Source organism: Gossypium raimondii, chromosome 11 (assembly GCF_025698545.1).
Source record: "Gossypium raimondii isolate GPD5lz chromosome 11, ASM2569854v1, whole genome shotgun sequence".
Taxonomy (NCBI): domain Eukaryota; kingdom Viridiplantae; phylum Streptophyta; class Magnoliopsida; order Malvales; family Malvaceae; genus Gossypium; species Gossypium raimondii.
In genome coordinates, this window is record NC_068575.1 from 6677887 (window position 1) to 6822065 (window position 144179).

A 144179-nucleotide genomic window follows, 5' to 3' on the forward strand; every position below is an offset into this window, starting at 1 on the left:
ATCTAATATTTTTTTAAAAAATCAATAAAATTTAAGAGAATTCCTTTTATAAATATATAGATTCAAGGTTTTATAATTTGACCTATGGGGTTTTAATATACTACTGCTAGATTTGAGCTACCTTTAATGTTTAGGTTAATGACTGACTTAATGGAATAATTTAATAGATATGATATTGATATTTTCTGACTTAATTAATACAATTTAAACTTTGGAGATGTCATACTTTGAGGATTAAATTGAACACTTTTCAACGATTATTGTTTATGTTGTTGACTCGTATTCATATTATATGTCACTTGGTGGAGGGTGATCAAAGAACAAAAAAAAGGTCAAATTCTGTGTGTTGATCTGATTGTTAGAATATTTATTTTTCGTGTAATTTAAATTTAAATCGCGTTAGTCGTGTTATTATTAGAGTTTTATCTTATTTTTGTAATTTAAAAAAAAAAGAAGAGAAAAGGCCAAAAACATGGTCGTCAGCAACTCAGCACACCATGCAATGCAAAACTTGGGATTCTGCAGTCAGACACTTGTCTTCCAAGGGGTAAACACATGAATAAAAAAATGGGCTTACACTGGAAAATTGTCTTTAACAAAAAAATTTAATTACGAAAATGTGCATGTTGCATATTAATTACGAGAATAATAGATTTTATAGTAAAATTAAATATTGTTATGTGTCAAGTGGTATTAGCTATAAAATATTTTATTTAAATATAAAATAATATTTTAATCTAAAAAAGTGACCCAATGTGCTAACTTTTTATTTTTTAAATTTGGGGTGATTGTAGTATAATTTTGAATTTCATACCTCTATTTTATAGAAATTAGAAGTTAGTCCATGTATTTTAATTTATTATAATTTGATCTTACTATGTTTTCAATTTAAAAGTTAGGCAAAATTATTTACTACCATTATACTTGATCATCAAATTACTTACTACAAGACCAACTGTTTATTAAATCCATATACAATGAATTAATAAAATCAACTCAATAATTTATTATTAAATAATTTAACTAAATTTTAAATTTGAAAACATAGATCAAATTACGATGAATTAAAATGGACTAACATTTAGGTCACCATTTTTAGATTAAAAATTGTTTTTAATTTATTATTTTATTTATTTTATTAAATTTTTATTTTTTATAGGTGGTGCTAGGAGGCACCTAATTTTATTGTACATCATTCTCATAAATAATCTACAATATGCCCCATTTTGTAATTATTATTTTTGTATTACCCGGTGAAAAACCCTTAATACTAACTAGTATGTATTTTATAGTGCTTCATGTTAGGTTAATTATTAATTATTTTTTAGTCAAATTATAAAGTAAATATTAAAATACAATTCAAGTTTTTGTACTCTTTGTGTAACATTTCATACCCGACCCGATTGTCGAGTCTGAGCTACAATGTGTCACATTCGTTGTCAGGAAAACTACAATTAATTTAGATACGAATACACATCACATTTCAAATAACTTACTTATGAGCATATAATAACACTATTTATTAAATTCAATAAATACTAATTTGATACTCAAGTTCATATAAATATAAAGATATACTAGCAATGACTTAACTAGATAGGTACATGCCAAACTATTCAAAAACGTAAATACATCAACATTGTTGAGTTTAGGATGTTCTCTGGATACTGAAACCGAAATTTAGGATCTTTAATATATTTTAACTTGCGCACGGAAAACAAATCGTACGCTGAGTAATCAACTTAACAGTATTTCTACAAATTTAGTATCAACACAAATAAGTTAATGAAAACACTCAATAATTACACCTATGCAAAGCATACTACCAAGAACATCATTTATTCCGCTTAAGCTCATTAAAATAAGTTCCATAAACTAGTTCAAGAATATAACATTGTAGCATACTATATTCCAAATCGAGTTGATTAATTCGTCCCAATTTCATACCAACCTTTTGGATCATAATTTACTATGCATAACCTCTCGCAATTGCAACTCATGTTAGATCTCATTATCAAATTTTATATTCTAATATTTTCCAATACAACATATGATCGAATCTTCAATATATGCACGTAATAACTTCACCTTTTCCCCAGCAACAAGGACCTTGGTCTTTGAAAGGGATGCCATAGCCATTGATCACACAGTTCTCAATGTTTTGTCTCATGTTCAAAGGAACAGGTGGGTGTAGCCTCAAGGTTTCTTTCACTATTTCAGTACATGGATCCTTGCTTTAGTTACTTTGCCATTTTCATTACATGAGAGTTTTTCAGTATTTCAGACATGGCCCAGTCTAATGTTGTTGCATGATGTCTCACTTCCTGTTCCAGAGATGTCCTGCAGGAGGATTGACACATATTAAACTTCAAGTTGGAGATCAATTAATCATATAATAATAGGTCAAGGTTGTGAATAATTCCGGATTTGATAATCTTTTATAATGTTGTTAATTAGTTCAACGTGATAATGTTATTAAGCTGATTTTTAAATATATATATCTTTAAGCATTTGATTAACGTATAAAAACTTTCATTTGATTCAAGTTTTAGAGCTCAAATAGAGGGAAAAAAAAAGGTGAATGCACTTAAATGGTCCCCGGGACCGCCTAAATCCCATGAGTGAATAGAAAGTTGGATCTACATTGGATCTCACTTGAATCGCCCCATCTATCCTCCTGAGGAGAAGTTTGGTTTCAAACCCCAGTTCAAATAGGAGAAGTACGCCATGCTAATGTGCCTTGGATGATCCACGTCTCAGGGTCAGGCGCTGATGAGCACATTGAACTATCCATGTGGCTGAGAGCCCTTACAGCCCAGGCACAATGATGCATTAATTATCAGGGGCGCGCTCTACCACTGAGCTAATAGCCGGTTGTGTGGGCCTCCCGTTGGGGGCCCGCTATGCCAAAAGCACCCTCCATTATAGGGACTTAATCAAATTTTACCTTCTATTAATAGATTAATTTAGTCCATGTATTATTAAATAGGATGATTATTAAATTACATAAATTTAACCTATAAATATTAAATTTAAAATTTCACACCAACAAAATCAAAATTTACATATAATAATATATAAAAGAATTATAATGCATTGGAAATTGAAGTTTTAATCAAGTCTTAATATTTGAAACAATGATGTGATAATATATTATCTAAAATTAATAAAACTAAATCCATTTAACTTCATTTTAAATAATGTGTCGTCATCTACTTTATTGATCGTATTATTGTGCTCATCTTCTTAATCACTCCACTAGAAGGATACATATCATGTAAACAAAACCCATCTTCCAGCTTCACATATTAGGGTTCATATCAAACTCGTACTACGGTCAAAAATAAAAGATAAATATTTAATTGAGTCAAGTCAAATTGCCTAAAAATTTTAAATAATTCGTGTGATTGAATTAAATAAATATTCAATTAGATATAAGTGATATACAATTTTATGTGATTTGATACTCCAATTAGAAATCACAAATAAGTGATAACATGATAGACGCAATTTTAAGTGTCATTCAATTGTACTATTTTTTAGTTAAATATTTATTTATTTTTCTCAAAATATTATTTAAATTATCAATTTTTATCTCATTTATTTTTAAAAAAATGTATGACGTTTAGATAAGAATGTACTACATGTCATGTTCTTATTGATTAGTATTGTGTTTTGAGAGTAAAATGAGACGAAATTAATAGTTTAGGTATCACTTTTGACAAAAAACTTCAAATATTTAAGTGAAAAAAGTATTATAATTTAAAGGTCAGTTTACATTTAAATCTTAATAAAAGATAAAACCACTAAACTCAAGAATTTATGTACAAAGTTTTACTATATCACAATCTTTTATCTATCATACTAACTAACTTTATGTTTAGATTAGAGTAAAGAAGGGAAAGGAAAGAAAAGTAAAGAAAATGATTATCATTTGAATTTATTGAACATTAAAGCTAGACATTTTAAATTTATTCGGATTTGGATGTGAATATCAAGTATACATATGCATTTAACACGAATAATGTTACTTTTTTTTATAAGTTTCTCTTTAAATTTAGAATATTTTTGAAAGTTATATCTTCATACACGTGTTTGATATAAGTATGGAACACAGATACGAATATTTCTAGCAACATAAAACATTACTAATTATTAACACTCCGGAATTTTCATCATCTAACTCAATCCAGTTTCTATCAAAAACTAGAATTTGATCTCACAGTGTACTCTTCGACAAGCTGTGCAAATGATGAAGACTTGTTTTCCAGCAAACTTGATGGACTATCATATTCTTCTATAAGTCCTGCAAAAACAAATGTGTTTTTTTTCTATTCAAATGAAATGAACTTCAAAGAATCCATCTTAATGAGCATAGCTTACTGTACTACTAACCATGACTTAGAAGCAGAACCATGTCGCTATCCAGAACCGAAGTTATTCGGTGAGCGATTGTTATGACCGTACAATCGGAGAAGTGCTCCCTTAACGTCGTCTGTATTAGGTTGTCGGTGGCTGTATCCACCGATGCGGTCGCTTCATCGAGCACTAAGATCTTACTTTTCTTCAATAGTACACGCCCAAGGCACACCAACTGCCTTTGCCCCATGCTCCAATTCTCTCCATTCTCACTAACTGCACAACAATAATCATACAAAGTATAACTTATGCAAAAGAAGACAAACTCATTTGTGTTTTAAGACAGAAGGATCGAACCTGAAGAATCGAGCCGGCCGGCCTTGTTTCGAACTCTATCCCCGAGTTGGCATTTATCCAATGCCTTTAAAACACAATAATGATGGATGTTAGACTTGGATTACAGATCATAAAAGACAGTGTTTTACTAAAATGAACCTACCTCCCAAATCTGTTCATCTGTGTATTCTTCAAGAGGGTCCAAGTTGCTTCGTATAGTCCCTTCGAACATGGTAGGCTCTTGAGGGATGATGCTGAGTCGTGAACGCAAATCATGCAACCCGATCGATGAGATGTTTACACCATCGATTAAGATCTGCCCTGCTGCAGGTTCAACGATCCGGAAAAGTGTTTGTATGAGAGTTGATTTACCACTGCCTGTTCTCCCTACGATACCAGTTTTCAACCCTCCAGGAAATGTGCAGGTCAGGCCTCGCAACACAAGTGGCATGTGCGGAGCATATCGTACCTACATCGAGACCATCATCGTTTATTTAATACGGCCAATGCATTGGAAACAGAATCATAGAACGCCACAACACTGCCTTACCTGCAGATCACGAATATGAACTTCTCCGTGGTACGGCCAACAATGGTCTGGGCGATTCGTTTCCACCACAAGGGCGGGCTCACTAGGAATACTACAGTATTGAAGTATTCTCTCAACAGATATAATTTTATTCTCCATATTGCACATAGTCCATACCACCCAAGCTTGCAATATATTTAGATTGAGTCCATATGTCACAGCTAACCCGGCAATAGCTAAACGAACGAAAAACGCATCAAATCATTCTCCTAGAACATTTGTTATCTAGTAGTCAACAAAGGTATCAATATGAATCTGCATTTACTTACCAGGATCAATAACTCCCTCCGGTAAAGAGATTAAAATGAATAAAGAGAAGGCAAAAGTAACAGAAGACAATAAGTCCAGGCGGAAGCACAGCCATTCCATTGCACCAGCAGCATAAAATTTTGGACGAGAATACGAGTCCGTCAGTGCCATGTTTGTGTCTTGGAACCTTTTTTCTTGATCAAAGCTCCTTATAGTTGTTGCTCCTAAAATTGTTTCAGCAAAATTCTGTATTACTGGAGCTTGGCATACCCCAACCAGCCGCGAAAGTTCTCGTGCAGAAGATATGTAATATTGCTGCGAGATTACAAGTTTATGAGCATTCCTTTGTTCAGCAATAAGGCAATGATTAAATGAGTTTTACAAAGTAGAAAATTAGAGATTTTCGATATGTTGCTGCATTGTAATAAGTTCATAATTTCATGCATTGCATAGCCACAATTCGGCAAGAGTTACCTGATACCAAATGCAGGTAGCAATCACTGGAATAAAAATGATAAAGATCTGCCAAGCAACTTGAGACATGACTGCAATGATTCCAAGTAGCTGGATAACTGAGAAAGCAAATGTGGCGACTTGGTGCGCAATGTCCATATCTACTGCACTTTGATCTGTAGAAGCCTATAAGAGGCAGCAAAAAAGTTTACAATACTATACAAACTAGGGGAAAAAGGCCAACAAACAAGAAGATAAATTGAATCTTTTGTATCCATACAGGAAAAACATTAGATGCTTACTCTGTTGAGGATTCTTCCACTCGGTGTAGAATCGAAGAAAGACATAGGAGCGCGGAAAATGCAAAGATGCATCTTTTTAAAGAGAAGAGTGGCTGTTTTGTATCCAGCTGTACCAAGAAGCATGGATCTGGCAAAGACACAAATGGCACTTGCAATGGCCAAAGCCAAATAGACCATGATTAGTGTAAAGCTCCCAACAGGAGGCTTTATGTCTGCTGACATCGGTGATCCCCAAGCCATCCAATAGTTGCTGCCTATTTGAAAAATCTCAAAGAGAATCTGAGCAAGCAATATTAAAGGCACAAGAGCTCCTCCATATGCTGTTGTGATGTACTTCCAGTAGACCGAAAACCCGACTTGTCCTTTCTCTCGTTCTTCTTCTTGAACAAGCTGTACTTTTGGTCCGACATCATCTACTTTACCGCTTTCGTTACCTTGGTTTTCTTCTTTCTGCACTTTCCCATTAGTAGTACCTATATCACATTCTCCTTCACTGGTAGTTCGTTCCGAAACCGAACTTGCTTCAACAGTATCAAGGGCCGACAAAGCTTTCTTATGTGCACCCACAAGTTCCATAAAATCAGTACCTGAATTGAGAATACCATTATACTTTCCAGCTTGAACAATCCTCCCATCTTTCATCACCTAGCAGATATGTAAATACAAGTTGAATCCAGTTAATAAATTATTTCTTGAATCTAAGACATATGATGAAAATCACTGAAAATAATGTAAATAATAGCTCACCAAAATTAAGTCAGCAGCTGGTAAAAACTCAACTTGATGAGTGACATAAATCACTGTTTTTGATCTCAAATTCTTTAGTAAAACCTCCTGCCATTCAAAAGATTAAACAAGATACTCAGAGCTCATAAATAACTATTTCAACTAAATTAACTATAGGAACTCTTAAAATGCATGCCATATGATCATAGGAAGACATTACCTTAAATAAATGAGATCCGGTGTGAGCATCCACTGCGCTGAAAGGATCATCAAACAGATAGATATCGGCATCTTGGTATAGAGCACGAGCAATCTGTATTCTTTGCTTTTGTCCACCACTCAGATTGATTCCCCTCTCGCCTATAACAGTCTGATCACCGAAAGAGAGAATTTCAAGATCCTTCTTGAGGGTACAAGCTTCAAGCACTTCGTCATACTTGTCTCTGTCCATTTCCTTACCGAACAATATGTTGTCTACAATCTTGCCACTTTGTATCCAAGGTGACTGAGCAACATAGGCTGTTGTACCACACAACTTAAGAGTTCCTGATATCTTTGGGAACTCTCCCAAAAGACAGGAAAGTAAACTTGACTTGCCAGAGCCGACCGTACCACAAACAGCAACACTCATGCCATGGGAAACTTTCAAGTTTATATCTTTTAGTGTTGCAGTAGGGGATGACATATCCCAAGAGAAGTTCCCATCAGCAATCTCAATCGCTGTATCGGAACTACCACTGGGTAGCTTCTCTATGGCACCTGGCTGCAAGTCATCAAGCCGGAGGAAGGCAGCAATTCGATCAAGTGACACCTTTGTTTGAGCTATCATTGAGATTGTGTCAGGAAGGTTGTAGATTGGCTCCTGAAGAATCCTGAATGTTGCGACTGCAGATAGGATCTTCCCTGACTCAAGTGGGACTCCTAGGAACCTACAAGCACCAAAAGTGGCTGCAGACACAAAGGATGGTGCAACGCAGAAAACGAAAGCAGTCATGGCATTTGTATAAACAAATCGTTTTAACCATCCTTCCTCGACACTCCTGAGCCCGACAATCTTGGAGAGGAACTTCATTTCCCACCCCTGCAGTTTAAGAATCCTCATATTCCTCAAAATTTCTGATGTTGCCTTCATCCTTGTATCTTTTGATTCCATTAACTTATCCTGAAACTTCTGCAGCATTTTCCCCAAAGGTATATTTGCCAACATAACAAGTACAGTAGCAATGAAAGTGACAATGGATGCTAGCCCCAGGGTCTTATACAAGATCAACAAGGCCAAAGCAACTTGCAAAACTACCATCCATGGATCATGCATGTACCAACTAAAGTCACCCACCCTTTCTGCATCAACAGTCATGAAATTGATGATCTCCCCACTGGTATGGCTCTGCTTCGACTGGCATGAAAGGGTTAACCCCTTGTTATATATCATTGCTACCAATACAGCCCTCTGCCTAAGTCCAACTTGTTGCAACTTAAAGAACCAGCGCCTCTCAGACAAGCACTCCACTAGCTTGGCAACAAAGAAAGCAGCAACTAGAAGATACCCCTCAGCCTTAAATTCCCTTTGCCCATTCAGATACTGAACGAAAGTGTCGATGAGGAATGGGCCAACATATGAAGCCACCGTGTACGTAAATGCAAACAAAGCTGTCCAAAGAATATCTTTCCAAGCTGAAAAGAACAGTGCCTTCACCAGCTTAAGTGAGGTAACAACATTCCCCTCACTATCAGCTGATTCAAGCCTGTTTTTAAATTTTGGAAAAGCCCCAATAACACTATCATGGCTATCTAGCTGAGGGACATCCTCAAGGTCTAATGGTTTCTTATTGCCAGCAGCAATGAGAGGCCCCATCCAAGAAAATGTAAGAATGCTGAAAATACCAGCATCTGAATATGGGGTTACAGTATCACCCCCGTTTTCCTTACTCAACTCTACACCATTACTAACTCTAGAATCTCCATTTAAAAGGGGTTCCTCAAGGAGGGTATCTTCACCCTCATTTCTTAAAAAGAACCCAACAATACATAGAAACAAGCCAGTAACAACAGACAAGACATCAGATACTAAATACTGGCTTGGGAAAGAAACATGTTTTTTGAAGAGAACAATGTCTATAACAAGACAATAACATGAAATTGAAAAGTAAAAACCCCACCAAATTCTCAACACAACAGGGAACCTCTTTTGTTCACCAGGATTGGAGAATTGACAATGCTTGTAAACACATGTTGCACATGCACCCCAAGCAAGTGCTTTCAATGCATAATCAATAAGACTCATTAACTTATCCTCTGACCAACCATTCGTATACCAATAAAAATAACTTAACAAACACAAGACAACATTAGAAACTGAAACAACAAAACAACAAGCTAATGTTTGCTTATACCATAAAACCTGTCTTTCCTTTGAACCTTCCCTACTAACTTTTTTAACCCTGCTCACCACCCACAAGATTAACAATAAAAGCAACAAAACTAAATGTAATGAAGCAGAAAACCCATGAAGAAAAATGGGTTTTAGTAGAAAATCAAAACTAGTAGCTGAACTCATTAGTAAAGATGATTGTGAAGCAAAAAGTTTGAAGTGGTTTGAAGGCTTCTGGCTTTGTGTTTATATATAAATGAGACTAAAAAAGAAAGACCAAGAAAAATACTTGGAGAAGAGAAATGCGTGGAGGGCAAGACTGGAAGCGGAGAGAGCAGAAGGGAAACGCACTGAAACTCAGAAAAGACATACAAAAAGGAAGTTGGAGGGGCATTCGGGGGAGGACGTGATTTTTGACTCTGAAAACATAAAATATAGCATTAATCATCAAAGTCTTTTTTTACTTTAGTCAGTTTTTCACAAATAACAAAATACTAAATTAGCAAGAGCGAGGGACGAAGGACTTAATTTCAACTAACATTTCTAAATTATTGCTCAAATTTTAAATTCATCCCTATAACTTATATGAGTATTGGATTCTCAAATTATTAATATTGTGCCATTAAGATTCATTTGTGGTGTAGAGATGACTTTAAGTGATAAATATTGATTCGGATATGACATGAAATGTATTGAAAATATTTTTATCAAATTGTTTATGTTGCTGACTTGTATTCACATTATATATTATTTGTATTATTTGGTTTAGGGTGATCATATAACAGAAAAGATTGAACCTTGTGTGTTGGTCTAATGACATGATATTTATAGCTGCAAGTATGATCCGAGTTTAAATCATGTTAATCATTTTGCTGTTAAGGTATTACCCTCTTCTTATAATTCAAAAAAAAAAATTTAAAACAAAAAAAAGCACCAACACATGGTTGTCAGCAACTCAGCACACCATATGCAATGCAAAACTTGGGATTCTGTAGTCAGACACTTATTTTCCAAGGGGTAAACACATGAATTAAAAAATGGCTTACACTGGTAAATTGTCTTTAATAAAAAAAAATTTAATTATATGGCATTTTATAAATTATTTATGAGAATAATATAATTTTTACAATAAAAGTAAATGTCCTTAACGTGTAAGGTGATATTACCTATAAAAATCATATTTAAATAAAATAAATATTTCAAAAATAAAATTTTAATCTAAAAAGGGTGACACCATATGTGCTAACTTTTTTTTTAATTTGGGGTGGTTGTAGTATAATTTTAAATTTCATACCTTTATTTTATGGAAATTGAAAATTAGTCCTTATATTTTAATTTATTATAATTTGATCTTAATATGTTTTCAATTTAAAAGTTAGTCAAAATTATTTAATACCATTAAACTTGATCATCAAATTACATACTATAAGATCAACCCGTTTATCAATTTCATATACAAAGAATTAATAAAATCATCAACACAACAATTTATTGTTAAATAATTTGACTGACTTTTAAATTTGAAAACATACAAAGATCAAATTACGATGAATTAAAATAAATGGACTAACATTTAGGTCACCCTTTTTTAGATTAAAATGTTGTTTTTAATTTATTTTTTAAAAATTATTATTTTTTCTAGGTGAACCCAATTCCTACAGCGATGAATATAAGCACAATTGAAATTTCTGGGGAGTTATACATTTGTGTATTGATAAGATCATTTACTATTTCTTGAAGCTCGATCTCTCCCTCGGATGAACCATATAGCCAAGAGAAACCATGAACCAGAATAGAAGAGCTTGCCCCACCCCTGAGTAAATATTTCGTAGTAGCCTCATTAGACCATACATCTTTCTTGGTATATCCAGATAATAGGTAAGAGCATAAACTGAAACATTCTGGAGCTACAAAGATAGTTATTAAATCGTTAGCACCGCATAAAAACATTCCTCCTAGAGTAGTCATTATCTGAATAATGAAACTCGCTATAGCCATTTCTGTACATTCATTGTACTCTACGAATAGAGGAATACATAGAGTTGAACATAGTAAAATAAGAAATTGAAAGGTTTCGCTGAAATTGTCCGTTTGGAAATTTCCTGGAGGCACCTAATTTTACTGTATATCATTCTCGTAAATAATCTACAACATACCCCATTTTCATAATTAATTTTTTTTGTATTATCTAGGTAAAAAAACCCTTAATACTAACTAGTACGTATTTTATAGTGTTTGGTGTTAGGTTAGTTATTAATTATTTTTTAGTCAAATTATAAAGTAAATATTAAAATGTAATTCGAGTTTTTGTACTATTTGTGTAACACCCCATGCTTGACCCAATCGTCAGGTTCGAGCTACAGTGTGTCACATTTGTTGTCAGGACAACTACAATTAATTTAGATACGAATACACATCACATTTCAAATAACTTACTTATGAGCATATAATAACACTATTAATTAAATTCAATAAATACTAATTTGATACTCAAGTTCATATAAACATAAAGATATACTAATAGTGACTTAATTAGATAGGTACATGCCAAACTATTCAAAAACGTAAATACATCAACATTACTGAGTTCGAGATTTTCTCTGGATGCTGAAATCGAAATTCAAGATCTTTAATATATCATAACCTGCGCACGGAAAACAAATCGTACGCTGAGTAATCAACTCAGTGGTATTTCTACAAATTCAATATCAACACAAATAAGTTAATGAAAACCCTCAATAATTACACCTATGCAAAGCATACTACCAAGAACATCATTTATTCCGCTTAAGTTCATTAAAATAAGTTCCATAAACTAGTTAAAGAATATAACATTGTAGCATACTATATTTCAAATCGAGTTTAATTCGTCTCAATTTCATACCAACCTTCCGGATCATAATTTGCTATGCATAATCTCTCACAATTGCAACTCATGTTAAATCTCATTATCAAATTTTACATTCTAACACTGTCCAATACAATATAACATGCTTATATTCATATAAGTTCCGATCTTCAATATACGCACATACTAACTTACCATGACCATTCGTAGGCAATTTAATTTTTTTTATCCATCATCATCTATAAATATTAATATTTATTCAATTAAGTTGCATTTTGTCACATCATATTACATACTAATTCGAATCAAACCATTCATTAACTTTAATCATTTCAATCATGTAATGCCATTTGAAACTTTTCCCGAGTCTTATATGAGCTTACATAAGCTCTAGAGTTGACCTGAGAACAAATAAAGATTAAATTGTAATCTTTTCAAAAGATAAAGGCAAACATGCAAAAAAGGGGTCACATGACCGTGTGAGAGACTGAGATCTTGTGAAAATCAAATGACCATATCTACAGTACCACACGGGCATGTGACCAGACTGTGTAATAAACTAAAGCCGTGTCAACCTAGACCCTCCCAAATTATAAAGAATACACAGCCATGTGTTAGCCCGTGTGTTCCAATAGGTACCTTATTATACAAGCTACAAGACCAAATTTCCTATTATGACAAAAGTATACACTTAACCCATCTTTAAACCTATTCAAAATGCACAGCAACATGCCAAAACATATCGCTTTCCTATTTCTAACCAATATGTCTCAACTCTCAAGGCATCATCACACAATATGAACAAATTCTAAAATCCATTCTCGTTCATGCCAAGATGTTCATTCATCAATATGCAATTTTAAGTGTTAATAATAAAATTTCTCATTAAATTATACTGTTTTTATAGTTAAATATTTATTTATTTTTCTCAAAAATAGTATTTAAATTATCAATTTTTTATCTCATTTATTAAAAAAATGTATGGCATTTAGCTAATAATGTATTATAATTTAAAGGTATTTTTTAAAAAAAACCTTTAAATATCTAAGTGGAAAAAATTTTATAATTTAAAGGTCGATTTTACATTTAAACCTTAATAAAAGATAAAACCACTAAACTCGAGAGTTTATTTACAAAGTTTGGCTATATCACAATTTTTGTACCTGTAGATTGAAGTAACGAGGGAAAGGAAAGAGAAGTAAAGAAAATAATTATCCTTTGCTTTGTTTTGGATAGATATTTTTAGTCAAGGAAGGAAAGTAGGAAATAAAAAATTTTCTTCTATTAAATGTATATACACATTAAAAATATAAAAAATAGAAGTAAATATATAAAATTTTCAGAAAAATATTTATAAAATCTAAAAAGATATTGCACGGTGAAATCCTACGAAGGGGATGTGAACGTTGCACGGTTTGAACCCTTGCCCCTTATATGGCATTTAAGGACACATATACTACTTACTTGATCAACTGTATGATTCAACAAGGTGCTCTCATTCTATATATGAACCTCATTGTCGACTTCAATTCTTTGCAAAGTCGAGAAACAAAACTCTAACTTGATTTAAGGACAATACCGACTTATTGAGAGGTTCGAACACTTAGAAGCCTTCTCTAAAAAGAATAGATCTCCTCTGAATATATAGTGTATTAATTTAAAACATAACATAACATAACATTTTCACCCAACATATTGTAATTAAAAAAACTCAGAACTACTGCATTTAACTTGAATAGGATATAAATGTTGAGGTTAAATTTAATTGTTTGAGGTTTTAAATTATGATAAATTGATTGAACATGTTATACGATTTAAAAATACTATGTTATATTTTAAATTAATTTCAAATCATTTAATTAAATTTATCTCATAAATTTTAACATTTTAGTAAATTATTACAAAATTTATCATTTTGCTCATTACAAGTTTTTCAATGTATAAGACTCTCTCACCCACGTTTAGACATTCTAAATTTATTCGGATTTGGATGCGAATATTAAATATAGATATGCATTTAACACGAATAAGATTATATTTTTCTATGTTTCTCTTTAAATTTAGAATATCTTTGAAAGTTATATCTTCATGATACAAGTACGGAACACATATAGGAATATTTCTAGCAACATAAAGCATTACTAATTATTAACACTCGGAAATTTTCATCATCTAATTCAGTCCACTTTCTATCAAAAACCAGGATTGGAGAAATGACAATGCATGTAAGCACATGTTGCACCCCAAGCAAGTGTTTTCAATGCATAATCAATAAGACTCACTAACTTAACAAACACAAGACAACATTAGAAACTGAAACAACGAAACAACAAGCTAATGTTTGCTTATACCATAAAACCTGTTTTTCCTTTGAACCTTCCCTACTAACTTGATCGAATTTTGTTCGAATAAATAAATATTATATCATTGAAAAAATTGATCGAATTTTGTTCGAATTGAGTTGATTTTAGCCATCGCTAGTCAAAAAGCTCCGTTCTGCAAATCTTATCTGTTTCCAGTAGTTCCCATACAGACAACATGGAGAGGAAGGTGAAGGACAAGGTGACGACATAGGTGAAATGAAGCTCCGTGCTGCGTTTCTTGTTTATCCATATATTGGCCTAAGATGCCATTGTATAGGAGTTATGTATGTGTATATATATACATATATCTTAATTCTATTGAATATGCAGTAAAAGTATCATGGAGACTCATGTATTAAGAGCTAGATGGCATTTTGCTCTCTTTACTTTAAAAAATGGTAAATTGATTCTTATACATCGGGATGAGGTACATGTCACATGTTACTGTTTGTTTATTTCATCAACTACACCAATTTTTAATAGTTCAAATGGATGAAATTTTCAACAAAAATAAATAAATTTACTCTTTAAGTTCATGTACATAAACTAATTTGTTCATTTTTCGAGTAGAGAGAACAAAATACAATTTAACTCCTAATATAAGGGCCTGATGATACTTGTCCTCCCAACATACCTAAACAAAGGCTTAATTTTTAAATTGGTTCCAATTTTCTAAACATTCTAATTAACTCTTCAAAGTATTAATATTGTATCAACAAGTCTTTTCATAAACTTCACTTAGGTGTGAAATGCCAACTTAAATATTTGCATTGATCATGTCTAAAAAAGCATGAATCAAATTGCAATCACGTATGTGCCTCCTGTATAAACTATTTGGGTCTAATCAGTTTTTTTTTAACTAGTCCTATAATGACAATATCTGTTCTTTTAATATGTCGGATTCAAGTTGTTCATATAAGTACATATGCATTTATAATTTTATCCTCGTAACTAAAAATACTCGACACTAGATTCAAACTAGCATTTAATACCTTAATTGATGACTAGGCTAATAGAAATAGAAAGACTTGATCGTTTCAATATTGATACTTGTGGACTTAATTAGAACATTTTAAAGTTTAGTTAAATACTCCACTCTAAATCTGAACTTTTACAATTTTTTTAAAATTATTATTAATTAATTTCTTAAAAATATTTAAAATGATTGAAAAACTCAATTTAATTTCTCGAAATAACAAAGCAAAGTTCAAAAAGAACTTTCATCTTTATGCAAATTAGCAAATTCAGTACTTTTCAATATTTGCATTTCTTGAAGTTCTTCAAGTTGCAAAACAATCAAATTATGATAAGTGCTACAAAAATGATAACAATAATACAAGGAATGAAACAAAGCACAAAGTTTTAAGGGACATCTTTAGCAACTTACACAAAATTTACCTTACCTACAGTGTTGCTTCTTCATAGCTTCACTTCCACATCAACCCCGGCAGGAAGGTCAAGCTGCATCAACGAATCGATCGTTTGCGCCGTCGGGTATAGAATATCGATTAGGCGTTGGTGTGTTCGAATCTCGAAGTGGAACCTTGCGTCTTTGTGCACGTGTGGGGATTTCAGGACGCAATAGATCCTCTTCTTGGTCGGTAATGGCACTGGTCCCATCGTCTTGGCATTGGTAGTCCGTGCGGCATCCAAAATCTGCTTGCAAGAGTCCTCGATTAAAGGGACCCAGTATGACCTGAGTTTAATTCTGATCTTCTGCTTAGGTGCCACCTGTGGAAAGAAACACGAATAAGAATTTCCGATATAACCACCGGAAAGCAAGATCAAAATATAATCTATTTAGACATAATGCTATTATCTAGTGCGGTTTGTCGACCATCAGTGGAACCACATGGCTAACAGCAAGCCCCATATAAACTACAGTTAATCATTCCTTAAAAAGATGCAACCACTGACCCCCAATTTATTCTTCCCTGTACTTTTTCACAACAAAAACATTTCTAGGCAAGCCCTCTGCGGACCAACTAGATGCCAATCGGGCCAAGATTAACTCATATTATATAATCAATAGCATACTTTTATCATCACAATATGTGCAAAGTGAGGAGAGCAATAAAATGTATTCCGTGATTCATTCTTCCTCGTACAGTTCGATAATGAAAACAATTCTATGCAAGCCTTCTACAGACCATCTCGATGCCAATCAAGCTAAGATTACCTCAAATATAATCAATAGCATACTTGATTATCACCATAAGTGCAAAGACAGAACAGCAATAAACTCTATAGTTTAACGTTTGCAAAGTGCCTACTGTGGTCAGTCCGTGAGCACTAACAAAAACCAGGAAAACCACTAATAATGACTTGACATATATTAAACTTTTTACAGAAGCTACAAAACTGCAACAAGGAGAAAAAGAACCTTAAACTTTGTCACCTAACCTTCTAGTAGCATCCATAGAGTCATATTAGAATATAGCCGACAAATTTCCTTCTATCAATGGTTTTAATGACATACCCTATATTTTCAAAGGAGTATTAAGGAGAGCACTTATATTATCATTGATGGGGATATATCATATTATATCTAATATCTTTTACAGTGAGGTTAACTCCGGAAATAGAACTTATTTGAGCTGCAACACGATTTTAAACAAGTTTCACTATTTCAAATACATACCTTGTCTGCTTCTACACTAACAGATGAAGTAGGCACCTCAGAGCCTCCAACCTGCAAGACACAAATCATAAGAAAGGAATATTGAATGTCGAACTAAGCTCACTTTTTTTCTCACATTTCATAACAAACAAACAAAGAATTTATATAATGGTAAGGTCCATTTTCTTCTCACTTTTCATAGCAAACAAACAAAGAATTTATCCCAATGCACTTCTAAAAACTCAATCCCATCAACACAACAAAGACTTGTTTTTTTTTTTTCAATTCCCATATCGTTTTTCAATTAACCAAATTCAACTAAGTTCAGTTTTTGATGTTCAGGACTTCAAATTTGAGTGCCAAAGAAAATCAAAATAGGCTCATATGAACAAAACAGAAATGGGAAAAGTTCATCTTTCTTTTCCTCATATTTCTTAGCAAACAAACAAAGAATTATCCATATGTACTTCTAAAAACTCAACCCCATCAAGGCCAAAGTCTATTTTCTTTTCAATTCCCATATTTTCTTTCAATTATCCAAATTCAACTAAGCTCACTTTTTGGTGTTCAGGGTTTCAAATTTGAGTGCAATAATAACAAATCAGAAATGGTAAAAGTTCTTTTTTTAACCTCACATTTCTCAGCAAACAAACAAAGAATTAACCAAATGCACTTCTAAAACCACAACCCCATCATACCCAAAGGAGAAATGGCTATGTTTTTTTTTTCTCTTCAATTCCCATTATCAAATTAAACCTTTAAACTAAATCCCAAATTTCTCCAAAAAAAAAAAGGGAAAATTTTCAAACCTCAGGTGTCTCTTCCAAAGCTTCAGGAGCAGCAAAGATATTTGTGGTGGATTGTGAATGTTTGAGGGAAGAATTGGGGAGCTTCAAGGGGTTGAAAGAGAGTGGTGAAGAATGAGATAAAATAGTGAACCTTGGCTTGGGTGAAGAAGTGTTTGGGATTGTTAAAGAAGGAAACAGAGTTGAAGAGATTGTTGATATCGCCATTGCAAAATTTCAATCGGAGAAAAGGGGTGAGAGATTAGAAAGGTGAGGGAAGCTGTTCGTAGGTCAGTCACAGTCTCACCATTGTTATCCAAAATAATTCTCTTATTATTTTTTCTTTTAAATAATTTTTTTTTCCTTATAATCATCTAATTAAAAAAAAACTTATTTTAGGCACCAAAAAAAATTGCAATTTACGCACTCACTTACATAGTTTAATCACTTTGGTCATTCTAATAAATCCCCAACGAAAACCTAAAATGGCATTCTATTTTAAATTTTGATTTTCCACCTAATTATATTAATTTTAATTTTTAGATTTTCGTTTGTAGTTTTAACGCGAGTAATTAAAATAATCAAATTATGTAACATAAGTGTTTAAATTACAATTTTTTATGGTGCTTCAAATGAATTTTTTATAGTTAGGTGACTATCTGTATAGTTCACCCTAAACTTTTTTTGTCAATTTAAAAATTTTTAAAATTTGGTTTATATGATATGTGTCACTTTAAGATTATTTCATATCGATCACATAACTTTTTATAAAAGTATAAGTAAATCTCTCCTATATAAAAATGTTATATCATGTGGGAATATAAGATTATGTGCTAAAATCTGAAATTACTTTGAATCAAAGGTACCCTTGTGCTTTATTAAAATAAAACTCCAATTAAATATTAATTACTTTAAAAATAAGGCATAAAGATAAATTTAGTTCCTAACGTTTACTTATTTTATGATTGGACTCTTTTTTTTGTCATTTTGATCTTCAACCTTTAAAATTTAATCAAATTGTTTACTTTTTACGGAAAAACTAACTGAATCATTAAAGTTTTAATGGCATTGACATTCAACTCACGTGGCATTTTATGTATACTTCATTTGCTAATAAAGACAATTTTTAAAAAAATTGTGAACTTTTAAAATTTTGTTGATTTTTAAATATTTTTATTTATTTATTTTGAACTTTTATGAATTATCGTGAACTGCTACATTAGTGGTCACATCAAAATCGTAAAAATTTTAACATTTAGTCAATTTCTCGATCAAAAATAAGCAATTTAACTAAATTTTAAAAATTGAGGTCCAAAATGACTCAAAATGACAAAATAAATAAATATTGAAAGTTAAATTTATCTTATAACTCTCTTAAGATTTAAACCCTCTAAAAAAAGTAAACAAATGAGAAAACAAAGAAGCAATCCTTATAAGATTAAGATGCTTGCTAATTAAGCACTCACACAATAAAAACACTTGAGCTGATAAAATAAAATGAAGGCTCACTAGTGTATACAAGAAAAAGATGAAGAATTTAAGCACAAAGGGTTGGTAAAAAGAGTTCTTGGTCTTTCTTGATAGTTCTTGATCTTTTGTAATCTCTCTGATTGTTGTAGAGGCTTTGGAAGTTGTATTTATACCCTTAATTTGTAACACACCTAACTTGTCTCCGACGTTGAATTAGGGTTATAGAGCATTACCGTATAAATTAGAACAATACATTCATTTAATAATAATTACTTAAAACTTATTACAAACCTATCAAACAAATACATTTGGGCTTTAATTTGGGCCTTTCGAGGCCCTAAAAATAATTTAGAAACAATTTGAGACTAATTTGAAACAAATAAAAAAATTTGGGAAAAAGTAGCAATTTTTTAAAATAGAGGTCACACGACTGTGTGGTCAGGCCGTGTGACATAGCTCAAACCGTGTGATGCTCGAACAAAGGGACACACGGCTGTGTCCCAGCCCGTGTATTAAACCGTGTAACTCACAGAGTTAGGTTACATGGCCATGTCGCAGGCCGTGTGCTAGACCGTGTAACTCTCTAACTTGCGACACACGGCCATGTGAGGGGCCGTGTAGCCAAGCTGTGTGTCACACAGCCATGTGACAGCCCATGTTCCAGGCCGTGTGCTCTATAACTTAACCCTACAAACAAGCCCTTTCAAGGCCAAAATTTACCTAATCATCTACTCCAATTGTGCATACATTCAATAGCCCCAAACACCTTTCAAACACATATTGTAGGGCCCAAATTTTGCCTGGAGCCCAAAGTAAACCAAAAAAATCCACAGTCCATTACAAATAAAATAACCCCAAGCCCAATTAAACCCAAACCCAAAGCCTAACAAAATCAAAAAAAATTGTAGCAGGAAACCCTAGCTGTTGTTGCCACTACCGCACCTAGGTCTTTTGACCCCAGCCGCCAGCCTCCTCACACCTGCTTCTGCCGCTGCACGCCATCGTCACGCTTGTCTGACACCTGCAAAAATTAAATGCAACAGTAGAGAATAGAAGCATGCGAGCAATAATGGACTAAAATTGATCAACTATAAAAGCCTAGATTTCACCCTTTGTAATTTTTTACGAAGATTAATAAAAAAAACAGAAAATAGATCTCAGAGGTGATTTTTTTTAATTTCTTGTTCGATTTTTTTCTCTTTTATTTTTTTTCCTTTTATACTAAATAATAAACAAAAAGAAGTAGAGGCTTACCGGAGCCGCCCCGTGACCGCATCGCCGGAGGGCGTTTCTCTATCGGGGGTGACGGAAATCGAAAAGTCCTTCTCTTTTCTCTTCGTTTTACAGAACTTGGAGGGTCTTTTGGGTAATTTTAACCCCAAATCTGGGCTACACCTGAAAAGAGGAGCAAAATGGGGCATTTTGGTTTTCTCGGCATCGCGGATGGCGACGCCATCGATGGCAGCCGACGACCGGCGTGGTGGCCGATGACCGCACCCCCAGCCGGAAAGGGAGAGAGGGAAGAGAGAGTTGAAAGGTTTTTGAATTTTTTTTAAATGATGGGTATAATGGAATTTTTGGTAAAATTTAGGGTTTAAATAGCTTACCAAAACGACACCGTTTTGGATTAAACCCCCCCAGACGCTAAACAACGTCGTTTTGACGCCAGCCCGCGCGCGACCCGACCCGCTCCTAGGGGATCCGCGCGTTTTCAACATTTGGGCTATTTGTACAGCGAATCCTTCCATTTTTCGCCCATTTCCAATTTGGTCCCTTATGAAGTGGCGCGCTTTGAGAGTGGGAATAATTTCCCTTTCGGTCCTCTCTCCTTCCTCGCGTTTTCAGTTTAATCCTCAGTTCACTTTTTCATTTTTTTATAATGTTATCCGTTTAATTTCGTCCTAGTTTTAATTTAGTCCCTAATCCGCTTTATTTTAATCCTTTAATTTGTTATTTATTATTTTATTCGAATTTTTATATTCATTATTATTATTTTTTAAACATATTACATTTTATTTATTTCATTTTATTTATATTGTTCATATTAAACTGCTTTGATATTATCAATTTTAAATTGTTTCATATATTATTTATTTCAATTGCTTTCTATTATTTTATCTTAAACTGTTTTATGTATATTATTTATTTTAGATTTTTACGTGTCATTTCTTTTAAACTATTTCATGTAATGTTTATTTTAAATTGTTTAAAATTGTTTATTTCAAACTATTTTATGTTTTATTTATGTTAAATTTTACATTGTTAATTTTGAGCATTTCGTATTATTCATCTTAAATCTTTATTACTTACTTTCAATTGTTGTTATATTATTTCATTCGTTTTTTATTATTGGATAGTATTAAAGTAATGTACATTCTTGCGACTATTGCCATCATGCGTGTTATGAATTGTTTATTCGTATTTTCATATTGTTGTCATCCATCAACGTACCATTTCATTCATACATTGTTTTAAATTTTACATTAATTTTTTAATCCAAATACGCAAAAAAGGAAATTTTTTCTAAATAAGGCAATATTTTGCTTTTGGAAATTAGAGAAAACGTGCCCTAACGTGTTGGGTTTCGATTTCTCGTTCGACCAAATAGCCAAATATCCTATTAAAATTTCAAAGTATGGGTTTTTGAAACCATAAGGTGATCTTGGTTTCGATCGTTTAAAGTATCGTGTCCTAACGTGCTGAATGTGATATTCCTTCGGAACAAGAGAATCTTAAATTTCAATCCATGTTATTCGAGTTTTTTTTAAGGATCATATTTTTTAAAACTCTTAAAAATTTTCAATCTTCGATACTAAGACACTAATTAATCAACTAGGTACCAATTTTTGGGAGTTACGAGGGTGCTAATCCTTCCTCGTACGTAACCGACTCCCGAACCTGTTTTTCTGAATTTCGCAGACCCAAAGCGTTGTTTTAATAAATCTAAACCGTTTATTAAAAACAACCATTTTTCGAGGTGACCCGATCACACCTCATCAAAAAAAGAGATTGGTGGCGACTCCAATATTCGTTTTTGTTTTCAAAATCCAAGTCGACCTTGTTTTCACAAAAAAAAATGGTGTCAACACATATAAACATACTAATTCAAACAACCTATTTCAACTAATCAATATGTCATTCAAAGGCACCACATTTTAACCAAAACAACTTCAATCAAAACAAGACCATATGCAACATCTCAAGCACCAAAACAAAATCCATTTAACTACTTAATGACATCAATTATAATCATTCACATATCATCAAAAATATAAAAAGGACCATATTTTTCAAATACTTAATGGTGACCAAAAGACTTAAACTTGCCTAAGCATTATAAGTCTAACATACAAAATACGTACTCCAAATACATATTCATACCAAACTGTTCATTATCATATTCAACAACTACCATTACACTAAAGCCCTATACATGCCATTTATAACCTTGGCCAAAATAACATAAAAATACCGAAGTGATTGTTGGATAGTGTGATAGATCTCAGACAAGCTTCCAACTGATCGAGCTTCCAATAATCTACAAAACAAAGGAACATAACTACATAAGCAACTAGTGCTTAGTATAATTACCATCCTCGTATAAACTAAAACATAACTTACTCTTCATAAACTCATTTTATGAAATATGCATAGCATCATTACCATAGTCGTATGTTTAATACAATCCTATAAACATCACGACATTCACAAATTAGTAAGTTCATGTATATTACATATAAGAAATCAACCATTTCACAAATGAATCTTCATGAATATGACATCCTTCACATAGTCGTTTAATTCCATTGAATTCATTTGCATTCATCAAGTTTATTTTTCATAAGATTATGAATAATTATCTAATTGTATACAGACCTTGTCATAAACCTTTAGTTACCCGTTGAACCATCTAGAATTACATTGGATACTCGGGAATACTTACACATAGTGTGCCTTTTCATATAACCGTAACCTTTCCTTTTCAATAGTGCTCACACAAGCTGTGAATTGGGCCTGCTCACATGAGTTGTGGGTCGAAATATTAGCTACACGATGCTGCTCACACGAGCTATGGAGAATCCGCAACAAATGTAGGACCTTAACCATCGGTAGGACATTCAAGACCAGCACCCAAAACATGAAATCCTTAATGACATTTCATTCGTATCCTAAGAATTCTTAAGGTTCAAACGGGATCATTTATCCGTCATTTAATCAAAGCATTGATATATTTAGAAAACCAAGTCGATTTATACTAACATAATATATCATATAAACAATCAAATTATCATTAACGATATTATAATTTATACAAACTTACCTCGACAACTATGGTTGCAATAATCGGGTTGAAGTCTAGTCTAAAACTTTAGCTTTTCTACGATTTAAGTCCGGTTGTTGTTTATCTTGATCTAAATAGATAATTAAATTCAATTAAGTACTTCAATAAACATCAAGCATTCAATTCAATCCATAATTCATATTATCATAAAATTACAAATTTACCCCTCATATTTTAACTTGTTCACAAATTGGTCTTTAAGCTCGAAACTTGTAAAAATACTATTTTTACCCTCCATACATGCTAACCGAATTTCTTAGGGACCCATACCATCCCAATTAAACCATCATTTCATCATGTTACCATAAATTTTTACTATTTTCATAAAAAGTCCTTAAACCCTAAATTCATCAAAAACCACTTAACAAAATAAGTTTGTTTACCAACCAAAATTAATAATATATCAACTAACATTAAAACAAATTCAAACTCAACTATGGCAAGTCCCTCAAACTTTAATAGTTTTGCAAATTAACCCTTGGGCTAAGTAAATTAAGCTAAAACGAGTTCAAAAACATAAAAATCATTTAAAACAGGGCTTAATATCTTACCATGCATGAAAATATGCCTTGACCGAAGATTCCCCCTTCTATTTCAATGTTGTTTTGGTTTACCTAGGCTAAAATGAGGAAGATGATGATTTTATCTTACTAATTTTTATGCTTAATTATTAATTTACCATTTCACCCTTATTAATAATTAAAATTTTCAACTAAACATTGTCCATAACTATCCACCAACATATTTTATGGTATAATTACCATCTAATTCCTTTTAATAAGATTTCACGTCCATTTGATCCTTTTAACTACTAAAATCAACTTTGGCATCATTTACAATTTAGTCTTTTTAACTAATTAACCATTTAAACTTCAAAATTCCTTAACAAAAATTTAATACTATCTTAAATTAACCATATAAAAATTAAATAAATAATAAAATAATAACTCACTTATCGTAGTCATGGTCCCAAAACCACTATTTTCAACACCGCTAAAAATGGGTTGTTACATAATTGATTTTGATTCCAACTGTTGTGGTTGTTGAGGAAATGAATAGAGCCATTGATGAGGTAAAAAACCAGTGCATCAATGCCTCCTACAACAACATGTATCGATACCTCTGGAGGGTATTAATACTTTACCCCCTCAAATTTTGAGTATTTACTCTTGATCAACAAAACTTTTCTCACTTTTGCGATTTAATCCTTTCATGAATTAATTTATCATAATATACCTCCCAATGTTGCCATAACTCAAAATTTCCCTTTTTGTCACTTTATTTCCTTATTTTACTATATCAAGGATACCTACTTTCTTATTGTAGTAATTTTGGGATATTACAAAATTGGTACCGATACCAAACAGAGATATTGATACCTTATAAAGGGTATCGATACTTTAATCCTGAGGATCATTTTAACACTTGATAAATGTTTGAAAATTTTGTTAATCAATTTGAATAAGTTCCAAAATATTTTGAAAGTTTTTGAAAGATTATATTTAAAATTTTACCTCTTACAAATATTTTGAAACAAATTTTTACTTTGAACTTTATCAAATTTTATTTCAAAAATAAGTTTTATTCAAAAACATTATATTTATTATATCAAAACTTTTATCAAATTAAAACTTAACAATCTCTCCTTTTGATATAACAAAACATTTTGGTAAATTTATTTTTGAATAAAATACTCCCTTTTTTAAATCAATTTCAATTAAAGGCTCGGATTTTTTTTGAAAAATGGTCACAAAATTATAGAGATGAATTACCAACCAATTTACCTTTACAAACCAAACTAAAGCTTGAAGAGAAAGAAAATGGTTAGTCCAAAAATATAAAGCAAAGAAGAATAAAGAATTAACATCAAGCTCCAAAGTTTCTCAAAATACGAAGTTAACATTTAAGTGCTACAAACAAGCAACAAACATAAAAATAGGAAAAGAAAAACAATGTAAAATATTTAATTAAACCATGAAAATGCATGATATGCAAGATGAGTCCTAGCTATCTTGAGGAGGCTGCGGTGGAGGAAATTGATACATAAGATAAGCTATGTTTTCCTCTATCGTAGTCATCCTAGCATCTATGCCACTAACTACATCTCGTAATGAGCCAATGTCATCTCGCAATGACCCAATTGCATTGAGGACAGCTGATGTCTTGGCCGAAAATTAAGCGTCTTATGGTAGAGTTGGCGTGGGAGGTGTGGAACCAGATCACCTCCTTCAACATTGTCATCTTTATCATCGTTTGGTTTGGCTTGAGCAGCCTTTACCCATGTGCAGGAACGAGGATCCTTCTTGTACCCAATATGTTGAAGCGAACCAACACCAAGAGTTTGAGTCATTGATAAAGTGGTTGAGTTACAAATTTAAAGTTTTACCAATTCAATTTATATGAGTTCAAATCTCTCCATATGCATATTTTTTTTTGTTTTTAATTAAAAAGATTAAAATACATTCGACTAATATAACTTATTTTAATTAAAAAATAATTTTTTTATAATTTTTCTAACCGAATTGATGCTCGATTGACTCGTGACACGAACTGATCAATCAATAACTTAAATAAAGCATTAGTTGGAGTGGTGAAGATAATATTTTATTAATGCCCGTGCGGACGGGTAAAATATTATCACATGTAAGAATTTTAATGGCTTTTTTACTAAAAACATGAAAAGACAAAAGTAACCTTATATTAATATACCTTATTAGGTAAACTACCTAGTTGGTTAATTATTATGACACTTCCATTATGGTCACCTAAAAAAACCCTTGCAATTTTGTCACCCAATTTTTAGGGTGCTTTCATTTTAGTCACCCAAGTGTTAAATCCTTAACCGCGTCACCTAACTTCTAGATTGCTTTCATTTTGGTCATAAAAAAAAAACTTTTCTTCAAGTCTTGATCCGGGTAAAAGAAATTTTAAGAATTAAAGTGAAAAAGCGATAAAACTAAAACAGTGCATTAAAAATCAATTAAATAAATTATTGAAAAAATCAACTAATTTATTATTATAATTTTGAAATTAATAAATTTAATTAATTTAATCTCCTTTTAAATTTTAAATTTTATTTTATATTTTGGTATTATTCTTAACAAAATCAACTTATATAACTTTATAAAACTTAAAATTTTTTTAAAAAATTTTTGGGTAAACTACTAAAATAGTCACTTTTGTTTGCCTTAGGTTACATTTTAGTCACTTATGTTTGAGAATATTACGTTTTAGTCACTTACGTTATCGTGTTGTAACATTTTAGTCACTGAGTCGTTAATTGCCAACAATAGTGTAACGGTAAGCTGATGTAGCATGTTAAATCATCATTTCAAACAAAAATTTTAGGTTAAATTCTACAATTGGTCCCTATATTTTTTCATTTTAAACAAATTTAAAATTTTCTTTTAAGTTCTTTTAACTTTTTTTTTCCATTCTCTTCTGCTTCTCCCTCTATTTTCCTCCCTTCTTCATTTCTTTTATCATAGTTTTTCTATGTTTTCTGTTTGTAACTACTCCACAAGCTCGCCTCACTAGAAAAAATTAAATTGTTCAAAAAAATAAAACATAGCAAAACTACGTTGAAAGAAATGGAGAAATGAGGAAAACAAAGGGAGAAGCATAAGAGAATGTAAAAGAAAGAAAGTTAAAAAAAAATCATAAAAGAAAAAAATTAAATTGCTCCAAACGAAAAAATATGGGGACCGATTGTATAAATTAACCTAGAATTTTGTTTGAAATGATGATTTAATGTGCCACATCACTTATTGTTACACGCTAATGAAATTAACGGCTCAGTGACTAAAATGTTACAACATGATAACATAAGTGACTAAAACGTAACATTTCAAACATAAATGACTAAAATGTAACCTGAACCAAACAAAAGTGATTATTTTAGTAGTTTACCCAAAAATTTATAAATACGAATCTTAATATTGGGCTTTGAATTCCTAACGTGGAATCATGGCTTTTTCCATCCTTTTTTACTCAAAATCATTTAACCCACTCTATCCTTTACTTTCCCCCAAAGTATACTCCCATTCCTTACTTCACTCTTGTGTAAAATTTAAAATTATTTTGAATATTTTTTTTAATTTTTGTTGAGAGAGGATCAATTTGTTCATTTTCAAATTTGACAAACATCAAAGGGTATTTACACTAATATGCTATTTTGAATTATTTGAGTTATTTGAATTGTAAACTTTAACTCAACTCAAATTCGAAACTTGAATTACTTATTCAATTTGAATCGAATAACTCGATTCAATTAACTCGAAATTCAATTTTTTTTTTTATTTTTCCGAATTGAATCGAGTTTTGTTCACCCTTAATTAAGACTTTAAATTTTAATTGTATATCTCCTACCTATAAAAGGATTTAAGGTTATACAGAGTTTGCCCACCCGCCGTTTTAGACCATTTGGGACTCATTTCCTTATTGTGATAGTTACTTGCAATCACGCAAGATACGTCGTGCTTGAGTTGTGATAAAACCAGTTATCAACGTGTCGTAATATTCTATTAATGCTGAGGTTAAAGCCTTTGTCGTGTTGATGGAGCTTGTCCTTTACCGCCGTCGATGAATATTTATTATTTTTTCTTTTACTCGAATTACATCGTCCCATTCATAACACGAATTAATAAGTTCTCCCTTTAAAAAAGATAAATTCTCGATTGAAATTTAAAATGAGTTTATATGCAAAAAGCAAAGCTAAGATGTAACCTTAATATTTTAATTTAAAGATTTGGGCTTCAATTTTTTATTTTATTTTATTTATTCGCTTTCCATAAAATTCTTAAAAAGTTATTGCCTTTGCATTAAGATTAAAAATACATTTATGCCTCAAGCCTTCTTTACACTTTGCCGATGTTAGTATACAAACTATACATCTAGCAATGTTTCCAAATAAAAAAAGGAAAAAAAAGTTTTTTTTTTATATAAGGAATTGAAAAATTATGGGCGTCAAAACCTTTTCTTGAAATCGACTTTTTATTTTAAGAAAAGACGAAAATGGGAGTTGCCACCAACTCTTTTTTGTGAGATGTGATCGGATCACCTCGTAATTTAACCGTTTTAATAGAATGTTTGATTTACTAAAATGATGGTTTTTGGTCTACAAAATTTAGAAAATGGATTCGGGAGTCGGTTACGCACGAGAGAGAGTTAGCAATCTCGTAAAGCTCAAATTTGGTACCTAATTGGTTTATTCGTGTCTTAGGATCGAAAGTTGAAAACTTGAAAATAATTTAAAAATACAATCCCTTTTTTGTATTAATGTTAACTTTACTTAAAATTTGCTTGAATAAATCGAAATAAGCGTTAAAGACCCTCTTGTCTCGAGATAACAAAATATCACAGCCCGTAAATTAGGACACGGCACATTGAACCTTTGAGAATAAGCTTGTCTTTATTTTTTAATTGAAATCTTATGTATTTTAATTTTGAAAGGATATTCGGTTATTTAAGTTCAACGCGTAAGTTAGGGTACGATTTTTTGAATTTCTCAAATACGAAACATTGCCTATTTTAAAAATTTGTTTTGAATAATAACAGTTGTAACATTTAAATGTTGTGTATTTATGGTATTTAAAGTAAAATATAAAAACAACTAATTACATTTAAGCATAATGGAGGATGTAGTGATTTGAAAATGAGAATATTAAAATGACATGAAATGCTATGATAATATCAATATAACTATAACAATAGTAAAAATATTAATCCATAGTGTAAAATAAATAAAAATGCTTTAAGTTTTATGACGATTATAAACGTACATAATGCGAGAATGATAAAAGAAATGACAAAGTAGCAAAGATAAGATAAAAAGTAATATTATAAAATAATGATAATAACAAATAGGCAAGTAAGAAAATGTAAACAGTCTAATCTTTAAAAGTATAAAAATAATAAATTAATAAATAAATGGTGAAATAACAATAACAACAATAAAAAGGAAATAAATTAATTTTAAATACTAAGAAATAAGGAAAAATAAATAAAATAATATATAAAAAATAAAAAAAAACTATGAATGGTCAAAATTAAATAAATGAGGATCATATTGGAATTAAAATGAAATTAAGGGCCTAGATCATAATAAAATAAATAAGGGGGTTAAAATGTGATGATCGCAAAGGAGCAAGGACTAAAGAGGAAAATATCTCGTCTTATTGCGCAGGTGGACCAAAATGAAACAGAAATGAAATTATATGGCAAAATTTGTAAATATATAAAATAAATAGGACTAGATTGAACCATAAATAAAAGGCGGAAGGGTTAGGACCGCAAATAACCCATTGGATAAAAAAAGCGTAGATCCTCTAACAAATCGGGTCGGGTCGTCGGGCTCTGCTTCAAAACGACGCCGTTTTGGAGTCAGAAGCTTAGGCCCAAAACAGCGCCGTTTCATACTAAGTCAAAATTTTTGCAAAAAAAAATCATTTCATCCCTCAAAACAAAAAAATCTGAAAAAAACTCTCCCCCCCTCTCTCAAAGCCCTCAAGTCCGGCCTTGGCTCCGGCAGTCTGCCACTGTGGCGGCCACCGGTCTCCGACGATGGCACCGTCGTACACAGTGGCCGGAGAAGATAAAAAGGCCATTTTTTTAGCTTTTCGAGTCTCCGAGCCCACAAGACGTCACTTTTCATCGGAAACGATGGACCTCTGCCGCCTATAGCGACAGAACGCAAAGGGACAGGTGTCTTCGACCTTCTTTTGGTATTTTTGTTTATTATATTTTTATAGGCAAAAATAAAAACAGAAACGGAGAGAAAATAAAAAAATCACATTTTTCTAATCTATTTCTTTTGTATTTTTTCTTCTTTTGTTGTATTTGATTTCATGTGTTTTTCAAAAAAAGAACCCTTTTTACAATCGGTTTCCAGGCTTTTATAGCTGATTTATTTCCTTCTACTATTTCAACTGCTCGTTTGGTTTCTGTCTTTTCTTTCTTTTCCTTGCAGGCGGTTGGTAGAGCAGGTGGCGACAGAGGCTTGTGGCTATGGTTAGGTTAGGTTTTTTATTTTTTTCTGAAAAGTTTTAAACATTTTGGCAACTGGGCCTTCAATTTTTTTGGGTTGTAATTTTAATTATTTTTTTGGGTTTGTAATTTGTAACTGGACATTTAAGATTTGGACTTTTTTGATTTATTTTCTGTTTTGGTTTTCTAGATGGCCGGGCAAATTTGGGACTCTATAATGGATAAACTATTAAAATAGTTATTTTTATTTGTTTCAGGTTACATTTAGTTACTTATGTTTGAAATATATAGTCACTTACGTTACCGTTTTGTTACGAAATGGTCATTCTATCGTTAAGATCTGTTACCTCCCAAACCATAACAACTCGACGTGGTAGATAAAATAGGTTTTAAATGTCAACATGGATGTCCAACCAAGTAAATTAAAAATAGGTTTTAAAGGAGAAATGAATAATAATAATAAGAAACCCCACTTTTTGCATCCTGTTCATCATCTTCTAAAAACCCCACTTTTTGCATCCTTTTCATCATCTTCTAAACCCCCTAACTCATTACACCAAAACAGGCTTTTAACGGCACTTTTAGCGTCGTTTAGACAAAAAAACGCCGGTAAGAATCGAGCATTAGCGGCGCTTTAAGGAAATCGCCGCTAAAGATTGTGCATTAGCGGCGTTTTTAAGCACACGTCGCTAAAAAAAAGCATTAGCGGCGTTTTTCGGGAAAACGCCGCAAAAAACCAAACCCAACGGCGTCGTTTGGTGACCTTTCGAGGGCTTTAGTGGCATTTCTGGAGTAGCGCCGCTAATGTTGTGGGTTTTAAAGGCATTTTTAAAATAGCGCCGCCAATGCTCAGGGTTTTAGCAGCGTTTTTTATTAAGCGCCGCTAATGTTCGGGGTTTTAGCGGCATTTTTAGAAAGGCGCCGCTAAAGCTCAGGGTTTTAGCTGCGTTTTTGTGAAAGTGCCGCAAAAAAACATTTTATCTTAATTGGTTTATTATTTATATTAATTAAATAAAATTCAACTTATTTTTAATTGAATATTTAAAATCTTCAAAAAATAACACGTAAAAATAATTTGAAATAAAACACACGGAAAAATTAAAATAGTATTATTGGGAAAATAATTTTAAAGTTTTTTGGGTAATTACTGATTTTTTTAATTTATATATTAAAAAATTTCTTATATAATTGTAAAAGAGAATAGTATTAATTTAAATTTAAAATATTAAATTAATTAATTATCACTATAGTACTTAATTTAGGGTTTTAGGTTTAGGATATATATATGATTATTAATTTAAGATTTTAGCTAGGTTAGTTTAGGGTCAAATTCTTATATTATAATATACCATTTTCCAGCTGAAAGTGGTGGGACGCGCAGAGGTCGATGACGTACGCTACTTAAAGATTTATACGAGTTAGATCCAGTCGAGCGTGTCAAAGTATGTAGAAATAGTTTTAGTCAGCTTGTTGGATCAGAAGCTCGACTTTTAGCAGGATATTTGGGCATTCTAGCGCGAAATGCAAATATGTTGCCTATCAACTACAAGTCATGGCATCAAATGCCTGATAGTAACAAAAATCAAGCTCTCGATAATATTAAGGTAACAAAACGTTAATGTCATTTATAATACTTGAGTTTAAGTTTCATTTATATTTACTTTCTTAACTTGTGTTTTTTGTAGGCGAGGTTTGCTTTAGAGGTTTCCGATACTTATGTAAAGAAGGCATTGGGAAAAAGATGGAGAGACCATAAAAGTAATTTAAAGAAAGATTATTTTAAGACAAAAATAACCCTCGAAGAGAAATTGCAAAATGTCCCGCCGGGAATGCTGAAGTACCAATGGGAAGATGCGGTTAGATTTTGGACATCAAAGAAAGGAGAGGTATTACGTACTTCCAAACTCTTATAATTATTTCGGTTTATAGTATTTACTATATACGTAATAATAATTTTATAACGTAGGATCGTGATCGAGTTGGAAAAAACAGCAGGAAAAAATAGAAATTCACTCACGCTGTTGGGTCGAAAAATTTTGCTTGTGTAGTTGAGGCCGAGGTATTTTGAATTTATTAATAGTGTCAAATGATTTATATTACTTTCCATTAAATAATATTTTTACTACTATATTGTAGGAACTGTCGTCCGATCAAAAAGTTGGACGCCTTCAACTTTTTGACATTACACATAGGAAGAAAGATGGATCTCCTATGACTCCTGAAGTTGCAGAAATTATGGTATGTCTACTTAATAAAATTTGAATTGTTTTAAATATTTATAGTGTTTATTTTCAAATGGTTTAATTCATTGTTTGTAATGAAAATATTGTTAAGTTATGTTGCATTTGTTTTTATAATATATTTTGCGTTCCTAACTATTTGATTTATTTATTTGGAGAAACTAAAGGATAAAAAGGCAGAGTACGAAGTGATTGCTTCCAGTGATAGTTCTATTCATCTTGAGGACATTGATAACAGGATTATTACTGAAGTTTTGGGTCTTGAAAGGTAAGGTCAGGTTCGATTTCAAGGATCTTTTGTTAACCCGACCCAATATTTTGGATCTAGCTTGCAGCAATACATGCCTTCGGGGAGTCAGGCTCCAGTTGAAGTTCAGAGGTTAAGAGACTAGATGGCTCAGATGCAAGCGACCACAGTTGAGCAAATTACTCAACTTAAAGCAGAGGCAGCATCGAGAGAAGCTAAGGTTCAAAGAAAATATGAAGAACTCCAGCTACAACTTAGAGCAAATGCAGCGGTGAGGGAAGCAGAGGCAGCATGAGAGAAGCTGAGGTTCAAAGAAAATATAAAGAACTCCAGCTACAACTTAAAGTTGATGCAGCAGCGAGGGAAGCAGAGGCAGCAACGAGAGCAGCAGAGGCTGCAGTGAGGGAAGCAGAGCAGAGAAGAAAGTACGACGAACTCCAACAGCAGCTTCAGAATATGATGAAAATGTTTCAGCAGTCATAACATCCGCCATCTTAAACTATCGTATAATTTTTTTTTTCATTTTAACTTTTAACATTATTGTAAGAATAATATGATTTATATTTAATTTATTTATATTTATATTATATATCATTCGTTTAATTTGAAATAATATTTAGATTTGTTGCTTTTGGTTGGTTTCTTTGCTACAGGAGGGCTGAAAATGTTGAAAATGTTGTAAATTATTTCATGAGTCAGTTTAGACCCGTATTGCATTGAGTTTTATTTGTTTTTTATTTCTTAATAAGTCTTCACTTTTAGATGTTTTTGTCTCTTCTTATGGCATGTTTTTTAGTCTTACTTATGCATGTAGTATTGCTTTTGGAAGTAATTTTAGGGATGGTTTTATCATTGTCCTCACCAATTCGATGGATGCTCAGTTCATTTACGGATTCTGCCCGCCTGCTGTTTTAGAGCATTTGGGATTGATTTCCTTGTCGTGATAGTTACTTGCAATCACACTAGATATATCATGCTTGAGTTGTGATAAAACCAGTTATCAACATGTCGTAATATTCTATTGATGCTGAGGTTAAAGCTTTTGTCGTGTTGATGGAGCTTGTCCTTCACCGCCGACGATGGATATTTATTATTTTTTCTTTTACTCGAATTGTATCATCCATTTATAAAATGAATTAATAGAAAAGATAAATTCTGGGTTGAAATTTAAAATTAGTTTATATGCAAAAAGCAAAGCTAAGATGTAACCTTAATATTTTAATTTAAAGATTTGGGCTTTGAATTCCTAACCTGAAATCATGGGTTTACATATGGTATCTTTTACACTTAATGATAACTTTCAATCTATCCGCTTGAATTTTTATTTTATTTTATTTTATTTTATTTATTCGCTTTCCATAAAATTCTTTGTATAGTTATTCCCATCACAGAAGAAATTATACTTTCCCTCGCATAACACAATTTACCTTCATTAATTCCCATTCTCTTTCTCTTTGTTTAATCTTAAATTTCTACATTTTCTTTCTTCTTTCACGTGGATATCATCATATACGTCCCTGCAATCATACATCTCACTTGTCCGCCATATATCTTACGGAGACTAAAGAGAATCGTTGTGAAGAATGCGGAGGGGAAATCTCTGGTACTGCCTTTACTTGTAATTTGTGCGAGGTTTGGAAGCACATTTCATGTGCGGATAAACTGAATCGTGATCTGCCTCTTGAGATTATTCACCCCCTCCACTTGCAACACCGACTTCAACTACAATGGGATTATAATTTTGATTTCATTTGTGATAAATGTTTGTATATATCTACTGGTTATAGATACAAATGTTTTTCATGTGATTTCAGTCTTGATCTGACATGTGCTCCTTCGGTCAGTGGTCAGCTGCCTAAAGATCAAGAGCCATTGAGATTTCAAGATGGAAAGAAAAAGACAATCTTCCACTACAGCCACTGTCACGAGCTGAGCTTCTTCAAATATAGGAAGGTACGCGAAGAAGTCTATGATTGTTTTTGGTGTGAAAAACATCTACTGCCATCAGAAGTGTGCTATGTTTGTAGATTGTGCAATTTCTATCTCCATCAGGTGTGCGGTGATAAGATACCCAGGACACTTTCTCATTCTTTGCATCCTAAGCACCCTCTTCGCTTAACCTATACCTACGAAAATCGTAAATGCAATGTTTGTTCAGAGGTGTGTGATACTGCTACCCCTTTGTACGTGTGCGAGATTTGTAGCTTCCGTCTTGATTTTCACTGCGCTAAACTCTCGCCTTCCCTAAAACTTGACTGCCACCATCACCTTCTCACTTTTTTCAAAGATTTTAATAAGGAAGCTGAGGAAGGGCAAGATTCATATTGCAAAGCATGTGGCAAGCATTTAGAAAATGTTTCAATTTTTTTTTTCTCTAGATCTTATGTAATTATAAATTATTATCTTAAAAATTTTACTTATGTCCAATAGAAATAAATTCTTCGAATCAACACTAAAGATTTTTGTTTTTTCTTCAAACCGTTTACTTTTTCTCCCTTGTTTTGCTCAATGACGATGCTAATCTTAGAATTGGCTACTGCTCGCTTTTTTCTCCCTCCCACCAACCTTATCTTTCTTGGAGTGCTTGCTATTGCTAAAACTCCGTAAGTCACTAGCAATTTTTCTTGGGCAGTGCATGACTCTTTGTAGGCTTATTAATTTGTTTCTTTTTTGAGAATATTTTAAAATAATAAATTATTTCACGAGTCAGTTTAGACCCGTATTGTATTGAGTTTTATTTGTTTTTTATTGCTTAATAAGTATTCACTTTTAGAAATTTTTGTCTCTTCTTATCGCATGTTTTTTAGTTTTACTTATGCATGTAGTATTGCTTTTGGAAGTAATTTTAGGGATGGTTTTGTCATCGTCCTCGCCAATTCGATGGATGCTCAGTTCATTTAAGGATTTTGCCTGCCCGTTGTTTTAGAGCATTTGGGATTGATTTCCTTATCGTGATAATTACTTGCAATCACACTAGATATGTCATGCTTGAGTTGTGATAAAACCAGTTATCAACATGTCGTAATGTTCTATTGATGCTAAGGTTTAAGCTTTTGTCGTGTTGATGGAGCTTGTCCTTCACCACCAACGATGGATGTTTATTATTTTTTTCTTTTACTTGAATTATATCATCTCATTCATAAAATGAATTAATAAGTTCTCCCCAGATAAATTCTCTGTTGAAATTTAAAATTAGTTTATATGCAAAAACTAAAGCAAAGATCTAATTAACCTTAATATTTTAATTTAAAATCGATGTCTTTGATTTTCTTTTTAATTTTTTTGTAAAAAAAAAAAGTAAATTAAAAGTTAATAGTAGAAATATGAGCTACATTTGTGAAGCTCTCCGAGTCTAGATGAAATAAATATTAATACATGTTTGGTCTATAGGATAAAGTTGCATCGGGAAAGCTCCCATCCTCCTCACCCCCGCCCATGGAAAACAAAGCTTTGTTTGTGGAGCAGAATGAAGGGAGTAATGTCATCCACACTCTGGTTTCCAACTTTATTATGAATATGTTACAATATGTTTTTTCTCTAATGCTTTTATTAATAATTAATCACTTGAACAACTCCTCAAAAAACTTAACCCAACTATTTTATGTAATTAAGAAACGAGTTTGCTCAGTCTCTGATTTTTTTTCTTTTTTTTTTTCTTTGTAAATGTGCAGAGTTTGTTTCGACCTATCATCCACTCACCAGATATATTATGTAAACTAAAGAGTTAAAAGGAGAAAATTATTGCAGGGGTTGTCGTTTGGTACTTAATGGTTCAAGCTTCTTCTGTAAGACATGTCCTGGTCTTCACCTACATGAAAAATGTGCTAAACTGTCATATGAGATACAACACCCTTTTCATTCTAACCATCCTCTTAACCTCTATACTTCAACTCGTTGGCGTGACCAGTTAATTACATGTGATGAGTGTAGAGACATTTGTCATGACTTCATATACTTTTGCTAGCAGTGTAATTTCAAGCTTGATGTGAAATGTACAGCTCTAACAACTCACAAAATTGGGGTTTTAGAAGAGAAAATGAAGGGTAGAGTAACTGAGTTGCACCATTTCACCCATCCCTATAAACTTGTCCTTGCCAATTGTAATGAACCTGTATACGAAACAGCATGCAAAATTTGTAAATTGCAAAATCTTAGGTCCAGCCTATTTTTGCCCTCTGAGATACTGCAGGTATATACTTCATGAATCTTGCCTTAGGTTGCCACAAAAGATTCGAGTCCCATTTCATTTAAATCACATGTTGGGTAGTCGCCTGCTCCCTACACGTCAACAGTGTTATGCTTGCACTATGGAATTACTCTCAGGTGAATTTGTATATAGCTGTGAACATTGTGACTTAAACCTCCATGTTATATGTGCTAATTCCTTAAGGCGACCATTGAAATGTGAATTTCACTTGAATGGTCTTTATTTATTTTGGGAGAAATTGTAACTCATTCTTTCATTTTATAAGGTCTGGAAATTTCAATTGTGAAGTACGTGATGGAAGTTACGTAGGAGAGCCTTTTTATCATTGTCTAAAGTGTGATATCAATTTTCATTTGAAATGTGTTCCCATGCCATATACTGTGAAATTCATATATCATATTCATCATTTCATCTTCAAGGATTCTTTTATAGAAGATGATTCTGGAAAGTATTATTGTGATTTTTGTGAGGAAGAAAGAAACCTAAATGATGATATATATTATTGTGAAGAATGTAACGGTCAAACAATCGCTCACATAGAATGCATATTGGCTGAAGTAAGTTAATTACATACTTAACTTTTTAAAATATAAAGGTCCAGTATTTGTTTGCTCTAACATGATATGTACCTCTTGTTGTTAGGTAGAGGATAACATAGAGATTAGGAAGAACAATCAGGAAGAGCGTTTCTGAAAAGAGGTAAGTTTTCCTTTTTTATTATAAACATTTCCAAATTAGAAATTTAGTTGATTGGATCTCATAAGGTCTTGTTGGCATGTGCATGATAGTTGAAGTAGAAGTAATTGCAATAGTGTAGTGAAAACTGGGATCCTTTGTTTCAAAGCAAGTAGTTATGAAAAATTCTTTTACAATTTCAGGGTGCTTTCATTTTAGTCACTCAAATATTAAATTCTTAACTGCGTCACCCAACTTCTAGATTGCTTTCATTTTGGTCATAAAAAAAAAACTTTTCTTGAAGTCTTGATCCGGATAAAAGAAATTTTAAAAATTAAAATGAAAAAGTGATAAAACCTAAAACAATGCATTAAAAATCAATTAAATAAATTATTAAAAAATTGTTCTCCCTCGATGATGTCAACTAATTTAATATTATAATTTTAAAATTAATAAAATTAATTAATTTAATCCTCTTTTAAATTTTAAATTTTTATTTTATATTTTCGTAATCAACTTTATAAAACTTAAAAATTTTTAAAATTTATAAGTACGAATCTTAATATTGGGCTTTGAATCCCTAACGTGGAATCATGGCTTTGCATAAAGTAATAGTTGCGTGATTCCAGACATTATTTATGATATCAAAAGATTTGTCTCGTTGTTTAACTAAAGGAAAATCATTTAGCCCACTCTATCCTTTACTTTCCCCCAAAGATTACTCCAAAATTTAAAATTATTTTGAATTCTTTTTGTAATTTTTGTTGATAGAGGATCAATTTGTTCATTTTCAAATTTGACAAGAAACAAAGGGGTATTTACACTAATATGTTATTTAAATTGTTTGAGTTATTTGAATTGTAAAATTTAACTCGACTCAAAACTCAAAACTCAAAACTTAAATCGAATAACGCGATTCAATTAACTCGAAGTTCGAATACTTTTTCAATTTTTCCGAATCAAATCAAGTTTTGCTCATCCCTAATTAAGACTTTAAATTTTAATTGTATATCTCCTACCTATAAAAGGATTTAAGGTTACATTTATTTTTGCTTTTTACCATTTAAGTGGATTGGTTAAACATAGTAACCTAAACACCATAATTTTGAAATGAATTATTTTAGTTTGTAATTTTTTCATTTACATTTTGTTTTTATTGATTTTTTCATTTACTTTTAAATTAGATGTTTTGAATTAATAATATTTATTTAAATTCACTGACACATAACTTAAATAATTTAGAAAATGTTTCAATTTTTTTTCTCTGGATCTTATAATTATAAATTATTATCTTAAAAATTTTACTTATGTCCTATAGAAATAAATTCTTCGGATCAACACTAAAGATTTTTGTTTTTTCTTCAAACTGTTTACTTTTTCTCCCTTGTTTTGCTCAATGACTATGCTAATCTTCAAATTGGCTATTGCTTGCTTTTTTCTCCCTCCCACCAACCTTATTGGAACATCCCAAACATGGCCTAGACTTTATGGTCGTATTTGACGATGTCACTTTATGGTCCTATTTGACGATGTCACATGAAAGTGATTTTGAAACGAAGCTAACTTGATAAAAACCTTTAATTGCTTTTTATTTATTTCAAATACATGTTCAATTAGTTGACTTGTCTTGAAATGTATTAATTTAGCGGAGGCTTAGAAAAATGTAGTGTTTTGAGAAAATAGTTTGTATTTTTAGAAAAATAATGCTTAATGTGAAACCATCATAAAAATATGCAGGTTAAATCCAAACACTCAAAACCAAAGCCAGACAGTTAAAACGTCCATACAGTCCTAGAAAATACAACTTAAAAGAAACCATAAAACAAAATAAACCAATGAAAACTTGTGGTCACCATCGAGTCTTTCACTGCATCGATCCGCCTAACTCTATAGATTACCTGTACAGATTAAACAAAAAAGAGTGAGTTTATGTAAACTCAGTCTGTAACCCCACAGAATTAAGCATGCACATAACAGAAAATTAGAATCAGACAGATACAGATTCAGGCTTAAGCCTATTAGAGATATAGATATGCATATCAAAATCAAAAATCAAAATCCTAGCCCCATCCTTTACACACCATCTCCGTCTATCCCTACACACCATGTGGGATTTAAAACACCCACCCAGCCCTACACACTATAGTGTACAGATGCAGCACATAACAGATATAATGCAGCCATGCTGCCAGATAATAGGCGATAAACGCCTTTCAGAACACTTCCTCCTTATGTATATATATCATCCCAACCCTAATATCAGATACAGAATATTCAGTTTCAGACATATAGAATAACCATACTCACATGCTTACATATGGGTATAACATGCATATACTATCATACTCATGCACATGTTTGGCCCACACGCCCAATCTAGCCTAACCCGTGTGGCTCACACGGCCACACCCTGGCTATCACACAACCTAGTTTTGCTCACGGCTTGGCCTTCGTCGATCACACGGTTGTGTCGTCGCACACAGCCTACTACACAATCGTGTGGCGTCGATAGTGGAGTTTTTTGGCTTTCGTAAAATCTTATTTTTCTGTGTTTCGGGTACATACCTGGTATTATTTCGATGAAAAAACACTCCTGAGGCCTCCAGAACCGCTTACTTCAACACACCAAATGATAAACTACGATCCCATAGAGGTAGAATCACGATCTTTTTGACTCGCTACAACCCAAACAAAGGTATAACCCAAATCAACGTTTGGAAGAGAAACTTTAAGTTACAGAATAAGAAAATCCCACTTACCAAGACGATTAACAAACCCCGTAGAATGAAGCTCGAATTGAAAGAGTAAAATAAAACATAGATTGAAAAGAAAGAATGGATTTTGAAAGCACAGAATAGGGAGGAGAGCAAGAAAAATCACGTCAGAATTTTAGGAAGAAACCGAAATTTAAAAAAATAATAATAATAAGAAAAAAATAAAAGATATGATAGCAAATCCCTAAATTCACTCTCCCATTAACCCACTTCTCAGAATTATAGTTCAACCAAAATTCTATCTAATAACCGAGCAAAAATAATACCCACACTCCCGCAAAAATTTGAACACCAAACCTCCAGCACAACACACCCTTACCACTCGAACCAACAAGCTCATTCTGATATGAGATTGCAGGCACTTAAATATAAGTCCGCTGAACAAAGATGGGGCTTAACCCCAAAAGAACCAAAATTTGCTAAAGTTAGAGCTTAAACTTGAGACCTCCCACACACATCCAGAACACTTAACCACTGAAGCAGGTTCAGATATTTGTGTCCATTATTCACAAAAGCAGAGATAAAAAAGTTGGGCATTACAACTCTGCCCTCTAAAAAGAAATTTTGACTTTGAAATTTACCTATTCAGAACAAATAAGGATACTACATTCGTATCAAGTCCTCAGGTTCCCATGTGGCCTTCTCAGTGCTATGATTCCGCCACGGCACCTACACCAATAGAATAGACTTTTTCTGCAGAACCTTAACATCATAATCCAAAATCTAAACCGGCTCTTTCTTAAAGGTCAAATCCGGCCTAACCTCGATCTCCTTAATAAAAACAACATGAGACAAATCATATTGGTACTGCCTCAGCATCGAGAAGTGAAACACATCGTGGACCTGGTCTAACTCTAGAGGTAGCCCTAATTGATAAGCGACCAGCTCTACACATTTCAGAATCCAATATGGCCCAATGAACCTAGGGCTCAACTTGCCCTTGCGACCGAATCTCAAAACTTTCTTTCGCGGAAAAAGCTTGAGAAAAATGAAGTCCCCCATAGAATACTCAATATCACGCCTCTTCAGATCCGCATAAGACTTCTATCTATCAAAAGCCACCTTCAAAGAACCTCGAATCAGTCAAACAGTATCCTTAGTCTCAGAAACCAACTCAGGACCCAAAACTCGACGTTCGTGCAACTTAGTTCAACACAAAGGAGTATGACACTTATGACCATATAGGGCCTCGTAAGGTGCCATCTGAATGCTGGCCTGGAAACTATTACTATAGGCGAACTCAGCTAGCGGCAAATAATCCTCTCAACTGCCTCAGAAATCAATCACATAGCTTCTAAGCATATCCTCCAATATATAAATCACCCTCTTAGACTGACTATCGGTCTAAGGATGAAACGCAGTACTAAAGTTTAATCTCGACCCTAAAGCTTCACGTAACTTTTTTCCAGAACCGAGAAGTGAAACAAGGAACTCTGTTAGAAATAATTAACATTGAAACCCCGTGTAGTCTAATTATCTCAGAGATATACAACTTCGCTGGCTTCGGGATAAAGTGAGTAGACTTGGCCGATCGATCCACGATGACCCAAATAGAATCCTTCTTAGTGGTTGTTAAGGGAAACCTACTAACGAAATCCATAGTCACTCGTTCCTATTTCCATAAGGGAATCTTGACTGGCTACAATAAACCTGAAGGCAACTGGTGCTCAGGCTTAACTTGCTGGCACGTTAGACATCGAACCACAAAGTCAGTAACCTCACGCATCAAACCCGGCCACCAGTACAACTCACGAAGGTCATGATACATCTTATTACTGCCGGGATACATAGCATATGGGCTACTATGCGTCTCCCTCGAAATAGACTATCTCAGATCAGAATCATTCGACATACACATCTATCCTCGAAAACATTACACACTTTCATTGTTCAACCCAAAGTCAGAAGTAGTACCATTCTTCACCTGACGGGACCATACACCCAGAGTCTCATCCACTAACTGATTATGTTGAATCTACTCAATTCAAGTCGGCTTAACCTACAACTCGGCTAACAGACCCCTATTATCAAACAGATTAAGACGAGCAAACAACGCCCTCAAATTAAACATCGCTCTTCGGCTTAGAGTGTCGGCTACTATATTGGCCTTACCTGGATAATACTCGATGGTATAATTATAATCCTTGAGCATTTCAATCCAACGATGCTGTCTAAGATTCAACTCTTTCTGAGTAAGAAGATACTTGAGGCTTTTGTGATCGATGTAGATAACACACATCTTACCATACAGATAGTGCCTCCAAATTTTCAGTACAAAGACCACAGCATCCAACTCGAGGTCATGCGTCAAATAATTCCCTTCATTCGTTTTAAATTGATGGGACGCATAAGTCATAACCTTACCATCCTACATAAACACATTCCAAACTAATATGCGACGCATCATTATATACCACAAACTCCTTTCCAGATTCAGGCTGTATCAGAACAAGAGCCTGGGTCAGAACAGACTTGAGCTTCTCAAAGTTCTCTTACTGTACATCAGTTCAAACAAAAGGGACATCCTTACGTAGTAGGTTAGTGAGAGGAGCAGCAATCAAAGAGAACCCTTCAACAAACCGACGATAATATCCCGCAAAACCCAGAAAGCTACGTATCTCAGACACATTCTTAGGTTATTTCCAATCCAACACAGCCTCAATCTTTCTAGGATCGACTCAGATCCCCTCCACAGAAACTACGTGCCCTAAAAAAGTCACTTCACGAAGCCAGAACTTACACTTGCTTAGATTAGCGTAAAGCTATTTTTCACGTAGAATTTGAAGCACTACTCTAAAATGCTCATCATACTCCTCTTTAGTCTTAAAGTAAACTAAAATGTTATCGATGAAGACCATGATGAACTGATCTAAATAGGGCTAAAATACCCGATTCATCAGATTCATAAATGCAATCGGTGCATTCATCAACCCAAAAGGCATAACTAGGAACTCATAATGTCCATAATGAGTCCTAAATGTCGTCTTATGGACATCCACCTTCTTAACCCTCAACGGATGATACCCTAAACAAATATTGATCTTAGAGAACACAGAAGCCCCTCGGAACTAATCAAATAAGTCATCAATCCTCAAAAGTGAATACTTATTCTTAATGGTTAGCTTGTTCAACTACTGATAATCTATGCACATCCTCAAGATCCCATCATTTTTCTTAACAAATAGTACTGGTGCTCCCTATGGAGACATACTAAGACGAATGAAGCCAAAGTCTAACAACTCTTACAGTTGTGCCTTAAGTTCCGCAAGCTCTTTTAGTGCTATTCGATAGAGAGTGATAGACACTGGAGTTGTACTTGGAAGAAACTCAATCCCAAACTCCACTTTCTGATTAGGAGGTAGACCCGGTAACTCTTCAGAAAAGATGTCTAGAAAATCTCCTACTATTCTGATATTCCCAACAGAAGAGTCCCTAGAATCTGAAACACTCACATAGGCCAAGTACGCCTCACATCCTTTTTGAACCAGTTTCTAAGTTACTGAAGCGAAGATTACATGCGACAAACAGTCTCGACACTTACCAATCATAACCATCTCCACATCATCCTTGGTCCTCAGAACGACCCTCTAAGATGCACAGTCCAAACTGACTCGGTGCTCCACTAACCACTACATACTTAAAATCAGATCAAACTCCCCAAACGGAAGCTCTATTAAATTAGCCAGAAATATCTCCCCTTGAACCTCTAACGGAACATTCTTATACAGTTTACTAACTTGAATAGACTGCCCTAACAGACTTATCACAGTAACCTCACTAGAAGTACTCTCAACCGATAACCCCAGATTTTTAAAAACAGAACAGGCTATACAAAAATAAATGGATCCTATGTTTATCAGAGTAAAGTAAGGTACATCAAATATAAAGAACGTACCGGTGATGACGTTAGAACCATCTCCGTCCTCTCGGTGACGTTCAGTATAAACCAAAGTAGGCTGCCTCGCCTCAGTAAGACCAGTACCTCAGGCCGGTGCTCTTTGTCCACGATCCAAATCGTTACCACCTCTAGCCTGACCACGGCCCCTAGGTGGCTGCTAAACTACTCTATATGGCTGTGCAAGACCTGATATTAGAGCTTGCACTTGATCAGCCCTCAATGGACACTCTTGAATGCGGTACTCATGGGACCCACATCTCAAACAGGCCCCAATCCTCTTCTAACACTTGCCCAAATGGTGTCTACCACAATCACTGTACGGCTGCAACCCAGTAGGAGCAACAGAAAAAGTAAAGGCCCCCACTATAACTAGCCCATCAGATCTGACCTTTTTTTAGGCCTCTGCACAAAACTTGAGGGCTCTGAATCCCTCTTATTCTTACCCCTCTCGCAGTCCTTGCTCTGGCGCTACATCCTCAGCAATCTTTGTCTTCTCTACCAGAACTGCGAATTCACGCTCCCTCTGTGAACCTATCAAAACCCTCAGGTTATCCCTTAGACCGTCCTTAAACCTAACACATCTCTCATACTTTGATATACATCTCTCATACTCCGATACATATCTCTTATACTTCGACACCACCATACCTCGAGGATAGCAACTCAGCCTCAGAAATTCAGTCTTATATTCGGGCACAGATCAATCACCTAACGTGAGGTTCAAAAACTCACGCCTGCGAGCAACAACGTAGCTGGCTCCCACATATTTACTCTGAAATATAGTCTTAAAGAACTCCCTAGTTAAACGGTCAAATTGAGTGCCCTCCTTAATGGTTAACCACCACTGATATGCTTTGTCGCGAAGCAAGGAGACTACACCCTTCAACTTCTACTCGGGGGTACAGCCCAAGTCATCCATGATTCTCTTAGTGGCATCCAACGAGTACTCAGCCACATTAGGGGTGACTCTTGTGACACCCTAAATAACTCAGCTCTATTAGATCGGAGTCATTCAGTTATCGACCTTTTGCCCTTAGATTGGGACCCTCTCTAATATCCTCAGCATGGCTTAGGACAATGCGTCATCTCCAACTGAATAACTCTGAGACCTAGTCTCAGTAGCAGGTGATACAGGTGTCTACTCGTGTCCAGATTTGGCATACTGCCCAGAGATGAGGACTTAGCTGGAGCCCCCTACAGCTTTTACTTCAGCCTCAAATACCATAACCATGGATACCTCGTGAGCTCATTGTGACTTAGAAGTTTTATCTACATTAGAAGTTTTATGCATTAGTTTTAATATTTATTAACAGATGTTTTATGCATAAAGTATCAGAAATTTAGAGTTGTTTTCGGAAGTTTTAGTCTTAATCAGTTTCACTACAGTTTCAGAATGTACTAGCTATGGTGTTTTCAAGTAGACCATCAATAACAATTTTAGAATTTTCTATCAGAAATCAAAAATACTTACAGGATGGGCGCCAAAGACTCGGTGTACCACATACTTACTTTAGAATGTTTAAAATTCTTTGAAAACCAATTCTTTAAAACCAAATTTTGGAACCCAAAATTTACAGCTGAGTTTTACAATATGGCTCTGATACTACTAAATGTAACACCCCAAACCCGGCCTAGATGTTATGGTTGTATTTGACAATGTCATATGGAAGTGATTTTGAAAACAAAGCTAACTCGATAAAAACCTTTAATTACTTTTTTTATTTCAAACATATGTTCAATTAGTCAACTTGCCTTATTATGTATTAATTTAGCAGAAGCTTAGAAAAATGTCGTGTTTTGAGAAAATAGTTTATATTTTAAAAATAATAATAATTAATGTGAAACCATCATAAAAATATGTAGGTTAAATCCAAAAACTCAAAACCAAAGCCAGACAGTTAAAACCTCTATACAGTCTAAGAAAATACAACTTAAAAGAAACCATAAAACAAAATAAACCAGTGATAATGTGTGGTCACCATCAAGTCCTCCACTGCACCAATCCGCTTAGTTCTGTGGATTACCTATACAGATTAAATAGAAAAGAGTGAGATTACGTAAACTCAGTGAGTAACCCCACAGAATTAAGCATGTACATAATAGAAAATCAAAATCAGACAGATACAGATTTGGGCTTAAGCCTATTACAGATACAGATATACATATGAAAATCAAAAATCAGAATCCTACCCCCATCCTCTACACACCATCTCCGTCCATCCCTACACACCATGTGAGGTTTAAAACACCCACCCAGCCCTACAAACATTAATGTACTGATGCAGTACATACCAAATATAATGCAGCTATGCTGCCAGATAATAGGCTATAAAAGCATTTCAGAACACTTCCTCCATATGTATAGATATATTATCCCAACCCCAATATTAGATATAAAATATTCAGTTTCAAACATACAGAATAACCATACTCACATGCTTACATACGAATATAACATGAATATACTATCATACTCAGTATAGAATATCAGTCAAATAGATTATACAGTTTAGGGTTTTGTTAGCCCTTACCGACCCTACAATATGCCCACAGTTGTTTGGAACGACCCATGCAATCCTAGGAAAAAATTTAGATAAATGGGCTCACACGCTCGTGTGGATAGCTCGTGTACGCCCACATGCCCTGATTGGCCTAGCCCAGTTATCACAAAGGCTATGTGGCTTGCCCGTGTGGCCCACCCGTCTAATCTGCCCTAGCCCGTGTGGCTCACACAGCCACACCCTAGCTATCACACAGCCTTGTCGTCTCACACGGCCAACCACACGGTCGTGTGGCATCGACAGTGGGGTTTTTTGGCTTTCGTTGAATCTCATTTTTCTACGTTTTAGGTACACACCTGGTATTGTTTCAATGCAAAAACACTCCTAAGGCCTTCAGAATCGCTTACTTCAACACATCAAATGATAAACTACGATCCTGTAGGGGTAAAATCACGATCTCCTCAACTCGCTGTTGCCCAAACAAAGGTATAACCCAAATCAACGTTTGGAAAAGAAACTTCAAGTTACAGAATAAGAAAATCCCACTTACCAAAATGATTAATGAACCCCGAGGAATGAAGTACAAATTGAAAGGGCAAAAAAAAAGGGACTGAAAAGAAAGAACAGATTTTGGAAGCACAAAATAGGGAGGAGAGCAAGAAAAATCACGTCAAAATTTTGGGAAAAACCAAATTTTGAAAAAAAAAAGAAAATAATAATAAGAAAAAATAAAAAATGTAATAGCACATCCCTAAATTCACTCTCCTACTAACTCACTTCTCAGAATTATAGTCCAATCGAAATTCTATCTGATAACCGAGCAAAAATAATACCCACGCTCGCGCAGGAATTCAAACACTAAACCTCCAGCACAACACAACACACTCTTACCACTCAAACCAACAGGCTCATTCTAATATGAGATTGTAGGCACTTAAATATAAGCCCGCTGAACAGAGATAGGGCTTAATCCCAAAAGAACAAAAATTTGCTAAAGCTAGGGCTTGAGCTTGGGACTTCCTACACACACCCAGAACACTTAACTACTGAAGCAAATACAAATATTTGTGTCCAATATTCATAGAAGCAGAGATACATAAAAAGTTGAGGCATTACACTTATCTTTCTTAGAACGCTTGCCATTGCTGAAACTCCACAAGTCACTAGCAATTTTTCTTGGGGAGTGCGTGACTCTTCGTAAGCTTATTAATTTGTTTCTTTTTTGAGAATATTTCAAAATAATAAATTATTTCAAGAGTCAGTTTGGACCCGTATTGTATTGAGTTTTATTTGTTTTTCATTGCTTAATAAGTCTTCACTTTTAGAAGTTTTTGTTTGTTCTTATGGCATTTTTTTAGTTTTACACTTTTACTTATGCATGTAGTATTGCTTTTGGAAGTAATTTTAGGGATGGTTATGTCATTGTCCTCGCCAGTTCAATGGATGCTTAGTTCTTTTATGGATTTTGCCCACCTGCCGTTTTAGACCATTTAGGACTCATTTTCTTATTGTGATAGTTACTTGTAATCGCACTATATATGCCGTGCTTGAGTTGTGATAAAACCAGTTATTAACGTGTCGTAATATTCTACTGATGTTGAGGCTAAAGTCTTTGTTGTGTTGATGGAGCTTGTCCTTTATCGCCGACGATGAATATTTATTATATTTTCTTTTACTCGAATTATATCATCCCATTCATAAAACTAATTAATAAGTTCTCCATTTAGAAAAAATAAATTCTCGGTTAAAATTTAAAATTAGTTTACATGCAAAAACCAAAGCTATGTAAGCTTAATATTTTAATTTAAAGATTTGGGCTTTGAATTCATAACCTGAAATCATATGGTATCTTTTCCACCTAATGATTACTTTCAATCTATCCGCTTCAATTTTTTATTTTATTTTATTTTATTTTATTTATTCGCATTCCATTAAATTCTTTAAAAGTTACTGCCTTTCTGTGGGTTATGTATAGATACTGAACGTCTTCCCATCACACAAGAAATTATCCTTCCCTCCTTTCCCTCACACAATACAATTCCCTTCATTTTTTCCCATTCTCTTTCTCATTCTTTAATCTTAAATTTCTACATTTTCTTTCTTCTTTCACATGGATATCATCATACCTCCCTGCATTCATACATCCTTTATACGACTTACGGAGACTAAAGAGAGTCGCTGTGAAGAATGTGGAGGGCAAATCTCTGGTACTGCCTTTACTTGTATTTGGTGCAAGGTCTGGAAGCACATTTCCTGTGCGGATAAACTGAATCGTGATCTGCCTCTTGAGATTATTCACCCCCTCCACTTGCAACACCGACTTCAACTACAATGGGATTATTTTAGCGATTTTATTTGTGATAAATGTTTGTATCTATCTACTGGCTGTGTATACAAATGTTCTTCATGTGATTTCAGTCTTGATCTCACATGTGGTTCTTCGATCAGTGGTCAGCTGCCTAAAGATCAAGAGCCATTGAGATTTAAAGATGGAAAGAAAAAGACAATCTTCCACTACAGCCACCGTCACGAGCTGGGCTTCTTCAAATATAGGAAGGTACGCGAAAAAGACTATGATTGTTTTTGGTGTGAAAAACATCTACTGCCATCAGAAGTGTGCTATGGTTGTACAATACATGAGTTCTATCTCCATCAGGTGTGCGGTGATAAGATACCCAGGAGACTTTCTGATCATTGTTTTCATCCTAAGCACCCTCTTCGCTTAACCTATACATACGAAAATCGTAAATGCAATGTTTGTTCAGAGAAGTGTGATACTGCTACCCCTTTGTACGTGTGCGAGATTTGTAGCTTCCGTCTTGATTTTCACTGCGCTAAACTCTCGCCTTCCCTAAAACTTGACTGCCACCATCACCTTCTCACTTTTTTCGAAGATTTTAATCAGAGAGGTGAGGAAGGGCAAGATTCATATTGCAAAGCATGTGGCAAGCATTGTGATGGTGCTAGCGTTTATCGCTGTGTGCAATGCCACTTTAGTCTCCATTTGAAATGTGTTGTACCATCTTCAGCTACGCATAAATATCACAGACATCCACTTACCATGATGAAATTGATCAAAGAAGATGATTCTGAAAAATATTATTGTGATGTTTGTGAGAATGAAAGAAATCCGAAAGATCCCGTGTATTATTGTCGAAGTTGCACATTCATAGCTCATATTCAATGTGTACTTGATCAGGTAATAATCATTTTCACCCTTTAATTTAACTTTCGTAATCAGACATAAGATTTATAATATTTATCGATGTCTTTGATTTTCTTTTTAATTTTTTTCTTTTTTTAAAAAATATTTCTTTGAAAAAAAAGTAAATTAAAAGTTAGTAGTAAACATATGAGCTACATTTGTGAAGCTCTCCGAGTCTAGATGAAATAAATATTAATACATGTTTGGTTTATAGGATAAAGTTGCATCGGGAAAGCTCCCATCCTCCTCAAACCCGCCCATGGAAAACAAAGTTTTGTTTGTGGAGCAGAATGAAGGGAGTCATGTCATCCGCACTCTGGTTTGCAACTTTATTATGAATATGTTACAATATGGTTTTTCTCTAATGATTTTATTAATAACTAATCACTTGAACAACTACTCAAAAAACTTAACCCAACTTTTTATGTAATTATATTTCTTAATTAAGAAATGAGTTTGCTCATTCTCTGATTTTTTTTCTTTTCGTTTCTTTGTAAATGTACAGAGTTTGTTTCGACCTATCATCCACCCTCACCAGATGTATGAAGTAACTGAAGAGTTAAAAGGAGAAAATTATTGCAGCGGTTGTCGTATGGTACTTAATGGTTCAAGCTACTTCTGCAAGACATGTCCTGATTTTTACCTACATGAAAAATGTGCTAAATTGTCATATGAGATACGACACCCTTTTCATTCTAGCCACCCTCTTAACCTCTATACTTCTAGGGGTCCTCAGTTAATTGCATGTGAAGAGTGTAGAGACATTTGTGATGGCTTCATATACTTTTGCGAGCAGTGTAATTTCAAGCTTGATATGAAATGTGCAGCTCTAACAACTCATAAAATCGGGGTTTTAGAAGAGAAAATGACGGGTAGAGTAACTGAGTTGCACCATTTCACCCACCCCCATAAACTTGTCCTTACCAATTGTAATGACCCTAACCATAAAAGAGAATGCAACATTTGTAGATTGCAAATCTTAGGTCCAGCCTATTTTTGCCCTGAGAGCTGCACGTATATACTTCATGAATCTTGCCTTAGGTTGCCACAAAAGATTCGAGTCCCATTTCATCCAAATCACATGTTGGTTGGTCGCCTGCTCCCTACTCGTCAACGGTGTTATGCTTGCACTTTGGAATTACTCTCAGATGACTTTGTATATAGCTGCGAACATTGTGACTTTAACCTCCATGCTATATGTGCTAATTCCTTAAGGCGACCATTGAAATGTGAATTTCACCTGAATGTTCTTTATTATTTTGGGAGAAATCATAAATCACTCTTTGATTCAATATGGCGTGGAAATTTCCATTGTGCAGTATGTGATGGAAGTTATGAAGAAGAGCCCTTTTATCGTTGTCTAAAGTGTGATATCAAATTTCATTTGAAATGTGTTCGTATACCATATACTGTGAAATCCAAATATCATATTCATCCTTTAATCTTAAAGGATTCTTTTATAGAAGATGATTCTGGAAAGTATTACTGTGATTTTTGTGAGGAAGAAAGAAATCCAAATGATGATATATACTATTGTGAAGAATGTAATGGTCAAACAATCGCTCACATAGAATGCGTGTTGGCTCAAGTAAGTTAATTACATACTTAATTTTTTTTAAATATAAAGGTCCAGTATTTGTTTGCTCTAACATGATATACGCTCTTGCTGTTAGGTAGAGGATAACATAGAGATTAGGAAGAACATTCACGAAGAGCGTTTCCGAGAAGAGGTCAGTTTTCCATTTTTATTTAAACATTTCCAAATTAGAAATTTAGTTGATTGGTTCTTGTAAGGTCAGTTTAGTGGTTGGATTACAGTTTAGTTGTTGGGATGTGCATGATAGTTGAAGCAGAAGTAATTGCAATAGTGTACTGAAAACTGGGATCCTTTATTTCAAAGCAGAGTTGTTATGAATAATTAACATGCTTATTTCTTTAATTTTTGTTTATGTCATAGTTGTACCTCATCACCATCTTCGTGAATTATTTGCATGATATGTTGATTGGTTCTGCTTCTGACTTGATTGAGCATTGGGTTGTTCTTATCATGTTCCACTCCTTGACTGCAGCTGGAAAATTTGGTTGCCAGGTTCATGAAGTTTCTTTCAAATGGTGAGAAAATTCTTTTGCAATAAAATTTATTTAAATAGTGATATAAAGTTTGAACTATTTACTTTGATATCTTTTGCAATTTATTACAGAATGTAGACCACCTATTGAGGAAGTGATTCAAGCCGGAGTGGTTCCTCGCTTTGTTGAGTTACTTGGTTCCCCAAGTGATTATGTCCGTGAGCAGGTATGCATATGAAATAAAATTATTCCAATATCATTTAATTTTACTTGGCAAAAGCTTGCATGAATATTTTGTAATCTTATATCATTCTTTTTTGTTTCGAAATTCAGGCTGTCCTGGTATTGGGAAATATTGCTGCTGTTTCTCTTGGATGTCGTGATCTTGTCCTTGGACATGGCGCTTTGCTTCCATTGTTGGCTTTGTTGAATGAACCTGTTTCACGTTCTATGCTGAGAAATGCTACATGGACACTGTCAAGGTTTTGTAAGCCCCCCTTTGATCAGGTTTGACCCTAAGTCCCTTCTTTTTTTACTTGCTAAATCATGAATATATTAAAAGCAACTGCAGTAACAATTTACAAACTGAAAGAATAAATATCGCTTTATAATATAGTACAGCGGACCTTGTTTTCACACCAGTTCAGCCTCGGGTGCAAACTTCTGGGCATATTTCCATTTAACACAAATGATATCATCGATTTATTGCTTTACAGTGCAAAATCATTGTCATTAATCTTTCAAATCGAATCTGGTGGGTTGTTTGTCTGATATCTAAACAATGCATTGCTATGCACTACTAACATTAAACTAGAAAGCGAGATAAATTGCTTGGAGGCTTACGAATGTTTAGTTTAAATTGATTTTTGTCTTACTGATTATCCTTTATTTACTATTCAGGTTAAGCTTGTACTCCCTACATTAGCCCGTCTTATTCATTCAAAAGATGAAGTCGTCTTAGCTAAAGCATGTAGGGCACTCTCATATCTTTCTGATGGCACAAATGACAAAATCCAAGCTGTTATTGAAGCAGGTGTACTTGGGCGTCTGGTGGAACTTTTAATGTGAGTTAGACTATTTTTTTGTTGATTGACTCTGAAATCTATTCTATTTCTGAGCTATTTTGTTTGGTTTCTTGACCCAAATCATAAATTTTTGGACTTTCACAGGCACCCTTCTCCTTCAGTGTTAACTTCTGCTCTTTATACAGTTAGAAATATTGTTACTGGAGATGATGTGCAAACTCAGGTATTAGACACTTTGTTTAATTAGTTTTTCCCTTTTAAATGATCTTACTAAAATATGTATATTTTGTCATTTATCCTATCTTTTTTCTCTCTTTTTTTTTTTTAATAACTAGTTTTCTCACTAAAGCCACATTTATACCCTCTCTTACTTGGACTAAAGATTGTTTGGGTTTAGTTGTTAAAGATGATCTTTTTCTCTCATTTACGGGCAAACCTTGTTGCTATGCAGTGTGTCATAAGTCATCAGGCATTGCCATGCCTTTCAAAACTTTTGACAAATAATTATGAAAAAAGCATCAAGGTGGTTGCTTGCTGGATAATCTCAAATATCACAGCAAGAAATGAAGAGCAGATACAGGTATCAATTTGGAACCTAAGGTTTTATTTGCGTTGATTTGTACAATGAAATGATGGGTAATGGTATGAATTTTACAGGCTATAATTGAAGCTAATATTATTGCTCCTCTAGTTCATTTGCTTCAAAATGCTGAAATGGATATTAGAAAACAAGCTGGAAAAGCCATCTCAAATGCTGCATCTGGTGGGACTCATGATCAGATCAGGTACAAAAATGGTTTCCTATATTATTGTTTAAGGGAATCATGACCTGGTAGAGCATGAATGATAAACTATCTCATCTGGGCATGTCACATATTTCAGATTCCTTGTAAGTCAAGGGTGCATCAAGCCATTGTGTGATCTTCTCTACTACGCCGATCCAGAGGTTGTTAAAGTTTGCTTACAAGGGCTTGAAAACATTCTCAAGGTAGGAGAAGCTGATAAAAATATGGGCATTACTGGAGGAGTGAATCTCTATGCACAAATGATTAATGCTGCAAAAGGTCGAGAGAGTATAGAGTATTTATGGTATGATTACAAGAAGGAGATTTATGAGAAGACTCTGAAAATTCTCAAGCTTCTCAAACAGAGTTCCATTTTGCAGGGGTGAACTATCTGTTTCTTCCAAGGGATTCATTGAAGATCTTAAGATATTAGTAATCAAGACTTATTCTAATCTTGTGAATAAAAACGATGGACCAAATAATTATATTTATGGCGTTGAATTCTTTATAATTATTGTGTGGCAACCAATCACAGCTTTAATTATTGAAATCACAAAGTTAAGATTAAAAATACATTTATGCCTCAAGCCTTCTTTACACTTTGCTAATGTTAGCATACATCCAGCCATGTTTCCAAATAAAGAAGGAAAAAAAAGAAGTAATTTTGTAGTAATTTTTTTTTATAAAAGGAATTAAAAAATTATGATTAAACTATTAAAATAATCATTTTTGTTTGCCTCAGGTTATATTTAGTCACTTGTGTTTGAAATGTGCAGTCGCTTACGTTGTCATTTTGTTACAAAATGGTCATTCTGTCGTTAAGATATGCTACCTCCCAAACAGCGGTCCGACATGGTAGTTAAAATAGTTTTAAATGTCAACATGGATGTCCAGGTAAGTAAATTAATTGATTTTTTAACTAAATAAATTTAATTAACTAAATTTTCTAAACTAATTAATGAAAAATGGTAATCTGGTTTCCCGAAATAATCAAAACCAATGCATCAAATTAATTCTTGAACTGAAAAAAAAAAAAAAAAACCCTTAGTCTCCTTCTTCTTAGTTTTCGTTTTCATTTTGACTGAAAAAACTATTCATTTTCATAGTTATCTTTGTTGAATCGAATAGTAGAAATCAAATTGAGTGCTCCATCAATTGGTTGAATTTTTTATTCAAAATGGAAGAATAAATGATCAATTCAATGGACGGTCCAAGTATGGATTATAGTAAGTAATGGGATTTATTTTTTTCTTTACCTGGGTTTTGGATTTAAATATTATGATTTTTTTTGTAAAATGTGGTCCATCTTTTAATTTTTTTTAGTATATGTAACTGGCAAAAAGACATGCATGTTTTATATTTGTTTATTTATTTATTGTTATGTATAGAGGTTAGTGTATTCATTTTCTTCTTTTTCTTCTTCTTCTTCTTCTTCTCTCTAATTGTAACACAAAAAAAAAAACAATTGTTCGTTCTCTTTAAACCAAAGAAAATTGGGTTTTAGGGCAAAATTTTATATTCCATTGGCATTTAAAACTCATTTTAACAATCACCTTAGACTATCGTTTGGGAGGTAACAAATCTTAGCGGTAAAGTGGCTATTTCGTAACAAAACGGTAACGTAATTAACTAAAACGTAATGTTTCAAACATAAGAGACTAAATTGTAACCTGAGTCAACTAAAAGTAACTATTTTAATAGTTTACCCAAAAATTATCACATTTTTATTTATTTTTTATTTTTCTAAAATCAGAGTTTTTAATCTAAAATTGAAAAACTTTGTTATGGTAGGATAATTATCTATACATTAATCCTATTAATTTTGATTATTTTCTAAAATTGAGTATAAAATTAATTCAATAATTTACATTAATCTTTAAATTTAAAAATATTTTAATAAATTTATGTAACACCATTATCCCGTTTTCGTTGCCAAAATAGGATATAAGATGTTACGCAGTCAAGTTGGAACAGTTAATAACAATTTATGCTCAAAAATCAATTCAACACCATAATCACAAGTAATATTCAATATGAAAAAGGTCATTCAGTTTCGGCCTTAAATCAAGCTTTCGAAGCTCAAAAAAAATAAATTATGGACATTCAGGGACTAATTCAGAACATTTATGAAGAAATTTAAAATTTTCAAGTCAAGGGTCACACGGCCGTATGTCCAGGCCGTGTGGTAGAACTCAGCTCGTGTGGCTCTAACATGGTCATGCGACTATCCCAGACGTTCGTGTGCATGGATCGTGTAACTCTCTGATTTGGATCACACGGCTGTGACGTAGGTCGTGTGTTAGCTCGTGTAACAATCGAATTACCCTCACATGGCCATGTCGCAGGACTTGTGTCTACCCGTGTGAAACTGCACCTAAACTACTTTTACACACGCTCTGAGCACACACTCGTGTAGGTTTCCTATGTGCTTCACACGGCCATGTGACAGCCCGTGTTTCAGGCCGTGTGTGCCCAAAAGAATCCAATTCCAAAGTCAATTTTCACCCATATGCATAAGTACCTAAAACACATTCAATCACATAATTACATAGACCAAAACCAACTTCAATCACTCTCAAACATGTCAATAAACTCAACCAAGTGTTATCATTAACATCTCAATACATACTCTCATTTTCTTTTCCATTTGCAACTCAAGTAGATTTTATAAACATACCATAACAACCATTGCATTACAACTTTGAGTTATCATATAACCTAGCATTTCATACCCTTAACTATTAGTCCCATGTAGTATCATGTTGATTCTCATAAGTAATTAAAAACACATCATAGCATAACATCTTACTCAAACTAAGTAATTGACATAAGTTATACATTGGGTCCTAATATATGTCATATACCAAAACCGAGAATCAAAATCTATCAAGGTTCCTAGATAGTGTAATCTTTGACGTTGACCCGATCTTCTTATTCTTCAAAACGTAATCTACAAAATGAACCAAATACAAGTAAGCTTGAATGAGCTTAGTAAGTTCGTTTATAATTCAAAAAAAATTTCCAATCAAACACTAAAAACATTCAAATAAATGTTTCCCAACAAATTAAAAATAAATTAAAAAGTCTTACTTAAATAACACTATCATAACTGCAACTTAACAAGCAAATGCCTATAAAATAATAGCAAAATTAACAATAAAACAAGAGTTATGCAATATCCAAATAATAACAACAGAATAGTATTAGCACAACAATGAAAAAAAACAACAGCAAAATAGTACTTTTTCTTTTTTAGTAAATTTGGGTCGGACCAGACTCGGGCTAAAAAACCGTACTCGAGGCTTGGCCCTTTTTTAAATATATATTATTTTTTTATCTAATCCTATTTTTTGAATCTATATTTTTGTCGTCCAATAAAACTAACTATTTAATTAGGGTTAAAAAATAAATTCAAATATATTTACTTATTTGTATTTATATATCAGCAATTATTAGTCTTAAAAAACCCAACAATCTATCATCAAGCCATCTGCCAGTTCATCTTATCGTTTCGTTATACTTAACGGTGTCATTAACGCCTCCGGTTCGATTCCACCAATTCCCCCTTCCGGTTTATCCGTTAAAACTAACACTGGTTATCCCCTCTCCGACCATTCTCTTTTTCTCTTTCACATTTTCCTCCCAAAAAATTCCATTCCATTCTATTGAATATCTTCCAATCAATATCTCTCTTTCTTCCATCACAATAAAAAGTTTCTCTCTGTTAAGAATTCATGTCGGTAAGCAAATCTTTTTGGGTTTTTTTCCTCTTCCATTTCCTGTTTAAATTTTTTATAAAATGTTTAATTTTTGTTGTCTGATTAAAGTTACTTTTCTTTTCAATGGATACGAGCTTTGGGTTGTTGTGATTCATATATTTTATCGGCTCTTTTATTCTGGGTTTTTAATTGTTTTTTCTTAAAGAATAAAGATCGATTTTGTTGCTGATCAAAAGTTTCTTTGGTTATCATTTTGGGCAAGGTTTTTTTTTTTATTGATTAGAATTGTATACTTCTTTTTATCATTTTGTTTTTGTTTCCTTTGATGGGTTTTGGTGGAAGCTGGTTTTGAGCCTTTTTGTCTTTTGTTTGATTGATGAATTGAATACCATTTTAAGCAATTCACTTGTGTGATAACATGGTTTATGGTTGGAATTATCTTTCTTAAAGGATTGAAAAGAAAATGCTTTAGAAAATATGTGAGTTTTTTAATGTACTACTAATTTTGTTATGGATATTCATTGAAGTTTGTTCCTTAAGAAAATTAGCTTTTGCTGGGTATTTTCACAGGGCATTTTGTTGTTACTTTGGAAGTATTTGATATTCTAATCTGGAAATGGAAGCTTGTTCTTCAATGTCATGGCCTATACATATGATCAAATTCTGAAAAGTATACGAATTTTTCATATCGACCTGTTGATTATTCAATTCACCCTCTCTAAGTTTCCTTATCGGGTATAGGGCAATGTTAGTTTTCGAAATGTCTAAGTTATGCTTGGATTCCCATGATATTATTTTGGTTTTCGATTGTTAGTTTATGCCGATTCAAGTTCGACGTTTTGGCAGATTCTTTTTCACCTCCTTTTTCAAGATAATTTAAGCTTTTACTGTATCTTTCAAATTATTTGGTTGTGTTTTTCTGTAGTGTATTTTTATATCCTTTAATGGTGTTGCGATTCGTGTAATTTGTTGTATTGCCGCTATCTATGCATGGCTATTTCTCATTTTCCTACACACTTAACATCTCCCTTCAATAAAAGTTGTCTCAAGTGAATGATTATTGATTATACAGTAGCTTAAAACAGGTATCCATGAATCATTTATGATTAGTCTTAGGGCAGGTTCTCTTTCGGATTGCTTTACGTAAGTGATCATTAACCGGTGTTTGGTTAATTTAAACTATGCCATCTATTTAGGCCTACAACGGGCTGTAATAACTCAAATTGCAACATGCCTTTTTACCTGACTGCTGTAAGATTCCTGAATAGATTTCAATACAAGCTCGGCTGAAATTACTTCTGTTTGCCCTATTGCAAAACATCCCGATTGCTTTTGCTTTTATTAAATGAAATTTACTTTAATCATGTTGAAGCTGAAGTTATGTAAGAGCTGTACGGTATCTAGCAGCTATCATTTAGGAGCTTTGTTGGCATTTAGAGATAAGTTGCGTGTGGTTGCTTGCTAGTTCGGAACAGAATAGATCTACTCTTGTTCTATTTGAAGAAACCATAATTCTATAAAGACCTAGAAAGTGAAAAATATCTTCCATGGTTATGCTAATAAGTACGGTAACCTATATGGAAAACAATGAAGAGTTGTTTGTAATATCCTGGTTTTTCCCTTTATTAAAGTTTGGAATCATCGAGGTAAGTAGTTTGTTAGTGCTAACAGTTCTGTTGTCTGACTTTCCTAGTTGGATTTTGGACAAATAATTCTATGCTTGGAGCTCTTTTGTCTGTACAACTTTTTATTGGATTGTTATGACATGCAACTCGAGATGTGAATCTTGACGGGCTTTAATTTTGTTGCCTTGATGTTTTGTCTCTCTACCTTACTTTGGTTACGAGGATATTGACGGGAGCATTTTACTTCTCTTTTTGTTCAACAGGACCAGGGTAGACCATTGCCGAAATTCGGTGAATGGGATGTCAACGATCCTGCATCAGCCGATGGATTTACGGTGATCTTTAACAAGGCAAGGGATGAGAAGAAAACAGGTGGCAAACCCGAGTCACTGGAAAAAGCTGACACTCATGGTAAGCCTGGAGCCGACCCCAACAAACCCCAATCCGTAAGTAATCTCTAACCGACTTAGCACGCATACATCTGATGGTATAATAACAGCTTGCTCGAACATAGCAATAATAGATTTCTCTTTTAACTCGGTGTTATTTTTGATTTTAGAAAAAATGGCTTTGCTGCGTTCAAGCCCCGCAGGCGGAATCTTGAAGAACTCATGCCGATATAAGAGCTTCCACTGCATGATGAAGCCCCCACCTTATATCCTAAACAAGATAGGGATGAATGGGGGGCATTTGATAAAGCTCTTTTGGGATTGGATTTGATTTTTGGTTGTAAAAATTTATGTTGTGGTGAGATAAAAGGGAGCAAAGAAGAAATGCACTTACTGTATTTATATTTGTATGTAATGATTTGGTAGGCTGTTATGAAAAGTTTGGGTTATCATTTTTCTTCTTTGTGATTGCCTTATAGCTTGTATTATAAAAGCTGTGTAGAGAGGTGGTGTGCTATACAAGTAATTGGTGTGTTTTACAAAAGGGAAGTTTTCTTCTTTTAATTTCATTTTCACTTCTTTTTTTTTTTTTTTTGGCTTTTTCTTTCCAATTTATTGTCAATGAAAATAACTATCAAGTTTAGGGATGTGGATTCAATTTTATATAACTCTCAATTATATTTAAAATTTTAATATCTTACCCTCAAAAACTAAAATTTTCAACTCTGGAATTATTAAATATATTTTTATATTATATTAATATTTACAAGGTTAAATAAATAAATATTACAATTTTTTAATAAAAATTCAAGATATTTGAGGTGTATAAAAAGTTAAAAGTTTTATAGAAGTTAAAAAATTAATTGAGTTTAAAATTGGCATAATAACAACTTTGATCCTCAATATTTATATATTGCTTCAATTTAGTATTTGATTTATTAATATCTAATTTACCTTAATCTTGCTGAAAAAAATTGTAAAATTAATTTTCTTAATTGAACAAAATAATGTAAAGAAAATCAACAAAGAACAGCCTCAACGCATTCCCCTCCCCTAAACCACTATTAAGATGAAATCGAATTAGGGTTTTATAGTCCTCAGATGAAAATTAACATGACTTGAAATTGAAGACATCACCGGCAATTGAGGTTACCCTCATAATGAGGATTGCTTTCAAGCTTGAGTCCATATTCCAAACATTCAAAATGAAGGAAAAAAGGTAAAAGAATTTGGAAGATTTTTAAGAAGAAGAAAAAACAAGGGCCATACCAGAAGAACATGTGATTCTTAGGGGTAAATGGAGTTGGTGAAGAGGACAACCATAGGGTTTCGATACCGATTTTCGATTAAGTAATATAAAAAAAGTTAATGGTTAAATAAATGGTGCCCAAAGCTATGGAACTTTGGCGTGATTCTTTTGTCGAAATGGGGTAGCTTTTTATTTATTATTTATGGTATATTTATTTTTCTACTTTATATATAATATTTTCAGTCAAAATAAAATAAAATAAGTTTTTTTTTTTTTACGTCTAGTAACTCTTCCTTAGCTAGGCTTGGGCGCATAGAAAAAATGTGCTCCTCGTTATTAAATCAATATATTTACTCATGGTAATTGTAGCTTCTCGGAAGAATCGACGATTGCATTACTAAGGCAATTGTTAGTACTAGTACATCTGAAAATTCTTCATTGGCTGGTTGTGAATAGGCTCGAGACTATGGAATATTTTAAATACCTACACCGAGGTATTGACAGTGATTCTCAAATATCACTGAACAAAATATAATACGATGAGATAGAATGTAATAAAAACAAAGACATAGGGAACGAATTACCTACTCTTAACAATCAAAGCGAATACTTCAACTCTGACATTTTAAATTTTTAAATTTGGAACGAATCAAATCTCCTTAAATAGAATTGAAATCTACGACCATCAATTAACAACTATAGTTTTAGCTTCAACACTAATTTAGATAGATGGCGATTACCTACAATTTTATACAACACATTATACAGCCGATTTAACCATAAAATGAACTTCAAAACAATATTATTTATATTTAAATTTTATTTTGTATTGAAATGTAATTTTTAAAATTTCATAATAACATAGTTAAATTTATTATTAAATTATATGTATAAAATTTTACAATCATGTTTGCATGAATAAAAACAATACATATTATACGCTTTTCAATTAAAACATAATTAATTTAGTACGAGTAAAAAACCTAATTTTAAGTAAATCACCTAAATGGATGGTCAAACCTACAAAAACAAGCACATGTAATAAAATTTTAACTAAAGTAATTTTAAAAATTTAAGATTTAATCTTATCCTTTAAAAATAAATCTTGTTTTTTATTTAAAAATCTTAATTCAACCCTAAAATCAAAAATATTTTCTGTCAAAATTTGTCCTAATATGACCTAAAATATAATTAACAAAAATAATGATTGAATTAAAATTTTTGTTTGCTGAATTTTAACTTCTAAATATAATGATTTAAATCTCAAATTCTATGCAACCAATATTTTTTGAACAATCTCATTAAATGTTCAGATTATATCTGCTCTTTTCACACAATACTTAAAATTACTTATAATTTCTTTCTAGTTCATAAATAAGAAGATAATGCACTTCATCACACTCAAATTGATATACTCCTGTATTGACAACAATGCACCAATAATTCAGTAGTCTCACTAGATATTTTAGGGTAAAAAAAAAATTACTATTGGTGGACTTGTATAGATTACACTACAATAGACTACAATACAATACAATACAAACCATACCTTTAATTTCCTCGCATTTACTTTACATAGGTCCCTTCACTTCAAAACTGTCAATTATTACAAAGCTTAACTATAATAAGAAGACGAGCTAATAATACCACTACAACCTACATACAGCTATTTTATCTGTTTCAACCAACATGCAGAATGCAAAACCCGAAACCCCGAAAATGAACGCACACCCATTGCTCACTGTATAAAAATAATACTAGCATTTAACCTCTCCCAACACACACAACATAAACACACTTCATATATCAAACAAATAAGTTAGAACAACCTAACTTAACTGGCACACAACAGTAACAGTGCCCATGCCAGTGCCCCGATCGTGCATGGAGGCATTTGCCTATATATAGCCAATACCTGCAATGTCCGGGAAAACTGCTGGCTTACGGCAGACACTAAGACACAAGCTCCAACAGGCCTCGAGAAGGGATCCTTTTACCCCCTAGTCTTTGCTCGCTTCATTCCGAGGCTGTTTTGGAAAGGGGATAAAGAACCAGACATTGGAGAGCCTTCCTCACGAAGTGTACCATTCAGCATTGCTAGCTCTCGCAGCTGTTGTTTCTTATAGAAATCCTGGGATTCATCCTGTTTTTCAAAAACAATATAAAAAAAAAATTAAACAAAAAGATATGCATAATATTAGTATTATCACAACACAAGGAAACTTTACTCACAGTAGGCTTCAGCAAATCTTCAAGTATCTCGCGTGCTTGCATTAGGCGAGCATCAACTATTTCAACGGGTAATTCTGCCTCAATTAGGATATGAAGAGGTTCATTCAGATGTTCATACCCAGGTTTTCCTCTCATCATTTCCTCCTTCACAAATTTTAAGACATAATAATTCATTTAAGTGGTATCCATATTGGTAACTGCTAAAAAGTTTAGGGTTTACATATTCGATAGGTTTCACTTTCAACAAAATCTTTGAAACATGATCACATATTTACCAAACTTATTTAATGAGCAATAATTACACATAATATTGCAAGGCAAAGGACCATTACCCTAGCAGGATCTTTAATACTGCCCCGACCTCTTATAAGGACACGGCACTCCGTATTTGCCTCCACACGCTTAAGAGAGTTGCCCCTAGGACCAAGGAGGCGGCCAACAAAATTGTACTGCGATATTAAATTAGTTTAGATACTGAAAAAATAAATCTTCTAAAATCACTGTTAAGATATGAGTTCATTCATACGTTAGGATACTTGTCGACAGGAATATCCACTCTGATTGTTCTCTTAACAATAAGACCGGAAGAGCCACCTTGAGAATTCAGCCAGTTCTCCGCCAAAGAGGGTTGTACTAAACCAGGCATCTGGTACCATAATATTCAAGGCTTTGTTAAAAAAATAAAATAAAACATATTAACTCATTAATGCAAATGTCTCAAAACTCCCATCTGCACTTTGGGGGGGACATAAAAATGACAGTGTAGTTATCAATGTCAGCAATAAAGTACACAGCGGAGAGAATAACCCTCTTAACGGAACACCTAACATGCACTGTCTCGCACTCGATCAACATTTCAGGCTTCCATCCTAAAAGAACTGAAGCTTAACACCAAATAAGACTACGAGTAACTATCATCCCCCACAAATCTGATTCTATCTTGACAATGATAAAGACCCAGGAAAACAATGAGTTATATAATTAAAAGCAACAGCCTGAAACATTTTCTATGGTAGAGTTAGTTTTCAGGACTTCTTCATGTTAGCCTCAGATTGCCTGTCATAAGAGAAACGACAATACAAGCTAGATTTCAAATAAAGGTTCAGTTAGCATGAAAATATAGTAAAGTAATAAGTCAGGAATACCTCTTAAAGCAGTAAAATTAGATGGTACAGAGTTAGGTTAATGGTTAGTATCCATACTTCTGATTGAAACTGTGACATCCATCTGTTCATATCGGCTCCTCCATTTGAAAATGTTCCTCCAGAAGCCAGGGGGCTAGCTTGTTCAAGCCCATTTTGACCTAAAACTGATGCATTCCCCAACAGTGTAGTTATACGCAAAATTTCTGCTCCAAAAATGTCATTTTCAAGAATAAGATGTACCGGTCAGCATTTGTTAAGAAATCAGTTAGCAGTCACCACAAAATGGAGAGACCAAACGCAATGTTAATTTAGTCAGTTAAATATCAACTCTGGCTTCATAAATTAAGCTACTCTTCCAGTTAAATGCAATCTAGAAACAAAAGAAAGATGTGGAATTTTATTTTGGTTTACTTTTAAGTCATTAATAAATATTATTACATTAATTAAAAAAGAAACACTAATTAGTTGACTGCCACCAAATATTAGCACATTGTTGCAAGACAGCTTTTATAGAATAGAAAAATAGAAAAACTGAGCAAGCACCTATTTTGGCCAGAAGTTGGCAACTAATGTCTCTCACAACTAACCTAAAGAACTAAATATTACTGGGAAGTTCCCCACTCAATTCCCAAGATGAATACCGGCAGAATCACTGGCTTTGCCCTCTGTAACTCTTTCTTCATATCCATTTCTTCCTTCACCACAGTTAGTGAGGTTCAGAAACTTCCTTTTTCCTCCCTCTTTATCCTTCACTTCCATCGTTTCCTAAGATATGTCTAAGTATCCATTGTTACATTTACATAGAAGGCCACCAAAGTTCATGTAAGATTCATCATATTAGTTATTTAAACTATTTTAGAACCATAGTTTCTCTCATGTAATGATTGCTCTACCCAAAAAAGAAAATGAAAAGAGTAAGCAAGTATTCCATCGTGGGCTAAAAATTGCAGGTAGTCATATACCTCAATCACAGTTCCACCCAAGTCTTAGTAATTGTCAGTACTATCTACAATTTTCATGACACGCGAACCATGATTTCATTAGCGTGAGTGTTAGTGGGCTGATCCTTAATTAGCATTTCCAGTCAGTTACTCATAGAATTAGTATTTGGCAATTAACAGTTAGCCTCAAGTCGTTGTTTTAGTGATGACAACGAGGGAGGGAGATATTGTCTGCATGATTTTGACAAGAAAAAAAAATTGCTACTTAGAGGAACTCACCTTGGTTCAACAGTCTACAGGTATGAGGAATCACTGTCATAAATGGACTAAGCTTGTAACGCTCTGCCAGTAACTCCGAGAGATATCTGCAAACGAAAAAATAAAACCATCAGTCCTTCTAAACAAGGTAAATCAGTCCTTCTAAACAAGGTAATGTTAAAGTTGGACAGAAACCGTCATTAATGAGAGTTTCAAACAATCCCCAGTTTTTTTAGCTTCGATTCAAGGGATGGCAATGGATATTCATCATCTGAATCTGCTTTCATATTGAGGATAATAGATTCAGATTCTTATGTCCATTATCTAAATTTACTTTACTTTACTTTATAGATCTCCAACATGAATCCATTAACTGCTTCACTTTTAAATTTTTTTAAATAAAATCTTATTGGACTTATTAAATTTGGATATTTAACAGATTTCGAACTTCGATTTTCCAAAAATTACAGATACCTGACCTGCTGTCATCACTTTTCAATTCAGTACAATTATATCCGGATCACAACTTAAACAGCAACCCTAACCCCCACACACATACAACACTAGAAATTCATCAGTTCGTAAATTTTAACTGATCTGATATTAAAATCATAACATCAACAGAAACTCAAACGAAAAAGCATAATCAGTTCAAAAACGAACGATCAAGCTCTAGATCTAGGAGATTTCAGCAGAAATGTGCTAGAAAAAGCAATTTTAACAGTAAGCTAACCAAATTACAAGAAAAAGAGAAAGATCAAAGGCAAGATCACTCCATTAACCGCAAAGAAACAAGCAGATGATGCAGATGCAACAGGATCGGAAGGGAAAAGGAGAGTAAAAAAAACGAAGATCGCAAGAGGTTAGATTAAAAATAAATGCAAGACTATGAGAGGATAAGAAAAACAAAACAAAAAAAAAAAAGAATAGCTTACTTCTCTTGGTCAAGGAGAGCGGCGGCGGCGGAACGAAGGCCGGATAGATGGGGAGAGTGAGGGGCGGAAGGCGACGGAGAGAAGGCCATGTATCTGCCTCCGCCACCGACCGATGAAGTCATGAGTTTAGGAGAAGGATGCGTAGTTCAAGAAGGAAGTGCTGGTGGTGGTTCTATATGGTTTCTCCCTTTATAAACCTATAGGAAGCATAATATAATATAATATAATATAATATAGTATAGGTTAATGTTTATATATGGACTAGATTTTTCTTTTGAATTTAAATTTTCAAAAATAAATGTTATTTTAAACAAGAATTTGAAATTTAAACACTATAAATTTGAGGAAATTTTTATTTTACTTTTGTTAATGATTTTAATGCTTATAATTGATCGAGTCAATCGGATACCAATTTATTTAGTAAATTTATTAAAATATTTTTCTGTAATTAAAAATATTAATATTACCACTAAATCAAAATTTTATTTTAATATAAAATTTACATTTTAATTTTGTTAGGCATACTTTATTACTTTCGTTGATTTTTTTATTAGGTGTGATTGTTCACTTAAAAAAACATCCCTTTAATAAAATTTATTCAAAGAATTATTTTTGGTCTGCGAAATATAGTGAGCTCGGGAGTACAGTTACATATGAGAAAAGTATTAGTACCTTCACATGCCCATTAGACCAGATCATGAGTCGGGTCACCCGCTCAAGTCTAGGCCTGCTTGAAAAAGTGAGAGGGTTTGGGCAAAAATATAGGCTCAAAAAATGGGCTTGAACAAAAATAAGGCACATTTTCTAAATGGTCCAAGCCTCTGATAGGATTTTTTTTACTCGGGCTCGGCCCGACCCTAATCAGTTGTTTTGCTGCTATTTCATTGCCATTTCACTGTTGTTTTGTTGTCATTTTGCTATTATATTGCTACTATTTTATTGTTTTTGCTTTGAAAGTATAACTCTTATTTTATTGTTAATTTTGTTCCTATTTTAGAAGTATTTGCTTGCTAAGTTGTAACTATGTTAGTGTTATTCAAGTATAAAGATTTTTTTAATATGTTTTTAATTTGTTAAGAAACATTTATTGTAATATTTTTAGTGTATTTGATGTATTATACTTTTTAAATTTATTTTTATATAAAAAATAATCTAAAAAATAATAATACAGGTGAGCTGATTCGGGTTCAGGTTTAGTATTTTTAATCTAGATCGAGCTTGAGTAGAATTTTAGACCCATTTTTAGGGTTAGACTCGACCTTAAAAAATGGGCCTAAAATTTTATATCAGTCCAACCTATAATCAGGTCTATTGTCCATTAAAAATGGAACCATTTATTCAAGTGTTAACTTTAAATTTGATATCTAATAAATAATTATTATTGTCATAAAAAAAACCAATTTATTGTTAAATAGAGTTGATTGGCATAGGCATTGTTGTCACTGCATGTAGGGGTGAGCATTCGATCGAGTTAAGTCGAATCGAGTAATAAAATTTCGAGTTAGTCGAATTGATGAATCCTATTTTAACAACCGAACTCAATTTGATTTTTTTTAATTGAATCGAGTAAAAAACTTTTAGGTCAAGTCGAGTTAATGATCTTATTATTTATACTCAATGTTGCGTTTACATTGACCGATTTATTTAACTAGTAGATAAAGTACAATATTATTTAACTACACAAACAATATAATGGTTTTGCTTTTAACTTAATGGGTAAGCACTTATAAAAACGACGTAGTTTTGTTCTTATTTGGATTTTAGAATAATTTAAATTGTGTAATTCATATTCAAGTTGATCCGATTAACTTGAATAACTCGAACTAATTAATTCAAAATTTGAATTCTTTATCGAGTTTTACGAATCAAATCGGATATTACTCACCCCCAAATGTAAGAGAACGTCCTCATATTTAAGAGTTGGGAAGTAACTATGAATAATTCTAGACATTCTGTCGAAAAGAACAGAGATAATCAAAACCTATAATAAAATTATTAAAAAAAATTTCAAAATCCCTATATCATTAAATAAATAAAATTAATTAACATATAATATTTTTTTTCAATAAAATTTGATTGATTTAACTTTTAAAATAAATATTAATTAGTTGACTATTACAACCACTACAATAAATTTATTTCCATCCAAAGACTATTGGATACTATACATAATTATAAATAAAATGAAGATTCTCTAACACGTGTTTTACCATTTTTTTATAATATAAGAAATAGTTAAATTTCAATTGTGGTCCTTTATTTTACTTTTAATCTTTATATTTTATTTTTAAATATTTTAGTCCATATATTTTCACAATGTTTTCGTTAATCGAAGTATATTACATCGTTAAACTTTTTAATTAAAATATTTTGTGACTATATATAATTGGTCTTACTTTCTTTTACAATATAAAATTATGGTTAAATTTTAGTTTTGATCCTTATATTATGTTAAAATTTGATATTTATTTCATATACTTTAATTTTGATATATTTTAATATTTATACTTTTATAATGTCATTAATTAATCTAAATAGTTAACATTATTAACTAATTCAATTAAATTGATGATGCCAATTTTTTAAGACACCATTCCAACGAAAATATTTATTTTATCATGACGAGTTCGAATGAGTAATGAATTTTATACATGTTGAATTTATATTATAAAATTATTTGTTGCACATATTAATAAAATTAATACCAAATATAATTATATAGCTTGATAATAATAAATCTTAATTTTAGAAATATGTTTATTTCATGATTTTTAATCTCATTAATATTAGCTTCTTTATTATTTCATATAGTTTTCAATAAAATAAACATAATAATTTAACCTTTTCAACATCAAGTGGTAAGTGTTATCTGCTACTTATTGTATTATAATTTTTTTTTTTGAAAATTTTGAATTTAAGTGAAAATTTAGTTATAATTTTCAAATACATTAAAAAATTAAATATAGGATACTATTATGTTTAAAATTTTAATAAAATGGAAAAACATATAAAATTGGTAGTATTAAATAAATGCTAACATATTTTTAAATAACTTAATATATAGATATGAACGAAACGTGAATCTAAACTTTATGAAAAGAGATTCTTTGACTAGATGCTCCTTGTAAGATCAATAGAAAGAAATGCTTCAAATGGTAAAGTATCATAGAGATCACTGTACATTTTAATCTTTTACTTAAAAATAAGTAAATTAATCCCTATACGTTGAATCAAAGAGCAAATCAGTCATTTACTTCATGTTAACGTACATGAACCAATTTTAAAAGAGAAATAGATTAATTCTTTTAACAAAATAATCAGTTTATTCTTTGATCTAAGATACAAAGATTAATTTGCCTATTTTTAAGTAGAATGGGCAAAATACAATCTGTCTTTTAATACAATGACCTCCTTAGTTCTTTTACCCTTCAAAGTGTATTTGATAAGAAAGTTTACAGTAGAAAATAAAGGAGTAGCAATTACTTCAAAGCAATAGCTACCAACAAAAGAACCATACCATTTCATCTTTCAAAGTAATCAGATCACACCGGTGAAAGTACCGTTTTTTATTATGGCACAAACCAGCACCGAAATGTTTCAGTGTACAGTTTTCCACTAGTATGTACCAGCCGATATGACCGGAACCAGTAGGGAATTGACTACCTTAGGGATTTTACCAATAAATTACATATTAAAAACCTAGCATTATACTCCACACATAAACAACCTTCTTATACTACTAATATAAAAATCTATAGTGAAAAGCTCAACTCAAGTGAATCCTGTAAAAAGGGTTTCCACTTTTAAGGAAGTTGTGGTATTAACAAAAACAAAAGTGGGGAAAAGGGAAAAGAAAAAATGGCTCTAATTATACTAACAATGAAATCTTACATTTGGATCATACCACCAAAAATAAAAACCTCAGGTGGGAACAACCATCCCTGAATGGGATGACAACTGCAAGACAACCCACACGAACACTAAAATGAGTAATACCAACTGCGTGAAAAAACATAATGTTACCTTAAACACTCTCCTCTGCATCATCAAAACGTTGTTGGTACCTAAGGCGTCTCCATAAGACTTCTCCAACTCCCTTGCTTGTATCATTGGTGTTGCAGCAGCTGTATTTTCTGCCTCTCCCAGCTTATTTGACATCCAGGCTTGCTCCCTGGCGAATGGAATTTGATCTTCAGATACTTTGAGTTGATGATTGCCTACAGAAACTTTCAATTTTTGTACTGCACTGGTTAGGGTTAGAAACTCGATTTCAGCCTCCATTCTCTGTTGAAAGAGGCCCTCAAGGTCGAATTCCATTTCTCTGTATTTTTCTTGCCACAACCCTGCCGTGCTTCCTGGTTCTTCCTTCCTTGACCTGCTACCATTTACACTGGTTTCCAGTTCAGAAATCTTTGAATCCCTTGCCTGCAGTACAGCCCTTGCTTCGTCTAGTTTGCTCTCCAAATATTTTACTTTGTGTGTTAAGGTGAATAACTGAGTTTCCAAGGAACCCAAAGTACTTCCACTCATCTTTTCAGAAGCTAATCGGTCAGATGGGCTAGTTTCCTGATCAGCAAAAGTAGAATCCACATGATCATTTTTCATGCTAACCAAATCATCATCTTGAGATGCATTTTCCTTTCCAATCTCCCCGAATTTATATAATTCTGCAAGGAAAAAATCACTCCATTGAACTTTAAAAAGTACAGGACACAGTCTGCAGCTATGCTATCATGAAATGAGTGATAATTAGTAATATATATATATCAACACCACTCCACCAAGAATGAAAACAAGTACGTTGCAGCCCTACTTGTCCAGTGATATGCTTGTTCTAGGCTTATGCCTACCTGAATGAAACATGCATGGAGACTGGTATAGCAACTTTCAAATTTGGCCTCAATGAGGCTTTATGGAGAACAACTATTTTCAATCTTTGCCCAACTCTGGAACAAAGGATATAGTAATCAACTGCTTTAAGTAAATGCTTGGGGAAATATTTCAGAGATTCAAATAAATAAGCTAACTAAAAAAATAGCAAATTAAGAGGTGCGGTATGATCAACAAGCAGGATTTGCAGAGCATATAATGAACAATATGCATAAGTTGTAAAACGTGATAAAGGCTTATTGAAGTTAGCAGAAGGATATCACACCCACCACTTTCAAGGGCTTTTTGGACAGAACGGAGAGAAAGAATAGAGTTGACCAATGGGTCCTGATCTGGTGAAGGTTGGCGACTCTCACTTTTTTCTTCCTTAGCCTCCCAAGACAAGTTCGCAGCCAAATCATCAAGTGAAAGTTCTTCAATTTCACAGGAACTTTCTTTCCTATGAGTAGTCTGTACTTCCTCATTGCTCTGGCCTTCACCTTCATGAGCTTCATCACCATTTCTCCTATCATGATTCATGGAACTTCCACTTTGCTTTCCGTTGCTTGTCACTGAAACTGGACTCAACACAAAGCCAAAGTTGGAGTTTCTTGAGTCAGATTCAACACTGGATTGAGAGTTTTCCTTCTCGATTTTGATCCTTTCTCCTCTCGGCTTCTTACTGCTTTCAACATAACCCTTTCCCTGTTGAGCTTTTTTACTTGAATTACCCACAAATTTTCCACTTAAATTCTTCATACGGTTTTTCCCATGCACGTACCCCAAAACAGTAGGCAGGTCATATCTCGCCTTTGGCATACTGGCTGCCGTAGAAGACTTGCTACTTCGATCCTCGCTATTTTCAGAGTCAGTAGTAGCAGCAGAAGGCACCCCAACTGCAAACCTGGAATCTGAACTGGGGCTATGATTCATGAACCCAATGGCAACATTTGTGTTCTTCAATATATTCAGAGGCCCAATATGAGGCTTATTATTCTGCTTGATTTCAGCTGATGCATTCTGTTGAGGTTCAGTTGGATTTGCAGAACCGGACAAACCTCGCTTCAATATTTTACAACCATCCACAGTGGCGGTCGGATCCTTAACAAAATCCCTTCTGATACGCCTCCATTTCTTCAATCCATAGCCTTTGGTGGTAGGAGGAGACGACGCAGCACGAGATTCAACTGGTACAGTAGGTGAATGCATCGACCGTACAGTCCCAACAGGACCATTCGCATGACTATCCACTGCGAAATCATCAGAAACAACGCCACGATCAGTGGACAAACTCTGTGTCTGATCATCATTCCCGCATAGCCCATTATCCTTACTCTTGCAATCATCAACGTGATTATCCTTGATCTTATTAGCATCAACATGAGGCACAGTGTTTTGAGTGGATTCATTATCCTCCAAAGATTCAACCGCAGAACATTCACTCTCCAAATCCATAACTATTAATCCGTTCAAGATTTAATCAAGAACAAGATCGAGATCAAGAACTATCATTCCATAAAAAATAAAAAAAAAGACCATGTCAAAATCAATCAAAATCTAACCATGCTATTCAATAATATTGCAGCAAAATTCAATTAAATGAATAAAATCCAATATACACTTATCATTGGGATTCTCTATTATAATCAATTAAAATGGAGAGTTAAGCTAGACTTTACCTATAAACATTAACATTTATACACCATGAAAAAGCTCAGCAAATAATGAATGGGAAACAGAGAAAAAAAAAGTGTGAAATTTAGGATGAATTACCTTTTAGGGCAATATCTTCACAGAAATTGTGAATGAGGGTTTGGAAATTGAAGAAGAAGATAGATTGAAGGGAACGGAAAACCCTAATCTGTGGATAGATTTGCAGTTATATACGCCATGAAAATCATTATCGGGAGAGAAATTATGGTGTTATTAAATAAAAAAATAAAATAAAATAATACTATTTGAAAAGTAAAACTAAAAAGTATTGCATAGTTTAATTATGCAACTTGCAAGTAATAAAGAAAGAAAGAAAGAATTTTCTTTTTTGGGTCAATATGCAAGTGGCACAATTGATAATGGTAGCACTACCAGGTAAAGAGGGCATTTAACCAAATATTTATAAATACTAGAAATTCTAATTTTTGTATTGGATTTTAAGTGTTTAATTTTTAATTAATTTTTTAAATGTTTTTTTTTTTTTGTATTTGTGTTTAGCATTAATCTCATTATATAGGTTCTTATGATACACCGAGAGTTTCTCTCTAACCTTTAAATAGGAGAATAATGCGCTTCGATGCACTCGAATCCACATTTTTCTCTACTGACAACAATGCAGATGCCAATCGAGCTCATAGATGAAAAAATTGAAATGAAAGTGGTTGATAGTTGATTATAGTAGCTGATTTGACCAACTAGTTTTATTAACTGTTTATTTAAAAAAGTTTAGTAAAACTTAATTGATAGATGAAAGCTAATATCTGTAAAAAGACAAATAAGTGTATGACACATTTTATTATTAAGTATTTATTAGTTTATAATACTTTAATCTTTGTTGGGTGAAATTATTGAAACAAAACACTATTATCAAGGAATCAAAATATCCTTTATGGAAAATAATTAGTAAATATTTTGAAAATGTAAATAAGCAAAATTCTTAATTCCATATTTGTAAATCTCTTAAGTTGCATAAGAAATTATTTTACACAAATAAATTAAAAATAAATTAATAATTCATAAATTAATTAGTGAATTTTTTTTGGAATTGATGCTACTGATATCTTGGCACCTCTATTAGGTTTGAGGCCATGTGGCAAAAAGAGTATTTTTTTAATAAGTATGATTAGATATGTCATTCCACATATCTCATTCCTAATCAGCTACGAAAAAAGTTTTTCATCCCTGCGGGTTTGATTACCTAATCCTCCATTTGTGCCTAAATCAGCTAAAAAATGCCCAAAACTCTATTAAATAATACTAAATGTAATTTTTTAATGATGTTATAAATACTACTTGAATTAAAATGTCTTATTAATGCATCTTTTTATAGTGCTAAATTTCAATTTAATTTGTATATGTATAATACTAATTAAGTGATAATAAGTTTAATTAGATATGGGACTAAATTACCAAAAGCCATTATTTTTAAAAAATTACAAAAATAAGCTAATTTTTGAAAATTTACGAGAATGAGCCAATTTTTGGTATTACTTATTAATCTGAAAATAAAACTTACAAAACAAACCTTTATATAGACCCAAAATCTCATTTCCTTATTTTCCTAGGCATTGTAGGATATGATATATAAACTCATTAATAGGTAATTTGCAATTTGTTTCTAAACAATGTGAGATTACTTTATTAAATTATAATGTATAGACAATGTGTATATATAGACTCGTGAGTATGTTTAATTATAAAATTAATTTTAATATAATTGTTCAATATAAATTGTGATTTTTTTGAAGACATATAGATTATGAAATTTAAGTTGCCAATATGTTGAATTGATTTTTCCTTAAAATATATTCCTTAAAAATCATAAAGTGATTGTATTTATATGATTAATAATAAACTCGATGTATTTTTTAATGTTTAACTATTGTATTTAAAGTGATTGATTTATATGAAATATGAAAATAGAATATCGATAATGATAATATATCGCAAATAAAATAGAAATAGAAAAATAAAGAACACAGATATTTTACGTGGAAACCCTTTTAGGAAAAAAACCACGGGCAGAGGAGAAGAAAATTCACTATGTCGAATTCGAATTAATTACAAGAGAAATAGACTATGTCTATTTATAGGCTTGTAAAACCTTATTCTAATAGGAGTAAAACTCCTTATTCTAATCAATATCAAATAGATGGAGTTTAATAAGGTTTAAAAAAACCTTATTTTAAAATAAAATAAAAGAACTATAATTCTGTAGTGATTTTACTTTTATTTTATTTTACCACTGTATTTGATTTAAATAAGGATTCGAGTCACTTAATTCTAACAATTTCCACATTGACACGAATTCTTAATGAACAAGTTCTTCATCTTGAACTCTCAACGAACAAGTTCTCCACCTCTTCCATAAAACCCTTTAAGGGTTTAACTTCAACAATGAACATCAACCAAGTCTAAGCAATGCTCAAACTTGGTTATAGGAAGTGACTTAGTCATCATAACTGCAGGATTTTCATGAGTATTAATTTTGCTCACAACAATATCACTACGAGCAATAATATCACGAACAAAATGATACCGAATATCAATGTGTTTTGTTCTCTCATGAAACATTTGATCTTTTGTAAGGAATATGACACTCTGACTGTCACAAAATATTGTATTGATTTGAAGGTCTTCATTGAGTTCACCAAAGAGTCCTTTCAACCAAATAGCTTCTTTACAAGCCTCAGTAATTGTCATGTACTCAGCTTCAGTGGTAGACAAAGCAAGTGTAGTTTGCAAAGTGACTTTCCAACTGATGGCACGACCTCCGATTGTAAAGACATAACCTGTGAGAGATCTTCTTCTATCAAGGTCTCCAACAAAATCAGCATCAACATACCCAATGATCCCATCTCTAGTTCTTCCAAACTGTAAGCAAACATCAGTAGTACCTCGTAAGTATCTTAAAATTCACTGAACTGCTTTCCAATGTTCTTTACCGGGATTCGCCATTTATCTGCTAACTGCACTGACTGCATATAATAAATCTGGACGTGAACAAACCATAGCATACATGAGAGATCCCACTGCACTAGAGTATGGAACATGTGACATGTACTCAATGTCATCATCTGATTGTGGAGACAAAGTCAATGAAAGTCTAAAATGAGCTGCTAAAGGAGTACTAACACACTTAGCATTCTGCATATTGAATCTGCAAAGAACTTTCTCAATGTACCCCTTCTGACTTAGGTACAATTTACTTACTTTTCTATATCTGAGAATCTCCATACCAAGTATCTTCTTTACTGGACCCAAATCTTTCATCTCAAATTCTTTACTTAGTTGGGCTTTGACCTTTCTTATCTCTCCTTTATTTTTCGCTTCTATCAACATGTCATCAACGTAAAGGAGTAGATACACAAAAGAACCATCACTGTTTTTCTTAAAGTAAACACAGTTGTCAAAGCTACTTCTTTTAAAATCATGAGAAGTCATAAAGGAATCAAGCCTTTTATACCACTGTCTTGGTAACTGTTTCAAATCGTAAAGGGACTTTTTCAGCAAGCAAATATAGTCCTCTTTTTCTGAGACTGTAAAACCCTCTGGTTGTTACATGTAAATATCCTTCTCAAATTCTCCATACAAAAATGCAGTTTTTACATCTAACTACTTAAGCTCCAAATTATGCATGGCCACAATACCAAGCAAAGCTTGAATCAAACTATGCTTCACAACTGGGGAGAACATATCTGTGAAGTCCACTACTAGAATTTGAATGTAACATTTTGCAACAAGTCTTACTTTATATCTGGGTTCTTCAACTCCTAGAGTCCCCTCTTTCTTTTTAAACACTCATTTACAACGAACAACCTTTTTACCTTTAGGAAGTTTCACAAGATCCCATGTTTTATTTTTGTGAAGTGATTCCATCTCTTCTTGCATAGCAAACATCCACTTTTCTGAGTCTTCACAACTAACCGCCTCAGAATAATTAGATGGCTCTTGGTTTGCATCGATATCTTCAGCCACATTAAAAGTATAAGCAACTAGATCAACCTCATCATACTTCTTTGGAGGTTTAATTTCTCTTCTAGTTATATTTTTTGCGATAGAATATTGTGGTGAAGAAGCAACTCTATTTTGAATTTTTGTACTGGCTTCAGTAGTCGACTCTGTTGTAGATTCTGTATTAATCTAATGCTCCACCTGCTTTTGATTTTCTTTATTGGAAGAGTCTTTAAGAGACAAGTTAGGTAGCATATCAGTTTCATCAAAAACAACATCTCTGCTAATCACAACTTTTCTATTTTCAGGATATCATAACTTATACCCTTTTACACCAGCTTTATAACCAAGAAAAACACATTTAATGGATCTCGGTTCCAATTTTCCATTATCAACATAAGCATACGCAGAACAATCAAATATCTTTAAATTAGAATAGTCAGCAGGATTACCAGACCATACCTCTTGTGAAGTCTTTTTCTCAATGGCAACGGATGGAGATCGGTTGATCAAAAAACATACAATAGAGGCTGCTTCAACCCAAAATGACTTTGGTAAGTTGGCATTTGACAACATACATCGAACCTTCTCCATGATCGTTCTGTTCATTCGTTTTGCAACTCCGTTTTGCTGTGGAGTATGACAAACTGACAAGTGTCTCACGATCCCTTCTGACTTGCACAATTTTTAAACTCATCAGAACAGAACTTTAAGCCATTGTCTGTGTGGAGATATTTTATTTTCTTTTCCATCTATTTTTTAATCATGGTTTTCCAATACTTAAATGCGGAAAACACATCGCTTTTTTGCTTCAGGAAGAACGCCCGCACTTTTCTGGAAAAATCATCAATAAAAGTTAGCATATAATTAACTCCACCTCTCGAAGGCACTCTGGATGGCCCCCACAGATCAGAATGAATATACTCTAACGTTCCCTTCGTGTTATGGATTCTTCTGGTAAATCGAACTCTCTTTTGCTTCCCAAAAATGCAGTGCTCACAGAACTTTAGCTTGCAAATTCCTTGCCCATCAAGAAGTCATCTTTTGCTCAATTCTGCCATGCCATTCTCACTCATATGCCCTAGGCGCACATGCCAAAGTTTAGTAATATTATCATCTGACCTTGCAAAACATATAACTTGGCAGTCCTTCTCTGCCCTTTCATCACAACGATGGAACCTTTAGAAATCTTCAAAACCCCACTTTTAGTTGTGTATTTGTACCCTTTTGAATCAAGAGTACTTAATGAAATTAAATTTCTCTTCAATTTTGAAACATGTCGTACGTCACTAAGTGTTCTGACAACTCCATCAAATATCTTAACTTTAATTGTTCCAACACCTGCAATTCTACATGAAGCATTATTTCCCATCAAAACAACACCTTCAGACACTATTTCGTAAGTTGTAAACCAATCCCGATTAGGGGTGAGCAAAATTCGATTCGACTCGAAAAAATAGAAAAAAAATTCGAATTTCGAGTTAAACGAATCGAGTTATTCGAGTTAATCGAGTTATTCGAATCAACTCGAATTTTTTTTTCGAATTTCGAGTTCGAATCGAGTTGAGTTTTCGAATTCGAATAACTCGAATAATTCGAATAATTCGAATATCAAACTATAATATTTTACAGTTTTACCCTAAACTCCCAAACTTTTTTACTTTTCCCTCAAAACTTTTACTCCTTCCCACTTTTCCCCCAAAACTTTTACTCCCCTCCCCTCCCAATCCCCAATCTACCCAAAATCCATTTCCCACCAAAATTTTACTCTTCCATTCATTTTTTTTCAAAATTTTACTCTCAAAAACCCTCAAAACTTTTTATTTTCCCCCAAAATTTTTACTCCCTCCCACTTTTCCTCTAAAACTTTTATTCTCTTCCCATCCCACCTCCCATCTACCCCAAACCCTCCCTCCAATTTTTTTTAATATTTTCCTCCAAAATTTTACTCTCCTATTTACTTTCCTCAAACTTTTATTCCCCAAAACTTTTATTTTCCCCTAAACTTTTACTTCTCACCCTTTACTCTCAAATAAAAATCAAAATTATCCAAAAAATCACTAAACATAAATAGTAATAATTTTATTTATATATACTATTTATATTATTAAATTAAATTTCACATTTTATATTATTTATATTATTGAATTGTTTAGTCATATTGAATATTTATATTAAAATTGAATTCTTAATTATGCCATAAAATATTCGTGTTAAAATTTTATATTGGTATCAATTTCAAATTTTATTTTTAAAATAAATTTTATTAAAAATCATATTTTTATATTTAATATATTTTAATTCCAAAATACATAGTGACAAGAATCCGAAGATAATTGAAACAACTAAGCAAACAAATAAGCTAACCAAGATATAAAAATTAATAAATAAATTATGAGGTGATGAAAGTTAATAAAAAATTGATTAAGGTGGACAAATTTTATTACGATGGGTGACAATGGTTACAAGGACCCAAAATTATTTTTTAAAATTTAACTCGAACAAATATATTCGATTCGATTCGATTCGAATTCCATCTCACTCGACTCGATTCGAGAAAACTTCAAATAAAGTTAGGATGATAAAATGAGATTCGAAAACTCGATTAACTCGAAAATTTTCGATTCGATTCGATTTGATTTGATCGAATGCTCACCCCTAATCCCGATTGGGACTCATGTGGAAGGTGCAACCCGAATCAAGGATCCACTCCTCGCTCACTTTAAAATTGTTGACAGAAGCAACTAGAAGTTCACCATCTCTGTAGTCTTTTACAACATCAGCCTTACCAAAATTTTCTGGTTGTTTTCCATTTTGATTCGCAACATTCCTTTTGATCTTGTTCTGTAGCTTATAGCACTCAGATTTAATGTGTCCTTTCTTCTTGCAGAAGTTACAAGTTTTACCTCTGTTTGAAGACTTCGATCTATCCTTAGATTTACCGCGAGGATTCGTCCCTGTGTCCTTCCACGATCATCATCAGCATTCTGATCTTGTCTACTACGAACAATAAGACCCTCTCCTTGAGAGTCGGTTTTAACCACAAGATGTTTCATCTTATCATACGAAGTTAAAGAATCATAAACTTCATCAACTGTGAGAGACTCGTAGCTATATAAAATTGTATCTCTAAAGGTTGAATAAGACGGGGGCAACGAACAAAGTAGAATCAACCCTAGATCTTCTTTATCATACTGAACCTCCATGGCCTCCAAATTTGAGAGAATTTCTTTAAACACTGTCAAGTGTTCGTGCACAGACGCACCTTCCTCCAAACAATGAGGATAAAGACGCTGCTTCATATGCAGCTTACTAGTTAAAATTTTCGACATACATATTTGTTCCAACCTCTTCCATAATCCAACGGCGGTCTTCTCCTTCATCACATCCTGCAAAATTTCGTTAGACAAATGCAAATGTAACTGTGTTAACGCCTTTCAATCCTTGCACTTCTTCTCTTCCTCCGTCAATGTTGAAGGCATCTTATCTACCCCTAGCAGGGCTTCCTCTAAGTCCATATGTGCAAGAATTGCCTGCATCTTTATTTGCCACAATGCGAATCTGGTGTTGCGATCCAACAGCGGAATTTCATACTTCAAAGACGACATTACAGTGATTGAGATGAACAACCCGGAAGCTAGGATACCAATTTGTGAAAATAGAATATCGATAATGACAATATATCACAAAGAAAATAGAAATAGAAAAATAAAGAACACAGAGATTTTACGTGCAAACCCTTTCGGGGAAAAAACCACGGGCAGAGGAGAAGAAAATTCACTATGTCGAATTCGAGTTAATTACAAGAGAAATAGACTATGTCTATTTATAGGCTTGTAAAACCTTATTCTAATAGGAGTGAAACTCCTTATTCTAATCAATATCAGATAGATGGAGTTTAATAAGGTTTAAAAAAACCTTATTCTAAAATAAAATAAAAGAACTATAATTCTATAGGGATTTTACTTTTATTTTATTTTACCACTGTGTTTGATTTAAATAAGGATTCGGGTCACTTAATTCTGACATGAAAAGTGCGAATTTAAAGTCTATATCGAATATAATAAATAAACAAAGTTAAAAAATATATACCTTATTTTTAAAATGAGTATTTAAAATTATTAATTTCCACGTTGCATACTAGTTAAAATATATATTTGACATACTCAAAAATTAATTTCTATTTTTCTTTCTAAACGTATATTTAAAATAGTTGGACTACACTTTAATTTGAAGGTTTATAGTTTACTCTAAAAGGAATTTTGATTTAAGGATAATGTTATTTCTTTTTCTTGCATAAACTTTAGTTTTGTCTTTTATATGATGTGATTTAGAGCTACGTGTTGGAAATTAGAGTTCAACACTTGTCACAAAATCTAGAGCTGATTTGAATTTTTATTTAAATATTGTTGAATGATTAAATCGAAAATCAATGGGTTGGCCAGTTTAATCATCAATCTAGATGTTACAATATTTGTGAATTTTTTATTTAGTCACTCCAATAAATTTAACAAAATGATTCTAACAATTAGACTTGTATTTTAAATTCAAAAATAGAGAAACTAAATTGTTTGAAATAAAAATAAAATGCCTAAATTCCAAACTTATCGAGAATACTAAGATTTCAATCTATTTTAACAAAAATAATAATATGGATGGACGAAAACAAAAATCAAAATTTGTCTCTGCACAAAAATAGTAGGGGCATACTTTTCCAAAATCTTTAGAACTTGGAATTGTGATACTCAAAAATTGGTGAATAAAAAATATTTAAATTAAATATTTTTGGTTTTTATCTAAATAAAATAATTATTTAAGCATACTGGTGGAAGACCCCTATTCATGAGTCTAAATATACACATTGTCTATATATATCACAATTTAAGGAAGCATTCCCACATTGTCTAAGAAGAAACTGTAAACCTATTCATGAGTCTATATATACACGTATCTCATATCCCACATTACTTAAGAAAATAAAGGAAATGAGACGTTGAGTTTATATAAAGGTTTGTTTTATAAGTTTTATTTCCGCATTAAAAAATAGCTTCCAATTGGAATTGTTTTTTTGAGTTTATCCTGAGGAAGCGTTTTACCAAAATCGACTCATTTTCGTAATTTTCAATTAAGTAATAACAACAGTAAAAGAGAATGATTAGGTAAATTACTTCTCTTATTGTCATTAAATAATTATTAATAAATGTAAAATTTGTGTATTTTATTATTATTTTAATTAATTAAATTATATTAAATTAGTTAATATTTAATTAATATCATTTTGTTATTATCCAATAATAATTAGTATTATATTAATGAATTAATATTTTAATGTCAATTTAGAAATATAATAAACAATAAATTATAGGTTTTTAAATAAATAAAATTTAAATAACACAAATTCAAAAATTAAATATAAAGATAAAATAAATTTAAACTAAAAGATAAAATGAATTTAAACTAAACTGATACAAGTATAAAATATCAAAATAGAAAATAATATGCAACTAGTAACAATTGATGATGTTTTCAGGTAAAAGTAGTCTGAAATAGGAGAGTAATTTCCGGTTTTAATCGAAAAATCGATTTATTCAGTTTTTTATTTCGATTTCGTTATTTAGGATAAGTTGATCAATTTTATCTCGATTTAATAGGTTAATTTAGTTGCTTATCGATTTTTAAATCTCAGAATTGAATTGACCGAAAAAATAAACTTATTTTTTATTATTTTAAAGTATTTAAAATATATTTATATTTTATAATATATAATAGATTTATAATCATATAAACCCAATTCAATAACTTGAGGTTGGTTAACCGAAAAACCAATTGAACCGATCAAATCAAAGTTAGTTTGGTTTGGCCAATTCGCAACTAAAATTGATTGGGTTGGTTTTCTCGTGTTAAAGTCGATTCAGAAAAAATCGACTGAACCAAATTGCATTTTGACCCATTACACAAAAATATGCAAATTAGTTCCTTTACAATAGATTAAAGAGCAAACCGGTTCTTTATATTAAAATTTTCATCAATTTCTATTGTTGAAAATTAGCGTGGCTAACAAAATAATTATTAAATTACATGTGATGTATCACATGTACCACATGCTGACATACAGTGACAAATTTTTAACAGTAAAAATGAAAATTTTAAACAAAATGATCAATTTACTTTTTGGTTTAATATTTAGGGATTAATTTGCTCTTTCTTTTAATAGAAAGAGCAAAATGTAATCCGCTCTTAGTACAAAAGCTTTCTTGGTACTTTCACCAATATTTTAATTATTTTCACTAAAATATATATTTTTAAATTTAATTGATAAATTGAGTTTGATCCAAACTCATTATGCAAAAATGTTATTTTTTTCAATAAATTTCAAATAAAAATTTTCAACAAAAATTTTCAATAAATTTTATTGATTTAGTTGACAATAGTAGAGATATTGGATCTTGAGTAATAAGTTTGAAATCTACCACGCACAATTTTATGTTTAAGTCTCTCAATCCCCTCATACACCATTATCATCGGTGGAGTTTAGCCCAACTTTTTTGTTGGCTTGGATTATTATCAGATAACTTGATCGTGTATTGTGATTACTCAAATGGTCCACCATTTATAATGGGCCATTAAACACGATATCAAATTCATGTCCCGAATTTTGTTGGATGTGAAAAATCTTTCCATTCTCTAATATATATTGATAAAAGTTAATTTATCAATAACCTATATTACAAAAATGTGAAATTAAATTAATGAATTTACATTGTCATTTAATATAAAGCAGTCTATTTGAAGGATTATCTGTTCACCGTATAATTTTCATTCTTGATTGGGAGATCGTCGAACACCCAAAACTGCAGCCTTATAAGCATTACAACAACCAATATTCGACTCCCTCCAGAAATTGTCATCATTCCACTTGCTTGGTGGAGGAGATTGACAAACAATATTCCGCCATGAACACATAGATTTAGGGGTAAAGCCATAAATTTTTTTAAAATTGAAATTAAATTATATATTTTTACAATAGTAAGAATGTAATTTTATCATTTTAATAGCTTATATCTTTATAGTTTTTAAAGGATTAAATGAAAATTTTATCATTTTTTGAAGGGCGAAAATGCAATGTTACCATTCTTAATTTAAAATTTTATAAACTATAAAGGGATCTAAATAACAAATTTTCCATTTGGGTACCCCTGAATCCCCACTGCGTAGATCCACCATCAGACAAGGTATATTCGAAGCCTGAAAGAAAACAAAGTTTCATCCCTTAACACGCAAACATTGGTCAAAGTAGCAACTATCAAACACCACTGCATTCCTACTCTTCAAAAGCCCAATCAGAACATCACATAATCTACTTTTTTTTTATAATCACAAATTTTCTTATCTATTTTACCACCTGATAGATCTTGTTCGGGCGAAAATGATATTTAGAATGGTTTATGAGTTGGTTCATTCAATTAGGTCTAAAGATCCATTCAAAAAATAAGAGGGTTTGGATAAAAATATCAACTCGAAATATTGGCTTGAATAAAAAACGAGACACGTTTTCTAAACGGGTCAATCCTCAAGTAAGATTTTTTTGGCCTTGTCCCAACCCAAATACATATCTTTTAGAAATTTGTTGGAAAACTTTTATTTTTAGTGTATTTAATATATTATATTTTTTAAATTTGTTTCATATAATAAAATATATTTTTTAAAATTTTAATATGGATGGGGCTTGGGTTTAACCTCTATAATATGGGTCGGGATTAGGCAAAAATTTAGGCTCATTTTTGGGCTGAGCTGGGCTCATAAACAACTCTAGCAGCATTCAAGTAAAGCTCTCTAAACAACGATAACTCCAAGATACCTATAAAGAAGTATAATTCTAAAAATTGAAACTAATGATTTATAGATAGTTATTTAAATCATATTGGTACAATAATCGTTTGATAAATTTATAATATTTAACAAAACGAGCATCATCCATTATGGATGAACTCGGTACTAAATTTTAACTCCTCTTTTAAGTATTGTTAAAAGCGTATATGAGTAATTTCTTTATAATATTCAAAATTTTAACAAACAAATAAGGTCGTTATAGATAGTGTTGATTGTATATGCTTCAAGTTAAATGTCATCCAAACTTATGAGTAGATTACTAAAATGACATTAATGAGATCATGATAAAGTTTGAGATTAATTTAAAATTGTTTTCATAATTTGAGGACTTTTACTGAAATTAACCCATTTAATTCTATTTTCACTTCTTCAATTCCATAACTAGTCTTGAACATGGCCGAGCCACCCAACCCGAAAGCCTGCTTGAAAAGTGGGAGGGTTTAGGCAAAAAAAGAAAAAGGTTTGTTTAAAAAATGGGTCAAGTCTCAGGTAAGCTTTTTTTGGCCCGAGCACGACTCGAATTTGCCAAAAAAAATTGTTATTGTTTTCCCACTATTTTATTGTCATTTCACTATTATATTTTGTTAATTCTGGTATTATTTTAAAACCATTTGCTCGCTAAGTTACGGCGAACTTTTTTCAATAGATTTTCAATTTATTGAGAATAATTTATTTTAATATTTTTAGTATATTTGATATATTATAGTTTTTAAATTTAATTTTATATAAAAATAATATAAAAACCTTTTAATAAGAATGACCGGGCCAAGCTTAGATCTAAAATTTTGTTACGACCCGAACAGATCCGACCCGACCTGTGATGAACTCTACTCATAAGACAGACCGAGACCTATAAATAAACTCTTTCACTTTTCCTTCCTTTTTTTAATTTTCATCTCTTCTGAATCTCGGCCAAACAAGCACGAATTACAGATTGAAGGGAAAAAAAAATTCAATGATATGGAATTGGATAATTTAATGTAAAACAAAAAAAGGTGAGGGAAATGATGAGAGGAGAATCTAGCGATCAAATGCATCTACTCAGATCCAACATTCATAAACATGAAAATGGAGATGAGTTGGAATCTCCATTGCCCAACAAAAACAACACTGGCGTCGTTGATCTCTTAAAGCATTCACGTTTGGACAAGGGTTTTTCCAGCAGGCGCCTCAGTTTCAAGCGACTCGATAGGTATAGAGATAGAGATAATCATCATGATCATGATCATCACGGTACTTACCTGGTGGATGGCTCTGATGAACTGGGAGATGGTGCCCCTCCTGAATGGGCTTTGCTGCTTATCGGTTGCTTGCTTGGACTGGCTTCCGGTCTCTTAGTTGCCGCATTCAATAAAGGAGTGAGTTGTTCTTTTTTTTTTTTTCCGCATTTATTTCTTCTTTCGATCATTAACTCTGATTTGCTATCTACTGCTATGAAAATGAAAATGTAGCTTCTATAAGATTATCTTTTTTTAGACCTCATACAATTTCTCTATGGACAAAATTCTTCAATTAGTTGCATGTATATGGTCCATACTACATACTCCCACTATTCTTGTGCAACTGCAACTGCAAATGTCAAATTCATTTTATTTTTCTATTAACAAAGGCAATGAACATTTGAAGTTTTTGTCAGCTTTGCCGAAAACCACGCTATTCTTTTCCCCATATTGACGACTCAAAATTTTGAACCTTACATCTCTATATCTAGAATCAAAACTTTGTTTCATTTACCTTTTCTCAGCCAATGTTGACTCTCTTGTTATTTTGATTCTTGCTTTGCTAATGTAAGCTGCTTCCACTGCAGGTTTTTACTGTAGCTTAAGTCCATACATGATAGTTGTTGTCATTTTGTGCTTAAATTGCTTTGTATTACTCATCCAGGTTCATGTCATACATGAATGGGCATGGGCTGGGACTCCAAATGAGGGTGCAGCATGGCTTCGTTCACAGAAACTGGCTGACACTTGGCATCGAATCCTTTTGATACCAGTCGCTGGAGGAGTCATTGTTGGAATGATGCATGGTTTACTTGAGGTATTGTCCCAAATAAGGCAATCCAGTTCTTCACAACAACAAGGTTTTGATTTGGTTGCTGGGGTTTTCCCTACAATAAAGGCTATCCAGGCTGCCGTAACTTTAGGCACTGGATGTTCTTTGGGTCCTGAAGGCCCTAGTGTAGACATTGGAAAATCATGTGCCAATGGATTCTCATTAACGATGGAAAACAACAGAGAAAGGAGGATTGCACTTGTGGCAGCTGGAGCAGCATCTGGGATTTCTTCAGGTACACCGCTTGTGTTATAACAAAGTTTACAAGTTTGCAACTTCTAGATAAGCTTTATGCTGATCAAAGTTCCCCTTGATTAGAATGCCTTATAACTGTGGCCCTTCACAATATTACATGGGCTAATGTGAATAGTCTTTAAGTATCTTTGTTTCCCCTTATATTGTTATGGAATAATGTTCTGGATTTTAACAACACATCTCCAGATTACACTATCTGCAATTTCAAATTCATTTAAGCAGCCATTTTCATATTTTATTTATAAGCTGAAAAGAACAGGCAAGAAATCTCTGCAGAAACAAGAAACTGTACATATCACGTGGATTTTGATATTAGCGCAGGTGCTACATATTGCAATTTTTAGTTCATATAAGCGGTCATTTTTATATTTTATTTAGAAGCTGAACGGATTAGGCAAGAATCTCTGCAGAAACAGAAAAATATACATATGCGTTATTAGCGCAGGTACTCTGTTATCTCTAAGTCTATTTCTGGAAGAGTTTGGTCCAAGGGGTTTGTATTTACGTATTGCCATGCATGCTTGGGGTGTCAATCTAACAGGAACTAGTTTCTTAATAGTCCAGGGTATCTTGTTATTTGAAGGATGACATCAGCGGATGATGATGGGCCAGGCCACTAGGATGTGATGTACTCGGTTTTTTATTTTCTTTTAGATGATTGTCTTACTTCCAAGGAACTTATCTTCTCTAATAATACTTCATAGCTTGTACGTGATAAGCAGAGCCAGATTGAGGACTTGTGTATTGGCCATGTTCTTTGATTGTCGCAAGATAATCTCTAGTTTGTTGCCTTCCACCTACCTGCACCCCAAAAAAATAATAAAGTGGTTGATCTATTAATTTCATTTTGAGGCTATATTTAAATTGTTTGATGAAGTGGGCTGATATTTAACTTTCAACTTTTCTGCCATCTTCAGGTTTTAATGCTGCTGTTGCTGGTTGCGTCTTTGCTATTGAGACTGTGTTAAGGCCTCTTCGTGCTGAAAACTCCCCTCCATTTACAACTGCGATGATAATTTTGGCCTCGGTAATCTCATCTACAGTATCAAGTGCTTTACTTGGGACAGAACCAGCTTTCACTGTGCCATCATATGATTTGAAATCTGCTGCTGGTATTTCACCTTCCTGAATGAATTTTTTCTTTATTTTAGGGATTTTGGTGTGTTTCTTGTACGAGTTACATGGTGTGACAGCTTCTGATATTTCTTTCACACGTAATTTATTGTTTGATGGAGGGGATTGATGAATGTGCCGCCCCACTATCGATTCAGAGCAATTTCATCAATGTCTTGTTCTGATTGCAAGTCAACTGAACTGATTTTTGAAAATTAAAACATTCAAAGACCATCCTTGGTTTTCAAATCTGACTGTGAGTGGCCAATTAGCATGTGATTTCAATATGCCTTTTCATTTCAAAAGGCATGCTGTCCTGGTTGTTTAGCTTTTCTACCTTAATAGGTGAAACAAGGTTCATGGCAAGGGAAGATGTGATTAGGAATGATTGCATATAAAGGAAAAAATGACAATACTTAAAAATATTTATTTGATTTTACCTTGCAGAGCTACCATTATACCTGATTTTGGGAATGTTATGTGGCATTGTAAGTGTAGTATTCACTCGTTTGGTTTCTTGGTTCACAAAGGCATTTGAGTTTATCAAGGAGAAATACGGACTTCCTTCTGTAATCTGTCCTGCTTTAGGTGGTTTAGGAGCTGGAATGATAGCTCTTAAGTATCCTGGAATACTGTACTGGGGCTTTACAAATGTCAATGAAATCCTGCATACTGGGAAGACTTTATCAGCTCCTGGAATCTGGTTGCTAACCCAACTAGCAGCAGCCAAAGTTGTTGCCACTGCTTTGTGTAAGGGTTCTGGACTTGTAGGTGGCCTTTACGCACCAAGTTTGATGATGGGTGCTGCGGTTGGTGCTGTGTTTGGAGGTTCAGCTGCTAAACTTACAAATTCAGCTATTCCTGGAATTGCTGCTGTTGCACAGCCTCAAGCATATGCACTGGTAAATTATTCATGGGAGTTGCTGCACAAATATCTCTTGAACTTGGAAAATACTAATTAATTTTATGTAATCTGATTTTCATACATTTAAGCTTCCACTTTAGGTTGGAATGGCTGCCACATTAGCTTCAGTTTGTTCAGTGCCCCTAACTTCAGTTCTGCTGCTCTTTGAGCTGACAAAAGATTACAGGATATTACTTCCTCTCATGGTGAGTTTTTAAAGTGGTCTTGCTTTCTATATTTTCCCGGGAAGTAACGAGAGTATGATTGTATGTGTGATAGCATCTACTATACCAGGAATATCAGTGAACCTGATTATTGCAATTGCTCAGAGGAGAATCTGCGAATATACTCTTTTACTAAATTTTTAATAGTAGGCCTAGTTTCTTCAAGCAAAATGAAAAAGTGAAAATGCTCAGTTTAAGTGCAGTCCAACTTTACTGGGATCAAGTTTAGTGACTAACCAAGAATGGAAACATATTATGCACCGTGACTGTAATTTTAGAATTGAAATAGAAATTATGGCTTCTTTGTTATTATATTTAACCAAGAATGGAAACATATTATGCACCACGTTCTTAATTCCTTGTCAATTTGGCATATAGGGGGCTGTCGGATTAGCAATATGGGTTCCTTCTGTGGCTAACCAGAACAAGGAGACTGAAATATCTATTACAAGGAATTTAGGTAGAGGTTATTCTTCCCTTTATGCTGCTGAGGAACTTTCTGACATAGAAAAGGCTGCTAACCACGATGTAATAGACGAAGATCTGCTTCTCGAAGATCTGGGGGTAGATTTTTATCCTTTTGTATTAGAAAATATTTTCAAAATGATTTAGAGATTTTTTTTTTTTTTTGGTCTTAATTGGTTGTTTGAGCTTCATTAACTTTAGCTTATTCGAATTTTTTTCTTGACTTGATGAATTCTGCATCCAATGCTTATTTCCAGGTTTCCGAGGCCATGTCAAAGAAGTATTTAAAGGTATCAATGGCTGTTACTGTAAAAGAAGCAATGAAATGCATGCATGACAGCCACCAGAATTGTGCACTTGTGGTTGATAAAGATGATCTTCTGGAGGGGATTCTCACATATGGTGATATTAGACGGTATCTGTCCAAGAAGCAAAGTGATGTCTCCATCGATGATTCAACAGCTCTGGATGTATGTGATGGCAACCCCCCCCCCCTCTCTCTCTCTCGTTTTGAATAAGAAATTAAGAAATCTATACAGGTGAATACATGTGTTGTTTCCTCTGTCTGCACTCGAGGGATAAGCTACCGAGGGCAAGAGCGTGCACTTTTAATATGTTATCCAGAAACCAACTTGGCCATTGCCAAGGTGTTGATGGAGGCCAAGGAGATAAAGCAATTGCCAGTGGTGAAATCTAGTGGGGAACCCCGCCAAGGAAGGAAGCGAAGAATCGTTGGTGTTCTTTATTACGAATCAATATGGAACTGCCTTAGGTTCGTATTTTTGTTTTCAATCTGTTTCGATACGATTTTTATATTACTACTTGATTAGCTATGATATGATATGGTATAATGTTGAGTTTGATCTCCATGCAGAGAAGAGATAAATCATAGGAAATCAGTGCATCAGCAAAGGAAAGAGAATAATGTGGAGGAGGTGGTGAATAGCCATTAGTTTTGACTTTTTTTTCAGGTATAATTACAAACAATGTTTATTTTAATAAATTATAATTAAAATCAATTATTACACTGTAGAATCAAACTAATATCGGAATTTATTTTCCAGTAAAACTAGAATAGTTTTAAAGAGTATGAGAGCATAAAGCATACCATGAATGAATCATCATGAGACTTGGGTCAAAGTAAATATTGAGACAATCCATACATAATTTTATACAAGGTGAGAATTGAACCTCAAACATTCTCAATAATTATTTTATGAAATATAGCTTTAAATGATATTACTCATCTATTCATTAAGAGCTTCCACGAAAAATTATATTTTTGACAAAAATATTAATAGCAATTTTCAGATAGAAACTTAACATTATTTTCACTTGATATAAAGCATTTAATTGATATATTTTAAGACTTCTGTTTCAAGAAGTAAGCATGAGTGTATATTCTTCATTTATTAATACAATTAATATATGTTCCAACTACATAGGAGTATATGACGATGCACATTAAATTTATTTTTAAAAAAACTGCGGGAACCAAATTGGAAGAGGATTTTGGTATGCCATTTTAATAATAATAGTAATAATGTATTCAATCATGGGGGCCAATTTGACATTTCTGGCAGGCCGCACATTTTAGGCAACAAAACAGCGAGAGAGAGAATAACAAATGACTGGACTACCAAAAATAAACAACTAACTACAAACATTAGTTTCCCTCGCAGAGCAGCAATGGCGTCTCCATCATCATCAAGTGAATGCCCTATTCTCTGCCAAAACCCAAGTTGCCCTCTACTACTCCCAGCTTTTGTTCCAACACTATCTCTAAAACCAAACACCCTAAAAGTCTACCTTTTCAGGGCAGTCCGATGCTCTATGCCCAGATCTCCCACAGTTGAAACATGAACCTCCGAAGTTTCTGCACAAGTTTATGAGAAAGGTCAACCTCAATAAGTGGTGGTGCCTGTGTAATATATCGATTTCGGACAAAGTAACCAAACATCAAAATACATGCACCACGGAGAGAACATAATTCAACTCGCTCTTCGTGCATGTACCCTCTACCATGCATGATAACATAAGTCCAGCAGCTCTTAATCAAGATGACAATATATTTAGTGTGTGTGTGTACTACAAATATAAAAAGATACATAGAATACTACCAGGGTAAAATAGTAATTTTAAAAGCTGGGCCAGGTCAGGGCAAAGCAGAGCAAGCATTTACCCACTCCACCACATGCATCTACTCTTTTATAAAATAAAATAAAAATCCATTCGGAGCAGACCAATGCAAACCGGTGGAAGAGCTTGGGTTTCGACATCCCTACTAATGCATGTACACTCTACCATGCATGACTAAAATATTTCTTTTTTAAAACCAACTATTCCACCCCTTCTACCTTTCTTTAAGACGAGGACAAGAAGTCTGCAGTGTAAATTGTAGAATGAATGCAGCGAAATTATGACTATTGCTGGCCTAGTATTTGATATCAATAATCACATTAGATGATCTTGATAAAACTGAGTACTGCATGTATCTTATCATATAAGATGTCATAAAACTAGGAACAAATGAAAAAGTCCTAATTTTATCATAAGAGAATAGGAGGAAAAGACATGCCTGTCACGGGCGGGTGACCTAGTTGATCTGCTGCCACTACCAATTAGCCAGTCATCCCTACTGCTTTTCGAAGCCCGGGACCAGCTACTTCTTCCACCTTGGAACTCATTGTCAGAATCTCGGCCATTACCCCAACCCCTGGGGGTCCTCGAACCTCCTCTCCGTTCCTTAGAACCGCCTCGTGGAAAACGGTCCCTGCTAGAAAAGCGATCTCTGCTAGAAAATTTTCCGTAAAAATCACTTGAGGGGCCATCATCTTGCAGAGGAGGCAACTGCCAGAAGAAATAAATACACGAGATCAGCTTAGTTTCGCACAAGGTGGCTACCAAAGGAGCAGAGCTCAATTAGATGACAGTAATATAATATAACCAATACAACCAACAGTGGTCAATATCAAGCATCAACCTTAGTGATCTTTGTGATGGTGTTTCCCGGTGGTGTTTCCTTATTCAGCAACTCTCTTGCAATCTCCTCAGGCAGATCAAATACTGCTCCTTGAACCTGATAATAAATACATTCTTAAGTCTTGAGCAAAGAAATTACTTAGTCCAAGAAGAAAATGAAAAAAATAATATCCTGATACAAACCCTCTCATCTGCAATTAGATGTATTTTCCCAACTTCATCGGCAGCCGCAGGGTACACATCAGAAAGAAACCCAGTGACGGACCTAGCAGTCAGGACCCTTCTAGAATAAGTGGAATCTCTTGTCAATTGCAGTGTTACATATCCCTGCAACACATGTACCAATCAGACAACAGGCTAAGAAAATTTATTGAAACAAAAAAAAAAAGCCTTATAACAAAGATAAATTCACAGCCACATGATGGCAATAGCATCTGGTACATCCACAATTGGGATAAACATGACACGACCAAAATCTCATTCACAAACAATTGCATTCCTACGAGTCGTTTGTATGGTTACAACCACGTCCTATAGTTCTATTCACTGTCTTACTCAATTTTCAATATACCAACTCAACCAACGTAACATAAAGGAGAACTAAAGTAATAGGCTTTCAAGAAAAGTAAGCCACTAAGAAAAACCAAAACTCTGGTTGGCATGGAGACTCGCTTCATTATCCCCCCTCCCACAAACTCTTGCGAAGATTTGAACTTTGAACCTTAAATTGGAAGTCCTTATATCAAGCACTAGGTTCTCCAATGAGCAACAAGCAGACTTCAATGTAATTTTGCAATCAACTACTCCAAATAAAATTAAAAGCAAGATAAATTGTACTATAGTTTACCTGTTCATGGCTAATAAGAGATCGGGATGAAGGAGGAGAGGAAAATCCACTTAGGTGTGCTATCGCAGCAGCAAGTGCACTTGTCCCTTGCTCTTCGATTATTCTTTGAGCAGTTGGGGTAAAGAACTTTATAGAATCAGGATGAACTCCATTTAGAGTTGCAATAATTTGCTCAGCTGATGACGCTAGAACTTCTTCCATAGATGGAGGACTAATGAACTCAAACCTACATCCAACATCACGTTCAAGAGATTTGACGGTTCTCCTTTGGCTGTTAGTATACATTAAAATTGCAGAACCTTCCTTCCCTGCTCGTCCAGTTCGTCCAGAGCGATGCACAAAAGTCTCTGCATCATTGGGAAGCTCATAGTGGATAACCTGGAGAAAAAGATAGTAAGTGCCATGTTCTTCTTGACATGCCATTTAGAGAGCACATTCAGCATTTTGAAACTAATGAGAGGTAAATAATTGTGATGGCTTTCCATATATGATAATATCTCAAAACTTGGAACATGAAAATTGGAGAAAGGAAGATGCAAAAATCAGCAGACAAGCTTATGAAAATCAACATATCATGCATGTCCATTTTTTATACTTCAGTGACACATCTTTCCCGCTAGTTTCATAATATCAAATATTAAAAAATCTTCTTTTAAGCTAAAGAAACTAATTTTGCAAGTAGACTCAAAGGCAAAAAACAAGAAGTGGCAAAAGCAACAATCAAATGGAGCCAAAAATAGCAATGGAAGACCCAAAAAGAATTATAGAGTTTAAAGAACTAAAATATATTCAGGCAACATACTAGATCAACATTTGGAATATCAAGTCCACGAGCCGCAACATCAGTGGCAACAAGCACAGTGAATTTTCCTTGCCGAAATCCATTCAATGTTCTCTCCCTCTGATGTTGAGATATATCGCCATGCAATGCCTCAGAAGCTATGCTACTTGTTAAAGCCATAGACACTTCATCAGCATCTCGTTTCGTTTGTGTAAAGACAATGGTTTTCCCACCCTTTGCATAAACCTGAAGATTAGATAAAAAAATCAGTGCTTCAGTATGTTGGTTCTAAGTGAACTTGGAGAGTGTTAACATATGGTAGCATACCATCGCAACCACATTAGTGAGCAAAATGGTAAAACTATTTGCTCTAAGGAAAGCTTACAATCAAAAGAAAAGATATGGGAAGCAACTACTACATTAGATAAAAACATGAAACAAAATGATATGGGGATGGTGAAATTTTATGCAAAAACTCAAAACAAACGGAAGTATTTCCACAAAAAGAATGAAGTAATAGGTTTTTGTCTTTACTCGTTAAAATTCTAATCCAAAAAGAATTCATGCTACTCTCCACTAAAAAGAGACATAAATGAAGAAGAAAACTTATTAAATATAATAGAAATCTTCATTGGTAGCTTCAATTTATAGCAAAAATACAAGGAAATACTGAAACCAATGACACAAAGAGAAGATAAATTATTTACTGTTATAAGATCACTAAGAATGGTCCGCTTTGAAGTTGCAGTGGCTGATATTGCATAAAGTTTGATCCCTTCAGCAAGTTTTTCATCTCGGTCTCCAACCTGTGAAAGGAGAAATAACAAAAGCTTTATGGAAGTACTTTCAAAATAATACCAGGAAAGGGAATATTATATAGAGATGAAAGTACCAAGTCAATATTTAGAGGATTGTCCAAGTATTTTCTTGCCAACTTTTTAACCCAAGAAGGCATGGTTGCAGAGAAGAGCATGCTCTGTCTCTTTGATGGTAGATTTTCTAAAATTTCTTCAACAGCCTCCTCGAATCCAACAGCAAGCATCTGATCAGCTTCATCAAGGACCAGATATTCAACTTCCCCCAATCTGAGGTCTTTACTTTCGATCAGATCAATGATTCGACCAGGAGTTCCGACCACTACATCAACCCCACGGGAAAGAGCATTTCGCTGCAAATTATAAGAAACCCCCCCATACACGCAAACCGTGTTCAAATAAGACGCCGACTCCTTAATTTCTTTCTCCACTTGTTTGGCTAACTCCCGAGTCGGAGCCAAGACCAAAACTCTTGGCAGCCGACCCGACATCCTAAAACAAGAGAAACAGATATGAGAAAACATTAAGAATAACAACAACATTAAAAACTAGAGGGCTGCAATGCATTATAAGGTATGTTACCTCCTTGTGCGTTGGCCTTCATCTTCAGTAATTTGTTTAATTATAGGAATCCCAAAGGCTAATGTCTTGCCAGTTCCAGTTTTTGCACGAGCAATGATGTCTCTACCTTGCAGTGCCGGTACCAATACAGCTCTCTAAAATCAATGAACATATGTATATATAATAATATTAAAATCGTATTAAAGAGAAGCCCTAAACCCCAAAACTTTCGTGGTTATAAACAAAATAATGCCATACCCAACATAAATATTATAAACAAGATAAGAATTAAGCATAGCAAAGTTGCAGATAAAGAAAAACCCATCATCAAAAACACAATAAAATAAAAGAAAATTGACCTGAATGGGGAAAAGGTGAGTGATGCCACGTTTGAGAAGTGAATCAACGAGTCGCTGAGGCAAACCCAACTTGGAAAGGTCGAGTTCATCGTCGTGGGTAGACTCAGACTCGAGCCCACTCTCAACCTCACCCTCGGAGTCATAAACGTCGTCGTCTTCTTGGTGAAGCGAAAGACCTTCGAAGGCTTGTTCGCTGAGAACTGAATTGGGAGTGGCAACGGCACGAGGAACAGAAGAGTGGTTAAACCCACCAAGCAATGGCCTCCCACCGACTACCAAGGCGTTGAACTGAGACTTAAAAGTAAAGGGCAAAGAGAAACGAGAAGTTGAAGGAGTGGGTGGTGTTATCTTTCTTGTATTAGCGGCAGAAGAGGAGACCTCCAGTGATGGGGTTTGGTGTATGGAGGCCATTTCACCCTCGAAGTTTAGTAGTAGAAGAAGAAGAAGAAGAAGATAGGCTTTAAGGGAGCTGGAGATATTTTGAAAGGAAAAACAATGAAGGGATGTTGAGATACTATATATATGGGGCGGCGTTGAGTGAGGGAGATAAGGCCACACTATTTCCCAAATGAATGGCTTCGCTGCCCTCCACCTCGCTCTTACTGGTTTCTGCCTTTTATCCTTCTTATAACAGGTATTATACCTTAAGCTTTAATTATGTACAAAACAATGGTTTATTTCTGCTTTCAGTCCCAATGTTCTACACAAATTTAAAATTTGGTACTTCTAGTCAATGAAAACACTCTCAAAGAAATTACCTTAAATTAAATTATGCGTCATTTTTAATTAAAAAAAAAGTAAACTACACCCAATGTCTCTAAACCATCAGTAAAGTTACATTTTGATTATTTAACTTCAAAAAGTTACAAAATGGTCATTGAACTATTCGAAAAGTTTCATTTAAGTCATTGGGCTATTAAAATCGATGTTGTGTGGCTTTCTTTGTTAGCACCACCTTCACCAATAGAAAGCTCACATTCTACTTCTCGTCTACAATTTAGATTTTTGTCATGAAACAGCTTTGAACATCACGAATTTGCGAACTAAAATCAAATAGCATTTTTCTTCAATCTCCAACATTGAACTTCAAATCAACTTGGATCTAAGATATGTTATTCTACTCATCGATGGATATTGATCCTGTGTCAATCGTTGAATTGTCACTTAGAACTTACTATCTATACTTTTTTAAAAAAAATTAACAATCCAGTGACTTAAATAAAATTTTTTGAATAGTTTAGTGACTTCAATGAAAACTTTCGGATAGTTCAATGACCATTCTGTAACTTTTTATAGTTACATGACCAAAACGTAAACTTATTAATAGTTTTGATATTTTTGGTGCAACTAAATTCTTAGAATTTAAAATTAAAGGACTAAATTTCAAATGTGTGAAGAGTGTATGGATTGAGAGCATTAATAAATATATTTTAACAATTCAATTATTTAGGTTATCATGAAAATTCAAACCTAATAATATTAACAATTATTTTTATTAGACCAACCATAAAACCCAAATTAAGTAAAAAAATTAGCATTTTATCTTCATGTATCAAAATGTATAATTTTTACCAAATGTAGGTACTATATTAGAAAATATGTCAAACTTGAGTACTAAATGATGTATTAAACCTTTCAAAAATAGTGCTAAAGTGTCTTACGAAACGATCCCATACTCGAAATTAGAAACCTTCCACAAGTGTAATATTAGCTAAGCAAGTCGCAGAATCCAATTTAATAATAATTAAAAGACTAAATTTCAAATATGTGAAAAATAAAAGGATCGAGGGCAAAATTAAATCTATTTTAACAATTCAATTATTTTTCTTATTAATATAAAATAATTTTGGATGGATTTTTTTTCTAAAATAGACTGATATTATATAAAAAAGAATAGCTCAAGACAACAGCATCTGAATCGTCAAAAGAAAAGAAACATGAAATGACAAACGGGACAGTTGGCAAGCACCAACAAAAAAAATTAAGAAACAAAACGCCTAGAAACTATTGAAACCAACCCATCAGAAGACAACGCTTGAGCCAAGAAACCACTGTCCTACCCTCAATATCAGTCATATCTCTCCTCACCATCAGCATCTAGAACAAGTAAAATGAGAGGACAAGCCCTATGAACGATCCTCCTCCGTTTCCAGAGCACAACAAGATGAACTCAACTCCGTCGGTCCCAAACCAAGCGGTATTGTAAAGCCGCGAATAGGACAGAATCAGGCACGCCGGTGAGCCAATCTCCATAGATCTTTTGTCTTCGACCCTCCAATGCCAGTATATGAGCCGCTTCATTAATCAATCGAGGCACTGCAATGTAAGATATCTCCTCAAAAGACATGCCCAACATACATATATGATGTGTAATCGGTCTGAGCACCGATTTATCCTTCTCCTTCCTTTGAACATTTTTTATAACTGTCAGCGAATCACCTTCCACAACCAGTCGACGGAAAAGCATCCGCTTCGCGAAGATTAGCGCCCTTTCGCAAGCCCTTGCTTCAGCCACAAACGCATCAGCAACATCAGAAAAAAGATAAGTTTCTGCCCCTAAAATCTCGCCCTAAGAATTTCTGGCTAGAACTGCTGTAACAGCATGCATCTCCTCCTTTAGGAAAGACGCATTGAAGTTTAATTTGATAACACCCGGTTCTGGTGGTCTCCACATCTCCTTAGTCAGTGTTCTAGGAGAGGAACAGTGAGATATCAAAGTAAGCCAAATGTTGTGCACATATCCCCGAATAAACCCTAATACCTCCTGCATCACAAAAATAACCCCTTCATGGACAAGTTTATTTCTATAGAACCAAAGACTCCAAATGGAAATCATAATTATTTGCTTTTGTTGTTCCTCAGCTGCAGAAAACATTTTAACAAAACGGAGCGTGTGTCCTACTGAATCATCGAAAGAAGGAATCTGCACTGTCAATGACGCCCACACCCTCTGCAAAATACGACATGACCACAACAAGTGATCAGAATCCTCTAGCTCTTCCTTACACAGCAGACACGATGCTGCTGCACACAAGGTCATCCTCGCCAAGTTACTAAAATGAGGTAACAAATTATTCACCAACCTCCAAATATGTATTTTAATTTTCCCTGGAATGTTTAAAGACCATAATGCATTGTAAAAAACTTTGTATTCCTCACCACAAGAGGATTTGTACTTAGAATCACGTAAGTGGTCAGAATTAAGAGCCCGATATCCACTCTTAACAGAGTATTCCCTAGAACCCTCATGTTTCCAAACCAACCTATCCTCCTGACCGTATCTAGAGATGGGGATAGTGAAGATACGTTCCGCTATACTCTCATCCACCAAATTATAAACCAGCTCCATATCCCAGGTATTAGTTTCATTGTTGATTAGCTGATTGACAGTAGTCTAATTAGTCCTGATCATCTGCACTGAAATTCGATTGTTCTCTCTTCCAGGTAACCAGAGATTGATGCGATCACCCTTCCCAACCCGCCACAGCACCCCTTCCCTGACTACCTCACTAGCATTACAAAGATTTCTCCAGGTAAACGAGGGGTAAGATCCAATTTTCGCTGCAAAAATATCAGAATACGAAAAATATCGGGATTTAAAAACTTTGGCTAACAAACAATGAGGTTGATCAAAAATACACCAAACCTGCTTTGTTAATAGAGCTTTATTAAATAAGAACAAATTTTTAAAACCTAACCCCCCCAAAGCACTTCGGTTTGCAAAGCATCTCCCAACTGCTCCAGTGGATACCTTTCGATGACTTTTTATTTGTCCACCAAAATCTGTTCATAATTCTTTCGAGCTTACGGCACAACGACTTGGGCAATAAGAAGCATTACATAGCATAAATTGGAGCAGCTTGTAGTACCGATTTAATAAACACCTCATTCCCTCCCATAAAAAAATAGCGTAACCTCTAACCTTCCACACGTTTTCTGAGTCAATCATCAAAATTAGCAAAAGCCCACATTTTCCTCCGTCCTACCATCATAGGCAAGCCCAAATAATTTTTCGGGTTCTCAGCCTCCCGAACTCCTAACCGGTTAACAATAGCTACATTTGCATCAGAGTTTACATTCGCCCCAAAATAAATAAGAGACTTATCAAGATTCACTCGCTATCCTGAAACAATTTCATATTCCTTTATTATATCCCGAACCACTCTTGCCCCACTACACGAAGCATCACCAAAGAGAATGCAATTATCCGCAAAAAACAAATGATTAAGGGTTAACCTTTCCCTACCGACAGATGCACCCATCATTCGACCCGTTTGTTTCGCATCCTGTAAAAGCATAGAAAATCCCTCAGCACAAATCAGAAAAAGGTATGGGCTAAGAGGGTCACCCTGTCGTAGCCCTCTTGAGGGAAAAAACCAATCACTGTTTACTCCATTGAGGCTAACTGAGTAAGAAACAGAACAAACACACCTCATAACAAGCACAATCCAATCAACATGAAAGCCTAGATGCTTCATCATTCCAGCCAGAAAATCTCATTCTACACGATCGTAGGCTTTACTCATATCAAGCTTAAGAGCAAAGTTCCCCTTTTTGCCTCTTCTCTTCATTTTGAGTGAGTGGAGGATTTCATAAGCGATCAACACGTTATTTGAGATAAGTCTTCCGGGGATGAAAGCTCATTGAGCTTCATTGATACAATTCCCCAAGGTATCACTCATCCGAACCACCAAGACCTTCGCCACAATTTTGTAGATAACGTTACAAAGGCTTATAAGCCTAAATTGGGACATATTCTTAGGCTTGTCCACTTTGGGAATCAAGGTAATACACGTTTTATTAATATCACCAATTTCAGTCTGACCATGCAAAATAGATAAGCAATACTTTGAAATATCTTTACCAATAATATGCTAGTATCGTTGAAAAAAGATAACTGGAAATCCATCAACACCAGGGGCTTTCAAAGGGGTCATTGACTGAACGACATTAGCAACATCCGTCTCAGTGAATTGTTGTAACAAACTAGCATTCATGCTATCAGTAACCCGCTTCTCTACTAGTCCAAAGAGATGCTCATTCGATCCCATTTCTAATGCAGTAAACAGCTTACCAAAATAATCTGAAGCTATCTTGATAAACTCGGGAGTAGAAGAAGCTCGTCTGCCATTCTCGTCTTCTGATGTAGAAATTCGACCACGGAGGTGACGTTGTACCGCAACCGTATGGAAGTACTTGGTATTTCGATCACCATTCTTCAACCAGTTGACACGGGCTCTTTGCTCCCAAAATATTTCTTCTTTGTCAGCTTCCACATTAAGCCCTAATTGAACCTCCATAATTTCCTCAAGGGTCTCGTCAGAAACTTCCCGATAATATAGACTGTTCAGTTTTTCTTCTAAATCCACACGAGTCTTCTTCTCTTCTCCATCCTTTGACTTACTCCACATTTGCATTTGGAGGCCAATACTCTCCAACTTGCTCGGGACACAACCAGATGTATCCTCCCACCATCTTCGAACCCTTCCCTCAAATGAACTATCCAAGCACCACTTGGCTTTAAATCGAAAGGTCTTAGCTTCGTTACTCCAGCTCTGAGCATCCCTCGCCCTTATAGTGTCAAGAAGAATGGGGCAATGATCTGAAAAGGAGTGACACAAGTGTTCAAGTTGGTAATATGGGAAAATACTTACCCAGCCCAACGTAGCAACTCCCCGATCCAGACGTTCACGTATGTTCGTAGCAGCGAATCTACCTCTTTCCCATGTGAACCACCTTCCAATAAAACCTAAGTCATTGAGACCACAATCTTCTAAGGTCGTACGAAAGTCCTTCATCTGACGTTCTGATCTAAGATGGCCCCATTTCTTTTCGAATAACTTGGTGATTTCATTGAAATCCCCCAGAACAACCCAAGGAATTTATTGCTCATTGCTCAAATGTCGAAGTAGATTCCATGAAGCAGTTCTACTCCGTTCATCCGGATTCCCATAAAACCCTGTTAGCCTCCAAAAAATACCACATTCAGTATCATGAACCTCAACATCAATATGGAAAGAGGAAAAACTCATAAGCTTAATCAATGCATTTCCATTCCAACCTAGAGATAAACCACCTTTAGAGCTGATAGCTCCAACATCAATTCCATTCGCAAAGCCACACTTCTGTGTGACCAACTCCCTCTTCCTAGAACTTAATTTTGTCTCCATAAGAAACAAAATTCGGGGATTAATGGCCTTCAATTTATTTCTGAGCCTCTTTACTGTTCGTGGTCTCCCTAAACCACGAACATTCTAACTTAGTATTTTCATTGATCCCGGCTGCTCTGATCACCAGAGCTAGCCGATAAATACATAGACCTTGAGCCTTCCTTTGATCCCAAAAAATCAACTGGTTCTTCCACCACCCTCTGTCGCTTCTTCCATTCCACCATCGCTAGAGCATCATTTTCCTCCTCCAACACAATATCCATGGCCCCTTCCCGAACCCATTGATAGTTAAATCCTCTTCTCCCCATTTACGCCAAATGTGTTACTCACCAGCAACCTTCTGTAATTTTTCAGCAAAATACCGTGAACCATCAGCTTCACGTAACCATCTGCTCACCTCCAAATCCTTACGACCCACCACTGTACGCAGTGATAAATCCCAACCAAAAACAATTTTCGAAAGCTCAATTCTTAGCCTAAGAGGATAGAAACTCTCCCCATGCCCTAGTTTTCCACATATAAAGCAGAATAGGCTTAGTTTTTCATACTTAAAGCGAGCATAAGCAGTCATAGCCGGCCCAATTTAAATTTTCTTCTTCCGTTTCAGCGGAGCAGCCACATCTAAACAGACCCGAACACGTATATACTTCTTAGAGCCCGAAGCTAGGGTAACAGAATCATACCCAATAAATCCTCCACAAAAGTTCCCTAATTGTTTTACCAACTGTTCAGACATCAATCCTGGAGGCAAATCATGAACTTGTACCCAAAATTTCGTGGAGTTTAATTCCAACATCGCCGGGTTTTCCCCATACGTGATTCTTTTCAATATAAGCAAATGATTATTGAAAAACCAAGGTGTTCCAACAAGCACCCTAGCAATGTATACTTTATTAAAAAATTGGAATAGATACCGTTTTTCCCCTAGATCCGTAATGCAGATTCCTCCAATATGATGCCAAATATCAGCCATCGTATTCCGTAGAGAGGGGAAATGAACAACACTGTTTGTTAAACAGCGCCCCACAAGAAAAAAATGGGAAATACTTTCCACTGCTGCTGCATCCTCTTGGATCGCGTATTCCTCCTCATCCACTAACCTTAGATTTGCCAGATCATCTTCCATGAGAAAAGCAGTCAAAGCCAACAGCCAACAGGACTGGGATAATCAAAATCAGAGTCAACCAAATAAAGAGAAAACCAAAGAAAACGTGCCAGGCGGCAGACAGAAAACAAACGTGCCAACCGGCAGACTTTAGGGTTTGGATCAAATTATTTTAGATGGATTTAATGTCTTCATTTTATGAATTCATAATCAACTTTTATTATATGGATAAATTACATTTAAAATCATTAAATTATTAGCAAGTTTGCATTTTGGTCATTCAACTTAAAAACAAATAAAAAAGTTACAAAATGTCAATGAACTATTCGAAAGTTTTCATTTAAGTTACTAGATTGTTAAAATCGTTGTTATATAGCCGTCTTTGTTCGCACCGCTTGCATCAATCAAAAGTTCTCGTCCCCCTTCTTTTCAATGGTTCAATTTTTTTCATGAAACAACTTTGAACTTGACGAATCCACAAATCAAAATTTAAAAAACTTTCTTCTTTGATCTTCAACACTAATCATCATATTGACTTAGATATTAGGCATGTTCTTCTACTCATCAATGGATATTGATCTACCATATCAATCGTTAAATCATCGCTTGGAGCTAGTTACCTGAATTTTTTATAAAAAAAACCCTTAAAAGTTTAGTGACTTAAATCAAAACTTTTTGAAATTGAGTGACCAAAATATAAATTTACTAATAGTTTAGTGATCTTGAATGTATTTATCCTTTTCAAGATTTATGTGTTAAATAAACATTGATGTAGTGATAAACTACTGTTTTTATATGTATTAATTAAAGTGTATTATTTTTTATGAATAATATTTAGATGATAAAATATGTTATCTTAGTAAAATTGTTAAAATTAATTAGTGATAATATTGCACAAATTTTGAAATAGAAACATTAGTATAACTTTATAAATAGGATTATCTTATTTTATTAAATTGATGAAAGGAAAATAAATACAAAAATATATATTGTATGGTTTCTTACTTTATTATGTAAATCATGAAAATCCTTCTTCACAACAATATTCTTTTTTAATTTCACCAACACATTTATATCTGAGATTTTAAATTCTTAAGTATATTTTTCAAAGCGAATTAACAAATACTAAAGAATAATTAATTTTATTACAAATTTGAATATTTTAATATAGTATCGATTTACGGTATCAATCGTCGAATCATCATTTGAAGTTCACTACCTAAATTTAAAAAAAATATTAACAACCCGACGACTTAAATAAAAATATTTGAACAATTCAATGACCATTTTGTGATTTTTGAAATTAAATGATGAAAACATAAAATTATTAAGAATTTAATAACCGTCTTGTGAGTTTACCTCCTTCTTTTTTTTTCCTATTCAAACTAATGTACCATGTACGTGTTAAATAAATATTGATGTAATGATAAATGACTTGCTTAAAGTTTAACATTCATAAGATTAAAAACACTAAGGGTGGGTTTGGTTGGGCGATTGGGTGCGGTGCGTTTAGCTTACTTTTTGTCTCACGCTACAATATCTAATCTCACCGCCAACGCTGTTTTTACACTAACTGCGGTGAGATTAGATATTGTAGCGATACTGTAGCGTGAGACAAAAAGTAAGCTAAACGCACCGCATCCAATCGCCTATCCAAACCCACCCTAAGTGTAAGTTTGGATGGGCGGTGCGGTGCATTTAATTTACTTTTTGTGTCACGCTATAATATCGCTACAGTTTTTAATTTCATTGTCACCATGATTTTTACACTAACCATACGTAAACGTACCGCTCATCCAAACCCATCCTAACAACAAGATTACTGATGCTCCATTTAGATTCCATTTTCATTGTTGCTGTCTTAAAGGATGTATTTGGATGAAAAGTTTTGAAAATTTAGAGAAATTTAAAATGATAGTATCTTAGATTTCATCAATTTAAAATGCTAACAATTATAATCACATTATTTGAATAAATGATTATTCTATAAAAATTGGTTATTCGATTTTTATGAATTAAAGAATAATACAAAATAATAATTATATTAAAAATAAATTATATAAAATATTAAACATGTATATCATTATTTTTGTAAAAATTATAAATATTTTAATAAAATAAAATACTAGAATTAAATAAAATAATTTTTGAAGTTTTAATATTTATCTTATAACATGACCATGTGTATTGAATAAAATAAAATTATAAAGAATTTTGAAAAAAACCACCTCTTTAAATAGAAATTGAACTACTAAAATTTCCTCTTAAATTTACTCACAAATTTTAAAATTCTTCAATTCTTTTACGTAAATCCTCTTAATCTCTCATCCGAAGACACCCTTAGTACCAGAGGCAGATACAAGGGAGGCTGGTAGGGGCCTTGACCCCCCTAAAATGAAAATTTTCTATTTAGACATTTGAAATTTTTTTAAAATTTAAATTAGTAAATATAAAATTGTACTTTGGCCCCCTTAAAATTATAAAAATTCAATTTAATCCTTTAAGAATTATAAATATATAGACTATAAAAAATTAAAATTTTATTCGTCCCCTAAAAATTTATTCTGACTTCGCCCAGCTTAGTACTATTTTACTTTGATTTTATTCAAACATCACCGCATCCACAATTTCATGGCTATTTGATAAAAATGGAAGTTGATCGTCTATGAAATTGACTAGTGGGTCAATATAATTAATTTTTATGTATTTAAATAAAATATCTCAATATAATTATTTTTATATGCAATACTACATATAATATAACAAAGTATTAAACTATAGGTAAAATATTTAAATTTATATTTTGGTCATTAAGCTTTAAAAAGTTACAATATAGTCATTAAATTATTTGAAAGTTTTCATATAAGTCAATAGAATATTAAAATCGTTATTAGATGGCATTCTCCATTTGCACCACCTGCAGTAATTGGAAATAGAGTTGTCCATGGGTCGGGTCGAGCTGGGCCAAGTAAAAATAAGGCTCAACCCGAAAAATAGGTCTAAAATTTTTTCCAAGCTCGACCTGGATAAAAATGTTAAAACTTGAGTCCGGTTTAGCCCGACTGTATACTTTTTTTTATATAAAAATAAATTTAGAAAGATATAATACATCAAATACACTGAAAACATTAAAATAAATAACACTAATATAAGTATAACTTAGCAAGCAAAAACCTCTAAAATAGTAGCAAACTTAATAATAAAATAAGAGTTATACAATATCCAAACAATAACAACAAAATAGTAACAATATAATAGCGAAATGATAACAAAATAATGAAAAAACAATGGCAAAACAGTAAAAAAAATAGTAGTAGTTTATTTTTTTTGCAAATTCGGGCCGAGCCAACAAAAGCTTACTCGAGGTTCGATCCGTTTAGAAAACGGGCCTTATTTTTTCAAGCCCATTTTTCGAGCTGATGTTTTTCTAGACCTGTTCATGGATCGGGCTACCTGCCCAAGCCTGAAGTCCCACTCAAAATTTAGGAGGATTTGGCAAAAATATTAGGCTTGAAAAATGGGCTTTAGCAAAAATATTAGGCCTATTTAAAATATGGGTCGGACTCGGGCTTGAACATTCAAGGCCCGGACTTAGCCCTACATGACCCGTTTTAAGTTTATAATACTTTATATTATGCTATTTTATATATTATGTAATTTAGCACACATTAAAAAATACACCTATATTAAATATATAATACTACTCTAATGCAAGCATTAAAATAATGTTAAGAATATAAAATATTTCCATAAATAAAAATGTATAAGATTATCAAATATTAAATATCAAAATAAAATAAAATAATTTTTAAAAAAATTAAAAATAATATGGGTGGGCCTAAAATGAGATTGGGTTAGCCTTTTGCAAAGATAGACAAGTTCAGGCAAAATTTTAGGCCCAAATTTTGGGTTGAGTCGAGCTTAGGTAAACATAAAGTATGTTAATATCATACTTAGCTCTGATCAGAACCCAGCTCGAACCATGAACACATCTAATTTTTTCCCAGACCTCTCACTTTTCGAGCGAGCCTTCAGCCCGACCAATACACAAGTCTAATTGGAACCTTTCTTTCCACTTCTATTCTATAGTTAAATTATTTTCATAGAACAGCTTTGAAAATCACGAATTTGCGAATTAAAATCGAAACAATAGCTTTTTTGATATCTGACATTAACTATCACATCGACTTAAATCTAAGATATGTTATTCTATTCATCAATGGTACTAATCTACTATATCGATCATCGAGTCATCACTTGAAACTCTCTAGCCAAGCTTTTTTTTTTCTTAAAAAAATCTTAACAATCCAACAAATTAAATGAAAATTTTCAAAAAATTAATAACCATTTTTAATTTTTTAAAATAAATAAAAACAGGTGATTATTATTAATTTTTAAAATTTAAAGTTAAATTTAAATAAATAAACCTTATCTATTTATTTATTTTAATTTAAATTCGCTTAAGTAATTGAAAACAACTTAAAGTAGTTTAAAATATATACATATTCAGCAGAAGTTTAAAATTTTGGATAAAAAGTTAGCAGATAAAAGGTAAAAACAATTAGTTAATTATTATAAAACTGAAAATTCTATTTTTAAAAATTTTAAAATTAATAATTAATACAGAATCACCAATGCCGACACAAGCTATTACGTCAACAGTTAACATAACCGCACTGTTTACCTAAGTTTCGGTTCAATAATATTAACTTCGATCTAATTATTATAGGGTAAACTGATAAAATAGTCACTTTTGTTTAGCTCATGTTATATTTTAGTCACTTGTATTTGAAATATTACGTTTTAGTCATTTACGTTATCGCGTTGTAATATTTTTGTCTGACCCATTAATTACGGTTAACGGTGTAACAGTAAGCTGACGTGACACGTTAAATCATCATTTCAAACAAAAAATTTAGGTTAATTTATACAATCGGTCCTCATATTTTTTTTTGTTTTAAGCAATTTTAAACAAATATGCTTCTTCCTCTGTTTTCCTTCATTCTCAATTTCTTTTAACGTAGTTTTTCTATGTTTTCCATTTGTTAAAACTAGTCCCTACACTTTTATTTTTTTGAACAATTTAATTTTTCCGACTGAGGCAAGCTTGTGGACTAGTTTTATAAAAAATGAAAAACATAGAAAAATTATGTTAAAAGAAATGAAGAAGGGAGGAAAATAGAGGGAGAAACAGAAGAGAATGAAAAATAAAGAAAAAATAAATTGCTAAAATTAAAAAAATATAGGGACCAATTGTAGAATTTAACCTAAAATTTTCGTTTGAAATGATGATTTAACGTGCCATGTCAGCTTACCATTATACCGTTAATTAACGGTTTAGTGACTAAAATGTAACCTGAATGAAATAAAAATGACTATTTTATTAGTTTTATTTAAATTTGATTCGATTTTCAATTTATAAAAAAAATTATTATCGTTCAATTTAAATTATATTATTAAATTATATTCAATTTTAAATTATATTTTAAAATTATCTATCGGTTCATTTGCCGAAAACAGTAATAAGTTTTGGAAAAAGGGTAAAGCAAAATTACGGTTATGGTATTTGTTTGGGTTGTTTGCATTGTAAGGAAGAAGAGAAGAAATTTATATTAAGGTACTAGTGTGCTGTTTGATTCTTAAGAAAATCCCCAAAAAGGAAAAAAAAAAGAAAAAGGAAATTACTTTGTCTGTGGGAAAAGTCGGAGAGCCGCCATGTTTGGCCGCCGGCGGAGTGCATAAAGAATCTCCCCAAGCCAAACACTGCCAGATCTGTCTTTGAGGATACCATTTATTGGCCGTTAGGGTTTCACCGTCTCGATTTTCCGATCGTAGTACAACTGAAGCGTTCAATTACATGTCACCTCCATAAATCTGAATTCTTTTGTTTGCCTCCTAATTTAGCAATCGATTTTTAGATTTTGGCGTGATAGAAATCCAATCCCACTTTGTGTTTTTGTTTTTTACCTACGAAAGGAACGAGAAAAAAAAAAAAACGGAATTTGGTCTCAGAAATGGGTGATTTAGTGCCTATTTACCTCGTCATCCTCGCTTTTTTTTGTACTGCTGGAGCCATTGCGTTGGCCGTTCTTCATATCTACAGGCATCTTTTGAATTACACCGAACCTATTTTTCAGAGATACATCGTCCGCATCATCTTCATGGTTCCGGTCAGTTATTTCTTCGCTGCTCTCTTTTTTGGATTATTATATATTTTTCTCATACTGAATTCGTTTTCTTTGTGCCTAAATTTCACAGATTTATGCCTTGATGTCTTTCTTGTCCCTTGTTCTACCACGGAGTTCAATCTATTTCAATTCCATCCGGGAAGGGTTAGTATGCCCGACTGTGTGTGTGTTTGAATTGATCGTTATTTTTTATTTTGCACTTCATTTCCGAATTCCATATTCTTCTAATCCGTTATCCCATTTAAATGTGTATTCTACGTATGTATATTTGGGTTGATGGATTAATTGATAGGGATGGTGTATGGATATCAAAATATGTTAAAATTGTTAACGTCTTCTATTCAATCATAGTGGTTCACTAACCATGTTTTGCTGGCCTTTATAATTTTCTTTGACTGTTATCCCCTTTAACTGTTTCAGATATGAAGCTTGGGTCATTTATAATTTTCTTTCTCTCTGCTTGGCATGGGTTGGAGGTCCAGGAGCAGTTGTGCTCAGCTTGAGTGGTCGAGTTTTAAAGCCATCTTGGTATCTGATGACATGCTGCTTGCCTCCTATGCCTTTAGATGGGTGAGTATTGGATGGAATGCAGTTGGTTTGAACATTCCATTGTTATGCACGTCCATGCATGCGGGAGTTTAGGCATTTGTGGTATCGAAAATATCTTTGCTTTCATGATTAGTTTAGATTTGGGAATTGACATTTAATAAATGGTTTAGAGTTACAAAATGCCTAGCATTCATTTCTTGGGTAATGTTTGACATGGGTAATGTTTGTCAGAAGTTCACTTTTTCATTTGAGAATATGTGCCTAAGTAGAAGGGTTTAAGCAGCTTGGTTTGTGGTGCGGTTCAAGGAGAAAACATAAGCAAATCAATAAATCTAAGGCTCAAAAACAAGTAAGATAGAAGCAGATCTGTTAGAAAACACAGAGTTCAATCAACCTTTAGTTTCTAAAGTCTACTAATTAAAAAGAAAATTAGTAGGTTGGGCGTTAATCTGCTTTACAGTTTATTTATATTAGGGTTACAAGTACAGCTTTAATGCTAGCACTAGATTTAAACTCTAAACTTATAACATTAGCTATCTATCAATATGTCTAGTGAATAAGATTAAAATAATAAAGTAGCAGTGTAGTAGTTCCTGCATCATTCTCCCCAACTTGGAAATTTCGAATCCAGTGTGAGTAAATAGCCTTTTATTTTGAGATTACCCTTGCCAAATTGACTAGAGTGACACATTTCCGCTAACCTTTCTTTTGAAATTATGGGGAAATTGACAATGCCACTTGATCTTATTGTGAATTGAAGATAAAAGATCAGATATCAAAGCAGCATGATTTAAATGAACTTTGTTAATATGGCTTCTAAGGTAAAGAAGAGCTATGTGCTTGTGCCATCCCTGTCTAGACCACTTCCAAATGCTAGAACAATAACAGTTCCTTTGAACTCTTAACAATTTCTGCCTCATCTTACCTTAGATCTTTACCTTTTAGTTTGATATGGGTAATGTTATTAATTGCTTTCATATTGTACCCTAAATTAAATGACTGGAGTAATTGTGATTAGAATTAAATTATAACACTTTTCATATTACATCTTTAGTAATCTCAAGTTATAGGATTGTTTATATAAATATGATCAAGGACTTGACCGTTAATCATTAATACAAATGTAATCAAGAAACTTATAGATAATATGAAGACCATTACTAGATATATTACAATATAACAAGTGTATTTTAGACAAATCATTGGCCCTACACTAACAAATTCCTCCTTATATCTAATGTCATGATTGATTGGGAACTTGATAAAAAATTATTTTTTGGGACTTTCTTGTACTTTACGCTTCATGAATTCAACTTAAATTTGATTGCTTGCACCTGAAACTGCAATGTAGGCGATTTATACGGAGATGCAAGCAAGGCTGTCTGCAGTTTGTCATCCTGAAGCCCATTTTAGTCGCTGTTACACTCGTATTATACGCCAAAGGAAAATATAAAGATGGGAATTTTAGTCCAAGTCAAGCATATCTATATCTTACTATCATCTATACAATCTCTTACACCGTGGCTCTGTATGCTTTGGTGTTGTTTTACATGGCATGCAGAGATCTCCTTCAGCCATTCAATCCAGTTCCAAAGTTTATCATCATAAAATCTGTGGTTTTCTTAACCTATTGGCAGGTAAAATCTTGTGTGCCTGTTATTTCCTCGCATACTCAAGCATGCAAAAGGAAGACAAATCCTTTGTTTTTGGCTTTTAGATACTTTTATCTTTCCTTCTATTTCATTGCATCACCCTTTTGTTGCTTTTTGGTGATAATCATCATTCAGAAATCTTGTTAGTATCTTTATAGCAAACCTTGGGGATGGTGAATTCTGGTTACTGGAATGCAATCTTTCCTAACCTGTTTGCTGTCCACATTGATATCATCTTTATGTTTTGTTTTATAGGGGAGGCTGTTTTTCTATATTTTGCTTTCCCTTTTTATACTGATGTCTAATCATAAGACAGCAGTTCAAAGTTCTGGAAGTGCTGTGACGGCATTGTACAATGTATTAAACCCTGTAAAATAGAAGGCATGCCTATATTGATGGTTATCCATAACATCTTGGGTTGTGATGGCATTGTACTGTTTGTAAACCTCATCTAGTTGCATAGGTGCTAAATAAACTCAAAACATCCCTTTCTTTTATTTCTTTTTGCAGGGTGTTCTGTTTTTTCTTGCCGCAAAATCTGGATTTATAAAGGATGCTGACGAAGCAGCTCAATTTCAGAACTTCATTATATGTGTTGAGATGCTTCTTGCTGCTCTAGGTCATCTTTATGCATTTCCATATAAGGAGTATGCTGGTGCAAATATTGGTATGTCTCGTGGTTTTACACGAAGCCTTGCACATGCCTTGATGTTGAATGACTTCTATCATGATACTGTTCACCAGGTGAGCCTTACTTCTGTTGCCATTTCCCAAAGGTTCCTCTACTGGATTCTTCTTCTTTTGTTTAGGGTTATTTATGGTTTTTATCATATTCGCAGTTTGCACCTACGTATCATGATTATGTACTGTACAACCATAATGATGGTGATGAGGGAACAAGGAAATACCGGTCGAGGACTTTTGTGCCAACTGGGCCCGAGATGGATGCTGCTAGAAGAAACAAACACATGATTGGAAACAAGCTAGAAGATATTCAGCTATCCAGTCTCCCATCATATGGTACAAGCGCTCCCCAAAACCCTAGCTCTGTACCAGATTCTACAAGCGGTGATCTTACAAAATCATCACTGCTTGTGGACCACTCAAATTCTTATTCAGCGCCATACGATATGTCACTTATTGACATGGATCTATCCAGTTACCCTTCAAAAGTTCCTGCAGCGAAAGATACTGAACCTAGGTGACAAGTTTGTAGTAGCATCCTTAAGACAGGCTAGAAAGAAGGCTGCATCCTCGGGGACTTAGGTTGGGTAGGGGGAGTGAGGATGGAGTCGGGAGTGTCTGACATAGCATTATTTCTGACATTGGACAGCCTCCTGTGTGAAGTTGTGTGTTGGTTGGTGATTGGTGATGGGTGTGGATTTGCTTACGACCTCAGCTCCTGGTATTTTCTCTCTTTTGCCTGAGTTGATTTCAGTCACACTGTAAATTATGGTCACTTTGTAGCTCTCGTAGTGGAGCATCTGCCTGCCGGTAGTTGTCTGATTTTGTCGCTATATGCTCTGTAGATGCAAAGCACTTTAGGTCATATTTGAAGTATCTGAATTGGGCTCATGAAAATTTGGTTTCCACTTTTGATTCACTTTCAATCTTGATTCTGTTTTTGCTTGTTATTCAAATGATGTCACCATTTGGTATCATACTATACTGTACTTGCCGTAGTATAGCATCAAAGGGTTGGAGTAGTTGTTTTTCTTTCAAAAATTAGATGGATTCATGTATTTTGTGGTGTCATAATTAAGGCTTGTGTCCAATTATATGTGAGACTTAAAAGAGTCCAATATATATATATATACACACTTGGGAGATGGGTCATTTGGCATTTTGAAAGTTTCACCCATGTTTTCTCAATGGCTTCCACTCATGCCTTATTCAGTGAAATTCAACGATTCTAGCCATTCAAGGCTACTACCAAAGAATAGTTATTCCCGCCTCTTCTGGAATAGCCACCAAATCTTTTTCCCAAACCAAAAATCATTTTAACCTTAATTTCAACCAATGGATGGCAGACAAATCAAGAAGAAACAGAAAGAATGATGAAAGTGAAATAAACAAAACTAGTTTTGGAAACTTTATATTATTGAAGATTGAATTAATTCACAATCGTTATAAATGAGGGGTTTTTTTTTTATTAGTGGAAAGAGTGTTTAATTTCTGAATTTTTGAGAGAATGAGATATGAGATAGTAAATTAATACATGTACGTTTTATATCAAAGAGTAAATCGATTATTCTATCAAACAGTAAATGGGTCTTTGTATATTAGCATGAGGTGAATACGGCCAACCACGCTAGTTTTTAACAAAGATAAATGGAAAAAATTTATAAAAAAAAAACTAATCTATTTTTCGATCTAATGTACAAAGATTAATTTACCTTTTTTCCAAGAAAAAAAGACATAATGCAACCTGACCCTTAGTTAGAGGTCTCCAAGGGTTGGGCCGGGTTTGAGTTAGGCCCTAACAAATTTTTAGGCCTGCTTGATATGCTTGGGCTCGGCTCGTTCGTATTAAATTTTTTTATATAAAAAATTTAAAAAGTCATAATATATCAAAAACATTAAAACAAATGGTTTTCAACAAATTGAAAATAAATTTAAAAAAGTATTTATACTTAAATAACACTAAAATAGGTACAATTTAACAAGCAAATGCTTCTCTCTACAATAGTAACAAAATTAAAAATAAAACAAGAGTTATATAATATCCAAACAATAACAACAAAATAATAACATAATAGTAAAATGACGGCAACATAGTGGCAAAATAGCAGATTTTTTTATCAAATTCGGGTCGAGCCCGAGCAAAAAACCTTACCCAAGGCTCGACTTATTTTCTAAACGGACCTTATGTTTTTGCCTAATACCATTTTTTGAACCTATACTTTTGTTCAAACTTTTTATTTTCTATTCTATAGTATAAATATCTCTATGATAAATTTATAGTGATTTATTGGATAATTAGAAACGAAAACACATTATGTTGACACTATAAACAAACAAAAGCAAAACAATATCAATTAAATATGATATACATCCGCAAATACACACACATTCCTTTCCTTTGCAAATGATTGGATTCCACTCCTAACATGGGCTTCAATCATTGCACATGCGCACCTCCCATATATATACATATATTAACAAGCAAGTTTAATATATAATTCAATCGGTATTAGTATTGTTGTCAATATAGGGGATGTGAGTTCAATCGTTTAAGTGTGCTGAAACACATTATCTTCCTATTTAAAGGTTCGGGAGAGATTATAAATAGTTCTAAACATTGTATAAGAAAATAGATATGATAAGAACCTATAATAATCCGGAAAAGAAAAAGGAAAAAATATGTACAAAATTACAATAACTTTATGTGGATGCTGGCCATGTGTGGAAAAGTAGCTACAAATTACAATATATTTATGTATGCTGCAGCTGGAATACACTTAGGTTAACTACAATGCAAGGCATGTGTTGTAAGGTATGAAAAACAGCCAAATTTTATAATATATTATATTACATACATAGTATGCATTTGACCCTAAAAAACAACACCGGCCGTTTATTCCCTCTTTGTCCCGCACTCTTTACATATACTCTTAGATTATATAGACCTTTCGACTTTATGAAAAAAATCGGTTTATTTTTTTATTTAATTTTTCATTTTTTAGTTATTAAATTTACGTTATTTGTTAAATTATTATGTATGTGGATGTTATATCATCAATAGTGGCGAAATTAGGAGGGCTGGCAGGGCCCTGGTTTCCCCTAAAATAGATTTTTTTTTTCATTTAGATGCTTTATAAATTATATAATTTTAAATTAGTAATGGTAAAATTACACTTTAGCCCCCAAAATGATAAAAATTTTATTTAATCCTAATATATTATTACAATTTTACTATTGTAAAGATATACGATTTAATTCCGACCCCCAGAAATACTTTTACGGCTCAAATCCTTGATCATCAATTATAAAAAGTATTTTAAAAAGTATAAAAATTATATAAAAAATAATTTTAAAAATTTTAAAAACTAATTAATTGTCACGTGTATGTCATCATTTGGGGGTGATTTGACAAACAATCAGGAGCAGAACCAGGAGAGTTGGCAAGAACCCCGACCACCCTAAAATAGAAAATTATTCATTTAGATCCCTTTATAATTTATAAAATTTTAAATTAGTAATGGTAAAATTACACTTTGCCCCTTCAAAAACGATAAAAATTTGAACTAATCTTTTAAAAATTATAAAGATATAGACTATTAAATTTCTGGCCCCTAAAAAAATTTGGCTTAAATAACTGAAAAATTAAATAAAAGAATAAAATAAAATTTTTTAATAAAGTTTAAGATAAATAAAAATCAATTTTTCCTTATATATATATACATGATTGATCATCAACTTTGACCACGTACTTCATTGAAGTTCAGTGAAGACTTCAAGTTCCATTGTTATTTCTTTTTTCTTTCTTTGTTTGTGTATTAATTTCAATGGGGCAAATCCATTTGGAAAGCATTTTGCGGGGACACGCAAGGCAATGCCGTCGCTACGAAAAGCTGCTATCGCCGCCGCCGCAGCCGCAGAATGACGGGAACAAGGTGGTAGTAAGGCGGCGGCCGAGAAGGCGGTGGCTGAAGAAAATGAGCGGAGGAATACGGTTATCATCATCACGTTCCATAAAGCTAAGATTAATGTTGAGTTTAAAGGCATTATCAATTGTAAGGTTGATGAAGGCAGGTTTAGAATTATTAAGTAGGAGTCCCATGGCCATGAATGTCATCTTCTCCACTCACTGGGGGCTTCCCACTCTGTCTAATCTCTCACTTCACCAACAGGTCATTTGAATTTCTTTTTTTTAAAAATATTATTATTTTCACAAAATTAGACATTATATTTGTAATTTGATAATGAAAAGAGTGTAGCAAAACTGGCAGAGATTTATTTTATTTTATTTTATTTTTTATTTGTAATTTGGATTTATGGAATTGAGATTTTTTTTTTCAATTTAATATATATACAAGTGGAATCCATTTATTGGGACATAAAATTTAAGTAGTTGGTTCAAGAGTTGAGTTATTTGTTTAATTCAAAGGTAGGTTTGATCTCGTTTGAAAAGTGAGAGGGTTTGGATAAAATTATAGGCTCGAAAAATGAGATTAGGTAAAAAATGAAGCCCGTTTCCTAAATGGGTTAGGCCTCGTGTAAGCTTTTTTTTACTCGGGTCCGACCCAAATTTGCAAAAAGAAAAATTGTTGCTATGTTTTGTTGTTGTTTTCCTATCATTTCGCTCTTATATTGTTATTATTTGGTTATTGCTGTTTGGATATTATATAATTATTGTTTTATTGTTAAATTTGCTATTATTTTAGAGGTATTTACTTTTTAAGCTACATCTATTTTAGTGTTATTTACGTATAAATATTTTTTTCATTTATTTTCAATTTATTGGGAAACATTTATTTTAATGTTTTTAGTGTGTTTGATGTATTATATTTTTTTAAATTTGTTTTTATATAAAAATAATATTATAAAAAAATTATTATGGGTGGGTCGGGTTGTACAAAATTTTAGGCCCATTTTTTGAGCATGGGTCTAGAAAACGGGCTTAAAATTCTATTAAGACCCGGTCCATGATCACCTCTACTCAAAGGCTTGCTCGAAATTTAAGAGGATTTGGGTAAAAACATTAGGCTTGAAAAGTAGACTTCTGTAAAAATTTAGACCAATTTAAAATATGGGTTAGGCTCGAGCCTAACCTATTTCTAAGTTTATATTATATTAAGGGGATGAATATCAAAACTATACATGAATTTTGATCCAATGTGCAATTTTTTTTTGAAAGTATCCAATGTGCAATGTTATACATAGACTTCGATTTTGTGTAATTTTATATATGATTTTTTTATTTGATTCGATTTTCACAAATTACTAACAACGTTACCGAATTAACACAATTTTACGTTGACATATTACATACACAAACAATTATATTAATCCAATGCGAAAATAAATGCATGTATTCATTTCTTTAAATGCGTACAATTGAAATTAAATTAAAGTTTCATGTATATATATGAACCACAATTCAAGTTTCAGGTGCATAATTGCACCAAATCAAAGTTCATGTACCAATTTTCACATTGGACGAAAGTTCATGTATAAATTTGATATTTACGCCTATATTATATTATGTAATTTATAACACATGAAAAATTAAATCTACTACTAATATATAATACTATAATGTAAACATATTTAAAAAAAGTTAAATTACCCATATATGATTTTAATAAATAAATAAAATATTAAATTAAAATAATATAAATATTCTTGAAAAAAATAAAATTAATATGAACAGGCCTAAAGGTCGAGCTTGGGCAACATGTGTTAATATCATGCTTAAGTCTGGTCTAGCCCATAAATATCTCTAACCCAACCGTTGAATTTATCAATATAGTTGTACTTGTCATGCATATAAATTTTCAAATTGATTCGATATCTCTATCATATTAATTTCAAATACTGTTTTTATTAATATATATTTAATGGTTGAAAGTTTTTTTTACATAAAATAAATAGTTAGATATTTTTAATTTACTCAAAATTTAACATGCATGATCTACTTAAATGGAATATAAAATATGATGGTTCATTGTTAAAATATTAATTATAGAAAAATTATAAATTTATGTAAAACTACTTGAGTTTGATACCGATTTAAGTGGATCCTTCCCTATGTATATATATATTTGTACGATTAATATTTTAACAACTCAATCATCATATTTCATGTTCCATTAATGTAGACTAGAGTTGTCCAACGACCGAGTAAGTCCTGAGCCGACTTGGGTGAGATTGGACAATGATTTTTTTCTTTTTCTTTTGTCTTGGCCTAGCCTGAATTTAATTTAAATACTTAAAAAAATTAAAATTTAATTTAATTATAAAAATATAGAGATACATTTTTAGTTTTTATTAATATCGTGAGCATTGAAATGAGATTGAGGGTTGAGCTGGCCCAAAAATAGGCCTAGATTTGAAAATTTTTTTAGAGCTGGATTGCGGTTGTGGTTTGGCTTGACTCATGAACAATTCTAATGTAGATTATAAATGTCAAGTTTGGTGTAAATTAAAAAAATGTCTAGCCATTTGTTTTTATTAATTATTAATGGTAATGTAATGTTTTATTAATTATTAATGTAATTATTTATATATTTTTAAGAAATCTCGTTATAGATTCTTTTTACATCTATTTTTTTGATACAATGCCTAAAATTACCTATTGTCTCTCCCTAACTTTTAAATAGGAGGATAATACGCTTCAACATACTCGAACCCACAACTTCCTGTACTGACAACAATATCAATACCAATCGAATTAAGACTCAATCGACAACTCTATTTTATTATCTATCTTAATTAAAATAAGCATTTGTCTAAATCAGTAAAGATTTAATGAACAAAAAAAATGTAAAGATTTAAACATGAAATTAATCGTAATTATTATTTATTAAAAAATTGTTTCACTTGTTTGGAATTATATTTTTCTAAGAAATAGTTTCCCACACTAACTAACTACATAGTGAGGGGAACAAAGATACACAAAATACATGGACCTTTACTTACCTAAAGGTATAAGTACCATGGAATCCCCTATATTAGGAGTCAAATTACATTTTACTCCTTTGTATTAAAAAATAGGTAAATTATTTCCTGTATGTTAGATTAAAGAACAAATTGGTCCTTTTTCGTTAAAAGTTTCTCCATTTGTACTATTAAAATCTGATGTGGTTGACAAAATAACTAAAAAGCTAAACAACTGCATGTGACATGCCACGTGTACCTCATGTTGATGTATATAAACTCTGGATAAATATTAATATTGGACATGTAAATAATTGAGGTACCTAAACGCACTGTAACTCGAACCACTAACTAAGATCTCCTATAAAATTTAGGGTAAACTACCAAAATAGTCACTTTTGTTTGCTGTTTGAAATGTTACGTTTTAGTCACTTACGTTATTGTGTTGTAACATTTTAGTCACAGAGCCATTAATTGCCATTAACGGTGTAACGGCAAGCTAACATGGCACGTTAATCATTATTTCAAACAAAAATTTTAGGTTAAATTCTAAAATTGGTCCCTATATTTTTTCATTTTGAACAATTTAATTTTTTTCTTTTATTTTCTTTTAACTTTCCTTTTTTTTAACTTACCATTCTCTTTTGCTTCTCCCTCTGTTTTCCTCCCTTCTTCATTTCTTTTAGCTAGCTAGCCTCACTCGAAAAAATTAAATTATGCAAAAAATAAAAGTATAGGGACTAATTTTAACAAATAGAAAATATAGAAAACTACATTAAAAGAAATGGAGAAGGAGGAAAACAAAGGGAGAAGCAAAAGAGAATTGAAAATAAAGAAAAGAAAGAAAGTTAAAAAACATAAAAGAAAAAATTAAATTGCTCAAAACGAAAAAATATGAGGACTGATTATATAAATTAACCTAATTTTTTTGTTTGAAATAATTATATAAAAGAGTGTACCAAAACTTGCAGAGATTTATTTTATTTTAGTTTTTATTTGTAATTTGGATTTATGGAATTGAGATTTTTTTTTTTCAATTTAATATATATACAAGTGGAATCCATTTATTCGGACGTAAAATTTAAGTAGTTGGTTTGAGAGTTGAGTTATTTGTTTAATTCAAAGGTAGGTTTGATCTCGTTTGAAGAGTGAGAGGGTTTGGATAAAATTATAGGCTCGAAAAATGAGATTGGGTAAAAAATGAAGCCCGTTTCCTAAATGGGTCAGGCCTCGTGTAAGCTTTTTTTTACTAGGGTCCGACCCAAATTTGCAAAAATAAAAATTGTTGCTATGTTTTGTTGTTGTTTTCCTATCATTTCGCTTTTATATTATTATTATTTGGTTGTTGCTGTTTGGATATTATATAATTATTGTTTTATTGTTAAATTTACTATTATTTTAGAGGTATTTACTTTTTAAGCTACATCTATTTTAGTGTTATTTACGTATAAATATTTTTCATTTATTTTCAATTTATTGGAAAACATTTATTTTAATATTTTTAGTGTGTTTGATGTATTATATTTTTTTAAATTTATTTTTATATAAAAATAATATTATAAAAAAATTAATATGGGTGGGTCGGGTTGGATAAAATTTTAGGCCCATTTTTTTAGCATGGGTCTAGAAAACGGGCTTAAAATTCTATTAAGACCCGGTCCATGATCACCTCTACTCAAAGGCTTGCCCGAAATTTGAGAGGATTTGGGTGAAAACATTAGGCTTGAAAAGTAGACTTCTGCAAAAATTTAGACCCATTAAAAATATGGGTTAGGCTCGAGCCTAACCTATTTCTAAGTTTATATTATATTATAGGGATGAATATCAAAACTATACATGAATTTTGATCCAATGTGCAATGTTTTTTTTTTTGAAAGTATCCAATGTGCAATGCTATACATAGACTTGATTTTGTGTAATTTTATATATGATTTTTTATTTGATTCGATTTTCACAAATTACTAACAACGTTACGAATTAACACAATTTTACGTTGACATATTACATACACAAACAATTATATTAATCCAATGCGAAAATAAATGCATGTATTCATTTCTTTAAATGTGTACAATTGAAATTAAGTTAAAGTTTCATGTATATATATGAACCACAATTCAAGTTTCGGTGTATAATTGCACAAAATCAAAGTTCATGTATCAATTTGCACATTGACGAAAGTTCATGTATAAGTTTGATATTTACATGAAAAATTAAATCTACTACTAATATATAATACTATAATGTAAACATATTTTAAAAAAGTTAAATTACCCATATATGATTTTAATAAATAAATAAAATATTAAAAATATTAAATTAAAATAATATAAATATTCTTGAAAAAAATAAAATTAATATGAACAGGCCTAAAGGTCGAGCTTGGGCAACATGTGTTAATATCATGCTTAAGTCTGGTCTAACCCATAAATATCTCTAACCCAACCGTTGAATTTATCAATATAGTTGTACTTGTCATGCATATAAATTTTTAAATTGATTCGATATCTCTATCATATTAATTTCAAATACTATTTTTATTAATATATATTTAATGGTTGAAATTTTTTTTACATAAAATAAATAGTTAGATATTTTTAATTTACTCAAAATTTAACATGCATGATCTACTTAAATGGAATATAAAATATGATGGTTCGACTGTTAAAATATTAATTATAGAAAAAATTATAAATTTATGTAAAACTACTTGAGTTTGATACCGATTTAAGTGGATCCTTCCCTATGTATATATATATTTGTACGATTAATATTTTAACAACTCAATCATCATATTTCATGTTCCATTAATGTAGACTAGAGTTGTCCAACGACCGAGTAAGTCTGAGCCGACTTGGGTCGAGATTGGACAATAATTTTTTTTTTCTTTTTTCTTTTTGTCTTGGCCTAGCCTGAATTTAATTTAAATACTTAAAAAAATTAAAATTTAATTTAATTATAAAAATATAGAGATACATTTTTAGTTTTTATTAATATCGTGAGCATTGAAATGAGATTGAGGGTCGAGCTGACCCAAAAATAGGCCTAGATTTGAAAATTTTTTTGGAGCTGGATTACGGTTGTGGTTTGGCCTGACTCATGAACAACTTTAATGTAGATCATGAATGTCAAGTTTGGTGTAAATTTAAAAAAAAAAGTCTAGCCATTTGTTATTATTAATTATTAATGGTAATGTAATGTTTTATTAATTATTAATGTAATTATTTATATGTTTTTAAGAAATCTCGTTATAGGTTCTTTTTACATCTGTTCTTTTTGATATAATACCTAAAACTACCCATTGTCTCTCCCTAACTCTTAAATAGGAGGATAATGTGCTTCAACATACTCGAACCCACGACTTCTTGCACTGGCAACAATACCGATACTAATCGAATTAAGACTCAACCGACAACTCTATTTATATTTTATTATCTATCTTAGTTAAAATAAACATTTGTCTAAATCAGTAAAGATTTAATGAACAAAAAAAAGAGAGTAAAGATTTAAACATGAATTTAATCGAAATTATTATTTATTACAAAATTGTTTCACTTGTTTGGAATTATATTTTCCTAAGAAATAGTTTCCTACACTAACTAGCTACATAGTGAGGGGAACAAAGATATGTTGTATGGCCAAGCACAAAATACATGGACCTTTACTTACCTAAAGGTATAAGTACCACGGAAGCCCTTATATTAGGAGTTAAATTACATTTTACTCCTTTGTATTAAAAAATAGGCAAATTATTTAATGTATGTTAGATTAAAGAGCAAATTGGTCCTTTTCGTTAAAATTTTTCACCATTTGTACTGTTAAAATTTGATGTGGTTAACAAAATAACTAAATAACTAAACAACTACATGTGACATGCCACGTGTACCTCATGTTGATGTATATAAACTTTGGATAAATGTTAATATTGGACATGTAAATAATTGAGGTACCTAAATGCATTGTAACTCGAACCACTAACTAAGATCTCCTATAAAATTTAGGTAAATTACCAAAATAGTCACTTTTGTTTGCTGTTTGAAATGTTACGTTTTAGTCACTTACGTTATTGTGTTGTAACATTTTAGTCATTGAACCATTAATTGCCATTAACGGTGTAACGGTAAGCTAACATGGCACGTTAATCATCATTTCAAACAAAAATTTTAGGTTAAATTCTGCAATTGGTCCCTATATTTTTTCATTTTGAACAATTTAATTTTTTTTTCATTTTTTTCTTTTAACTTTCCTTTTTTTTAACTTACCATTCTCTTTTGCTTCTCCCTCTGTTTTCCTCCCTTCTTCGTTTCTTTTAGCTAGCCCACAAGCTAGCCTCACTCGAAAAAATTAAATTGTGCAAAAAAATAAAAGTATAGGGACTAATTTTAACAAATAGAAAATATAGAAAAACTACATTAAAAGAAATGGAGAAGGGAGGAAAACAAAGAGAGAAGCAAAAGAGAATGGAAAAAAAAGAAAAAAAAGAAAGTTAAAAAAACATAAAAGAAAAAAATTAAATTGCTCAAGACGAAAAAATATGGGGACCGATTATATAAATTAACCTAATTTTTTTGTTTGAAATAATGATTTAACGTGCCACGTCAGCTTACCGTTACACCGTTAACGGCTCAGTAACTAAAATGTTACAAAGCAATAACATAAGTGACTAAAATGTAACTTGAGGTAAACAAAAGTGACTATTTTGATAATTTACCCTAAAATTTATAAGCAAACTTGGTATCACATGAACCCTCAACAAAGCTAATTTAACACAATTTTTTTAAATTTGACCCCTTCAAAATAATTTTAATTTACATAAAATCCAGAGCTTTGCTCATTTTTCCAAAGGAAGAAAACAAAATAACTGGCCTTAAAATTTGGCTGTGAATGCAAATAGATTAGTAATAGATAGAATATGGAATAGTATTGCTACATTGCCAAATTGAAGACAGTGATAGACAAGCTTTGTTGCTGAACCCTAATATGGTATCTTCTAGGAATTGCAGTCACTAATTACGCCCCAAAATTTGACGATAAATCTAATGTCACTAACGTTACAATTTATGTCTTATGATATATATAGCATTTTTTGTGGTAAAATTCCTTTGGAGGTCCCTGTACTAGGGGTCAGATTGCATTTTGCATCCTTCGCTCAAAAAATGGGCAAATTAGTCCCTGTACGTTAGATCAAAGAGCAAACTGGTCGTTTTTGTTAAAAATTCCATTTATTTCTATTGTTAAAAATCGGCATGCCTGAAGGAATAATTAGACATGCTGACATACATGGATCAATTTTTAATAGTAGAAATAGATGAAAGTTTTAACTAAATAGCCAATTTGCTCGTTTTTTGAGTGAAGGGAGTAAAATGCAATCCGACTCCTAGTACAAGGACCTCCATGATAATTTTACCCATTTTTGGTATACTATAAATATATTTGGAGTGAGTGAGTATTTTGAGTCACTCTCATCTTCTTCATCACCTACTTCCAATTTCTGGTCATCATCAAACATGGTAATTAATTCAATCTCTTCTTAATTTCAACATTCTTCATTGCTTTTTATGCTGTAATTAGACCATTTTTTTTCTGTTAGCATTCTGTTTGGATCAAAAGCACTTTCATATTTTTACTTGGAAATCATGTTTTTCATGTATAATTACTTTTATATTTAATAAAGGGTTAATATAACTTTTAGTCTCGGAATTTGGAAATTAGGTTGATTTCGGTACATGTATTTTTTCTCCTTTAGTACTTGAATTTAGCAACTAGGTCAATTTTAATCATTGAACTTGAATCGTATCGAAATTTGATATATGGTACTGTGAGATTGTGCCACATCATCACTTGAATTCTTTTTTTTTTTGTTTTCTAATTTTTAGTTGATAATGGGATACAATCCCAGAGTGCTACATCATCAAACTTTTACGTTTGTCAAATTTAGGAACTAAAATGAATCTACTCACCAAATTCAAAATAACAAAATGCAAATTGGACCTAATTGCCAACTTTAGAGACTAAAAGTTATATTAATCCTTTATTAAATGATCACATATTTATTTATATAATGTATATAGAATTATTTTTAAATTTACCGATTGGGTCTCAGCTCAATTGGCATGGGCATTGTTGCCAATATAGGAGGACGTGGGTTCGAGTGTGTTGAAGCACATTGTCCTCCTATCTACGGGTTGGGGAGGGACTTTGAATAATTCTAAGCATTGTGTCAAAAAAGGCAGATATAATCAAAACCTATAATGAGATTGTTCAAAAAAAAATTTAAATTTTAAATATAAAACATTATTCGCTTACAAGGCGGTTCTTATTCAATGATAAAATTATATTTTGAACCTCAAAATTTTATAATTTAATCACGATTCTAATTCAATTACTATTAGAAAAAAATCGAATACTATCATTTTCTCGTAGCAATGGTAAATACTAAAAATTTTGAAGCCATCATTTTCTAGTATTTATATTTATTTATTTCAAACCGAGCTTTTCACAACATTCGAACCAATTGATTCAACCGACTTTAATATATATTTATAATAATAGATATACAGTATACCATTTAAATTAATCTAATTTTTTTAACCCAACAAAAATGACGAAGAAGAAGCTGGTTCACCGATTTAATCGATCAATATTAAATTAATTTAATTAATTCGATTAAAACTTATATTTATTAAATAATTGATTGGCGTTGGATTAAATCGGTTAAATCAATTGGTCTCTTAACCAAAAGATAGTATACATGACTTCGATTACATACAGGAGGCCCAAGAGATGACCGGAGACAATTACAAGAAGAAAGGTGGATTCAAGGCTTCCATTTTCATTTTTGGTAATTAAACCAAACCCTTTATTTTATTTATATAGGGTTAGTTCAAAAATAGATTAGGTTTGTTGAAAATTAGTTTAAATTTTTTGTAGGAAGTCGGGAAGAAGTTGTATATTTTTACAATGCTAAAATATAATTTTATCATTTTAAAATATTTTTTTATGATTATTTTAAAAGATTAAATAAAAAATTCAACATTTTTAAGGAGTCAAAAGTACAATTTAACCATTTAATAAATTAAAATCTTATAAATTTTAAAATATCAAAAGCGAAAATTTTAATTTTAAGGGCTCGGGGCTCGGGGCTCGGGGCTCGGGGCTCGTACTAACCCCTGGCGAGAAGACAAATAGATAATTTAATTAGAAAGTGATTTTCCAAAATAAAGCTAATATGGTTTTGGAAGGTATAATTATGAATTCCATCTTCTACTTTATGAAAAATAAAAAAGTTGGTCTCTTTATTTCAATTCATCAGAATTTAGTCCTTGTTTCTTACAAAAATTGAAAGTTAATTCAATCGAATAACATTGTTAGACCTAAAAATTAGCAGTTCAGCCATTTATATGCACAGAAATAACAAAAATCAGTGATACAATCATTTCTATGCAACAAATTAGAAAGAAGGAAAAGAAAAAACAACAACAATTCAAGTTTATATGTTCACTGACAACCGGATTAACTTCTCAATTTTGATGAAGTAGAGGGATAAAATTTGGAATTAAACCTATTTTGAAACCATTTTCTAAACTGGGGTTGAGTTTTGATCTAAATTGCATGTACATATCTAATGTTTTCATTTTTGCAGCGCTGGTGTCATTAGAAAACATGGGTTTCATTGCCAACATGGTCAGCTTGGTCCTGTACTTCATGTATGTTATGTTCTTCAATTATCCCAATTCTGCAAACACAGTTACAAATTTCATGGGCTCAACCTTCTTGCTCTCCCTTATTGGTGGCTTCATTTCTGATACTTTCATAAGTAGATTCACTACTTCTATTATTTTCGGATTCATTGAAGTGCTGGTGAGAACTTAATTCCGAAAAATAAAATCTTTTTAGTTGTTAAATGTTAAATATTGATCGAGCATCATGCTGACAACGTAAAAGTATTGTTCTTTTTTAGTGTCGTTGAAGAGTAATTCCACGGAAAATCGACCTGCTCTCGGAAAGTAGAACATAACTATTTTAATGACAATATTTTTACATTTCAAATGACACAGAAAATTTTGTTTTTTGTTTTTAAATTACACATCAACCGAGGAACTAAATCTCCAAGATGAGTAATACAATGCAGGGACGAAAACCATAATTTGACCCAGACCCTCCCCTCCTTATAGGCTTAACTAAAACAAGGTTTTGATTTGCAGGGATTGGCATTGGTAACAATCCAGGCTTATTCAAAGGATTTGCAGCCCGCATACTGTGGCAAGCCCAGCTGCATAGACGGTAGCAAGGCGGTGATGTTCTACTTTTCACTGGGGTTGTTGGCATTGGGGGCCGGTGGGGTCAAGGGAGCTCTTCCAGCACTTGGTGGTGACCAATTTGATCATAAAGACCCCAAGGAAGCCAAAGCTCTAGCAAGGTATTTCAACTGGCTATTGCTCAGTACTACACTCGGAGCCTGTGTCGGAGTGACGGGGATCGTGTATCTGACCACTGAAAAGCACAAATGGTATTGGGGTTTCTTCATATCGACTGTGGCTACCTTCATAGGTTTCACTGTTCTTGCACTCGGCAAGCCTTTCTACCGCCTACGAGAACCCAAGATGGCCGATAGCCCCATCATAAGGATAACTCAGGTTCAGTACTATTTATCCCTGCATTTCATTTCTGAATGGATATATCTACAAATAGAAACAAGGGTGGTGACAAAGGTGATAAACATTTCTTTTGTGTTATGATCATTCATAGGTCATAGTAGTAGCCATAAACAACAGTAAGCTAGCTCTGCCGGATAGTCCAGATGAATTGTATGAGATCAGGAAAACCGAAAATGATTTCAGGGAGGAAATAATCTCCCACACCAACCAATTCAGGTAATGCAAATGTGATGTGACTGTATGATAGCTAAACATGTTTAAACAAAAATTTGGAAACCAACTGTGATTCATGATTCTTGGTCAGATTCCTAGATAAAGCTGCAATTGTTCCGAAAGATTCGAAGACAACACCATGGACGGTGTGCACAGTGACTCAAGTTGAAGAAGTTAAGATACTAACCAGGATGTTGCCCATTTTATTCAGTACAGTCATAATGAACACATGTCTGGCGCAGCTGCAGACATTCTCAGTTATGCAAGGTAATTTCATGAATCGCAAGATTGGAAATTTCAACGTTCCTGCTGCTTCGATCCCGATAATCCCACTGGTTTTCATGTCCATTCTGGTCCCCATCTATGAGTTTTTCTTTGTCCCTTTTGCTCGAAAAATCACGAAACATCCGTCGGGCATCACGCAACTCCAACGTGTCGGTGTGGGGCTTGTTCTGTCAGCAATTTCAATGGCTATTGCCGGTATTGTTGAGGTTAAAAGAAGGGATCAAGCTCATAGGGACATAATGAAGCCCATAAGCCTCTTCTGGCTCTCCTTTCAATATGGAATATTTGGAATTGCAGACATGTTCACTCTTGTGGGACTGCTGGAATTTTTCTACAGGGAAGCACCGATAGGCATGAGATCACTCTCCACATCATTTACGTGGTTAACACTATCTTTTGGCTACTTCTTAAGTACAGTGTTTGTCAATGTCATAAACGCCATCACCAAAAGAACCAGTTCAAGCAAACAAGGTTGGATTCATGGATTAGACTTAGACTCGAGTCACTTAAATCTCTTTTACTGGTTTTTAGCTATCCTTAGCTGCCTAAACTTTTTAAACTATTTGTACTGGGCCTCATGGTACAAATACAAGACGGAAGAACCTGATCATAGTGAACCCAAACCTATAGATATGACTACCGAACAGCTTCCCATGGAGGAAGTACCTGATCCTACTGAAGCCAAAGGTGAGGATTTGAGTACCAGACCGCTTGTTGCGGAGGAAGAACCTGAGCATACTGAAGCCAAAGCTAAGGATTTGAGTACCGGACCGCTTCTCGTGAAGGAAGGAAGCACCGTGGATGGAGGAGTAACCGAAGTACATGAAGGTCCCTCTTCTGTTCAAACAGAGGATTCTAAGCAACAACCTACAAGTTGATGAGAGCCATAAACATGCGTATGTGACGGCAAATAATAATCATTTTATCAATTCAAAAAATCAGTAACCCAGAGCCAGAGGTTGGCCAAAACAAACATTTTGAATACATTCTATTGAGTTATTTATGTCTTAGATAGACCGACATTATTTGCATGGATGATGGACCTTGATAATGAATTTACATATGCAAGCAACGATTTCAAGTCTCGTTGACATACCAAAAACTGAGCATATTCTAACTCGCATTGTGCTGAAATTAGTATTCGGTTGACCATCATCATCACCATAGAGAAAAAGCTTCAGCCTCCACATGAAGCAAAATAGATTCATATCCTCCGCTCAAAAAGCTAACAATTATAACCTACACTTAAATATATATTTGGTGTTTAACACTTTCTTCAAACCACAATTTGATAAAACATGATAAAAATCAAAAGTGCTCTCACCTATCAGGTAACTTCTTATCTCCATCAGTTGATCTAAAAGGTACACTACCAGTGATTTCTGAGGCTCGACCATTCTCTTGCACTTCAGCTGGCTGTTGAAAACTTTCATTTGCTGTTTGGTACTAGCATCGCAAAATGAATATCAAATTTGATTAAATTCAGCTAGACCAAAAATATAGCAAAATGTTCAGATGAGTGACAAGTTAATAGAATCCAACACCCTTCTTCTGCCGTCCTTATCTGTGAATGTATATATTCCAACTCCTGCATTATAAGAACTAAGAAGCATAGTGCTTCCTCCTTGATGAAAAGATAAAAGATTTCTTTAATCTAACCTAACAAGAAAAATTGGTCAGGTTTACCATGAATTTGTCTACATGGAAATCATTATCACATTGACTAGTCATCGAGCGTATGCTTCTATACCATGTGAAATAGCTTTCTCTTTTGCCTCAAGACAACCTTCTCCTAGTGGCAACCGAAACCCGCTTGAGCAAATATTAGAACTCTTCTTATCTTTTTCTTTCTAAAGAAAAATATGAATTGAAAAGAAACAAGAAAATTTTCCTAACCTGAGTAGATGTCTGATTCATTGAGCTATTGATGTTAGTATTCTGTGCCACTTGTGAGTTGATATTCTGAATTGGGTCCTTTGAACTAGAAGCTGTAGCTGAATCCATATTGTCCATAGGACCTCCCAGTCCACAGGCACTCAATCCAATGGCTGATTTCATGAGGTGTCCACCAGGAATAGGAAATAAAGGTGCACCTGGCATCGACATTGGAAGTCCTTGACCATGAAGACCATATAGCGGGAGGTTAGCTCCTGGCATCTCATGGAATGCAGTCGAACCTGACAAATGAGGGCCTGAGCCAGAAAAAGGTGCTCCACAGACTGGAGGCACCTGAACCATAGGGAAAGCAGAAGCTATAGTATTCGTTTCAGGAAATGGCATCCCAAAACCCATACCTAGACCCATTCCAAAACCCATGGATGAAAAATAAGCCATTTGAGTGGCATGCATGTGTTGCATTCCAGTTGGCAACATCATCGGTGGCACAGATAAGCCAGCTCGCATAGACATAATCTGCGAAAGGTTGGTAATTAATAAATTGAACTTATTTGATTACCCTTCAGAGAATCAAAATTGAAATATACAACAAAAAGAACAGTTAGAAGAAAGATGACAGAGATCTTACCTGCACTTGTAGTTGGAGTGTCTTAAGATAGTCAATTGCTTCATCAAGCATTGAAGCTTTGTCCACCTTGTAATGTCAAAATATAAAATGTCAACAGCTTTAAAATACAAAAGCTATAAGGTCTTTGATGGTCTGTTTTAAACTACTTATAGAATAAGCAAGGATATGCCATGAGCTCATTGATCTACTCCCAGAATCACATCTGTTTCTAAGAAAAATCCCTTGATTTAGTTTAAAAAAAGGTTTACTGAATTAGCAACCTTGTTGCAGTTAGGTATGAGCTCCTGTAAAGCACGCATCTTCTCATTTATCCTATCCCTTCGCCTCTGTTTGTGTAATTCCATCCAGATCTTACAATCAGAAACAGCCATATGAAAGACAAATATCAAATTATTGAACTAATGAAATGCTCTTCCTCACCCTTTCAGATAAATTATGCACTTCAGCTGCCCGGCTTCTCTTGAACCCCTTACCTCCTCGAGTGGGAACTGCTTTTTTCACACCTACAGATTCTTCTTCAGCATCCTACACATAATTTGGTTTGTTGGATTCAATGGCAAAGGAAAAATGAGTTAAAAGCACAGCAACACAAAATAAAATTATATCCTACAACTTACTTCGCTAGGACATTCAAACTCCTCATTATCATGGTTTTTTTTCTTCAAATTATGTACTACTGGATCGTCAGAAGCTCTTTCTACACTATTTTCACAGAAAACAGAAGCAGCAAGCACAGACTCTACAGCCTTACCACTCTCTGGCAGGCATTTGGAAGCATTTTCATCAATAACTTGACTAGATATTTTATCACTTTTCAGGACATATTCTTCACAGATGGCATCATTTGGTTCAGCAGCAACTGGCTCATCTGGAGACTTAGCTTCAGATTGTTTTATATCAGTCTTCATCGGCACTATTGTAGAATGGCAATGTAAAAAGTTTTCCTTCTGTAACTTGATATTTGAATCAATGGCCTTGGAATCAACAGGGCCCCTAGTACTGGCTGCAAACCCTGTTTCCTTACTCTCAATCCTAGCCATAGCACCTATATTCTGAAGACTAGCTTTAACAAGAGCAGCAGGACGTGAAAAATGGGAAAAATTCATCAAGACGGTATTATTACAAGGTGCAACTGGATCTTGTTTCTGCATCTTAACACCACGCAAAGTCTCATCTGACAGTTGAACTCCCATCGTGTCTCTGAAAAAGGCATGGCTCGGGTTATTACCAATACTCTCTAAATTTCTTGATCTAAGATACGATGAAGACACTTGACATAGCTGTGGCCACTCGCTGGTACCACTTCTCAGCCTAGCTTCGTCATCTGCCGGTTTAGGAACCTTTGCCAACTTTCCTTGTTTGAAATCCGCAGCAGCATTCAGAGAAACAGTAAAGGAATCACTGATGGATTGGCGTCTTTGATTAAATGAAGCTAAGCTACCATCAGTTGGGATCTTATTTGTAGTGAGCCCAGATAATCCAGGCAACATATCAGAACATTCATTCTCTGAGTACTTTAACCAAGGCACCACATCATCATCATGAGACGGCGCCGACATTAGAACTTCACTCGATACCGCATCCACCACCCCAAACTTTCCCATTTTTGAACTATTTCCTCCATTGCCTATATATTTATCTCTAATCTTAAAACTGTGGGATTGTAAGCTGTTACAAGCAGGAACCTTTCTAGCTACACTAGACTGACCTTGCATCGAAATTTGACCATTCTCCCAAACCAGTTCAACAAAATCATCCTCAGGTCTGCATTCGAACAGATAGAGAGCAAAAGGGGATACAATCAATCATACAACCAAATAAGAAACAACACATATGATTGAACCCACCATGTAAGAAGTTTATAATGTTTAAATAGATCAAGGAATTAGAGTAAAACTGAACCTACACAATAGATGGATCAGTTGAACTTGAAGGGTTCTTGTCTTGAGATGAATCGAGCTTCCCCCTAGCCATCCGATATAGCTCGGATAGAGGCATGGTGAAGGGCTGAAACACCCTTTTTTTTTTTGCTCAGAAATAACCCAAATTCAAGCTGTTAGCCATTGCTACTAGTAACTCACTCTCATCACTGTTCTTAATCAAAAGAAAACATATATGAATGAAGCCATGAAGGATTCAAGAGGAATTAGCCTTACCCTTCAAGAAAATATTAAAATAAATTAAAATTAAATGATTTTATGATTTTGTAATAAAAGGATATTAATAATAATTTTAGGGTAAATTACCAAAATAGTCACTTTTGTTTGTCACATGTTACATTTTAGTTAATCATGTTTGAAATGTTACATTTTAGTCACTTACGTTATCGCGTTGTAACATTTTAGTCATTGAGCGTTAATTGCCATTAGCGGTGTAACAGTAAGTTGATGTGGCACGTTAAATCATCATTTTTTAGGTTAAATTATACAATTGGTCCCTATATTTTTTTTGAACAATTTAATTTTTTTCTTTTACATTAAAAGAGATGGAGAATGGAGGAAAATAGAGGGAGAAGCAGAAGAGGAACATAAAAGAAAAAATGAAATAGCTCAAAACAAAAAAAAATATGGGGACCAATTGTTTAATTTAACTTAAAATTTTTATTTGAAATGGTGGTTCAGCGTGCCACGCCAGCTTACCGTTATACCGTTAATGATAATTAACGGCTCAGTGACTAAAATATTATAACACGTTACCGTAAGTGACTAAAACATAACATTTCAAACATAAGTGACTAAAATGTAACTTGAGAGAAATAATAGTAACTATTTTGATAGTTTACCCTAATTTTTTCCTTTTGCACTTTTCGAACCATTAATAGATAAAAAGATTGGGGCATTGGGCACAAAATCATGCATTATGATTGAGATAGGGGACTATTGAAAATGATGTTTACTTGAAAAAGTAAATGTAATTGAAGACAAAATTATCTTCTAAGTTCTTATATTTTTATAAGTTTAGAATTTAGTCCCTTAAAATATCAAGTTTAATTTTTAACACGGCTAATTTTTTTTAATTCGATGGTGTGATATTTTGAAATAAGAAAAAAATACTTATTTGATAGTTATGAAACCATTGTAATAAACTTGAATTTAATAGAAAAATTTTAACGATATTAACAATTTGGCTACAATTTTAAAATTTAAAAGTAGAACTAAATTCTTAAAAATATAAAATAATTTTAATTTATTTTAATTAATTATATAGATATGCTATATATAAGGATGGTTATCATGTACATCGATGGCCTAGTTTTTTTTAATTAAAATTTACTACCAATATATCAAATAATTATTTATATATAATCAAATTCAAGTGAATTTTTTAAATTGTAATTATACAACTGCATAATTATCGTATTTTATATATCGTAAATTTCTATATCATATTTGGTACTATAAATTGTAACTATATGATTACCTTATTTAAAACTCTAAACAATAAACAAAGTCTAAAATCAAACCATGGTATAAAAATCGGCAATACAATTATTAGAAAAATTAATAAAATAAATAAACATCTAAGCAATTTTATCTAATTACTCTAACATTTCATACTTATTAAATTGCTCTCTTTCTAGCAGTGGTGGAGCTAGAAATTTCTTTTGGGGTTGAAATTAAATTGTATATTTTTACGATAATAAAAATTTATTTTCATCATTTTAATAGTTTATATATTTATAATTTTTAAAGGATTAAATCAATTTTTATCATTTTTTTTGGGATCAAAGTGCAATTTTATCACTACTAATTTAAAATTTTCTATTTTAAGGAGGTCGGGGCCCCTACCAATCCCCTGGCTTCGCCACTGCTCTCTAGAATTAAACATATAACCATTGTTATTACCTATTGATCATCGACAAAGTATAAAAATTTAATAATAAATACCGTGTAGTTTAGTGAGTTATCTAGTAGATCAAAATATATAAGAAATTATCTCTCGTATTTAAACGATTTTAGTAGTTCGAAAAATAAACATTTTAAGCAATTTGATTGTATTTGTTTACAGTTATCAAGATAATTACTTCAATTCTTACTATTTCTTAACAATCGAATAGTATAATTGAGTACTCTAATTACATCTAATTCAATGAGACCTATTAATTATAATGATTAATCAAATGTGCAATTACAAATAATTATACCTAAATTCAATTATTACGTGACTTTTCAATCCAAATAATTTTTAAAATATTAATATTAAACTGTACTTTATTTGAGAAATTTATTTTATTGTTTTTAAATAATAAAACAAATTATTTGAATAAATTAAATCCAATATGAATTAAAAAAAAATATAGAATTGGGTCACACCACAGAGCCACTAACTTGCTAGCTTTCTTTTTCTCCACACATTTTGCATTAGCTTTTAGAAATGAGTGATGCCACTCACTCAATATGGTGTTTGATGTGAAAATTTTAATTTTTTTTAAATTAAAATCTATATATTTAAAAAAAAAGATTTAATGATAAATTTGGTCACTAATATTTGCATGTTTTATTAAAATGGTCCTAACTGTATTTTTTAGCCTTTTGGCCACCAACCGTTAAAAAGTTAATCGAGATGATGTGAAATGTTTTTAATGAGATGTAATTTATTATTTAAATAACCCTATAAAATAATTACATGTGAAAAATAATAAAATAAATAAATAATACATGAAATTAAATAATCTTAATTTAAAGAAAATAAAGGTAATCATCTAAAAAAATTTAACTCAGTAGAAAAACCTCTCAGTAAACAAACATATGAAAGATTGAAACCTTTCAGTAGAAAAACAGTTTGAAAAAAAAAATCAGAAGTTGATGGTTAAAAAAAGTTCAAAAATACAATTAGGGTCATTTTGACAAAACATGCAAACGTTAGTAGCTAAATTTATCACTAAGCCTTTAAAAAAATAAAAAAACTAAACTCATATATTATATAGATATGGATATTAATTTAAAATATATAACATTTGAGTAATTACACACAAAATTTCTTACTATAATATCATTTACCATTTTTTACAATTATATTTAAATAAAATTATTAACATTTATTTATATTTTTATTTTATTTAATAATGACGTGTCATTTTATAATCCTTTAATGGTACATGAGAGTTATGCATTTATGTGTATCAAATATTTTTTATTAAACAAAGGCTTAGACATTAGATCCTCCTAATGCGTTGACCATCTATTTATAATATATACATATATAGATATTATTGTTTTGGGTTAAACTATAGGTTAAAATATGATGTTGTGCTTATAGTTGTGTAGATTTTGAAATTTAGTCCCCATATTTTAAAATTTTAATCAATTTAATCATTATCGTTGCTGGTAGTTTCTGTCAAAATTTGTTAACTTTTATTGTTCTTATTGTTTATCAATCGTGTTCCATGTCAAATGTGGACAACCTGATCCAAATTCTAAGTTGACAAATTTTGACAAAAAATACTTACGGTTTTAATGATTAAACTGGAATTATTAAATAAAAAAGCTTAATTTTTTAACTTTTTAAGTAAATTATTTTATATAAACTATTAAAAGATATGAATATCACTGTAATAATTAAAGTAACGGTATTTTAAATTTGTTATATTCCTCCGTCATTTGGACACGTTAAACATGACAAAAGGTGTTGATATGCTTTGATTCCACATGAGGTCATATTTTAGTCGACCATCCGTCTTGACTAGAGGAGCAAAAGCTTTTCATTTTCAAGGTCATTAGCCCACATAATGAGATGCGCATCTGCTTTTAGGCGTGAGCACATTTCCAATGCAACAAGAGGTCCATTTTGACAAAATATTATTAATGGTGTGTAAAAATTATGCACTCATCATGTATAAAATATTATTTTATTTTATCAACAAGTGATTGTGTGCAATAGTAAGACACATTACACTCTCAAGGGAATGACTTAGGTTCGAATCTTGAAGATGACATTATTAGGAGGGGCAGCCACAAATCCCGAATATAGACAGTAAAATAGACATGAAGTATACAAAAAAATATTATTTTATTATTTATTAAACAAAATGAGTGACCCATTGATTCACCTTAAGGCCATATGAGTGACCCATTGATTCACCTTAAGGCCATATCTACACTAAATTAGATCCTCCTAATGTGTTGACCATCTATGGATACTATATACATACATAATCTTGTTTTGGATTAAACTATAGGTTAAAAAATGATGTTGTCTTTATATTTGTATAGAGTTTGAAATTTAGTCCCTATAATTTAAAAGTTATAAATTCAAAATCCAATCATTATTGTTGTTGGTAGTTTTTGCCAAAATTTGTTAACTTATTGTTATTATTTTTTATCAACCATGTTCCATGTTAAACGTGGACAATCTTTTGACGCACTCGTTTTTAGGTGTGAACACGTTTTCAATGCAACAAGGGGACCATTTAAGCATAATAACCTCGTATAAATTGAGTGCGTGACGGAATGGGCCCCACGGTGCAATTCCTTTATGCTTTGCATGATGACAACTTTTCTTATAACAATCTGTCATGTCTCACTAGTAGACAATATGATAGTTTCAATAAATACCCTTTCAACGATGGGGAAGGGATTGACTTTTCAACCCTAAATTTACTCTGAGCCAATCTTTCTCTCTCTCTCAGTTAGCCTGTCATCTTTTATTTTTTTGCTCTCTCCTCTTTAGGTGAATCAACTTTCACAAAACCATCAATAACTCATCATTGCTTCCTCCTTACTCTCCTTATTGTTGTACTTTATATCAACAATACTTTTCCAATAAAATTGGTGTTCGGGTATCTCGTAACACCAACTCAATCAAGAGTTTTCTATAATATAGATTTCATCGTTTATATATATTTACTTTTTGAAACAATCAACTTGTTTTTTGTTAATTTCATAAAAAAATGATTTGTTTTTAAAAAAAATTGTGAGGAATTGATATATATATATATATCTTAATATTTTATAAAAATAACAAATTTCTTTTTACACATTTAAAAAGTATAATATTTGTTAAATTATAAAAAATAATATCAATATACCAAATAACCATATGATTTTTTTAAAGTCGTATTAAATTATTTGATTGAATTGACAAAAAAAGAGTTGATTCAAGATCGAAAATAAATATTTTGAAAGGGACTAAATCTATTAATAACATAAAGTACACGAATCTTTTACAATCTAACCTCTTGTTATGTGTTGTTATATTCTCCGGTATCGGATATAAAATTTATTATTTAATATACTTGTCCCGGAGTTTTTAATTTTATAAAATTAAAAAACATTTATTTTATTTTATTTACTAAATATTGATAAAAAATAGATGAAGATTTTGTAAATATGATTGTAGAGTTAAAAAATTCCAATATAAATTATGATAGATAGAACTAAACATCTAAAATTAGAAAGAGAAAAAAGAGGGCAACCCTTTAGTTTATGCAAATACACTAAGCGACACGTAGGAAGGATAAGGGCATGACAAGGACAGACATTTTTAATGTTTTGTTTTTATCCAACAATAATGTAATAAAAGAAAAGAAAAGAAAATAGAGAGCACGTGCAAGTCATGTGAAACACTACCTTATTTATTTATTTTTAATTATAATTAAAAAATTAAAAATTTCACTATCAATATATGTTTTTATAATCAACCACTAACCAATATATATATATATATATAATTGAAAAACTATTTACTATTTAAATCAAGGCCGGTCGACAGTTATTTAACATAAAAATACTGTTTTTACAATTGGATTAGATTATTTACATTGAAGATTATTAGTTGATTATCAATTTGGAATAAAGAGTTTGATTGATTGATCTGTGAATTGATTTGAATCGAGATTTTCTATTTTTAATTTTTATGATTTTATAATATTTTTTAATTAAACTAGATAAATTAGTTGAATCGATTGAATCGAAAATTAATTATTTGATCGATTTAACTTTACATTCGATTGGCATAAAGACTTATTTGGCTCTCATTTTAATTTTTCTATTTTTAGTTCTTAAACTTGTGTTTTGTTGAATCACCCTAAAATGGATGAAAAAGTTGACATGTTGGCATTTAATTTTTTAAAAAATTAAAATTCAAAAGTTATTTTAAATTAAAAATATTAAAAGTATAAAAATAAAAATATATATTTTAAAAATTAATTAAATGATGACATGTGATTCATGTAAAGTTAACTTTTTCATCCAATTTGAGGTTTTTTGTATGATCATATTTGCTCTTTTGAGATAATATCTAAAATTATCTATAGTCCCTCCTCGATTGATAAATAGGGGAATAATGCGTTTCAGCTCACTCGAACCCATATCCTCCTACATTGACAACAATGTCTACCCCAATCAAATTAAAATTCAATCGGTAATAATTAAAAGGAAAAATAAATATTATTTGGGTATTAAGTTACGTTAAAAACAAAAATAGGGATATTCTGCACTTCTTTTAGGAGAGATTTGTTTTATTAAATCGGTTTTATTTTTAATATTTGAATTTGTTGGGATTTTAAAAACTTATATATATAAACTAAAAGTTTTCAAATATCAAATTTAAAATTAATGTTAACTGAAGACTCGAATAATTTTCCTTTTACTTTTACTCAAGTCACATTTGTTGGTTTGGATTTTTCTAAAGAAGTTTCTAAGTACAACACAAATTAAGAAGGCTTTGTTACTGATAATATTTTTCGGGTAATTTGAGATAAAATTAATAGTTTTAAACCACTCCTGATAAAAAGAACTTTAAAAATTAATCTCGAAATTTGAGTTTAATTTAGGAGTTAATTTTAGGTTTCGTATTAGAAGAAGAAGAAGAAGAGTGAATTACAATTTAGGAGCTAATTTACTAATAAATCTAATTACAAATAATACATAACTGATCAACTAGAACTAAAATTAACTTAATACAAAGCACAACGGGCTAAAAATTAGAGTACATCCAAATTTAAATAATGAAAAAGTTGGACAAAGCTCAAACATAATAAGACTTAACACAAAATAATCTTAAAGAAAACCTGGTGAGTTTGGTTGATTGAATCTTATATTACGACTTGTAATGCTACATTCCGTAATAAGTTTTTATTGTTGGATCCTCAACCTTCCAATCACCCCGGATCTTATGTTCTCAAATAGTGTTAAGATGTCATATATAGAGTGTAATCTGATTACAACTTATTCCTTAGGTAATATTAGATTACGAGCGTCTTGAATTTTGAAACAATTTACCTTTTTTTATTTTTTTTTATTTTAATCAAATTAGGTTTTTTCTCGAATAAGATTTAAGACTAATTAAAAACAAAATTATTATTTTTTAAACAGTGAAACAATAGATGTCATGGTTATAATTATAATTATTGTTAGTGAAGCAATAACCTTTTTATGAATTTGTTGATACAAAATACAATAAGGGAGGGGGACAATGAGATCAAAGTGGATAATGGAGACTGGTTCACCTATAGAGGTTAAGAGTCAGAACAATAATAAATGGACAGGCTGATTAAGAAGATAAATGCTCAGAGTACCTTTAAGGTGCCAAAATGTCAATCGCTTGCTCATAGTTTTTTGGGTATTCATAGGAGAGGTCATTTTATCTCCTGATATGATATGATTAAATAAGCATTTAATCTCATTAAATGTGCAGTGGATAATCATAAATATGTATCACGAGATTCTATCAATATGAGGTACTTAAGCCTAAATTTACTCCTTATTGTCTTGAACGTGTATTCACATTAGAATACATTCACCTTTAAGCTTTGGTGGTAGACTCTGTTTGAGATGGGACAGTGGTCGTGCTCAGGAAGTCAATGTGGAGTCAACAATACCTCCTATGCTGACACATGTCTTCTTAGTAGAGGTGTATAACAGAATTATTACATTTCAACATAATATATTTACTTATTAATAAATGAAACGTAATAATAAATAAAAATTGCAATAATTTATCTTATTTTATGAAAATGAGATTAAAAAAATTACTAAATGAAATAAGCTTGTTAAAAATAAGTTGTATAACAATAACAATTTAATAAAAATGTCTCTAAATTATCTTACGTTCCAGTCAAATGAACTAAACAATAACATACCGCTTCTAACATTATAACGGAATGTAAAACCAATTGACCTTCAGGGGGTGTTTGGTTCGTCGAATATTTCGAAATAAGATTATAGTGTTTGGTTTGTCAATGTTCCGGCTATCCCATAATCTCACATTACAAAATAGTGCCAAAATGTCGAAATATAGGTGTAATCTCATTGCGACCTGAGATTACATCCCATTTATTAGGTTATCTTAAGTTATAGGCATAATCTTAAATTTGGAGCAATTTACTTTTGTTTTTATTATTTTAATCAATTTAGACTTTTTTTCTTAAATAAAGTTTACGACTAATTAAAAACAACCAATATTTTCTTAACAGTGAACCAATAGATGTAATACATTACAATTATAGTTATTGTGTTTTATTTAAGATTTTTATTAATATGTTAATTATGGTTATTGTTATAATTATACTCGTGTTACAATCACTTTTCATGGATTATTATAATTATGATTTATAAATTTAATTCAACATCATATATTTACTTATTAATATATAAATTGTAATAAAAAGTAAAATTGTAATAATTTATGATAAATTTATGAAAATTTAGCCTAGAAAATATTAAAGAAAGTAAACTTGTTAAAAAATTTTATAGCAAGGATAATTGAGTAAAATGTGCTTATAGACAATCTTCCATTTCATCAACAAAACACATGAATCTTACATTGAGATAATCTTATATTCCACTATAATCTTATATTTCGTAATCTTATCACATGAATCTTACATTGAGATAATCTTATATTCCACTATAATCTTATAATTCGGTAATCTTATTATGAAATGTAATCTTATATTTTGAAGAGCCAAATGCACTTTTGGGGTTTGTTTGGATTGCATAGAGTAATTAAATGAGAGTGTAATTACTAAGGTAGTAATTACCCTTTCTTGTAATTACAAAGAATTGTAACTCCCTAGGCGTATTTGACTCAGAAGGTGTAATTACATCGTAATTCCCTATGTCATGTTTGGTAGTACAAATTGTAATTACACAGTTATATAATTTATATTTTTAAAAATATTAATTACTATAAAAATTATTAGTATGATAAAAATAATTTCTAAACAAGTAACAAAAATTAAAATCAAATCATCATATGTATTATGTTAGTTAAAAAAGTAGTTGATAATCTGATTACTAATAAAAATAACAAGTAAAAATAAACATTATATGCAATTTTATCTAATTGTTCTAGTGTATATTTGTTAAGCTAGTCATTCATATGCTCCTTATTATCGTTTGTTGGTCCTTGACCTAATTCATCATCATCTAAATTTGAATCTGCATCATTAAAATTATGATACGAACTCGGTTTAGTAGTTGAACCCGAGTCGTTTAGTTCCCGATCGTAAACGTAGAAGTGTATTAGAAAAGAAGAAGAGAAAAATGTAATTAAGTTCAAAGAGGTAAGGTAGGTTCGTTCAAAGTAGGTTGTGGAATTTGGTTTAAGTCTAAATGGTATGATTAGGTTGGTTGAGTTCGGTTTAGGAATAATTCAAGAATGGTCTTTAGTTTTGGTGCGATTTGGTATTCGGAAAATGGTACGAAATGGTATGAGATTTGGTACGAAATGGTAATGGTTCAAAAAGGTCAAGAAAGAACCAACACTAAAAAGAGTGTCGACCCGAAACTTATAGGACCTAAATGAATTGGAATTGGGGTGATAAGGACCTTGACCCAATACTTAGTAAAGTATGAACCAAAGGTATCAAAGGTGAACTCCACACTCGGGTTTAGGGAGTGATAAGTTCGAAAGAAAGACTCGGAAAGACGCCACTAGAAGCTAGATAAGTCTTACGGGTCTCGAACGAAATTTGAGAGAAAATGCCTCACAAATTTGGCAGCAATTCGTTACTTAAAATGTCAAAAAGTCCTTTACAAATTGAATTTAACAACTATTTATAGATAAAGACTAGGCTAGCCGAATAGTCATATGAATGCTTAAGAATTAAGCAAATGAATTCCTTTAATGTGCTTAACTAAATTCTTTGAATGGACTCCAATGGTCATCTTCTAGAATGAGCAATGAACTTAGAAGCTTGGAAAGATGCATGACAATGACTAGGTTCGGTTAATGGACTTAAACAAGCTCAATTAATTGGCAACTTTTGTTGAAAAGTGATCAACAATTAAAGGAGGTAATGAGCACCATCAAGGTGTGAAAACTCACTTTGAAGAGTCATGGAATGTGAACATATAGAACCGAACACCAAGATGAATCCAAGAATGTGAAAATAATTTAAAAGTCAATTGAATGGTCAACTTGGGAGTAGGAAACCATAGCTTCTTTGGCGAATGGTCACCTAGGATACTTCAAACAATGACCAAATTTAATTCCCCAAACATGCATGTGCCGTCCCCTTACATGTATCTTCTTTTAATTCATTCATGCACCAAGGACGTCCAAATGTGATGTACCTACAAAGAAAATTT

General features: G+C 32.7%; 12 protein-coding genes across 18 annotated transcripts; 6 read left to right on the plus strand and 6 right to left on the minus strand.

The window, feature by feature from the left end:
* Nucleotides 1-4099: 4099 nt before the first annotated feature.
* LOC105761163 (ABC transporter C family member 3) lies at nucleotides 4100-9595 on the minus strand. Its single transcript, XM_012578890.2, has 10 exons — nucleotides 7235-9595; nucleotides 7036-7122; nucleotides 6289-6933; nucleotides 6008-6172; nucleotides 5554-5848; nucleotides 5246-5460; nucleotides 4859-5164; nucleotides 4717-4780; nucleotides 4396-4635; nucleotides 4100-4306 (listed from the first exon to the last, which is right to left on the minus strand). The coding sequence occupies exons 1-10, from the start codon at nucleotides 9569-9571 to the stop codon at nucleotides 4200-4202; spliced, it is 4461 nt and encodes a 1486-aa protein (XP_012434344.2). The 5' UTR covers nucleotides 9572-9595; the 3' UTR covers nucleotides 4100-4199.
* A 6207-nt stretch (nucleotides 9596-15802) lies between these two features.
* LOC105761164 (30S ribosomal protein S10, chloroplastic) lies at nucleotides 15803-18332 on the minus strand. The gene is made up of 3 exons (XM_012578891.2): nucleotides 18026-18332; nucleotides 17238-17288; nucleotides 15803-16327 (listed from the first exon to the last, which is right to left on the minus strand). The coding sequence occupies exons 1-3, from the start codon at nucleotides 18227-18229 to the stop codon at nucleotides 16016-16018; spliced, it is 567 nt and encodes a 188-aa protein (XP_012434345.1). The 5' UTR covers nucleotides 18230-18332; the 3' UTR covers nucleotides 15803-16015.
* Nucleotides 18333-33633: 15301 nt separating this feature from the next.
* LOC105801275 (uncharacterized) lies at nucleotides 33634-37909 on the plus strand. The gene is made up of 5 exons (XM_052623556.1): nucleotides 33634-33683; nucleotides 34081-34224; nucleotides 34661-35237; nucleotides 36675-36759; nucleotides 36956-37909. Exons 1-5 carry the CDS (start codon nucleotides 33634-33636, stop codon nucleotides 36997-36999), a joined length of 900 nt encoding a protein of 299 aa, XP_052479516.1. The 3' UTR covers nucleotides 37000-37909.
* An 11408-nt stretch (nucleotides 37910-49317) lies between these two features.
* Nucleotides 49318-54997, plus strand: LOC105761158 (uncharacterized). Its single transcript, XM_012578882.2, has 12 exons — nucleotides 49318-50538; nucleotides 50759-50863; nucleotides 51050-52132; nucleotides 52218-52274; nucleotides 52614-52656; nucleotides 52746-52840; nucleotides 52948-53121; nucleotides 53515-53678; nucleotides 53784-53862; nucleotides 54091-54219; nucleotides 54297-54424; nucleotides 54522-54997. Exons 1-12 carry the CDS (start codon nucleotides 49450-49452, stop codon nucleotides 54808-54810), a joined length of 3435 nt encoding a protein of 1144 aa, XP_012434336.1. The 5' UTR covers nucleotides 49318-49449; the 3' UTR covers nucleotides 54811-54997.
* A 2998-nt stretch (nucleotides 54998-57995) lies between these two features.
* LOC105761160 (protein NOI4) lies at nucleotides 57996-60701 on the plus strand. Its single transcript, XM_012578889.2, has 3 exons — nucleotides 57996-58164; nucleotides 60032-60214; nucleotides 60328-60701. The coding sequence occupies exons 1-3, from the start codon at nucleotides 58159-58161 to the stop codon at nucleotides 60370-60372; spliced, it is 234 nt and encodes a 77-aa protein (XP_012434343.1). The 5' UTR covers nucleotides 57996-58158; the 3' UTR covers nucleotides 60373-60701.
* A 2237-nt stretch (nucleotides 60702-62938) lies between these two features.
* On the minus strand, nucleotides 62939-67109 carry LOC105761159 (KH domain-containing protein At5g56140). The gene is made up of 7 exons (XM_012578887.2): nucleotides 66918-67109; nucleotides 66004-66089; nucleotides 64841-64986; nucleotides 64165-64284; nucleotides 63971-64087; nucleotides 63639-63782; nucleotides 62939-63549 (listed from the first exon to the last, which is right to left on the minus strand). Exons 1-7 carry the CDS (start codon nucleotides 67037-67039, stop codon nucleotides 63400-63402), a joined length of 885 nt encoding a protein of 294 aa, XP_012434341.1. The 5' UTR covers nucleotides 67040-67109; the 3' UTR covers nucleotides 62939-63399.
* A 3327-nt stretch (nucleotides 67110-70436) lies between these two features.
* On the minus strand, nucleotides 70437-73774 carry LOC105761157 (WPP domain-interacting protein 1). The gene is made up of 3 exons (XM_012578880.2): nucleotides 73560-73774; nucleotides 72077-73291; nucleotides 70437-71584 (listed from the first exon to the last, which is right to left on the minus strand). The coding sequence occupies exons 2-3, from the start codon at nucleotides 73239-73241 to the stop codon at nucleotides 70839-70841; spliced, it is 1911 nt and encodes a 636-aa protein (XP_012434334.1). The 5' UTR covers nucleotides 73242-73291; nucleotides 73560-73774; the 3' UTR covers nucleotides 70437-70838.
* Nucleotides 73775-86229: 12455 nt separating this feature from the next.
* LOC105761156 (chloride channel protein CLC-f) lies at nucleotides 86230-91383 on the plus strand. 2 transcript variants are annotated; one of them, XM_012578878.2, is made up of 9 exons: nucleotides 86230-86701; nucleotides 87228-87630; nucleotides 88568-88762; nucleotides 89211-89665; nucleotides 89769-89873; nucleotides 90270-90455; nucleotides 90614-90826; nucleotides 90896-91128; nucleotides 91231-91383. In XM_012578878.2, exons 1-9 carry the CDS (start codon nucleotides 86348-86350, stop codon nucleotides 91307-91309), a joined length of 2223 nt encoding a protein of 740 aa, XP_012434332.1. In that variant the 5' UTR covers nucleotides 86230-86347; the 3' UTR covers nucleotides 91310-91383. The 2 variants fall into 2 exon arrangements, with proteins under 2 accessions (XP_012434332.1, XP_012434333.1); XM_012578879.2 differs by lacking the exon at nucleotides 90270-90455.
* A 472-nt stretch (nucleotides 91384-91855) lies between these two features.
* LOC105761154 (DEAD-box ATP-dependent RNA helicase 3, chloroplastic) lies at nucleotides 91856-97298 on the minus strand. Its single transcript, XM_012578877.2, has 10 exons — nucleotides 96702-97298; nucleotides 96364-96497; nucleotides 95859-96273; nucleotides 95674-95772; nucleotides 94988-95212; nucleotides 94186-94563; nucleotides 93522-93665; nucleotides 93340-93435; nucleotides 92935-93206; nucleotides 91856-92232 (listed from the first exon to the last, which is right to left on the minus strand). The coding sequence occupies exons 1-10, from the start codon at nucleotides 97110-97112 to the stop codon at nucleotides 92154-92156; spliced, it is 2253 nt and encodes a 750-aa protein (XP_012434331.1). The 5' UTR covers nucleotides 97113-97298; the 3' UTR covers nucleotides 91856-92153.
* Nucleotides 97299-109534: 12236 nt separating this feature from the next.
* On the plus strand, nucleotides 109535-113968 carry LOC105761153 (uncharacterized). The gene is made up of 6 exons (XM_012578876.2): nucleotides 109535-110146; nucleotides 110235-110308; nucleotides 110585-110734; nucleotides 112065-112350; nucleotides 112876-113109; nucleotides 113205-113968. The coding sequence occupies exons 1-6, from the start codon at nucleotides 109991-109993 to the stop codon at nucleotides 113568-113570; spliced, it is 1266 nt and encodes a 421-aa protein (XP_012434330.1). The 5' UTR covers nucleotides 109535-109990; the 3' UTR covers nucleotides 113571-113968.
* A 13996-nt stretch (nucleotides 113969-127964) lies between these two features.
* LOC105761152 (transcription factor PIF3) lies at nucleotides 127965-133809 on the minus strand. 6 transcript variants are annotated; one of them, XM_052623225.1, is made up of 10 exons: nucleotides 133553-133809; nucleotides 132264-133410; nucleotides 132067-132171; nucleotides 131907-131972; nucleotides 131647-131712; nucleotides 131019-131534; nucleotides 130447-130568; nucleotides 130219-130366; nucleotides 129789-129989; nucleotides 127965-129453 (listed from the first exon to the last, which is right to left on the minus strand). In XM_052623225.1, the coding sequence occupies exons 1-8, from the start codon at nucleotides 133642-133644 to the stop codon at nucleotides 130348-130350; spliced, it is 2133 nt and encodes a 710-aa protein (XP_052479185.1). In that variant the 5' UTR covers nucleotides 133645-133809; the 3' UTR covers nucleotides 127965-129453; nucleotides 129789-129989; nucleotides 130219-130347. The 6 variants fall into 6 exon arrangements, with proteins under 6 accessions (XP_052479185.1, XP_052479184.1, XP_052479186.1 ...); XM_052623224.1 differs by having other exon boundaries at nucleotides 127965-128648; nucleotides 129025-129989; XM_052623226.1 differs by having other exon boundaries at nucleotides 127965-129989; nucleotides 130219-130361.
* LOC105801274 (protein NRT1/ PTR FAMILY 4.5) lies at nucleotides 128148-130194 on the plus strand (the record flags this gene model as incomplete). The annotated part of the gene is made up of 3 exons (XM_012632593.2): nucleotides 128148-128603; nucleotides 128716-128840; nucleotides 128929-130194. Coding segments are annotated over 3 exons (1653 nt in total), but the record flags the coding sequence as incomplete, so codon positions are not given.
* Nucleotides 133810-144179: the final 10370 nt, after the last annotated feature.

Bases quoted from the DNA above. Each gene is read 5' to 3' on its own strand.
- LOC105761153 (XM_012578876.2), top strand. From the start codon at position 109,991: ATGGGTGATTTAGTGCCTATTTACCTCGTCATCCTCGCTTTTTTTTGT. The intron at 110,147-110,234 runs GTCAGTTATTTC...TAAATTTCACAG, and splicing joins GCATCATCTTCATGGTTCCG to ATTTATGCCTTGATGTCTTT. The intron at 110,735-112,064 runs GTGAGTATTGGA...ACTGCAATGTAG, and splicing joins CCTCCTATGCCTTTAGATGG to GCGATTTATACGGAGATGCA.
- LOC105761156 (XM_012578878.2), top strand. From the start codon at position 86,348: ATGATGAGAGGAGAATCTAGCGATCAAATGCATCTACTCAGATCCAAC. The intron at 89,874-90,269 runs GTGAGTTTTTAA...TTTGGCATATAG, and splicing joins GGATATTACTTCCTCTCATG to GGGGCTGTCGGATTAGCAAT. The intron at 90,827-90,895 runs GTATGTGATGGC...AAATCTATACAG, and splicing joins ATGATTCAACAGCTCTGGAT to GTGAATACATGTGTTGTTTC.
- LOC105761157 (XM_012578880.2), bottom strand. From the start codon at position 73,241: ATGGATTTGGAGAGTGAATGTTCTGCGGTTGAATCTTTGGAGGATAAT. The intron at 71,585-72,076 runs GTGGGTGTGATA...TTTTCCTTGCAG, and splicing joins CCAAAAAGCCCTTGAAAGTG to AATTATATAAATTCGGGGAG.
- LOC105761160 (XM_012578889.2), top strand. The intron at 60,215-60,327 runs GTAAGTAATCTC...TTTTGATTTTAG, and splicing joins ACCCCAACAAACCCCAATCC to AAAAAATGGCTTTGCTGCGT.
- LOC105761152 (XM_052623225.1), bottom strand. From the start codon at position 133,644: ATGCCTCTATCCGAGCTATATCGGATGGCTAGGGGGAAGCTCGATTCA. The intron at 132,172-132,263 runs GTAAGTTGTAGG...AATTATGTGTAG, and splicing joins AGTTTGAATGTCCTAGCGAA to GATGCTGAAGAAGAATCTGT. The intron at 131,535-131,646 runs GTAAGATCTCTG...AACCTTTCGCAG, and splicing joins CACTCCAACTACAAGTGCAG to ATTATGTCTATGCGAGCTGG.
- LOC105761164 (XM_012578891.2), bottom strand. From the start codon at position 18,229: ATGGCGATATCAACAATCTCTTCAACTCTGTTTCCTTCTTTAACAATC. The intron at 17,289-18,025 runs GTTTGAAAATTT...TGTGTCTTGCAG, and splicing joins CTTTGGAAGAGACACCTGAG to GTTGGAGGCTCTGAGGTGCC. The intron at 16,328-17,237 runs GTATGTATTTGA...TTCTTTCCACAG, and splicing joins TTAGTGTAGAAGCAGACAAG to GTGGCACCTAAGCAGAAGAT.
- LOC105761154 (XM_012578877.2), bottom strand. From the start codon at position 97,112: ATGGCCTCCATACACCAAACCCCATCACTGGAGGTCTCCTCTTCTGCC. The intron at 95,213-95,673 runs GTAAATAATTTA...TCTAATCTTCAG, and splicing joins TTCTTAGTGATCTTATAACA to GTTTATGCAAAGGGTGGGAA. The intron at 93,207-93,339 runs GTTGATGCTTGA...TTCTTCTGGCAG, and splicing joins CCATCACAAAGATCACTAAG to TTGCCTCCTCTGCAAGATGA.
- LOC105761159 (XM_012578887.2), bottom strand. From the start codon at position 67,039: ATGACTTCATCGGTCGGTGGCGGAGGCAGATACATGGCCTTCTCTCCG. The intron at 66,090-66,917 runs GTAAGCTATTCT...TTTCGTTTGCAG, and splicing joins GCTCTCCTTGACCAAGAGAA to ATATCTCTCGGAGTTACTGG. The intron at 63,783-63,970 runs GTAATGGTCCTT...AAATTTGTGAAG, and splicing joins GTATTAAAGATCCTGCTAGG to GAGGAAATGATGAGAGGAAA.
- LOC105801275 (XM_052623556.1), top strand. From the start codon at position 33,634: ATGCAGCAGCGAGGGAAGCAGAGGCAGCAACGAGAGCAGCAGAGGCTG. The intron at 33,684-34,080 runs GTGAGGGAAGCA...CATGTTTTTTAG, and splicing joins CGAGAGCAGCAGAGGCTGCA to TCTTACTTATGCATGTAGTA. The intron at 34,225-34,660 runs GTGATAGTTACT...TTCTTTGTATAG, and splicing joins TTGGGATTGATTTCCTTGTC to TTATTCCCATCACAGAAGAA.
- LOC105761163 (XM_012578890.2), bottom strand. From the start codon at position 9,571: ATGAGTTCAGCTACTAGTTTTGATTTTCTACTAAAACCCATTTTTCTT. The intron at 6,173-6,288 runs GTAAGCATCTAA...TGCCTCTTATAG, and splicing joins GTGGAAGAATCCTCAACAGA to GCTTCTACAGATCAAAGTGC. The intron at 4,636-4,716 runs GTTCGATCCTTC...ATTGTTGTGCAG, and splicing joins CGGCCGGCTCGATTCTTCAG to TTAGTGAGAATGGAGAGAAT.
- LOC105761158 (XM_012578882.2), top strand. From the start codon at position 49,450: ATGGATATCATCATACCTCCCTGCATTCATACATCCTTTATACGACTT. The intron at 53,122-53,514 runs GTTTGACCCTAA...TTTACTATTCAG, and splicing joins GTAAGCCCCCCTTTGATCAG to GTTAAGCTTGTACTCCCTAC. The intron at 54,425-54,521 runs GTACAAAAATGG...CACATATTTCAG, and splicing joins GGGACTCATGATCAGATCAG to ATTCCTTGTAAGTCAAGGGT.